A 126,130-nucleotide genomic window follows, 5' to 3' on the forward strand; every position below is an offset into this window, starting at 1 on the left:
TATCAACAGATTAAGTGAACAGAACATTTGTGCAGGAATTAGCAGTACATCCCACTACAATCTGAACCAACATGTGCATGGCATAATGAATGTTAATGGCACACTGAAATGATGGGTGGATTATTATGATGGCACTCAGTAAAGGGTACTCTAAGAGGCAGGTTTTATTGCTTGCTTTTAGTATGTGTGATTTGCCCTTGGAAAAGTCACCTGCTCCATCCGTAAAATGAAGTTAAGTAGTTCCTTGGGTTCAGTTAGCACTAAAATCTTTGAGGGGAAGAACTGTTTCTTTTTATGCATAGTGTGCTACAGAGGCTTACAGTCTCAAACTTCAGAAGCATTACAAGTGATAATACACGCTGATATATACTGGTGGTAGGACATGGGAACAGATTTCCCAGAGACGTTGTTGTGAATGCCCCATCCCTGGAATAGTTCAAGGCCAGGTTGGATGGTGCTCTAAACAACCTGGTCTTGTAGAAGTTGCCCCTGCCAATGGCAGGAGTTTTGGAACTAGATGATCTCTAAAGGTCCTTTCCAACCCAAACAAAATATGGTTCAATGATGGTTCTATGGTATTTATAAAAAGGCCATTACAATTTTCTTCCACAGAACAAAGAAGCCCTCAGTTTTTTACAGGTACAGTTTTTTCTTTGTAAGGGCTCTTTGTAAGATTCTCTCATAATACTTTTCATAGAATCATGGAACTATAGAACCATTAAGGTCGGAAAAGACCTCTAAGATCCTCCAGTCCAACCACTAACCTAACACTGCCAGTTTCATCACTAAACCATGTCCCTAAGCACCACATCTACACATTTTTGAACACTTCTAGGGACAATGATACCACTACTTCCCTGAGCATCCTGTTGAATGCTTGACAACCCTTTCAGTGAAGAAATATTTCCTAATATCCAATCTAAACCTCCACTGGCACAACTTTCCTCGTCCTATCACTTGTTACTTGAGAGAAAAGATTGATTCTCCCCCATCTACAGCCTCCTTTCCAGGTAGTTGTAGAGAGAGACAAAGTCTCCCCTGAGACTCCTTTTCTCCAGGCTAAACAACCCCGACTCCCTCAGCCACTCCTCATAAGACGCTTCAGTGCTCCAGAACCTTCACTAGCTTCATTACCCTTCTCTGGATTATTTTCATAGAATTATAGAATCATTAAGCTTAGAAAAGACCTCCAAGATCATCAAGTCCAACCTTTGACCAAATACCAGCACGCCCACTAAACCATATCATATTATTTCAATAGTCAGAGGAATCCACAAAGAAACTTTGTTGATCACTTAATACATTCCCTCTATTTGGGCTGAAGAGTGATAGGACGTGGTAACAAGGACAAGTCTTTGGTTTTTATCTATCTACCTTTTTAATTTTTCATAGATATATGCATATAAACTTGAAGAAAATAGACATGGATCTGTATGCTCATTTATCTAAATTCCAATTAAATGCCACTGCTACACTTCATAAAAAACAAGACACTTGGAAATGCATTGTTTGCAAATCAGAAATAACATAAATAAACCAGAATGAGTAACAGACTTAGTGAGAATAAGAAAGGCCTTATGGGAATGAAATTCCTGATGAGAAACTCTGGAGATTATGTCATTTTCAAAATATTTGTGTTGGATTAATGGGATTAAATAATTCTGACCTTAAAATTTGCTTTACATTTCTTTCATGCTTGTATTAACATTTATTTTCTAATAATACAATGAATATGCTACATTGCCATGTATTAAAACTGCTATTAAAACTTCAAAGACCTTGGTACTTTCCAGATTACATTGTGTTTTGAATTTGGAGGTATGATTGGGGCATTTCTAAACGTTATAATCTCACACTGAATCTTGAGATCTGTCATGTTTCATATCTGGAGGGTACAGATCAGTCTTGTATAGACAAAACATCTCTGCAGAATTAAACTGTAAATTATTCTTGTGTAATTCAGAAAATAATTTAGTTTTCCGTTTCCTAGTTTCTTATTAATGAGATAGGACTAGACATCTCTAGACATAGCATCTCTACAGAGACCTTTCTTACTGCCTCACTTAGAATCATGTTGTTATGAATCATCTCTCATTAACCTACAGATATATTCACAGACTCTAATGTGAACCGTCATCATCTACACTCATCTACTACCATCAATATCACTATCACCATCATCATCATCATCATTATCATTATTATTATCATCATGTTTTTATTGTGCCTGGTTGATGATTTATGAATGCTCATATGTGGAAATAATGAGATTACCTTTTAAAATAAAATATTGTCTCAAGAACAACAAGAAAATATTTTCAGCCTTTTAGTACATTAAGGGGACTTACAAGAAGGATGAAGAAAGACTGTAGCCAAGTCCTGTAGTGACAGGTCAAGGGGCAATGACTTTAAATTGAGAGAGGGTCAATACATTTTGTATATAAGGTAGACATTTTTTACTATGAGAGAGGTGAGACAGTGAGACAGGTCACCCTGAGAAGTTGTCCCATCCCTAGAACTGTTCAAGGCCAGGTTGGATGGGGCTCTGAGCAACTTGGTCTAGTGGAAGATGTCCTTACTCATGGCAGAGGAGTTGAAACCAGATTGAACCATTCCATACGTCTAAGAAACTGCTGCCCACATGTGACTTCTTGGACAAATGAATGTCAAAGAATTCTGTATCCACATAAGAACAGTAGTATCTACATTGAAATGCAGTGTATGTATTTCAATGTATTTGAGGTAGAGAAAAGATTTGAACAAGATATTAGGTGCCACACAAATATGATTTTTCTTATCACTAGGAATGATGTGAAAACAGAGCTTCCCCAGTGAGTGGTGGGAATTTACATAAAGAAACTATGAGTGAAAAGAAGAAAACCATTCTGATTTAAAAACAAAACAAAAAATCAAGCAAAAAATCCAAAGAAACATATGGGAAAACACTATATGCCTCAGACTAAAACTCCTGAAGTTCTTTTTTCTTGTTGCCCCTCTGGATAATAAAGATGATATAAAACACCTCTGCTGTTGAAAGAAGTGAAATCTTTAGACAAATATGTAGTACAAGGTTTTATGCTTATCCTCTCAGACTTCAAAATGGCTCCATCTAGCAGAAAACACTGGTAGATATCTCTGTCTTTTAAACATAGGGATATTTAAATATACCTTTAGGAAAATACTAACTTTTTTTTTCATTTTCCAAATAAAAATTCCTTGCTTTTTCATGAAATCATGAAATTTCTGTCTGGCAGTGTGGCAATAACCATTTCATCTACATAGGTAACGAATTTTTCTCTTGAAAACATTTTCCTGGTTGATGCTCGTAAATTCTTGTTGTCTTTTCGATAGCTGCTGACATAAATTGTTTCTTCTTTGAATTAATGAAGGTAATCATAGTTTTTCTACCACCCTCAGCATTCAGGGCTGAGAGATTGCAACAACAACCCTGAATCAATAAGTGTAAAACCTGAACTGAGTTAACTAAGGCATAAACTCTCTCTCTCTTCAGGAATCTTGTCTCTTACCTGCAGAGCTTCTTACAGCTGCATAAGGAGCTCCCAACAGCTTATAACCTGTACAAACAAAGAGATTTAGGTTCTCAGAAACAGAGTTTCTCAAGACATGCTGGCTGAGCTCAGGACTGCCTACAGTAGCTTGTCCTGAGAGAACCCTCAGATCTCACTTGGGTCTTCTATAGTTTGGCATCCGTGGACACCTATACCTCCCTTATGAAAGAATCACACAATAGCTGAGGTTGGAAGGGAATTCTGGAAATCCTCTAATCCAATCCCAAGATATCTTTTGCTGTGTTAAATAACTCAGTGTTAAGGGAGAACATAAACAGCTATGTGCTAGCTCAGATATGTGGTTTCGAGACAGTGACAAGATGAAGACTCATATGAAATCAGGGCAAGTGAAGACCAGCTCTTTTCCTGGTGTACCATTCCAGATACTGTCGGTCAGCACATTTGGGAGACACGGACTTGATTTCCTCCTCTATCTGAAGGGTCTTAAATCCATGTTTTCCAGAAGTGTTCTTGATAAAATACGCTGAGGGAGGGAAGCAAATGAATTCTCACTTGTTTTTATTCTGAAATTTGCATAGAGTAATTGAACATCTGGGCAAATATTGTCATTCTATCTTTTAGTGATTCATACATTCTCTTAAAAGTAGGTTCAACCTGACTTTCAGTCCATGCTTTCAAAACATTTTCCATATCTCTTATTGAAATTACAGTTTAATACTATCACTTCCGCTTTATCTCCAAAATAACTGAAGGAAAGTGCTCATATTTTTAAAGGAATTTATGTGGGACAAGCACTGCAAGATTTAAAAAAATCACTAAGTGCTATTTGCAAAAGAGATTTAATGAGAATAAACACAAGGTCACCAAGATGGCTATGGCCATTTCACAAAATGACAGAATATACCTAGTTGGAAGGGACTGACAAGGATCACTGAGTCCAACTCTAATCCCTGCACAGAACCATCCCCAAGAGTCAAGACTTGATGCTGTGACCATTTCCCTGAGGAGTCTGTTCCAGCCAACCTCTGGTTGAAGAACGTTCTTCTAATAGCCAGCCTAAACCTCCCCTGAGGTTTAGGCCATTTCCTCAGGTCCTGTCACTGGTCAACACAGAGAAGAGATCAGTGTCTATCCCTCCTCTTCCCCTCACAAGGAAGTTGTAGACACTGTGAAGAGGTCTCCTCTCAGTCTCGTCTTCTTCAGGCTGAACAGAACAAGTGACCCCAGCTGATTTAGGTAATCTGTCCCTTTAACAGCCTGTATTCAAAACTAACACACTCAGATCCTCCACAATCCATTCCTTTTGAGATGTCTAAAAATCGTAACCACTTATATTTCTAAATCCCTATAAACCAACTTCATACCTTCTTGCCATTAGCATTTTCATGTGAGTTATCTACAGCCTGACTTTCTTGCGTATAGGCATTTCCAAAACATGCCAAATATACTAGCCAATACACCTCCCCGTATTTCTGGCTATATGAGTCTCTGAGGAGGGTTCTTAATGCTCAGGCTAGAAGTACTTTCTCAAAAAAATTGTCAGTGGCATTCCAGTGAGTAGAAGGCACTGGGAGAAGAAAGATTTGAGTCCCCTCCCTTATGTAGGAAAGATGTCACTATGGGATAGTCTTTGGCAGAAGGCCCCCTGGCCTCCAGTTTCCCAGGAGAAAGCCTGAATACCTAAGCTAGAGGTTTTCTTTCCCTGTGGGTGACTCCTTCACTACAGTCTGAGACCAAATATTTGCACTGTCAACAGATGAATGACATTTTTGCTCTCTTGTTTTTTAATTAAGAAAGAAGGAAATGGAACAAAGGAGAGAAATAAAACCTGATGAAAAATTCTGAAAACAGCATCTCAATAAGCTGGGTCATGCCTACTATGCTGGCTTTTATGAAAAATTGTCCTGCATCCAACCTATGCAACTGACTATCTTGGCTGGGTGGGAAAGGGGCAACCTTACTGGATTATTTTAAAAAAAAAACCCGTTAATTATAGGTAAGTTCAGTTTTAGAATGGCTAAAAATATTTGTCATCAACATCAGAAAATTCGAATCCCCTTGATTTTTCATGTCAAAATTGTATTCAACTTGAAATTTAATATAAGTATATTAAAATATCAGAGAAAGAAGTTAAGTGAAAAAAATTTCTCTGATGTGAACTAAAAAAAAAAATGTAGAAATTTCCCCTTTCACCACTCTGTTTTAATTTCTTTTTTTCTACTATAGCATAAATAACAGAGGTACATTGAATACACACAACATAAACTATTAACTAAAACACTTTCTGAAAAAAAAAATTACTGTGAGGCTGCCTAGGACGGCCCTGACAAGTCCGTGGAGCAGGTTGAAGGCACTGTCATAGCCCTCCTCTATGCAGACAATCCAGCATCTCAGTTTTCCACCAGAAGTATTCCAACATGGTCATTTGCATCAGGGGAAATTCAACTTTCAGGGAACATCAAGAGGCACATTACAATATTGTGACCTGATGAAGAAAAACAGGATTCATCCTTCCCACCATGCAGCTCAGCTGACACCCTCTAGAGGACAAACCCAATGAACTTGAAAATCGAGTTAGTTTGTTTCCAAATTCCATTTCACTGTTGATGTGTTTTCAATTTTTATGTTTGTTTGGTTTTATAACATACCACACTTCAAAATAACAGGTATTTATTTTCCTATTCTTTAATTTTAGTATTTAATATTAAGCTATACAGGATCCAAATAAATAGAAGAATTTTTAAAAGGTAATTGAAATTAAGTAATAAGATATCCACTGCTTTTTTCTCATTGTTCAAACTTCCTTAAAAGAAACTCAGTAAATCAAAATCATTGGGTTAAATACAATGGTTCTATTGATCTAGAAAGCTGGCAATGCTAACCAGTATTTAATATTCTTAATGCAAATGATGGGATTTTATTTGAATGCTGCTGGGTTCTCCAAACAGGGCAATTGCCATTATGTCAGTGTAGGTCCTGTCTGAGTGAGGAGAGGTTACCCTACTCTTTTGAATAATGGTGAGAATATCCAAATTTCTTCTTTTCTTCCTTAACTATTGTGCATGCCTGGCAGAGGATTTAGCTGTCTGTTGTATGTTTGTTTGGAAACAGCACAATTAAAACCAGTTTAAAATAAAAAGCAATGAAAAATGTCTTTCTCCTTTAACAGTATATGACTGAATGGCCTTCAGAGAAAACGTATTCCTATTGGAATCTAAGCCATTAACTGCTCCATGAAAAACAGCAACTATGACAAGAAGTTCAGCCAAAATATTGGTGTTTGTTTCCTGCAGAGTGTAGTCTCTCTTTGCTTGACCAAGCTGTTGACAGTTGCAAAACTTCCCTCTGCACAAAAGCCATAACCTGTTCAAGTCTGTTTTCTAGACGTGACGGTACTTCAAGAATCCTATGCTTGATTCTACCTGCCAGGAAATACTCCTATGCAGACAACTGTGAAAGTTTAGTGTTGTGTCAATTATATGTCACCATACTTGAAGCAAGGAACATTTTGTACTATACATTTATCTCTATTGCATTTAAGTGCCAAAGAAAAAGGATATTTGCAAACAATTCCAGTCAATTCTGCAGTATTAGACTAGGCTGAGCTACTTCAGTAAGACTTCTAAGTACTTCTCATCACTAGTAGTAAGTATGAGATATAGATCTTGAAAACAAACAAAAACAATAAAATCCGAAAAAAACTCTACACTATGACATAAACTTTATGTAGTTGAATTGGAAGCATACCTCATTTTGTGGTGTTTTTATAAATAACATGAAATTATGTACCAATTATATGTGATGTTTATTTTGGCAACTTCCACTTTCCAAAGTGACCAAGTAAAGGTTTTTTACTTGTAGGTAAAATCCTCTTCCATAGAAATTAATAGGTTTTTAGAAACCAGCCAGAGTAAAGTTCCTTTTCTGTTTCTAATCATAAATTATAACAAATCTGAATTTTCAAATGATCAGTACTATATTTTCATTGAATCCTTAATCCTTAGTGTTAAGCCTTTAGAAGTTACATTTTATACAAAGGGCATGTGGCTGAATATTTCTTGTGGCTTGCTTAAGGAAATCGCTAGTTCCAGTCTTATGCTTTAGCTACACCTAAGTATACACAAGTTTTTATATACAAAGTTATATGTAAGGTAAAGGAAACACTAGAATATGTGGAACATGGATGCATTACGTGGCTGGTAAAGAACAAGTAAATGAATATTGGCAAGTGAATGTCTCATAACTCAGAGCCAGAGTCTGACCACAGTTAACACTGCTATAAGTCAAGAGGAAAAATTTTGGAATAGCTGGAATTTTTGCAAGTCAGTGCAGAAGCAGCATAAACTAGTATCAACATCTGCCCATAAAAGTATGTGATCAGATACACTAAATAAAATGCAGGCAGCTGTTTACTATATGCACTGACCCAGCAGTGAGAATTCCACATGGAAAGAAAGAAGGCAGATGAAAAAACCACAAACTGTTATAATAAAGAGGCCAAATGTTCACTTCACTAAGGATTAACATTTGCATTTGCAAGTAATATGTCCGTTACGTTTGCATTGACAAGAAATATCTCTGTTGCAAATGGATACTCTAACTACAAAGAGACTAGCAAGAAAACAAGTAGAATATAATAAATAATTTATATGGTGTGCATTATGCTTATCAGAAAGAATACATAACAGACATCCCAGTTCTCTTTTTGCTTGCCAGGAAATAATCGTTGACACAAATTTTCTATGTAAAACCCAGCTTTTATACCACAATAGACAGTAAACGCTATGACTGAGCCTGTCCTTTTCAGAGTGTTTTGGCATACTACCAAAAGAAACAAAATCTGAAGAAACCATTTCAAGAAAACAGAGAAATAAACCAATCTCAAGATCAGAGAGGGATTATTGTCAGATCTGTGTCCCTTAGTGAGTTGGTATTGTTTATTAGCATAAGTCATGTTTCTGTCCTGAAGAGGTTCACTTTGGCGTTTATGGTTGGAGTTTATGAAAGCTGAGAGTCCAGCCTCTGCTTTTTTTTTCCTCAGTTCCCTCCTGGCACAGCATCTGATTCCTGTGAATCTGAGGGGAATGGTGACAGTGAGAACAGCTACTTCCCATTTCTTACACAGCAGAGGAGCTGCTTTTCGTGTGCTGGTGTCCTCAGTCAGAGGGGGAAGAAAGTAAAAACTAGGACTAATATTTCCCACTGTTCTGTGTTTATCACATTAACCAGCAGCAGACTCGGCCTGGCTTGTAAGTACAGAACCTGATCCAAAGCCCACTGAAGTCCCTTACATATGTGTGTGCCTCACAACCATGACTACTAACTTAATCAAACAATTTTTATATAAAGATGTTAAAACATATAGAAAAGTGTTGAGAGAAAGGCAGTCTTTTGGTAATTTGGGGTTGGGGTTTTTTTTTGGACCAGAGTCTGACCTAAAGCACACTGTGGCAGCAGGGTCTTTCCTCAGTACTCTTTGGACCGGACCCTTAAAATATTTTCACAGTAGTATCACTACCATATTACATGATTGCTTCTTTGCACCCTGCACTCTGTTGGAAGGTATTCAAAACAAGCCCAAATTTATACCAAAACATTTGCCATGTGTTTCAGATAATGTATAATAAACTTTGAACACAACATAGCAGATTTAATGGCCAACATTTCCTTTTAAACTCACTTATCTTTCTCCCTCCCACTTCACTCTCACATCCCTGCACCCTCACACTTTTTCTGACAGCATTGCTTTAGTACCTTCAAAAAAATAGCCTCAGCCAGTGAAGCAAATACAATCACCTTATGAGGTGTGACTAACTTTGAGTGCAGACTTTGTCCTTTGCTGCTCTTTACAGATGACACAGGAGCCCTTGTTGGCCCTGTAGCTGGGAGTGAGCAAGTGAAACAGAAACATGGCATTTGTCAGCTTTTTGGTCCCCTGCTTTGTGATAGGCATTGATATTGCTTTCTCTTGCCAGAGTGCTGTCGACTTCGTGGGTGCCAGTTCTCCAGGAGACATCGTTATTGGAGGCTTGTTTGCAGTTCATAGCGAAATGCTGCATCCGGAAGATCCCATCAAGCCAGTAATTCAGAACTGTGCCAGGTGAGTAATACTGGAAATTACATATCTAGCAAAGAAGAGGTCGCTGAAATTGGGCATGTAACTCTTACATTAAGGTGAACAAATTCTGGCCCTTTTGCTTTTCTTAGTCCTTAAAAATACCTCGGACATCACACAAAATTCACATAAATTAATACAGGGTGATAAAGCATGGCCAAGTTACAGTAAAAAATACTGTGGCTGCCTGAGGAATGGAATGAGCATTTGATCCTATTTCAGTCTTCATAGATAATCTAGTAATCTTGGAGGTTTGTGCTGAACAATCATTTAATTTCCATGGAATTGCTAATTTGCTATAGGAGTGAAGGACTCTGTTGTGCAGCTTATCATTTTTTGTTAAGAAGTTGAACCCACATGATTTGACATGTTCTGACACATTTTACCTAAGCCCATAGTCAAGTATGCCTCCCACCTCACAGGGCACCTACAATAGTACCTTGCAGACGGCATTGTAATTATTTTTATAATTACTGTAATTATTACTCTCTGAATTATAATCATGGTATTATGTTACATGATAGACTACATATAAACACCATGTGATGAAGGTATTCAGGTTCAGAGTGTGCACCAGAATATTTATTTTGTTGGGCTCCAAATCCTGCTGTGCTTGAAACATCCATTTTTCTGGAATGCATGAGAAGGAAACCTGGTGAAGAACTTCGTTTTAAGTATAACAAAGCTTTCCTAAGCCCAGGAATCCCAAATATGCATTTTGTTTAATTTAAATACAGGTTCACATCCTCAAATTTTATTTGAATTTTGCATGCATCTTAATCCCACATCTGAATCTAATAATCAGATAGACATGCAGGCATCCATTTGGATTTACAAACAAAATGTTGATAAAGTTGATAATTTTGTCAGTCTTCCCTTATTTGTCTACAGAGTCATAAATTGTCTCAGGTCCATCTGAAATTTAAGTTAGTTCACAAGATTTGTAAACTTTAGAAAAGTTTGACTGAGAGTAGGGTTGGTTATAGTACAGACATTTTTTGCTAGCAGAATTCTGATTAAGCATCTGATTTAACATCCACTGGAGATGAGGGAAATAGCTGTACTAACTTTTGCAGGTCTAGGTAGGATTTTGGAAACATCAATGCAATCACTAGAGACTTCCTTTTCTTTGCTTGATGCATTTGGTGAAAGCAAATACTTTTTTTAAAAGGCTTACTGGACAGATGTAATAAATTGGAATTTTTTAACTGACATTGACAGATACTTCTCAAAGATATTACTTGCAAATTTTCATGTAGCATGAAAATTAAATTTTTAGTCCCCTTTTTTTCAGAAAAACACTTTTTTTTTTTTCCAGGCATATATTATGTTTTGTGTTCATTTTCCTTAATCTCCCATTAGGTGAGATAAAAATACATGGTTTCTAATCTTTTGTACACTAAAACCCAAGAAAATCACACAAAACTTACTACCCATAATTTCTTCTCAATAGTTGTCAAATTCTAAGGGAGATGCTCAAAACTGACTTTGCTTCAACCTTGTTTCCAGCAATGTTTTTCTAAAAAATACCTCCTGTGTTTCCTGACAGCTTTGAAATTCAAGTTTTCCTTCAGACACTTGCAATGATACATGCTATTGAAACAATCAACAATTCAACGCTGTTATCTGGAGTTACTCTGGGCTACGAGATATATGACACGTGTGCAGAAGTTACAAAAGCCATGGCATCTGCTCTGAGGTTTCTGTCAAAATTCAATTCTTCTGAGGATGCTGTAGAGTTCAAGTGTAACTACTCAAACTATATCCCGAGAATTAAGGCAGTCATTGGAGCCAGCTACTCGGAGGTGTCGATGGCAGTTTCAAGGCTGTTGGCTTTGCAACTAATCCCACAGGTAGGTTTTAGGGAATTGAATTATTTTGAACAGAGGTTCAAATTTACCTGAGAATAAAGCTGCATTTCTGATCATAGGAATTGCAAGAGCCACGTGTTTACTACAGGGCAGGATTTGGCTCAATCTAAGGACATCAGGAGGGGTGGACTTCAGCTCCAAATGGAGGACTTGATTCACTTGCCAAAACAAAAGCAGTAAGGGATATTTTATATGCCTGAGGCACATGCATCCAAGTGCTCTTTCAGGGTGATGCTGGGCTCTTGTCAGCCTGGCGTTGCCATTAGTCAGTCCTGTTTGTGCCAGTTACTCCAATGTACCTTGGATGACACTCTAGGACTTTGGTCAGGCAGCAAAATTGCAGCTGCCACGTCTAGTCTGGCAGGTGGTGAATATGACAATACTCAATCTCAAACTGAAAAAAAAAAAAAAAAGAGGGACTAAGTCAAATCTAGACAGAAATCTGGGAATTCTTTTCTGCCCAAGAGAAATTAATTATTAGAGTCAGATAAAACTATGGACAGAAAAGTGAGGAAGGCTGCTATAAAACACAGATTTACTCCTGTTACTCCTCAAGCAGTAGAAGAGAAAGAACACAACCATTTAGATCCACACAGTCATTCCAGAAGCGTTGTTCTTCATTTCTGACCTCTCTAGGAGTAGTACTGCCCCACACTTGTGCCTTGGCCAGTGCTTATGTTCCTGCTTTCACCATTGTAAAAGAGTAAGGGTCAAAGCTGGGACCAACATGAAAAAAGCAGATAACTTCCACACCATCCTGTCTTGCACTTTGGTTTTTGTGAATTGATATAAATTAACTCTGCAAAGTAGCAACATAGTAACCAAACACTTGGAAAAGACGTAAAATCTGAACCAAAGATAACTTCTAACTGAATCTTCTCCTCTGCAATGGTAGGAAGTAATTCTGACCTTCAACGCCACCACAGGAGCTATAGTAAGTACGAAAACTGAAGTGCCACACTTGAACATAACTAAAAGGCAAGTGGTATGAAACAAACCTGCATTAGGGCATAGATGGAAAATGGGACCCAGCAGATTTTTCTTATCAATAGCATCTGCGATCTTCTGACACCCGTAAGATTTGGTATCACCTCCAGGCAGGTGACTCTTATTTTGGAAAGCTCAGATTTATTTTTTAAGAACCATCAAGCAACGTAGGGGGAAAAGTTCCATCAAACAAATAGAGAAGGATTAAAACTAGAAAGATTGGAATAGCAATGTTCAATTTATGTTTTTCTAGCTACATTCACAAGAAAAAGATAGTAAACATTTTGTACAAAAGAATTAGAGCATTCTGTACTATTTGTTAGTCTTTGTTTTTCTGGGAGATTCTTCAAACAGATTTAATGATTCTTTTAACATATATAATAATTAAATGTTGGAAAGAGTATATGTATATGGATAAACCATACTAACACACTCAATGATAGAAAAATACTGCAATATATAAAAGCACTAGGAATTTGAATAGTAACTCAAAAAATAGTTAATGCTTCCAGTGTTTTAACTATTGTTTTGAATAGTATGTTGATAGTATCTGAACAGAGTAAACCAAAATCTTTATACCATCATAACTGTCATATCCATTTTGAAAGGTTTTGTTCTCTGCCTTCACTGAATTATGCTGATAAGGACGAAAAAAAGTGGAACCGGTACTGGACACAAGTCTGAATCCTAAGAGCAGGGAGAGGGAACTTGTCCCATTTGGCTGTAGCTTGTTGATGCTCACTCACAGGAAGAAGGGAGGCTGGGTCAGGCTGGAAAAAAGAGCAATTGTGGCAGCTTTGGATCTCTTGGGGGAGACCAACTCTGTAACTGAATTGTTCGCTCTTCCTAGGTCAGTCCTGCATCATCAGCTGAAATCCTCAGTGACAAAATCAGGTTTCCTTCTTTCTTCAGGACTATCCCCAGTGATTTTCATCAGACAAGAGCAATGACCCACTTGATCTGTGAATCTGGGTGGAACTGGATTGGAGTAATAGCCACTGATGATGACAATGGGCGGTTCGCTCTGGAGAGCTTTGGGGTCCAGGCCATGGCAAACAACGTTTGCATAGCTTTTAAAGAAATGTTGCCAGCCTATCTCTCTGACAGCACCTTTCACACCAAAGTTGATCATGCAATTGAGAAGATTGTCAAGGAAACAAGAGTAAATGTTATTGTGGTCTTTATGAGACAGTTCCATGTGCTCAAATTATTTAAGAAGGCAATTGAGAGGAACGTTAATAAAATCTGGATTGCAAGTGATAACTGGTCAGCTGCAGTCAAAATCAGTACAATTCCCAATATCAGACAGCTGGGAACCATTGTGGGATTTGGATTTAAAAGTGGAGATATGTCCTCATTCCAAAACTTTCTGAGAAATCTTCATGAAAAGCCCACTAAAAACAACAAGTTTTTACGTGAATATATTATGCTTTTGTCAGTTTGTGCAAATTTGGAATATCACGATTTTCAAACATGCATTTCAAACCAGTCCCAGGATGATCTACTGGAAGATGTTGAGAATAAACACCAGATCTGGAGAGATGATTTTTTGAATGCTAACATTGAACCAGGATTTATCCAAAGTACTACACTTGCAGTCTATGCCATAGCTCATGCCATTAAAGGACAATGCAAAAACAGAAACTGCAAGGATCCCTCTGCCTTCACTCCCTGGGAGGTAAGATGTTAACTTTTTCAGGTCTTATAATCTCTGCCTAACTTTCACCTAATTTTTTGCTCCCACATTCCTGGATTTTCTAGCTCGGTCCTTTTACTAAATGACATTTTATTCCTCCTCCTGCCAGAGCAGCAGTATCTAGCTGCTGCAGTGATAACTACACTCCAGTTTTGTCTCCCTTTTTTTGGCTTATGTGTTCTGCTGTAGATATAGATAGCTACTGGATGGTGGTAACTGCATAACCACCACCTCCTCCTTGATGAGTACAATAACAATGGCTGTAAATATGTGATTCCACAAGTGGAGAAGGGATCTTTAGCTTCCGGGCTTCATTAACTACCCTAACACTTCTTCCATCACCTCCAAAGAGCACATAGAGTAGGTACCAGCTCGAATGAAGGCTCCATTCTGTAGGCTTCTTGACAGAACATCTTGCTAGCTACTCATGTAGGATAAAATAAATTTTGTGTAGTCACTCTACAGTTGACTTATCAGCTCTTCAGCTACTAGTAGTTGGTCCTGTTGCTGTAAACCACTACGTGTAATACACATCTATGAGTGCTTTTGAGAGATGGGGATACTGCTGGATAGGAACATTCACCAAAGAGTTTCAATTTTCCTCTCTCTCTCTCACCGTTGTATCTGTTTTGTCTTAATTCAAGTATTTTCCTCTATAATTAATTTCTACTTGAAACTGAAAATGCAACACATTTTCAGTTTCATTTTGATTCATACTGAATTGACTGGTTGGAAAATTAGACATAATCTTTAAGATAGGTTAGGTACTCATTATCACACTCAACTGGGTGGGAAAAGAAGAGGAAAAATCAGACAAGTAAACCTGACCTGACCTTTTACCCAAGAACCTGCTTGGGAGTATTCACTTTTACACACTTTTACTCAGAGGATTAAACAAATGTTAATTTAAAAGTCAAACAACCACTCTGACTTGCTCTGACCTCTTATCCTAGGTCAGGGCAGGTCAAACCAAGATAGGGGATTTGAAAAAAACCAACACCAACAAACCAACCAACCAACAACCCAGTAACAATTGGACTCTCACATGAATTTGTAAATGCAAATGAGACAAATTCAGGACTGCTCTGTAGGAATGCAACTTTATGGAGCTGTATTTACATCATTGTTAAGCCAAATCCCAAACCATCAAAATTAAAAATCCTTTTAAGTTGTTAAACACTTGTGAAGAAAACTGAAAGCAATAATTATTTTCCTTGTGTTGTTTTCATTACATACTTCTTCTACACTACATTTAAACTTTCTAGAAAGGGATTTATGTATATAGATAAAGCTTAGGATCCAAATAATCCATATCACACATCTTTATATACAGAGAAACAATAGAGTGATTGGTGTTACAGACTGCACAAAAATAATCATCAGTTACATCAAAATATTGCTAAAAATAGAGCTTCCATCTGAAACCCTAGATATATTCAAAAAGCTCTGGTGTCCTCGTATTGCTAGAGAAATTGGAAAAGTAAAGATGAGAAATATTAAAAGACAAGTCTGAGTATGTACAATCAAAAGAAATCCTATTCAGTTCCACACAACTATGCAGCATCCAAATTGAATGCACTACTGGTTAGAAACACACTGGTTCTTCATAAGTTATACAAACTCTCAAAAAAATTAGATTATACATGAAATAATGGCATATTATATACACCAGATGTGTTACACATATTTGACAAAGCCTATTGAGGCAGTATACCTTTCAGCATGTTTGTTAAATGCTACGAATGTTACAAATGGATCCATGTAAGAGCATGACTTTCAAAAGCAATTGAACTCAGCCTTTCACAAAACATTAAATTTTTTCCTTGTCAGTTAATCCCTGTTGCCAAAAAGTCATTAGGCCTGCAAAATAATAGAACCTTTGTTTTGATTAAGAACCACGGTAGCAAATGGAAGTTCTTCAACGATATCCCTATGAATTGAGAGTGGGTTATATCTGCCTTAACCTGCTCTTTCTATATTCACAGAGACCTTTTTGATCTGGCTGTTTGTGAGTAGGGAGGCAGAAATTTTACCCTGTTGAACAGAATGGATTGCAATATGAAGCTGGACAATTGCCTTATCAAGCATTCTTATTTTGGTATTTCCTATGACCTATCAAATATGGCCTTGCGGTTTATTGCCGTTGTGCCATTGATCTCTTCATCTGAGCAAACTGGCACATATTGTTCATTCAACAGTTCTGAGTCTCCCCTTGCCATACACAAATTCAGTCAGAGTCACATCTGAGAAAAATGCTAGATATTTCCAGACATACTGGGGGAATTTACTCTGGAAGAAAGTGTTGCCCAGATTGCCTCTGATGACAGTAAAGTGATAGCAGGAGTACCACTCACCCTTGTTCTTTACAAAAAGGGGAGTGTCAAAGGACCATTAGCTCTTGCAAGCAAAAATATTTTTTCTCCTAACATTATACCAAAATTTCCATGGCTGCAAAAGAATACTAATCTGAGTATTTGTGCACACTGCATAGAGTTAGGAAATTATTAATTTTTTATTAATAGATTTTTTAAGGTCAACAGGATTGTCTGTATATGTAATTCTGTAAACAGCTATAAAGATGAATTTAGATTTTAATACTTTTCTTAGTCCTAAAAGCATTTCTTTTTAACTTGATTTTACCATACAAATGTTAAATTACTCAGTTCGTCACACTGACATGATACTGATGTATGTTATCATTTCTTATACTTATGTGCAGCTCCTTGAAGAACTTAAAAAAGTTGTATTCATTGATGATGATAAAGAAGTCAAGTTTGACTCCAATGGAGATATGAGCACCAGTTATGATGTACTTCTTTGGAAAGAAATCGATGGCCACATGGAAATCACCACTGTGGCAGAATATGATGCAGAGAAAGGTGACTTTATCTTTGAGGATGAAGAGAAAAAAAAAGATTTTCTAGATTTAAAGGTAATTTTTAATTTATTGACATAACGTGAAATTTGATTCATATGATTTCTTCTCCCTCCGGCATTTGCAACTGAATGTGTCAGCCAGAAATCTCTCTTGTAGTTTAATGTTCTCCTTTAAGAGTGAAGAATCCTTTTGGAGTATATTTGATCACTTTCATGCATCCTGAGATGCATATTAGCCTGTGAGCATCAATTTAAAATTTATTTATTTCTCTAGAATGCTCCTAGAAGGCTTCCTAAGATGAGAAGCTATGTCTGTCCTAGGGATGCCACTCAAGAATCTTGAAAAGGGATCTTAAAATAAGAAATGACTGTGTACAAAAAAAACCCCTCTCTAATTAACCACAATTTTTTTTCCCCTTTTTTACATGAAGACTCATATCTATTGAGTTTATTGTTTAAAAAGAAAAGAAGATGCTTTGTTGTTTATTTGGTCCTGTTAGAGCTGGGGTCATCATGGCTACATGAGTAGGTGGTGCCATTCGTAGCCCCAGCACTGGTGTACACAGAACTAGTGTGTGGTCCTGGACAGTTCCAACTGGATAATCTGTTATCTGTGCATGGCTGGAGGTCTGAGTTCATGATGCAGCTCCCCACTAATTGGACAAGGAGAGACTGCTTTACCAAGTGGGTTGAATTCTAGTCTCAGCATGTGAACTCAGTTGAGGACAGAAGAAAACCTCAAATCTTGCCCCTCTTTGTGGTGCAAGCAAACGTTCAACATAACTTTCAGATTCCCTTAAAATATGGATGATACCAAAAAAAAAAAGAAACAACCCCACAGTACAAATTGCAGCATTACTGGAGGTTTATATTAATGTTTTTTTAGAGATTTTGTTTGTTTGTTTTTTATTCTTTGCACACTGCAGAAAGTTCAGTCAACATGTTCCCAGCACTGCAGGCCAGGCCAGATGAAAAAGGTTACGGAAAGTCCACATACATGCTGCTATGAGTGTGTTTACTGCCCAGAAAACCATTACAGCAATCTAACAGGTAAAGAATTGTGATCCAAATAAAAGTTTATTTAGACATCAGTACAATTGTTCTGTTTATATATAATGTGCCTTGACAACCTTGGGTTTAACTTTGGAAGGGGATTTAAATATTTGTTTATGAACAGTTTCCCGTAAAACTTGCTATAAATGCTTTTTAGGAGACCAAACTTAAAGCAGTTAGATTGGCCAGCTAACTAGCGTTATCCTTTGCTAGGATGGAAATTCTGGCTGATTTATCAGTGAGACTGACTCTCATTAAAATAGAGTCTTGCCTCCCTGTCTTTCCATAGTACACCCAGTCCAATAAGGAAGAATTTCTTTACTGTGAGGGTGGTGAGAGACTGGAACAGGTTGCCCAGAGAAGTTGTTGTGGATGCCCCCTCTTTGGAAGTGTTCAAGGGCAGGTTGGATGGAGCTACCTGATGTAGTGGAAGGTGTCCCTGCCTCTGGCAGGGGTGGTTGTAACTAGATGGTCTTTTAAGGTCCCTTCCAACCCAAACTCTTCTATGAGCCTATGCATCTATGAAGTTCAAGCGTTATGTATTTTGCTTACCAGAATTGTACAGTAATATTTTCTAGTATCAAATCTGATGTGTACTTTACCAGTGGTTCATTTATAGGTTTAAGCAAAAATTTTTAAAGCAGAAAATTAAATATGGAGGAGAGAGATGGAATTAAGAAAACTGTGGTGCTTTGTACTTTTAATATCCTGAGAGCAGAAGGAAATTAAATTTTACCTTCTTATTCAATTAGCTGTGAAATGTCTCCATATCAGAGGACAAGAATTTCAAAGCAAAAGCACCTTTCAAATCATAAACTAAAGCAATGTTTCTTCTTGTTATTGTATTTCAAAAGCTATCTGTAATGAGCATGTAGGGGTGTCTTCTTGTCAAAATAGACAAATAAAAGAAAAATAGTTCAAATTTTTTGCAAGAGAATTGATTATTTATTGTTCAGGTTTTAGTAAAAGTTTTCCTGTCCAGAGCTCTGGCCAGGTCACATATTGCTAGTCAGTGATGACCAAGACAATTTTAGAACCCTGGTCATTCTCCCTGTCCTCTCCCTGTCCCTGGCTGCAGGAAACCCTTGCTCCCAGCTGGCAGGCAGTTCTGTCAGTGCCACCGCAGCCACCGCAGCTCTGCAGCTCCTCCACCTGGACGGCGACAGCAGCAGTCAGATGCAGTCAGACACGTCTTTTCCTCTTAGTAGCCCTTCCCACGTTGCTCCTGTATCTCAAGGCCGATAAAACACTTCGCAGTTTATTTACTTTGTGTTCTTAAATGATCTTCCTTTTTTCTTCCAGATATGGATTACTGCTACCGATGTAACAACAAAACCTACTGGGCTCCCATCAACAGTACCACATGCTACAAAAAGACAATCTATTTCCTCACCTGGACTGACTGGTTTGCTGTTTTCCTCCTCCTTCTGTCTGCTTTCGGGGTTGTGTTAGTTTTGTCAATTTGTGTAATATTTACTAAAAACTTGAACACACCAGTTGTAAAGGCATCTGGTGGTCTGACTGTCTGCTATATTATTCTCTTCAGTCACTTCTTAATTTTTTTGAGCACCATCTTCTTCATAGATGTACCCACAGAATTCAAATGTAAAACTAGGCAAGCACTCTTTGGCATAAGTTTTACACTCTGCATTTCATGTATTTTAATGAAGTCACTAAAAATTTTACTAGCCTTCAGCTTTGATCCCAAGCTTCAGAATTTCCTGAAATGCATGTATAAACCTATTCCCACTGTAGCCACCTGCACTGGAATTCAAGTTATCATTTGTACCTTCTGGCTAATATTTAGGACACCTTTTGTAACCCAAAATTTCTCAATCCCAAGAGTAATAATTCTGGAGTGCAATGAGGGGTCTATTGTAGCTTTTGGGATTATGCTGGGCTACATCGCCGCTCTAGCCTTTATTTGCTTCATATTTGCCTTTAAAGGTAGGAAATTGCCAGAGAACTACAATGAAGCTAAATTCATCACTTTTGGCATGCTAATTTACTTCATAGCATGGATTGTATTTATCCCTGTCTATGCAACTACATTTGGCAAATACTTACCAGCAGTGGAAATCATCGTTGTTTTAATATCCAATTACGGAATCCTCTGCTGCACTTTTCTTCCAAAGTGCTATATCATCATTTACAAGCAAGAAACAAACACAAAATCTGCCTTTCTCAAAATGGTTTACACGTATTCCTCTAAAAGTGCAGGTAGTGTTACTGTTAGTCAGGTTTCTTTGGATTCAAAGTCTTCTAGCTTCCGAGCTCCTATCTCAGACTCGTGTAAAACTGACAAAAACTCTGTGAATGGAAACTGCCAGTTCCAAGTGCCAGGGCAGCCACTAATAAAAGGCAAGGTTCTTCCTAAAAATGCTGCCAGGAAAAGAGTCTCCAGCATATGACTGGCCAGTGGTCAAGTACCGGAAGATAAAAAGCCATCTTAGAGAGCTATTTATCTCTCAGATCTCTTTTCTTTTGGCATCCCCAAGGAGAGCAGGACATGTGAAAACTCTTGTTCTCCTGTACTTAAGCAGTTATCCATTACCAAATCTGAGAGGCTTTCCTGGCTCTGAGAGTCCAGTCCTTGCTCCTGCAGGGACCTGTGGGAACCTATTCTGCAATCTCCCTTCCTCAAGTGAGACAGAAGAATCACAAAAATATTATTTCTTACAGTCACATAGGTGGGACCACATGAGTTTACTCCACTTCTTTTGCCTCTGATACACAATTCTTTAAGGAGCTATTCTTCTCATCTGGCCCCATTTCACAGATCAAAGAGAACCTTGTCCCAGCCTTTGTTTGCTAGGCTAAACAAGCCGAGTCCTTTAGTCTCCACTTTTAAGATAGGCTTTCCATTCTTCTGAACTTCCAAATGTAACCTTTTTCAGCTGGTATCAGTGAATCTCTTTTTTTTCCTCCCCAGAATTGCACGCCTTATTCCAGATGAGTGCTGCAGTAACCTTTAAAGTTCCTTGTATTTATCAGGATGGTAATGAACTAGAGACAGGTCTATAAAAGAATTAAAGAATTTCTCGGGAGCTCTGTAGTTATACATATGTTCATCTACGTTTTTTCTCCATACTCAGAGGAAATACGCTGATTCATCTCGTGCACCTCCTCTGATGCATGAAAAGGGAGCCTACTGTGTTTGTCCCCAGATGTCCTCTTAGTTGAGAGTGTAAGGACAATGTGTAATGTCAAAACTTAAAACCACTTATTGATTCCTCTCATTAGGATAAATAGTGTAATTACCAGTATCAGCATGAGTACATCCTGGGAATTTTGGGGGGTTGTATACAAGTTAAAAAAATCTGATTTTCAATAAGAACATGCCAATGCACCATTACAGTACATAGAAATAGCACAAGATTGAACTGGCATGATCTGCATTGGATGAGTCTCTGCTCTGTAGCAACATGAGCACAGCTGTGCTGTACCTTCTGCATGAGAGACAAAAGGCAAATTCAGAGAAGGAGGAACTCTTCTGTCAGGGTAATGGTACCACAGAGCTTTTTCAGATTCTAAACAGCAGAGCTACACTGTCAGTCCGGGACCAGGAAAAATACTTTTCCATATTCTGGAAGCCTGAAACATATTTTAACTTCTGTGAGATGTTACTGTGAAATAATACTAAATTCCTTGAGTTTTGCCCATGCTTCTGTTTCGATTTAGAATAACTGGATGTTGTAGAAGAGCAAAATAAAAGCAGTAGATTTTGTGTTACGGAGGCATGTTGTGCTATGGTTATGTAATTTATATCTATTTTTATAAAATTTTTATTTATATGTTGTAACTCTTATCCATATTTTTCTATTCATATTTTGTTAAAAATAAAAAATAAATCACATTTCAAAAATGGACATGGGCGATGAAATTATGACGCGTAGACTATGTACTGTGTATCTATGAAGACATTTTAAAGTAATTTGAATGACAAGAGTGCAATTTACCTACAGACTTGTGTAACTGCAAACATTCTGTTGCTGATTGAAGGAATGAAGTTTTATGCATATATATTTATATGATGAATACTGTTCATACATCAGTTGTTGCAAATACTTTTCTGGATATGAAGTTATGTATAATAAGGTTACAATTACTTCAATTTGACTGCCAATGCAGCAAGAAGTCTGTCCCTAAAAGAGAGAAGCAAAACTTACATTGCATGACTGTCAGCAATCAGCTGGTTAGAAAAGTTAATTTGGCTCAAATGTCATGCCTGTATTTATTGTTTCCAAAAGCTTTGAGTATAGCGTGTCTTAAATCTATATGAAAGGGAATGATTAAAGCCATATTGTTATTTCAAATTGAGTTTGCTTACTTAATTTCCTCACCTCTCCACATGATCTTCTGTTTGGCCTTGAACAACAGCAATACACACACCTGTAAGGTGTTTCCACTGTAGATCTCAGTCTGCTTCTTAGAAACTTCCTTTAGGTTGAAAGTTGTGTATGGTAGGTCATTCCTCCTACAGGACAATGAGGAAAGTGTCTAGAGGAACAGGGCCTGGTGACAGCAATGTGAAGGTCTCTACTGAGGTATCTTTAAGGAAAGACACCGTATATGGTAGAATTTCAAAGGAGCCCTACCTGCTGCATCTAATTCTTCAGCTACTGGGGTCTTGTGCAAAGCAGAGTCAACAGCGGAGCTAAGACCATGTAACAGATTTGCTAGCCTGGCTTGGCAGAAAAAAGAGACACTATAGCAAGCTGTGTTACATGTTTTTAAATGTTTTGTCTGTAAGAAACAATTGATCATATGTAGGTAGAACGTAAAGGGATTGTGCTATAGAGGATATGAAAAGGCTTAAAACAGGAGTTCATTATGCTAAAGAAGCATTTGCGCACTTTCACCTGCCCAGAGCAGTAAGTATTCCACCAATGTAACTATTCCTGTTACCAGTCATGGGGACATGAAATGAGCCTGACACAGATTTTCATCCCCAGAATACTGAACAGAATCACCTTCCAGAATCACAGCAAAGCCTCAGCATGATGCTCCCAGAGCCATCCCAGCCCATAGGTCAGGTCATGTGGAGCCAAAGGGGTCAGCTCATTTTTTTTTGGCTCACAGCACACTCTCCTTGTTTACTTTGGAAAGATCCTAAAACTAATTCTCAAAACACTAACATCCCATGAGTACATTTTCTGTCTCTGAGAGCAATAGAGAGAACAAATGTCCCCAAATACACTGCTGTTCATACAGAAATCAAGTGTGAAAATGTTGTTAGTTGAAGTCAGCAGGAGGCAGCCCTGGATGTAAACACTATTTAAGCTTTTTGGGTGTCATTCATTGTTAATGATGCTAAATAATGCATTCTGAACCTACTATCACACAATGCACAATACCTTCAGGGAGACTGAAGACTATGAAGGCCATTCAGTATTCAAGTCATCTTCTCCAGGGCATAATTCCCTCAAGATTTCAGTAGCTCTGGATGTGGAAATGCCTTTCAGCTGCCCAGAATCTTTAGAGCGGTTCTTTGGCGAGAGCAGAAAATTATTTATGTGCGTTCCAGGCTTCCTCCCAGCAGCTCTGCTCATGGCCATTGAAACGACAGTGACTCTAAATGTGTGGTTTAACATCATGAGTAGCAGCTGATAGCAGTGTTTGGGATGCTGCTCATAATGTATGACACTGAGCAGCCCAGTCCAGATGTGCTGACTCTTCCTGAGCAGCCCAGTCCAGATGTGCTGACTCTTCCTGCCCTTGCCAGATGTGTCTCCAGGGACAAGGAGCATGCTTAACCCTACGTCATTCTCTTTGAGTAGGAAGAAGGCAAAGTATCACCCTCTAGGTCATTTCTATCAACGTGTATTCATCTCCTTGACAACATTCTGAAAAAGGGCAGAGCTGCTCAGGGAGTGTATGTGAGTGTGCAAAGAGGTGCATCTCTTCCTATTTGTTATGTTTAGAAGGACATGGGAAAGCTGGCATAGAGCTTTGATTCAGGGAGCTAGATTCTTCCATCTAGAGACTGTCTCATTAGCAAACAGAAATTTTGTTCTGAAATAGAATGTGGGAAGATTGATTTCTGAATTTATTTTTTTTTAAGTTGGTATGAGTTACATGGATTGGAATGGCTTTGATGTTTTACCAACAATAAGGATATCTTGTTACTTTAATGATTTTAGAATAAAAACTGTACATGTATAGATAAGAAAACATCAGCATGGGACTACTTACTGAAAAGAAAGTACTTTTTTGAATATCTTTCAGAGTGAAATGTTGTTCAAATGGCAGTTTAAAAAAAGTTCTAATATAAAGGATGCTAGAACTCACTTTGGCAAAACCAACTTCTGATTTCTTATACCCAATAATTTGCTTTCAGAAAAAGATGCTTACCTCTGGCTCTGCTGCTTAAAAAAAGATAGCTGGAGGTTTTGGCTGCAAACAGTTCAATACTCCTCATTCGTGCTGTCATGCTGAGACAGGACTGTAGCTGTTGCTGGGCAGTGATTCTCCCCAGGGAGCAAGACTTCCTCTGTTCGTCAGCAGTCACTCTGGCTTTAGTTGATGCACATAAAATCTTACACTGTTTGATGCCTCAGACACAATTCTGTTGAGACACTGTCTTACACACTGTCACTGATATCATAATGACATGGGCTGTTTCTTACTAAATATGTGTTCTGTGCTGACAATCTTTTTGTTCAAGGACATGTTCATACTGAAATGTAATTTTTTGTCGTTTTTTTTGTTTTGTTTTGCCTTAGGTTTTTTTAATAAGGGCTTAATCTGACTAGGACATGAAAGGAAAACAGAAAAAAGGTTTTCAATTGAAGTAAATGGAAAAGTATATGATGAGAATCAGTATGTTCAAACCTTCTGAAAGCAGCAAAATGACAGAAACATGGATGTGGGCAGCTGTGTTACAGAACTTGAATCCACCTTGCTCTGAAACATAGACTCATAGAATGGTTTGCATTGGAAGGGACCTTAAAGATCATAGAGTTCCAACCCTCCCCTGCCATGGGCATAGACACCTTCCACTAGACCAGGTTGCTCAATGCCCCATCCAACCTGACAAGGATGGGTCATCCACAACTTCTCTGGGCGACCTGCACCTGAGTCTCACCAGCCTCACAGGAAAGAATTTCTTCCTAATCTAAACCTACTTTGTTCAACTTAAAGCCTTGCAATAGGGATATAGGCCCTTGTACAAAGCCTCTCTCCAGCTCTCTTGTAGGCCCCCTTTAGTTACTGGAAGGCCCTAAGGTTTCCTTAGAACTTCTCCAGGCTGAACAACCCCAGCTCTCTCTACCTGTCTTCACGGGAGAGGTACTCCAGCCCTCTGGTCATCTTTGTGGCCCTTCTCTGGACTCACTCCAGCAGGCCCACGTCCTAACACGAAGGTGAACTACTGCGGCTGTTTCTTTAGCCGAATTTTGACCTGAAAACTGACTTTTCCACACTGGAGTTGCAGTCCGTGAGTGCGGCAGGTGAGCAGGATGCCTTCTCCTGAGGACCGATCCCCGCCGTGTCGGCAGCAGTCCCGCCTCGCTTCGCGTCCGGGCGCGGCTGGAAGGGTCCGCGGGGCGGGGCGGGGCCGGGCGGGGCCGGGACCGGGATCGGGACCGGGGCCACTCCCGTCGAGGCAGAGGGGCCCGCCGCGGCAGAGGGTGCCGCTAATCCTCGCCGCCCTGACCATGCTGCCGGCCCTTCTCCGCCCCGGGCGGCTGCTGTCCGCCGCGCCGCTCCGCCCGCCCGCTCCGCGGGGAGCCGCCGCCGGCGGGGAGCCCGCCCGGAGCCCGGGCACCTCCCGCGGTAAGGGGGGAGAGGAGCTGCGGGGGACCAGCTCCGCAGCAGCGCCCCGGGGCTGACGGGGAGGTGTGCGGGCGGCTCGGGGCCGGGGTTGAGCGGGGCAGAGCTTCCCGGTGGTGCAGCCCGCGAGTGGCACGGCATCTCGGGTGCTTCCGAGTGTTCTCCTGCTGGCTTGGGTACCCACGCCTGCGGGCGGCGGGGATTCAAACCAGACCCGCGGGAACACTCATTGCATGTGCGGGTGCTCCAGAAACCCCGTGGAGGTCACTCTGCGTAGGCGAGACCTGAATGTCTAATGCCTGGGATTGCTCTTCCAATGACCAGGACGGTCAGGGTTTTCCCCTTCCACCGTTACTAGCAGACATCATTCACTCTTAGTGCACGGTTTGACGAAGTGTTTTTTTCCTAATCTTTAAGCTGAGCAGGCTCACAAGGTGGTTGCAAGTTACAAACCCTCCAAGTTTGACAAAAAAATCCTCCTCTGGACTGGTCGTTTCAAGACAGAAGAAGAGATTCCTCTGAGGATCCCGTAAGTACGCTGCCCTTGTCCAAGGGGAACATGGAGCTGAAGGGAAAGCAGTGGCGTGATTCTGATCTAAAGCTTTTCCACAGAGTTTAAAACAGTCGGTTTTTCAACACTGAAGACTTGAAAACAAATTAGAGGGCAAGAGAATTTCCTGCCCTGGTTAGAGGTTAAGATGAGAAAATGTTCCTTGCTGGAGTCCCCAGAGCCTGGGATGAGAACTGGATCCATCTGAGTAGACAGCCTTGGTTACATTTATGTACTGGCTTGTTTGTTTTGCTTATTCCTAATGTGCAATTGGAGAAGGATGTTATTGGTAAACAATAATTTCTGGTTTTAGCTCCCATAAACAGTTATTAGGGAGTTGGCTGTTACTGAATGATTACATCCAAAAATATTATTATTATTATTATTGAATTTCAGGAAAACTTATGGAAGTAAATTACAAGAGAAGCATTCCCCACCAAGGAAAACTGAGTACTTAATGTAGCCTTAACCTCCCATTCTTGTTGACCCACTGGACTAGAAGATCTTTGAAGGTCCCTTCCCACTCAAACCTGACTGTACGGTTCTTTGACTTGCTGAAAGTTAGCATCCCCCAAGGGAGTCAGCCACTAAACACATGAAACAGCTCTAATGCCAGTTGCTGCCTTTTCTTAGGATGTTAGTATGTTAGACGTCTCTCCAGGAAACTACTTTTTATCATCACAGCACATGTCTTTGGTGACATGTTGAGAATAAGCAGCATGCAGAGCTGTGTAAAAGTTACATCCTCTGCCTGCTCCTGTTGGTTTCTCACAGTTTTGCTGTTGTTTGCTGAGCTGGACAGTGGCTTTCTGAACGGTCTAACCTCTCTTGCACTGCGTTAGTCTCACCGTCCTCCCCTAGAGAAAGGTTCAGACAAGTCTCAGAAGCTGTAAATGCTATTCAAGTCATCAGGAAGTCTTTATAAAGACTCATTGCATTTGCCAGTCCATAAACATACATGCACACAAATCACTCATTTCTGTGCCATAGCTGGCCTAGCAAGTTCGTGTTACCACCTTGTGCTTTCTGGGTGAGCAAAGTCTTTTTACAACTGCAAGATCACAAGTATATACTAGAAGTAGCTAAAAGTGATACACTGAAGCTGAACTGTGACACTGTTTAACTGTTGTTTAAAAGAAAAAAGGATTGCAAGATGTTGCTCCCTGTGAATACAGTCTAGCTGCTGAGGATAGTTTGTACTAAAGGACAAATCTGCAATCCTTAGTCAAGGTTGTTATGGTTTGTTTGGGTTTTTCTAAAAACAGCTGTCACTGACTTCAGCAGAGATTTACCCAGAGTCTTGATTAAGGATTGAATAGTAAAGGCCGTAATGTGCAATTAGGGAAGAAAATTGTAAGGTCTGTTTTCCTTAAAGCAGAGGAAGTGAAAATCTGCTTCAGAAGAGCTTCAATTAGTGCATTGTGAAATATGATTAGGCTAATATGCTACGCTAATAACATTTATGGTTTTGCTTTTGTTGCAACAAATGGATTATTGGATTAGTAATTTTACGTGCTAGGTCTGATGTGTGGTCTGTTTTGAAGATGATTTTTACCATTGTACAAACCAGAAGCAGTTACTTGGAACTGTAGGCATTGTCAGTCATCTGCAAGAAACATAATGTGCTTGTGTGTGCCTTGGCAACGAAGGGGGTAGTACGGCATTGCCACTCATAGGATTTACCCTATTTCATTGCACTAAACCTCAGAGAGAACCACTGCAGCCCTCAGCCTTGGTACAGGCTTCCATGGGCAGAACTTCCACTGTAAAAACTCCAGCTCTGCCCAATCCCACCACATTAACTTTTAAAGTAAAGCTAAAGGTGCTTTGGGGAAAGAGATCATTACACGATCTTTACTTAAAACAAAAAAATCAATTTGTATTTATATTCTTTATCTTACAAATATCATGGCTGGGCTTCGTGAAATTGGGAGGGGAAGACTTGGGAAGGGCTCTACCCACATTTGTCACAAACGCGCTGGTGCCTAAAAAGGCCAATACGAGACAGGCATGTCCAGTTGCAAAAGGCACAGTAGAAAGTATATTCTGCAGGGCACAATTCTTTCTGCATTGTCTTTTCTCCTCGAGAGTGATCCTGCATGCTTTCTCAAAGGCATCAGCGTTATAGATGGTGTGTCTCCAGATCTCCCAATTGGAGGCTGGAGTAGACCAATTATGTTGATCAATATGGCCAAGGCTGAGATGTTGTTTCAGGGAGTCCTTGTATCTTCTCTTCGGGGCTCCTCTCTTGCGGCAGCCAGTGGCAAGTTCACCATAAAGCAAGATCTTAGGGAGGCGGTGATCCTTCATCCTTGAGACGTGTCCTGCCCAGCACAGCTGTGTTCTCAGCAACATGGCCTCAATGCTTGTGACAGCTGCTTGTTCTAGAACAGATGTATTGGTCACATAGTCTGACCAGTGGATGTTTAGGATTGTATGAAGGCAGCGTTGATGGAAGCGTTCTAGGAGACACAGGTGGTGGTGGTAGACGACCCATGATTCAGATCCATATAAGAGAGTAGACAGCACTATGGCTCTGTAAACACTGATCTTGGTACTTTTATTCAGGTGTTTATTTCGCCAAACTCTTTTATGAAGCTTTCCGAAGGCACTATATGACTTTGCTAACCTGTTGTCTATCTCTCTGTCGATCTTACCATCCGAGGAGATGAGGCTCCCTAGGTAATTAAACTGCTGGACTGATTTGAGCACTGATTGGCCAATGGTGATATGGGGATGATGGAAGACATCCTGAGGTGCCGGTTGATAGAGAACTTCTGTCTTCTTCAAACTGACTTCCAGCCCAAAGAGCTCAGCAACGTCTGCAAAGCAGGATGTTAAACGCTGCAGAGCTGCTTCTGTGTGGGTGACAAGGGCGGCGTCATCAGCATAAAGCAGCTCCCGGATAAGATGGTTTAAGGTCTTAGTGTGGGCCTTCAGTCGCTTTAGGTTGAATAGGCTTCCATCAGTATGATATCGAATGTAGATACCGTCCTGATCCTCAAGGTCTGCCATGGCCCTTTGGAGCATCATGCTGAAAAAGATTGTGAATAGGGTTGGTGCAAGAACGCAGCCTTGTTTCACACCATTAGTTATTAGAAAGGGCTCAGAAAGTGCATTGCCATCTCTGACTTGGCCGTGTTGATCCTCATGGAGTGAGAAGATCATTTTGAGGAACTTGGGGGGACAACCTAAGTGTCCCAAAATCTGCCATAGATCTTTTCTGCTCACAGTATCGAAAGCCTTGGTGAGGTCAACAAAGGTTACATAGAGACCTTTGTTCTGTTCCCTACACATCTCTTGCAGTTGTCTGAGAACAAATATCATGTCTGTGGTACTCCTGTTGGCTCTGAAACCACATTGGTTTTCAGGTAGAATTCCTTCTGCTATAGCGGGTATTAGTCTGTTCAAGAGTATTCTTGCCAGGATTTTGCCAGCAATGGAGAGCAGAGTAATACCACGGTGATTTAAACAGTCTGTTTTAACTGCTTTCTTCTTATATAGGATGATGATGACTGCATCTCGAAGGTCTGATGGTAGTTTGCCTAGTTCCCAACAGCGTAGTATGAACTCGTGAAATTTAGCATGGAGTACAAGGCCCCCATGTTTCCAGACTTCAGGTGGAATTCCATCAACCCCAGCTGCCTTGCCTATTTTCACCTGCTGAATGGCCTTAAGGGTTTCTCCTAAAGTGGGGGCAGTATCCAATTCATACTTCACCAGTTGTTGTGTGATGGATTGAATGGCTGTGTCTTGGACTACACAGTTGGTACTGAAAAGGGTCTGAAAATGTTCAGACCATCAATTCAGAATGGAGGTTTTATCTGTCAGAAGCGTTTGACCATCAGTGCTGAGTAGAGGACTTTGGGCTTGGTATGTAGGCCCGTATGCTGTTTTCAGGGCTTCATAGAATCCTCTGTGTTCACCCGTATCTGTGCATAACTGTGTTTTTTCAGCTAGATCGATCCACCACTTGTTCTGGATGTCACGGAGTTTCTGTTGGAGTTTGCTGCATGTAAGGCAAAAGGCTGTTTTTCTTGCATGACAGGATGGCAGTGCAAGGTGTGCTTGGTGGGCGGTTCTCTTCTTACTCAACAATTCCTGGATCTCTTGATTGTTTTCATCGAACCAGTCCTTGTTCTTCTTGAGGGAGAACCCTAAGGTTTCTTCAGAGGATTGCAGGATGCTATTTTTAATATGGTGCCAGAGTGTTACAGGAGAGGTATCTGTAGAATCTGTGGAATGGTTATCAAGCCTACTTTGAAGATTAGCCTGGAATTTGTTTCTCACTGTGGCTGATTGGAGATTGTTAACTTGGAGTCTCCTCCTTGGGATACTGTCCCTTTTAGGTTTGAATTTAAGATTGAGGTTAAGTTTACAGTGCACCAGTTGATGGTCTGTTTGACATTCTGCGCTGGGCATCACGTGGGTGCGGTGGACATCGCGGACATCTCTCCGTCACACCAAGACATAATCGATGAGGTGCCAATGTTTGGATCTGGGATGCATCCATGTTGTCTTCAGACTCTTTTTCTGCTGAAAGATAGTGTTAGTGATGGTGAAATGTTGCTCCGCACAGAATTCTAGCAGAAGTCGACCATTATCATTGCAGCTTCCAACACCACGCTTGCCTAATATTCCTTTCCAGGCTTCAAAGTTCTTTCCTATTCTGGCGTTGGAATCACCAAGGATAATGATCTTATCATCTGCAGGAACCTTCTGGGTAAGGCAGCGCAGGTCGGTGTAAAATTTATCTTTTTCAGCAGGTTCAGCTTGGAGAGTTGGGGCATATATACTAAAGAGGACAACGTGTTGCTTGTTGTGTAGTGGAAGGCATAGGGAGATAATTCAGTCAGAATGACCTGTCGGCAGATTTTCAAGTTTAGGAACAATAGAGTTTTTGATCATGAAGCTGACTCCTGAGATATGCTTTTTGGTTCTGGGCTTACCTGACCAAAAGAGTGTTTAACCAGCACCATGTTCTCTGAAGCTGCCTTCCTCATGAAGGTGAACTTCGCTGAGAGCAGCAATGTCGATGTTGAGACGTGACAGTTCATGGGCGATTAGGGCAGAACGACGCTCAGGACGTCCGCTATCCGCAGAATCGAGCATGGTTCTGATGTTCCAGCATGATAGAGTTAATTTGGGTACACCTTTGGAGGCAGGTGTATGTGCCTTTGTCTTTTGATCTTTGTGTGACTGCATTTGTAGAAGATGTCAATACAGGGCTTCGCAAATGTGGGTAAGGCCTTCGAGCGTGTGCAATGGATTTTTTAGGTGAGACACAGTATGCCCGGAACTGAACCCACCCTTTAATCCTAAAGTTCATCTGCCAGGGCCGAGCGAGCTTGGATGGTGGCAGCAAGGTCCTCAGGACGTAGGTTTAATTAGAGTGACCTTCTCTTAGATGGATGGCCTTACAGGGCTGATCGAGCTCCATCTGCCCAGGTTTAGAGCTGTCCTTCTCTTCTGTGTGTTCTGGGCTCCCCCTCTCATCTCCCACGCTGGCACAATCCGCACCGGCGAAGCTCCCCCTCTCTCGCTCCTTTCTGCACCTGGGGCTGGGCCCGAGCGCTCGGGGTCGTCTGGGGCCGTGCCACGTGCACGCGTTCCGGGGCCGGCCGGGGCCGCGCCGCCACACGCCCTTACAAATATGTATATATATAAAAAGAATACCCATGATGGTTTATGAAAGGAAAATGGTGCACAGCCAGCATTATTATGAACACCTTAAAAACTCTACTCCCATGCAACTGTACACGTCTGACTTGGAAAAAGACTGAGCTGAAAGTTTTGGGACAATTTTCATGATTTCCTGTACTGCTGGTTCTGAGCAGCCTGCTCAGAGCAGAGGAGGGTGGAAATGGGAGCTGCACCAATGCAGGTTGCTGGGCTGTACATCTCTCTTGCAGCAACTACTGCCACACAGAGGGCAGAAGTTCTCACTACTTCTGCCTTTGATGACCAGCAAAAATAATCATATAGCTTGTTCTTGTTTAAGTGTACATTTCTGTGATAGTGATGTGGCTGACATCAGCTGCCCACTTTCTACAAGGCTGCTGCTTTAACAAAGAACTAAAATCTCTAACTCACAGCAGTACAAACTCTGCTTTAATCCAATCCATGTATTTAATGTCCTTAGCCTACAGGACACCACCTAGACAGCTTAGATATGACAGTAATTGATTTCTAAAGTGAATTTTGAACAAAAGGAACTTGCTTTCATCCCATCAGGTTGACACCACATTTATTTCTGCATCTATTTAAAACAGATTAACCCCCTTAATTTTCACTATGTTTAAACAGAGCTTAAGGTACGATTTCTGGTGTATTCATTTAAATGCAAACATTTATTGCCTGAGCAATTTTTTCAGCTTAAAAATAAATAAATAAATAAAAAACCAGCCTAAATCCATTAAATGTTGCTTTTCCGTGGGAAATGGATTAGGGTCAGAAAATGAGTGGTGCATAACCAACCACAGCAAGCTGAAGATGCTTGTTTCAGAAGGTAATTATACTTTTATTTTTCAGTTGTGATGTTATGTGTGTGATGCTTTGAAGAACAGATACTTTACTGCTTTGTAATGATTCAATTCAACAATTTTAATTGCAGGCCAGAGATGCTAGACAAGGCAAGAAACAAAGCTCGAGTGAAAGCTTGTTACATCATGATTGGACTCTCAATTGTTGCCTGCTTTGCAGTGATTGCTTCAGCTAAAAAGGTGAGTATGGCCATGTAGCATACTTTCAAATTACAGAATTCTGTGAAAAGTAGACTAACCTAAACCAGGAGCAGCAGCTTACAGCTACCCAAGTTTTAGCTGACCTGGTCTCTGCCAGCTCCCAGTATGTAAGTAGTTGCTGTCTGTTCCTGAGGTTGGGTAGCTCTCCGTGGGTGTATTGTTACTCCTACCACACTACTCTTCAGATGTTTTACTTCCACAGGCTGCTGCACGCCACGAGTCCTTAACAAGCTGGAACTTGGCAAAGAAGGCCAAGTGGCGGAAGGAGGCTGCGCTAGCCGCGGAGTCAAAAGCAAAGTAACTTCATATGAAATGCCAAATGCCCTTCCAGGAGCAAAATTAACTGTTGCTGAGAGCAATTAGCGAGTTTCACCCATACATGGACAATAGTATGCACACACTGGAGCCAATAAGGGCAGTTACAGCATCACAAAAAGAAAGGGAGGATCTCTTTTATTAGGGAGATATTTGGTGTACGTGTTGCATATAGTTAAAGTTAGTTAGAATGTTTGGCATATGCTTAAAAGCAGTAATTCATTTTAAAGGAGATGAGGTAGTTTTGTAAGAATATCAGGCATCTTTAGTTAGATAATGACAAAATACTTAAACCCACAAAGTTTTCTGTCTGGGACAGCGCCTAGTTTTTCAGCACACAAATCAGACAGTTTGAACTCATTTGCATCAATGCTGTATTCAAAACGGTATTTGCATTTCCTAGTTTAAGAAGCCACACTTATTGAACCACTAAATAAATACAATAAACATCTGTAAAATAGGTTTTATTGGTTTCTGTACGGTATTTGGAGATTTAACATTCCATAATATTGCATACTACTCATATGTGTTCTGTTACGGTAATGGGCCTTTGGCCTGGATTTAAAGATGCACTATTACTATCTGAAGTTAATATAGGTAATGTAGTTTCCACACATTATATGAAGACATTGTGTCATAAGTTGCTGAAATTTCTCATTCCAGATTTCAGAGAACTCTTAAGGTCACAGTTGAAGTTCACATATCCATTTTCACACTTATTACAAAAATCTTCAGTTGTACAATTTAATAAATTTAAACCAACCGAGAATTAACCACAGAGGAAAGACAATAGTGCATCTTTACTATTTTCTTAAAGACAGGTCCGACAATAAATAGTTTCCAGTTGCAAACTTGTTCTACAGCTAACATTTCTGTGCCAACATTATCACTATTTTCTGATTGCTGCTAGCAACAGTGTTCAATCAAAGCAAATACTAGAAAATTAAAAAGCTGTATGAACCAGTCCTTGGACAAAAGTGCAATGATGAAAAAATTAGATATGATTCAGTGTAACAAGAGAAGGGAACTAATAAAAAAATCTTATGCTCTGCATAGTTGCATAGATTAGCTAGTTAGTACTCACATTTAAACGGAACAAATGGTACCCTTTTAATAAAACCAAACCCCTTTATTTTTAAATAGACTTTGTAAATGATGGGGAACTTCAGATTCCGTATTAGATAGCAAACTTTAAGACACTTTCATATCACAATTTTATTTTGTTTTTCTCTCCATATCGGTTTCATCTGTTTAGGCAACATCATCACAAACATGCCCCTTCCTGCAAATGAGTAAAACAGAGTTGACTTTAAGTCATAATCTCTGATTTTATATTGTTCATTTATGTGCTTTTAACAAAGTATGAAGTAAACCCAGTGATAAGATAGGAGAGGCCATCCTGTATATTTATCCTTTAAAGGATTTTCAGCATTATTTTTTAACAATTTTAGGGTAAACCAAATGTTGAGTTTAAATAATGACTTTCATTATCCAAAGTTCACCGATTTTAGTTCCCTTTTAAACTGTTCCATTTAAATGTATCAGAGGTATGAAATACAGTTTATCTAAATGTGTAAAGTGCAGTCACTAACTGTTCACACATATAGAATAATATATTCACACAACTGAAGACATTCCTTCGAAACAAACAGAATACTTTAAATGTCCCCTCTTTTCTTCATTTTCAAGTCTTTCAACCAAGACTTTCAGAGCTCAGATTTGGTTTAAATAAGAGAGGCTTATAAGAGAGGCTTTTTACAGGGTTCTTCAAATAAAAAGCAGGCACAGCTGGTTGTGATCAAAACAAGGTTGTTAGAAACAAAGAAATACCCTGTTACCTGAATAATTTTCTTACATTAGAACAATATTGAAATTCAGCATTTGCTACTAATCTTGGTAGATTTCCATGATTGTTACCCTGTACTCTGATAGATGGGGGATGAAGGGGGGAGCATGTGAATGAAGGAAGGTTGGTGTATGAAAACCTAAAACTATGAGAGTAAAAAGGGCATAAGTACAATCACCTAACATTATACGAAAATTTGGCAGCTGTACTCAATATTATCACACTACTCAAAACTGTTGTATGCTGTACAAATCTAGGTTTAAAGTGTCATTTGCTAAAATATCTCATTATTCAGAGTTCATAAAGTAACAGCACTCCTATATACACTTCTTATACTTCTATCTTCCACTAAAAAGACTTCAAAGGGAGGTTTCTTCCCTCCCAGTTACATCTTAGTCAAAACTGACCATTAATCTTAGAAAATCCACTTTAAGTCCCACATTCAATTACAATATAGAATATATTGCTGTAACAGCAAAGTGAAACATCTTAGAATCTTAACTTGCATGTAAAAAAAATTCTAAATATAAAATGGTACTGTAAATGATACCACCTTTAACCTGTATTTTTTCAGTGCATTAAAATATTGTTTAGTGATAAGCACAGTGCCATGGGTGAGTGATTTGAAGTTTAAACTGCAGCTTTTTATGAAGCATGAAATGCTCTCATATGTCAAGGATTTCACTTAACCCAGGAGTTTGATGTTAATACATTAATTACAGGTAACAAAAAATAGCAATACTTCAGAGATAACTCAAAGTATTAATTTCTCCAAACAATATATACTACTAATACACCAGAAACACTACTTATATGCAAGTTGAAGCAGAGTATACATTTTTCTGTATTCAAAACTGTTAACATAAAATATCAGAATTCTATTTCTTTTAGTGTTTAACAGCAAACATGGCATATTGTAGAGCCTAAATATTTAGATGACAATAACTTCTAGTTAGTTTTGGTGTCCACATACTTAATGCTATTTACAGTACAACAAACTTTTCCTTCAATTGGAAAGGAGTGATTCACTATTCATTCTTCACTGCAGTATTTCTATTGTCTTAGCAAAAGAAAACTGAATTCGTTAACTTAAGGAACAATTCAAGTGGCAGTAGCATATTTGGTCAAAAAACAACACCTACTGTCTAAACTTTTAAGAAGCTACTGTACTAGAAAGGCAAACAATGTTTCTCAAACTAAAGTGGTGTTACCACATTTTGACAGAAGACAGCTGTAAACCATCTGCTTGGTGACTTGTGCAAATCACCATCTCTGTCATTCATAATTGCAGCATTCTTGTGGTAACTACAGCAACTGCTTCCACTGCAAAGTACTGCAGTTGTGGCTGACTTGTAATGTCATTTAGCAGCTTTCATTACAGAGCCAACATCAAATGACCAGCAAGCTCTCTGCTGATTCCAATTTGAAAACTTCTGAAATAGTCTTCTTCCCACATAATTCAGAAAAAACTTTTTCATATATTCAGTATTATATCAGGTAATTAGCATTATATACGTATATCTATTATGTCTTTAAATACATTTTATAAATAAACTTCAACAGTGTGTTGTAAAGTAAGTAATGCATAAAAGTTTCACAATTTAAATAAATATTTTTCACATTCCAATTCAGCTTCTTACAAGCTCTTCTTTATTTCATGCCTTGGTTTTGAAGCAATGTTTCTGCTTCAATACAAGAGGTAGATTTGATAGAGACTGGGCAAGTCAAGCTTACTGCCAAAAATGCAACTGTCAGTAACTGTATTGCTGATATGAAGTTTGAGACTATATGAAAAATTCAGAACCACTACCTAAAATTCTACCAAGTCTTAGCTTAACAGTTCTTGTTAAATCACATTTAATGCTTTTAGACATGATTACTCACAGTTGTTTTCTGTACATAGGAAATAATGAAAAACACAAATACAAAACAGAGAATAGTTGTCTCTAACACAATATATGAAAGTGCATGAGCTGCTTCTTCATCTATTTCTGCAAAACATATTCAGCTTTTCCTCTAACTTTGGCCAGGAAGAAAAGACCTCTGAGAAAAAAAAAAAACAAAAAACCAACCAAAACCCAAACCGTACAAGTGTTTAAATGTTATGCTTGTATTCACTTCAGTAGTTTAGAGCTGGAAACCCTCCATCGGAGCCTCCTGCTGTTGAAACACAAACTGCTGCTGACTGTCATCCACCTGAGGTGCAATACTAGAGTCCTCTTCTTCAACACCAAAATAATGTTCTATAAGTTCGAAAGCCTTTTGGTAGATCTCTTGGTTTTCATGCCTCTGAAGAAATTCAATTTTATCAAGTCCTAAATTCAAAATAAAACATTTTCAAAAATCTAGTAGCTTAAATGAATGATGAATTCAAAGAGAAACAGCTTACAGCATGGTACTTCTTAAATAAAAAAATGCAATCCCAAATCACCTCAATTAATTCAGTATCATTGATTGTTAATTTCCTAACCCATGTATTTCTACTTCAGTTTCTGCTGTCCAAATCAATTTTAAAACTATGCTAAAAGCATATCGGTTAAACTGGGGAGCAGGCTGTAGTATCTCCAAAGAAACATGCCACGCCTATAAAGAAATTGAATCTGTATAGAATTAAGATAGCATAAAACTGTTTGCTATAACAATTTCTCATATGCCAGTTTCTTTTCTTTTACTCTTTCAGTCTTCCCCAACTCTAAATTCTATCTCCAATCATGTAGTCGTCACTGGCACAGTCTGGTATCTTTTTTCAAATGTAACTGGGAGATTTGAAGATATTATCTTTCCAAAGGCTTATCATATGCAAGCTAGAGGACGTAACCTCTCCTCTGTTGGCTGAATTAAATCTTTGGCCGTCAGTTAGGTTGATACAAAATTGCTGGTTAGCTATTTTAAATAATTCAGTTTTCACTTAAGTTGGATTAAGGTCAAGATAAAGGCCTAAGTTAAGAGGTTAAAGCAGTGAGGGTGATATAATAAACTGTTTTCCCTTCTTGAACTTATACTCTGCAGCTTCAGCAGCCTATGCCTAAGTGGTAAGGGAAAAAAGAGAACCTAGATATTCAACAGTTAAAATTATGAATGGACTCAAATCTGGAACAGAACAAATTCCAATATAGTATTCAGTACTTATTCCTCTTAAACATTAAATTGCAAAGTTCTTCAACTATGCACTTGATTTTAGAAATAAAACTCCGTAACAGGCAATTCAGATCAAAGACTGCTTTACAGAAAAGTCAGTACCATCTAATCAGATATAATGTGGTCAACTAGAACTGTTACTAACAGTTTCTGAAATACAAATGTCTGCCAGTTTTGTTGGGTCAGAGCTACAAAAAAGATAACTCTCCACAAATAATGCCAATTTCATTGTAAGTCAATTTTAACACTGATTTTGTTAAATCAAAAGCCTCCAGTCCTGGAATTCCACAAATTAGTTTTGATAGTCTGCCTTTAAAACATGGTTCAATTCAGTAACTTTTATAAGAAGAAGAAAATACTATCACAAGGAAAAACTTGCTCAGTTTTATGGTCTGAAGTTGATTTTGCTGTTACTGATATTTACTATGCTAAGTGATCCAACTTTGGGAATCAGTAAAACAAACCCTGATCTCGCACCCCTGTTGGTAATGAAACTGTACTAGTCAGGACTATGTATTGACACCGAAACAGAATAGGCCTACCTTGACAAGAGACTAAACATTTTCTAATGGAATTCAAGGGATAATTGATATGGGGAGCATGGAACGGGGTAATAGGGTCGGGGAATGTGTGTAGTTACTATGCTTAGGGTAAGGGTAAAGGAATACATGTTGCTGTTTTTTAAAATCTACTTCTGCTATATAACTACTTACAACACTTATAAAAATTAGAAAAATCAAAAAACTAAAAGGACCTTAAGGCATCAGTATTAAAGTTATAAAAATTATATTTAGGAATGGTTGATAAACTTATGCAAAGAATGACTCCAATAGACTAGGACACCTGTGTTAAAATACTTCTGAGAATGTTTCTCTAGGGGGACATTTCATAAACTGACCACAGATAAAACACCCAGATGTTTTCTGTATTTAACCACTTTTCCCACCATGTTACATTACTTCATTTATGATATCTTATGTCTGCTTATGCTTGAAGTAATTCTTGTAATAAACTTACCTACAAATTTCAAAATTACTCACAATGGTTTTATTTTTACAGTCTGGAATAAAGACGTTCAGGTATGTGGTTTTATAAGAAGTATTTTCTTACCATATGCTTCCTCTATAAGGGCACAATAAGGATTAATGCCCATTCCATTTTGTTTAGACTCCTGTTCTCCAAGACGCAGAATGTTTTCAAGTCCATTTAAAGCCACCTGTACTATTTTTGAATCCATCACGGTGAGGAGGTCACAAAGAGGCTTGGTACAACCTAGTGCTACCAAATACCTTTGTAACAGAAGAAAAACAGAGGGAAAGGGAAAGAAGAACTGATAATCCAGCACATTTATTCTGACATGCCAGTCTACTACTATTGGTACTTACTTTTGCTATAAAAAGTGGTTGAAACAAAAAAATTTCTAAAACATGCAACAACACAAAGACAAACTTAGCCTGAAATGGAATAAATATTACAATTTATCTTAATAAGAAAATTTAACGTGTGTATTCCTAACTGGAGTGTGGAATCCGCAGCCTTTTCAACTTCTTTTCACTTATGATCTTCAGATGGGTTTAACTGAATATAAAAGTTTTAGCTGAAAGTTCTTTTCTCAGGCAGTCAAAATTTTGTAGTAGTAAAAATATCAAGTAAACATCTTAGATACACATAAGAACATTGGACAGTGCTGTGTGCTAACACAGTCCACACTAGAAGTCCATGAAAATCTCAGCATCACTTACAATAAAGGGAAGGACATAATTATAAAGAACAAATAGTGGGATTCTGAGTATCTCATTCCCTATTCCAATTTTGAACAAAATTGTGTATAAATTTCAGGAAGTCATAACCTGTGTCCCTGTTTCCAGTGTGTAAGTAAAATGAAGACAGCAATGTTTGCCTAAACATAGTTTATTTATTAGTTTAAAATTTCCTGCAGTTAGACAGTAGTATCGTGAGGACATCAGAGGGGCTAAAAACACATGACACTGATAATATAACTATTTTTGATGAGAAACTATTGTTATGGTATTTCATGCACATTTACTATGTGTAGAACAGTAAATGTTTGAAGATCCTGAATTAAAATTTTTTAAATGCTAAAAATTAAGATTATAGAAGTGATCAAATTAAAAAATAAACAAAAAATACCAACACGCTTTCCTTACCTCTGATAACACTTAGTGGTTTATTTACATTTTAAACAAATGAACATGCACTTATTGCAACAGATCTCCCAAATATGCTGGAAGAGTTATCACACCACTTTCAGTTCTGGTTTCCAAATAATACAGTAATTTTGAATCAGTAATTGATAAGTTGATTTATAAGTGATGATTATGGTGACAGTATTCAGAGAGTATTTTATTCTGGCAATTCAAGTCCTATTTTTGCAGCATATAATACCTATTGACAGTAAAATTTTAACCAAACTCAGTTCTGAAAAAGGAGTTTAGATATCTGCTTTAAAATAATACTTATAGTGAGTTTAAAATACATGAAGAAGCCATTAAAATTCCTGAAGTCTCTCCACAAATACACAATCCCACTGCACAAGTTTTCTAAATGACCCACCCAAAGTTTTCCATTTCCAAACACTGAAATTGTTCATCAACTGTTCCAGTTGTGTTTGGCAATGTAATATCAGCTCTGGAAGATAACCCTGTGAAAGCCTTAGGTGTAATACCACTGACACAAAGCAGTATTGGTCAATTTATTAAGTCTGCTGCATGTATTTCTCTCATTTTTCTGAATTTCTATGTTTAGTCCCTGCACAGCTTCAAGAATTGAGGCTATGGTTTTCTTGTTATGATTGTCAAGATTCAAATCCAGAAATCCAAATGCTCTAGTGAAGATACTTAGGCAGAGAAAATAGTAACATGCACAAACTTACCTGATCTGTTCAGGGGTTCCTCCTGATGTCGCATTAGTTATGGCCCACGCTGCTTCTTTTCTGGTGCGAAATTCAGCTTTTTGAAGAATTTCAATCAGTATTGGAAAAATATTTGCATCTATAACAGCCTAAGAGATGAAATTGCAGTATTTTATGATAATTAATAGAGATTTCAAAACACTAATAACCTTAAGTACAAGAGTTAGTGATGGCTGCTGATATAAAAGCAAAGAATATTTTGTTAGAAGGTGCCATACAAACTAGAAATGCTAAACTGAAATTCAGAACTATTCTGACATTGCACTGCAGCAGCCATCACAATATGTTCTTTTTCCATTTCTCTGTTTCTGGTGGACAGGACACTGCTTACTGGATTGGCTCATTTAAAAATCATAAAACACATCCTTGGTTTTTGAACTGAAGATCAAGCCTTGGAACAAACTTTCATTTTAGTTTTGAGGTCTCCATAGAGAGACTGTGTCTGTAATCAGAGACTTCATTACATATTTTAAGTTACATCAAGAAGTAACATTTTCATCTCTGATTGATGTAGAAGAGAAAAAAAATCATATTGAAATATGTCCCCTCATCCAGAATTCTCATTTGTATCCATTAGAACCTTTTTTTAGGTAGCTCCAGACACCTGGAGCAATAGTCAGGATTTTAGTAATTTCCACAAAAATACAACTCAGCATTGATAAAATTACACAGGTTTTTTATCCAAAAAAAATGATCAATATTCCAGATCAGCCCACTTTTCACTGGACAAATTTATGCGAGATGTTTTGTTTCAACTTTTTAAAAATGTTTCTTATTACTTAAATACATATATTACAATGCAGAATAAAATTATAGAGAATGTAGCAGTAGATGATGCTCCCACAAGGAAAAATATAACTCTTCATATCAGATCTAAGAGAAGTATCTTTTCATTTGTTCTATAAGCATAAGTCAAATCCCTTTGAGAGAAATTTACCAGCTTCACTAGTACAAATCATGACAGCTATTTTTCTTTAAAATAGTATTTCAAAATTTAGAAGAAAATATTTAAGTTAGGTAAAATTATAGACACAACTAAAATAATGTAGAGTCAATGCAGTATCTACATAACTGTCCTTGTGAAGGAAAACAGGTGAAGTAGTAACATGCAAACAAAACCAACCAACACATTCACGTGCTTTACCTGAATCTGAGCTCTGTTTCCTGCAGTTATATTAGAAACGGTCCAGCACGCTTCTTTTCTGATGGATTCCTTGGGACTACTAAGCAAGTGCAAGAGACAGGGTAATGCAGAGCAGTTTAGAATCACCTAAAATAATTTGAGAATTGAAAATTGGGTTGCACAATATACATATATATATATATTTTAAAAAAAGAGTATTTTAGGGATGACTTCAAAAGATTTTGCAACATGTTTATATCATACAAAGTATGACAGACAACATCCTGCAAAATTTATGTGTTCAATGCTCAAGTGTATGAACTGACAATCCAGCAATTTCAAAGAATCTGCTTTCTGTTAAGTTCAGACCAAAAGACTTAATAAGGCTGCTTAAGGCTAAAATATGAGTAACTCAAAATAACTGAGAAGTGTACTAGTAATTTGTAGTTATTTGTTGGCAGTTTTTTCTTTTTAAGAGACAAAGGTTTTCCGTGTAATTTCTTAACTCTAGAAGAGAGGATTTTGCTCACAACTTATGTAATTAACTTTTTTCCTTATTTTGCTTTTACACTAATTCTGTCAGCATCTTGGACACCATTCTTTTTAAAGCATGACCTGACTTGATATTTTCTGCCTTGCTTCAAACTCAATTACTTTGCCTAAAATTAAAAAAAATAAATCTTTAGAACAAATTACATCAGTAAGACTACTGCATACAAATACATAGACAAATCGTGTATCACAATTGCTTACAACTGAAAACTCTGACTGCCTTTAAAGACTGAAAAAAGGGGAACCATAATAACTAACTGAACCCCCAGTAAAGAGGGGAAAAAAAAATGGGAAGCAACAGTCAAAGTACCATACAGGAACAAAGCAATCCACTATCTACAATGCTGTAAAAAAAAAAAAGTTCATTCTTGCATTAATTTAATGTTTAAAATAGCAGCCTAAATTGTCAAATTAACGATAGATTTCTACAGAGCCTCTTTCAGTGACGTATGCAGATATCTGTACTGGACATGTATTTTGTCACAATTTTTACAAAATTCTGTCTCGCCAAATAATTTTTTTTAATCAGCTAATCTTACCTGTGTTTGGATATCATCCCCAGTAACAATATTTCCAACTGCTCTTAATGCAGGGGATACCACCTTGTAATCATTATGCCTGGAGACAAATATTAAATTACTTAATATTACCAAGTGTTAAAGTATAATTTTGCATTTTCAGTGAACTATGGCTCCTTCAGGTGCTAAATTTTTAGTTATAGAAAATACTGCATTACTTATTACACCTCCCCTCTGTTTAGCCAACTTTGACTACTGCAAGCCCACAACTGCACTGCTGATTCAAAGAAAGGACACCTCTGTGGAACAACACAACTTAGAGCAATCTATCAGCTCAGCAGATCCATTTCACCAAGCTCAAGGGTTACTAAATACAAGACTGGAACATACATCATTCCACATCCACATAAACAAAAGGGGTGTTATTTGGTGTATACTAAAACTTAATAGCCTCCCTTTGTTAAGCGAACTCCCCCCTTTTGTAGGTCAATAATCCTAGAAGCCAGTACACATGAAGTCCATGTTCAGTTGCCTGAGGTGTGGGGGAAGGAAATTACTCAGTTGTCCTGGAGCTTCCATGGAAGAGAAGCTCACCTCTTCTAACAGCTATACAAATGAGCTTTTCACAGGGAACTGTGCTGAGCTGTCAATGCTGGGAACTAGTATCCCTGACCCACTCTGCGGTCTCATGGGAACACAGGGATTTAGTCTTCCTTTCAAGGAAAATGATGAACAATAACCCAAATATATTGGAACAGTTCAGAAGTGGCTCAAGCTTGCCTCTGGACTTTGTTGAGTCCAAGAACTGTCTATATTGCAATTACATCTCCTAGAAAGGAAAATACAACAGTGACATTAAAACAAAAATAAGATATAAAATTAATTTCAAATTCAAGTTTGGTCTTCAGTTTTCACCCTTCTATTCTTATATGTATATGAAATCCTGCATTAAATTTTAAAGAATACAAAGGAATACTGTGAAGAAAACTTTTTTTCACTGTCAGTCTCAGGAATAATCCCAGGAGCCAAGCAACCTAGCAAGCAGCTTAAAAGGTTTCGGGCTGAATTCACGTTCATTGCTTCTCACAAAAATAAAGACTTGAGGTGAGAAAACAGAACTCAATTTTAATATTAACAGTAAGAGATCTATTTGGTGAAGAGAATACTTACATAAGCAGCTCTACCAATCTTCGACACACTCCAGAATCAATAACAGCTTGAATTTTATCATTGGGACCATCTGAAAGGTAGGAGAGGGCCCAGCAAGCATCTGCTAACACATCTGGGTCACTGCTGAACAACAATCTTGATAAAACATTTAAACAAGGAGCAACCTAGGTTAAAGAAAATATTGCATAAAATTAGGTGTTCCGTATTTTTCAAGTTTCAGAGAACACTCTACAAAGGCATAAATGTGCAAAACTATTTACTGCCAAAGTACACGAGCTCTTTAATGAATCAGGACCTAGGTGGAACACTTTCTGATAGAACTAGATATTCAATTCAAACTGGCAAATTGGATCAATTCTGATTCACAGCCTATTTATTTACAGATATTATATTAAGTATATAATTGCTCAGCTTAAACAAAACACATCTGCTTTTACAGGTAAACAGGTGATCAGGAATTACTAATGCTTTTTTTAATCACTTAGAGAACAGAATTCCAAAGAAATAAAATTAGTTTTTTTTATTGCTGTCTTTGTAGGAGTACTGGCAGTTACTTGCAATAACCAACTTAGAGTAGTTCACAGAGGACTCAACACTCACCAAACCAATCAAACAAGCGATGTCTGATTTCGGTTCTCCCTGCAGCTGTACCCTCTGCTCTTATCTCCAGTAATATACACACAGACAAAGCCAAATAAACTAGACCATCTTAACACCATTTGGAACCTGACAGGTTTCTGCTGTACAGCTTGGGAATTTCATATTCTTTGCACAACTTAATTTTTTACCTTACGTGGTTTATGCAAATTCAGCCTCCATTACGTGTCCAACTGGTGCTGTTGCAAAGGCCAAAAAGCAAAGGACCTATTCTTATCAGCAGCTGCCTACAGGACATCTTTTTGCTCTGAAGTTTTATGTTCAAGCCGCAAGAAATCTTGTTGGTTTTTCTCTACCAGAACAAAACACTACTAAAAAATTTAACTTAGGCAGAGCAATTGTGAGGTAATTGATTAACTGACATCAGAAATCCCCCCTTTTGTTATTATCTGTTCAAGAATTATTAAGTACCATTACTAACTCATGAGGTAAATTTGTTCCAGATCAATGATTAATTAACCTCTCTTTTACCAGCATATCCAATGTTCAGTTTTTTCATGTCATTAATCTTACCAGGAATTAATTTCATATTGAAAATAAGAATCTAAAACTCCTACTATCCTCCACAGTGATCCTGTCTTTATAAGCACATACTAGTGAGAAGAGATAAAAAGAGGACAGCATACAGGCAAATCACTCCTGTCATCATACTCTGATTTAACTGCATCTGACAGAGCAGAAAACTCAAAATTTTAATCATGCAGCGTGCACTCACAATCATAAAATAAACAAAAAAAAATTAAAGAAGCTTCAATCATAACTCATATCCTCTAAAACAGTTCTGGAGAAAATACAGCCCCAAAGGGTTTGGTGCTGAATGTATAATTTGTCCATCATTTCACACTAGTGAATGACTATTTGCATTTGACTAACTACAGTCTCAAGTTTTTGGGTGATGGGATTTTATTGTTGATAGGTATCAAAGTAGATGATTTTTCCCAGATACAACAGACGGACAAAACTGTGTGAGGACATTAAAAACATAAAATAGAGTCTATATCCAGATTCAAAGATTCTGTTTGTTATAAAATATTACAAACATAAGTATTCTTTAGCTTTCTGATTTCTCAAAATTACTACTTGATTATACCTTACTGAAGTCTGGAGGTGGGTTCTTTCCTCTACAAAGATTTGAGAGAGCCCAGACTGCATTTCTAGTTGTTGTAAGACGATTCGAATTTGTCAACAGCCTGTGAAAGAGAGACAATAATAAAAATAGTAATTTCTTATTAAAAAGTTAAGTAATTTCATGTCTATTATTACCAACACTACTTCAAATCTGGAAGAGAAGTCCTAGTTTAAATTTATTTCTCTTCATAGTTTACGGGTTGCAGTCTTACATCTACAGTTCTAAAACCAACTGAATTTCAATAGATTATTTTCTGGGGACATCTCACTGTATATGCATATAGAGTATACGCATATAAAATAAACCATTGCTTATATGAAAAATCATTCAACTAATTTTTCTGAGAGTCTTTAGAAGGGGCACACAGGATCACTCTCGAGGAGAAAAGACAACGCAGAAAGAATCGTGCCTTGCAGAATATACCACCTAAGGAGTCTTTCTGCTGTGCCTTTTGCAATCGGACATGTCTATCTCGTATTGGCCTCACCACCAGCGTGCTTGTAACAAATGTGGATAGAGCCTTCCTAAATCTTCGTCTGCGAAGCCTAGCCATGATGATGATGATGATGATGATGATTAGAAGGGGCTAGGAGATGCGGCCCTCCCTTGAATGAAATTTGATAGTTTCACTCAGAGAATGCAATTAATAATAATAAAAATAATTCCATAAGAAAGTTAGACAGAACTTCAAAGACCTAAAAAAATTAACACTTTACTGTTTTTGCCAAACAGAACATGAAAGACTGAATATCTGAAAAATCAGGTTCACTTCCAGATGTGGACCAAAACATCTAAAACAGTTAATCCTTTAAACCCTTTATGAAGGTAATCACACTCTTCTCTGCTATTTTAAGCTATTTTACAATTTCATTACTTTAAGAGGTAATAAACTGGACAAAATTTGTGTTGTGCAATTTTTTTCCCTGTGATGAAGCTACCTTTCATACAATCGTAAGCCTGTGTAAATGCTGGAATGATACTCCTAATGAAGAGAAATCTTCTAGTGGAACACAGCTCATGTAACAACTACTCTCTCAGCAAATCTCAACAAGCAAATGGATAAATAGGAAGACTGGAGCTTGGAGCTACCAGACAAAGGTGGGGAAACCACCCTATTGCCCAGCCAGCTGGAAACACACAAGTGTGAATTAAATCATGTCTTCCAGCCTATATATCCAGAAATCTGGCAACACAGAGTTCTGCACAACACAGACATTTCACACCTGTGAAATAACACTCCTCTCCTTTTGCAAACATTGGAAAGCTTCCAGTCGTGGACTAATTAATTAAAACTATGCATGAATCTCGCACAATCCAAAACACTAGATTCATAGCAATATAGTAAAAAAAGCAGCATTCTCAATTTAGAAAAAAGCTTATATTCTTTTCAAGTATATTCTAAGTTGAATTTGACAGTTATCTATACATGTATGCTACAGTTACAGTATTAGTTTACAATACTTACTCCAAGAGGGGTGGTAATATTCCACAGTTCAAAACAAAGTCTCTGCATTCCGCATTATCACCAGCAATGTTCCCAAGAGCCCACACTGCCTTAAAAAGCAAAGCATTCAAGTGAATTTATACATGCTTGCAAATCAACTTTTACAGGTAATCTATACTTTCTACAGCAGACGTTATAGAATAGAAAAAAATCCATGAGGGAAAAAATACACTGACAGTACATTTTTATCTTTCTAGAGTCAGATCAATTGATAGCACCCTCTCTAACCCCACACACCCCAAAAAAGACATTCATAAAGGAATTTTAAGGAATTATAAAACCCCTCAAGAAAACACTTACTTGCTCCTGTACATCTTCATGTTCTGAACTAAGCAACTTAATAAAAATGGGAACAGCTCCAGTTTCAATTACAACTTTGGTGTGTAAGAAAGTTCCAGATGCTATGTTTGTCAAGGCCCAAGCTGCTTCGAACTGTTGAGGGGCACAAAGACGACCATGTTAAAACACTCAGCAGTAAAATTTAAATTCATGAAATACAGTTTGACATTAGAGCTACAGAGGCTAATTTTCCAAATTTTTTCCTATGACACTGAAATGCAATTACTTTTAGAGTACTTTCTATTCAGTAAAATACTTGGCATTGACAAAATCTCTATTTAGTAAGAACCTTCAGTAGCTCCATTATTTTTATGTTTTGGCTTACAGCACTAACTGTAAGAAAGACTTCAAATCACTATTAACTAGTAAAAATCCCTTTTGTTTACTCTATATTAAGTTAATTCTTCTGGTACGAATGTTCACGAGGCCTAACTGCCATTCCCAAGGGCAAGCAGACACAACTAGTTACTCCTACTGCTAATTAGATATTTCGCAAAGATTTTCTATTTCAAAGTCTTTCAGTTTTCTGTATTTTTTATTATTTTCTAAGATTTCATCTGAAAAGTACTAAAAAATATTCAACACAAGCAAAACATCAGTGCTGATGCTTAATATACAACTCTGCAAATCCTCTTGAACACCTGTTTTCAACACCCAACTATTTGTGCAGCTGAACACATCACTCTAAAGACTACTGTGAAATTCACAAGAGTCAAGTCACAATTTTAGGAGCAATAACTAAAATGTATGGCTTTAGCGGTTAAAAATAATCAAATGCGGTTATTAAAAAACCCCACCAGAACAACATGCGCTTTCCAAAGCTCTTTTGCAAGGTTTCTAAATCCCATTCCAAACCCCCAATCAGTACCAGCCAAACTCACTTGCAGAGTGTAATTCTCACTCCTCTCTAGAAACTTCACAAATCTCTGTACTACTCCTGGTTTTTGTATGACTTCATCTATAGGTGGATTAGGCTCTAGGGAATAAAAACAAACTTATCTGTGTAAAAAGACCAAATAAATTACTTTTTCAGTATAACACGAAACATATATGATCTGCAGTTCTTATCATAATTTCATTCAACCATTTTATTTTCAAATGAAGGAGTTACTTCTTTTGACTTGAGAAGACTGCAGGATCATCACTACAGAGTGCTACAACTTAGTAAACACCCTATTATATATAATAATGGTAACACATACTACTATCCATTCACATGTTAGTAACACAAAACACTGTTCCTTCAACCAATAGCTCAGGCCAGTGGAAGAGCAATTATGATTAGATACTATTTTAAATGACCAAGCACACCTGTGTCTGTCATGCTAAACAAATACCAGTTTAAATTGAGACCAGCATGTCTTACAGTCCCAACAAAAACAAGTTGCAAGTGTTCTTTGGCAGCCATGTAATTTTTCTCCCCTTGATTACAGAATGAGAATCAGCAACTGAATCACTGCAACCATTACACACATTAGTGTGCAGCTAGTTACTGCCCTGGACACCTCAATCAAAACATCCTTGTTTTTGTTATTTTGTCTGAAAGACTTAGCATTAGAATAATGAAGCTTTCTGTATTTAGCCATTAGGTCGGAACAGATTTGGCACAGTTTCTCTATAAACAGAACTAGAAGTTTCTGAAAGCTCTATTTTAAAGTTAAACATAACTAAAAGTTAACTGACTGGAAGTATAATTCATAATAAGACAGAAAGAAGCAAATAGAAAAATCAGCCAATATTTCCCTACCTTTAGATAGCAATTTTCTGAATTTCTGAGTTGCTGTGAGTTGTTGATCAGGATCATCTGAAAAAATCATCTGTACCATATCTACTGTAATAACTTCTTCCTAAAAACGCAAGGAAGATTTCTTATGTCTAGTACTATGTACATTAATAGACAACATTCCAAACACACTCTAAAGTATTTACCTCTGGAATAGGTACAGTAGAGCTGACATCAGGATCCTGAATAGGACTTTCTACCATAGATTCTTCATTTCCTGGCAGAGAAACATTTCGGCGTTTAAACAGCTAAACGAAGGAAAAATTTTTGGGAGATGTTAGAACTTACCACAGAGTGGTAAGGTGACATACACCTGAAGAAATGCTTTCACCAATACCAGTCAAAGAATTCTAACTATTCACCTTCCTACTCATCCATGCAAAGGGAATCCTACACAAAAGTTTAAACAGCATAAAGGAGAAAAACACTACTGTATCTGTATCTTGACAAACTGCACAGGAACACTTCAGATAGACATTTAAAAACTGAAGTTCTTATTAGTTATCAAAGATCCATAAATTTTGCCACATGCAAGAAAAAGATGATACAGATCTTTTTACTTTGATTCTTTTATCCCTTATAATTAGCATTCACTTTTAAGCAGGAAACTACTCTACAAGCTACTTTCCCCTTTTTTAGTTTAAGGCTAAAATCATCAATGCATAGCCAACGTTTCTATTTCAGCACACTGCATTCCTCCCCTCAACTGCATTTCACACACAGTTGCAGAAACATTAAACTAGAAACATTATTTTAATATAGCTGGAGAAAAATAGCAGAGCTTCAGAGGTGAACTTTCAAACTATGTAACATTAAACATTCTCTGCATCCAAAAATTCCTTTACAATTGGCTGCACACACTGCCTATGCTCAAAATACATACCTGCACTGTAGTATTTAATATGTTATGTTTAATGAGCGCCTCTTCATTTTCTGGTATACAAGCAAAACCTTCACATTGGCCTGTTCTCTTCTAGAAGCCAAACCTAAATTTTTATCTTTATTCCAGTATTACACTTACAACTACTGTAATTAACAATTCTAAGCATATTATGTTGGTACCTTTAACTACAAATGATAGAATCTCAGTCCATCAACTAAGATTTCATCTGTAAGCATAAGAATGAAACCACCTACTAAATCCTGATGGTTTTGCTACAGACCTAGCTTTCTGCTGCTGTACATCTCCAAAACTGCAGAAACAACTCCATGTTTACATCTAGCTCTATTTCAAACACGAACCTAAAACAAGGCATTCTCTCCCTTGTTCAACACACTTCTGATTGGGCATAATCCTGGACACAAAACAACTGCAGAATCTGAATGTAAATAAGGTTTAACTCCATTTAAACCCACAAAGGAAGAAGAAACAACATTCCTCTTCTGGAAGAGAAGACATTCTTTCTAGCACTTAACAAGGATGCAGAAGCTCTTGATGTATAAACTGTTATTGTTTGGTCTATCTACCACTTATAATTTCTTCTTGAACCAAAGCAGTCTCATCTCCCTCCATAAACTTGTTCTCCCCACTTCAGGAAGAGCTTCAAACCACCAGTCCAACAAACTAGGATCAAGGAGAACATAACAGTAGTCTCACTGTTACAACAGTCAGCATAGGAGAGGAAACACACATTATTTTCATAATTTATCTATAGAGTGTGTAGTACAAAATATACAAACAAAACTTTCAGCAGGAACTATTATCCATTCACAGGTAAATGCTCCAGTATCACACCACTTCTGACTCTTACTTTTCTGGCCCAAATAACTTAAATTCTTTTTCCATGCAGTAGTACCACTTTCCCACTAGATGTGTAAGCATTCCTACCTCAGAGGGGACTGTAGATAAGTGCCTGGGACACGCTTTAGGTCTTGGGAGACAATTTCAGCTACTTTAGACCGACCAGAAAAACATACTACATTCCTTACCTTCCTGGCAAGAATCTACTAAACATTTTGGGATCAGGAACTACTACAAACTATTAAATTATACAGTGTTCCACACAGTCTGATCACTAAGTGAGGACAACTGCTAATGTTTATATAAAAATTCAGGGACATTAACTGGTAGCCACTTTATTAAGTTACTGTAGAAGAGCTCTTGGGCAATTTGCAGTATGTTATCAAAGATGAAAATAATCCTCCTCCTTCAAACAGCAAAACTTTGACCCACACTCTGGAAGAGAATGCAAGGTTTCAAATCCTTACTGGAAACAAGAGTATTCTTTCAGTCCAGTCTCACATGTGTAAACCTAGACTAAGGATTAAAGTCACAGGTCTCTCCTCTGTGTGTCCTAGTGACTTCAAAGGGCTTCTGTTCACTATTTTATGATGCTATTGAGATGTGCCTGCTGCTTCCCAAGACTGCAAAGAAAACAGAGATTCAACTTGGAGCTCTGGATTCTACTCCACGGGATGAGTCTGCTCAAGTCCTTTCACATATCTGAATACAGCTTCACAAGCACTGAACAACTAACAGCTCATCAAGATACTTACCTGCTCCTCTCTTTTCTGTTTCCGAAGCTGGATTCCTTCCTCCTCTCTTCGCCTGCGCATTTCTTGGGGATTATGTGCATTATTCTTGTAGCTTTTCATTCTGAAGTTATCTTTACCTGGGCTTGCCATGTTGTCTATTAAAAAAAAAAAGAAAAATTACTCCAAAAGGCCAAACCGCACAACACAAACTTGCCATCTCTTGTACTACAAGAGCAGCAGCTATATATTCCTGCATCTGCTCGCAATACTCAGTTCATCAACAAAAATCTTTAAGGTAGAAATCACAGAAAAATCTTTACCTAGATAGGCATTTCTAAACTGCAGATTAAAGTTCATCTCAAGGACCAGATACATCATTAAAGGGCATAAGCTACTGTAAAAAGATATTATGGGTCTTACAAGCAAACTGCAAAACAAAAAGCAAAGATATTATGTTGCTAAATTTTTATTCTGCCAGTAAGTAAAGAAATTTGCATTTCTCCTCTCATAAAGATGACATTAAATGTATTACTGATAAGGACAAAACCAAGAAGAAAACCTACAGTTATTATTGCTTCATTTAATATCTTATGGCATTGTTTCTTTACTTTCACTACCTCATAAACACAACAGTATCTAAAGGTTATGCTACATTTCCTTCTAAACTGCACACAGAAAAATATTTTAAGGGTCAGTAGCACCCAGATAGGCATACTCTCACATTCTCCATCAACTTCCACTCTGAGATAATTTGTTTTCAGTTCTGGGTTTTTTGTCTGTTTGGTCTGGGGTCTTTTTTATATCAGCAGCACCAAGGACTGGTGAGCAATAAACACAAGCTACCAGAGGAAAACAGACTGCAGACTTAGGCTGACACCAACTAGATACCCCAAAGACTCAGCTGCCTATTTCACCAAACATATTTGCTTCACAAGAACCTAAGTAAACTACTGCCATCTCTGGACCACAATGCTAAGTGTGCCACTGTCTAAAGCAAATTTCTAGCAACAGTCACATAACTTTGAGGTATAATTTAAAAAGATAACTTTTCCAACAATGTTACTGGGCTTAACTAGTCCTAGAACACAATCCCTTTCTCAATCATTCACACCTTGTTAATTCAGTTGTGCCGATAAAACTGTCAGGCCAAGCAAAGTGTACATTCAAAGAAACACAGTAACCAGCTCTAAAAAGAGTTACAGAAGGTCAGCGGGAAGGAAGGTCTCATAAAAACTGTTTTCAAAAAGAAAAACTTAGGAATTTATAGCTTCTTTCCTCCCCCCAGGGGTTTTGGTATAGACATCATAAGGGCAAGAAGACTGGCAGCCCCTGGTTTCATACCTTCGACATCCAGATTCAAGAGAGCCTGCACTTCTGTGCTGCAAAACTACACCCGTTTTATCACCAAATGCCTCCACCCACCATATCCTGCATCTCGCCCACCTGCTGTGCCTAGACTAAGACCTATCATGCTACTTTTTTTTCCCCCTCCTGCCTCCACAAGGCTGCCGGAACACCGCGCCTCGCTGCACCGCCACCCCCTCCCCGGTCGGACGCTGCCCACGGGCTTCGCACCGGCCCAGATCGCCAGGACTGACTAGTCCGAGACCACCAGGGCTGACCTGTCAGTCTGAGGGGACGGACACCCTCCCACACACACCTCGGCCACACACAGCGAGTAGCGAGTCTCTTCACCCGCGTCCCCAGAAGGGGTGGGAAAGTCCCCTCCATCAGCAGCAGGGCGGGGAAGCGGGATGACGGCAGAGCCCTCTTGACTGAACAAGCGGAGAACAGCGCGTGACGACCCCGTTCCAGTCCCGGCCGAGCTGCCGTGCGGGCAATGCCCAGCCAGAGCCAGAAAAAGACCGGCCTCCGCCGGGGAGCCCGGCTGCACCGGGCATGCCACGCCACGCAACGCCACGCCACGCCACCCAGCCCCGCCCCGCAAGCGGTGCAGCCTCTCCTGCCCCTGCCCGCCGGCTCTTAGCGCTGTTCCGCCCTTACCCATCGTAGCGCAGCCGCCAGGCGCCCACCGCCCTCCAAGCGAGAGCTCCCCGTCCCGGAACGCTCGGCGCCGGCAGCGTACCCCAGGCCAAGATGGCGGCCGCCGCCCCGCCGCGCGCCGCACTGGCTTGGGGGCGGGGCCCAGGGCTCCCGGCAGGCTCTGCGCGGCACGCGCCCGCCCCGGCTCGGGAAACGGAACTTCTTAGTGGGAAGAGCGCGCGCGGGCAGGGCAGGGCAGGGCAGGGTAGGGCAAGGCAAGGCAAGGCAAGGCAAGGCAAGGCAAGGCGGGGTGGGGCGGGGCGGGGCGGGGCAGGGCGGAGCTGGACTGGACTAGATTAGGTTGGACACACTGGGAGGCAGCCGGCGCGCGGTGTTCGCGGTGTCTGTGCGGGCGCGATGGTGCTGTGCGACGTGTGCGGGCAGGTGCTGCCCGCGGAGGCGGCGGCGCGGCGGCGCTTACCCTTATGCCGCCGCCAGCCCCGCTGCCCGCTCTGCCTCGCCGCCGCCGCCCCGGGCTGCGACGAGCTCCGCCGGCATTTGGAGAAGGCCCACCCGGAGTCGGGGCCTCCGGGCTCCTCCCGCCCTGGGGCACCGCTCGAGTGTCCGTTCTGCGGGGAGGCGGCGGGGCGGGAGCTGGAAGAGCACGTCCGGGAGCGGCACGGGCACCTGCTGGGCGCCCCAGGCACGGGTGAGCGGCGGTGAGGGAGGGGCGTTCTCCCCGTGGGGGTCGGGGAGCGGGGAACCGGCCCGGGATGAGCGCATCGCACTAGGATGCTCCCTGAGTGCCTCCTCCTCTGTGGTCCCATCCCAGAGAGCTCCGAGGCCGCCTCTGGGTGCAAACACGGGGCAGCGACTGAGGGCGGTGGGGAAAAGTCCCTTGGAAAGGGGAAGTGAGTGACTGAAGGCGGGAGGGGCGTCACTTGAAAGATCTGCTCCAGAGCTGAACTTCAAATGCCAGTGCAGGCGAGCCCGCAGGGTGTTGTTTGATCCCAGTACGCCGTGTCAGTGAAAGGAAATCGTAAACCTCTTGTGTGGGGGGGAGGGGGTTTTTTATCCCTTTGGCATTTATTTGGTTGCAAAGGTTTGGCTTTGCCTCTTTAAGAGTCGTCTTTGACGGGATCCCATAAAGTGGTTGCATTAGGTGTTAGGGAAAGGAAGTTTTTGACTTTGAAGTAGAGGCTTGGAAAAGATCCAGCACCGAAGTGCTAAATATTGGTTTGGACAGATATTCTCGAGGATGAAGTTGGATTAAGGGAAATAGTTGCATATTTAAATACTGTTATTTTATTTTAGTCATGATCAGAATTTTATTTTGACTAACTATCCAAGTTGCTGGTAGCTATTTCAGAAACTTACCGATAGCACCTTTGCTAGTGGGTAATTCCCTTAGAAGACTAATATTCATGATGAAACTAACTAGTATATACTGAAAAGATTAAAAAATGATGATGTAGGAGCTTGACCCTGGCTGGACACCAGGTACTCACTACAGCTACTCTCTCGCTGCCCTCTGTAACTGGACAGAGGAGAGGAAAAAAAACCCACGAAGGATTCATGAGTCGAGATAAGAGCTGGGAGAGGTCACTTACTGATCACTATCATGGCCAAAACAGACTCAAAGTGGGGATATTAATTGAATTTATTGCGAACAGGGTCAGAGCAAAAGAATGAGAAGTAAAATAATCTTAAAAACGCCTTCCCCGCACCCCTCCTTCTTTCCATGTTCTCTTCCTTCCCCACAGCAGTGCAGGGGGATGGAGAATGGGGGTTATGGTCAGGTTTTGTGCTGTTCAGAGGAGTCCTTCCCCTGCTCCTGTAGGGTCCCTCCCATAGGAGATAGTCCTTGATGGACCTCTCCAGCATGAGTTCATCCCACAGGCAAGAGTTCTTCCCAAACTGCTGTCCTGTGGGTCACTTCTCCATAGGGTACAGTCCTTCAAGAATGAGCTGTACTGCTGTGGGTCCCCCACAGAGGCCACAAGTCCTACCCGGGAAAAACCTACTCCAATGTGAGCTTCCCTCTCAGGTTCCTGGCAGGACCCTGCTCCATCTTGGGCCTCCCACAGGGTCACAGCCTCCTTTGGATATCCACCTGCTCCAGCATGGGCTTCTCCATGGGCTGCAGGTGGGTCTCTGCACCCCGATGGTCCTCCATGGGCTGCAGGGGCCTCAGCTCCAGCACCTGGAGCTCTCCTCCCCCTCCTTCTGCATTGACCTTGGTGTCTGCACTGTTGTTCCCATGTTCTCACTCTGCTCTTCCCTGCCTGGAATTTTTGCTGCGCAATACCTTTCTGTTCTTAAATATGTTATAACGGAGGCGTTACTATCACTCTTAGTTGGCTTGGCCTTGGCCAGCAGGAGGAAGCCTGTTCTGGAGCTGGCTGGCATTGGCTCCATAAGACAGGGGAAGCTTCTAGCAGCTTCTAACAGAAGCCACCCCTGTAGCTCCCCCACTAGCAAAACCTAGCCACAAAAACCCATTACAGATGATTAGGATGCAGAATGTGGCAGTATAATCAACCTCACTGCACGATCTGTGATTAAAATGTTATTTTTAACCAAAAAAACTCCCAGGTCTTAGCATTGAAGAACATCTTTCTTCTACGGATGCAAATAATGTGAAACTTAAATAAATAACTAAGTTGCCCGCGTGGCAATTTCTGCTTTAAAGTGGTTTTATTATGGGTGTTTTGTTTTTTTATGTACATAGTATGTTTAAGAAAACTCTATGTTTGCAGGGTTATGTAAAATGCTCCTGGTGAATTTAGGTTACTATACCACCAAGTTTCCTTCCAGCCCATCGTGACTATTTAGCCTGGACAAATGCTTTCCAGAAACAGCTACCACAGAATATTAATTCTTGTGTTTCGTGAGCCTAGGAAGGTGCAAGTAAAATCTAGGGACTCAAAAGGAGAGCAGTAAAGATGGAGTCGGGCATTCGAATGTGGATCTTGGTAATAGGACAACAGGCAGTGGCCACAAATCAAAAAGTCAAAAGAATGCCATTTAAATGCAAGAACACTTATTTTTTTACTGTGAGAGTGGTCAAGCACTGGAATATGTTGCTTGGGGAACGTGTGGAGTATCCATCCTTGAAATTTAAAAACTGACTGGAAAAGACCCATGTAACTTAACCTGTTTAAATTTGACTCTGCTATGAGGGACTAGATGATCTCCAGAAATCCATTTGAACTTTACTTATCCTATGTGGTACTCTCAGTAATACTACTAAAACTGCAGAAAGAATATTTATTTAAGGAGATGCAGGAAGACCAACAAAGTAAGAATGACAGCACATTTTATTTTATTCTTTCAGCCCATCAGATGTTGTCATGTGAATATTAAGTTTTTGTAAGCAAGTGTTCTGTTAGCAGAACAGATCTTTTTATTAGTGGTTTGATATTTAAGACTAAGCATTTTTTAATACAAATATCATAGCAAATTATGATCTGTAAGTTAAATGGGGTAAAATGTAATGGAAAGAAGGAAAAAATGTCTTCAAATTGTCGTGTACTTAGATACAAATTCTTAAGTGGTTAAGAGAGTAACAGCTGTTTAGAATTTACTGCCTTTCACTGGAGAATTTCAATGGTAATGTGTAGACTATATATCAGTTAGGGGGGTGATTCTCACAAAAAACCCCAGGAATTGCATTAATCAAGGAACTGCATTTTTTTTCAGACACTGGAAATGGTGAACAGCTATATGAATGTCCTATGTGCAGTCTTACCTGTACAGACATTCAGATTCTTGAAGAACATGTGAATTTGCACTTAGAGGAACACAGCTTTTCAGAAGGTACCTGAAAGGATACGGGCTTGATAATACTTGAAAGCATTTACAAGTATTTGCATGTTGGAGAATAGAATCTCATGCAAAATTTAATATAAATATTTCTCTATTTAAAAAGAGAATGAGACACATATATTATGAAGTTAACATAGTTAATAGCAGGTCCTATCACTTGCCCAAGTGCTCTACTTAATTGCACTTGCTAAAAGAAATCTTTTTCTATGCATGTTTGTTGAGTAAATGAACTGCATGTTAGCCAAAAGTAAAACTTAAAGCAAAAATATTTTAAAGACAGCAGTATTATATATTTCTTTTTCTAGCTCTGTAGAAGGTTTTTATAAATCAAATTTACAGTGGTACGTTCTGCTGAAAATTTATAGCTTATGAAAACTTTTTTCCTCGATTCTTTTCTGTAAATGCTTGTGCTGGTTCACTAGTCATATTGTTAAAGTAAAGGAATCAAAATGAATTTTATTTATTAACATGGCTAATAAAATCCTAGAGATTCCCTGTCCAGTTCTCTGATCCTAAATATGGTTTTGTCACTTCCTTATAAGACTGCTGGCAATGGTTCTAGAAGCTAAGTGTGTGGTATTCAAGAAACTGGGACTTCTTGCTAACAATGAAGTGAAACATAATAAACAAAAGCTGTCTTCTTAGTGGTAGAGGTACATACATTATTTGCAAAGTAATTGCTCCAGTAACTGCATAAACTCTGTCCAAGTCAAGAGTCTAAGTCTTAGCAGACTGAATGCAGTCATTGCTGTTCAGTGTTTGTTGCTAATAGGTCAAAATAATTTAGGATGCATTTCCTGAAATTAATGCCTAGTTGTGTTTACATATGTCTGCTTAGAAATGAGTCTTTAAAACTTAAATAAGTGATCCATCAAAGCATTATTAACCTTCTGATCAAGTCACCTCTCTTTGGAATGTTATTCTGGGATAGGTGGACATATAAGAGATTTAGAACTGGCTCAGCAGCTCCAGACTGAAGAAGATAAATGGCGGAGATCAGAAGAAGAGAAGCGAGAGAGGGAAGAATTTAAAAAGCTGCAGGTACGCTATTGTTTCTAAATGGTAAACTTAACAACAGTTGTGCCATTAGAAACTGAGTATCTTGGAATTGTAATGTCCTGAAATGGCCAAACCAAGTCAGACCTGTGCAAGTCACCAGTCTGTGTTGAGGTGATGGTCCAGGAGTGGGTTGGAAGCAAATGCATTTTAGAAACTCTGATTCTGGCACAGGTGCTGGACTTTAGCTTTACTGCTTTGAGTGGTGCTGGCTTAAGATGGGGCTGGGTGCTCCCTGTGCATGCCACACTGCTCTCACCAGCGCACCTGCTGCCTATGCTCCACCCAGCTCTAGTGCTCTGCCTTGCTGTGCAGCATGGAGCATGTTCCCTGTCAGAGAGCCAAAGGCCCTGAGCATCCTGGCTGTCCTCTTCCAGAATATCATCACCTGCTCTAGGTCCTGCTTCCCTCTGCCTCCCACCTCACAGCCCGGTAACTCATTTCCCCCTCTCACTACCTCCTTGCCAGACTGCCTCTGTGCCAGTGGCTCTGCCAAGAGGGAGCAGAGGAATGTGCATGCTCTTCCAGGTGTGGCTTTTGTAGACCCACGCTCATATTCAGGAATGAAGCTTGGCCTTCAGCTCTAAAATAATTATAATTCTGAAGTTTTTATGTCTGTTTTTCAAAGTTAGTGACAGTGATTTTGAAAAGCTGCGTGCACAACAGGTGAATTTTAAAATTGTGATTTAAATCACGCACATTCCATCCCTAACAGAGACAGTATGGCTTGGATAATTCTGGTGGCTACAAGCAGCAATTTCTAAAGAATATGGAAAGAGAAGTTGATAGAGGAAGGATGCAGCCCTTTGAATATCACAAGAGAAAAGCTGACATGATGGAAAGTTTGGCTTTTGGTTTAGATGACGGGAAAACAAGGACCTCAGGTAAAAAGACTGAAATTATACAACTAAGACTTTATTTTCTAGACTTAAGTTGTAGTGACTAAAGTGGCCTTTAACAAAACATGTAATTGGTTGTTTAGTATTGGTTGCATCCTAGTTCTAATTCTTATTTTCTAGATCAATCTATACCATTGTAGTCCTGGTGAGGACTAAATAAATACGTTAAGTTTTAATTTCCTTATTAGTTTAGTTTATTTCTAATTTGTATTCTGAACTGTAGGCTTTTTTGCCTCTTTTTTTTCCTTTCTTTTTTTTTTCCCGTGGAAACTTGGGACCAAGTTGTCTAGTTAAGGCCACAAATACAGTATGTATCAAAAGATGTGACTGTTTTATTACAAGTTGGTTGCCCTTGACTGTATGCTTGTTTACTACTTAGTACTCATTGGTTCCTAATCTAGTGTAGCATTTCAAATTTTCAGTAGCTTTTTATCTTGTGTTTCAATTAATTGTAATATCATGTAAGCTTGTTGCAGGTAAGCACAGTGTCCTGATTACACATCTGATTACAAAGTCCAGGAGAGGACTGGGAGGAATAGGCATCTACTTGATACGTCCTCTTTTAGATGTTTTGTAGTTGGTAAAAAAATACAATGCAGGTGGATTTCTGTGTCCTTTTTAAAAGAGTCCATTGTCTTTCCTTTCCAAGACCACAGTTCAAAGGTCTTTTAGCTTATTGCTAATGGCAATAGCTCACAAAATATCCATTTGGTTCTTGACAGGTGAAATAAAATTTCTTCTATTAAATATATCGCATAGAAATAACATATTTAAAGTTTTCATTCCTGGTACTGATTTGGATTTCAGAGAGGTATTCAGAAAATAATCTGTGATGACTATGGAATAATTGTCTTCACAATAGCATGGCAAGAAAGGGCTTTTGAGAATTTACATACACAGATTGAAGAGAGCATTCCCAAGTATGTTCTTTCATGTAACAAAGGAGGATTTGAAATATCCTGCAAGTGGATTATTTTAAAATATTTACAGTAATTCTCAAGTTCTGTGCCATTCCCTTTTTTTTTCCCCCTCTTTGTTTCTCCTGGAAAAATAAGTTGTGGAGAATAAAAAGTGTCGCCATGTTTTTAGGAGGATGTTGTACTGGGGGTGGCAGGGGCATAGGAATACTTTATTGGTGACATACTTTTTCTATATCATTGTAATAGTTACTGTGACTATCACAGTTTATAATGTAGTCCAAGCTGTTTAATTTAAAATTGTGTAGCAACAATGAAGAAATAGCTTTCATTTTGAAAGCTTCATAGTACATAAATTCATCAAAATAAAGACCATTGAAATTAAGTAGGTGCAATGTCCACTGGTTTTGTGATTTGGGTTCCAAATGTAACATAGGCTCATTTAGAAGTTTTAAAATAAATTGTATTAATATGTATATTTTCCAAGTTGGACAAAGAATCTTCTGGCAAATTTCGTAGTTCATTTTACAGATAAACTTTATATTTTATCTTCTTTTAGGAGTCATTGAAGCATTGTGCAAATACTATCAGAATGAGAACAAAGATGTGAGGCATGTATGGCTTTCAGCAGGAGTAGATCACTTCCACTCATCCTTGGGCGACAGAGGCTGGGGTTGTGGGTACAGGAACTTCCAAATGCTCCTCTCCTCACTGTTGCAGAACAGTTTGTATAGAGACTGCTTGACAGGTATTAAACAAAATGCGGTTTGTTTCACATACCTGGGATGACAGCCTGCTGATTGATGTTTTACCTTTTAATTTACGCAGCAAGTCGTGCAATGTAAATGAATCTTTGTAACATCAACTGCCTCTTATAAAAGAAGCTGAATATTTTTAATTAATAGACTATTTCAATTACCGTAACAACAATTCAAAAGCTTTTCTGTTCCAGATACTACACTAATTCCTAGTATACCAAAGATCCAGTCCATGATTGAAGATGCCTGGAGAGAAGGTTTTGATCCTCATGGGGCATCTCACTTCAACAACAGATTACATGGCTCCAAAGCATGGATAGGAGCATGTGAAATTTATTCACTGTTAACCAGTCTCAGGATGAAGTAAATATTGTTTTTTGTTATTATTTTTAAGTGCTGATTTAAGTGCTAGACCTTTAAAGGTTAGAATTCGTGTGCATAATGACAAAGCTACCTTAGTGACTTTAACCAGTCTGTAAACAGATCTGATTTAGTGCAGCATGAAACTGTATAACTGCTTACGGAGGTGCATAAACCCGCTAACTGCTTAGATCATTGGGACTTGGTGCAAAATTATGCCACATATGCATAAATTCAAACACTGTTTGAAAGCTTAATTTCTCTAAAAGTCTCTTCTCAAGAAGAATCTGAATTTCAGCTATTTTCTATATCTTTTAATTGGATTCTCTATGTGTATCACATACAAAAAATCGAACATTAATTTTTGCAAGCTTCACAACGTCTTGTTGGACAGAACAGAGAAGAACATTTCTTTGTTATGTAGTAAATTTTCCAGTTTGGAACAGTATATATTGCGTTGCCTTGTAATTATGTGTCCCCTACTCCTGTATTAAAAAAAAGGTGGTAAGGACCACTTGATGCCTTGAATTGCTGTATTTATAAAACATTCTTGGTGCCAGAGGAAGGGAGAGGAGGTGAATTTTTTTTTTTAACAAACAACCCACTTGAAATTTTATTGTTGTTTTCGTTCTCTGTGTTGTGTAGATGCCAAATCATTGACTTTCACAAACCAACTGGTCCTATGGGTACACACCCTCGTTTATTTGAGTGGGTTTTGCATTACTATTCTACAGATAATGGAGGTGGCGCAAAGGTGGTGTGTACTTCCAAACCACCCATCTACTTGCAGCATCAAGGTCAGTATCGCTATATGCTGGTTTCTTACTATTCTCTATCCCTCTTGATATCTGCTGTCATTCAGAGCAGCATTTTGTAATCCTTCCTCATTGAATTGAAGGCATGGCTTTATTTTGTATTTAGCGAGAGCAACATTAAAGTTTGTATTTTTATTGAGTGGAAGAACTGAATGTGATTGGGATCTCAACTTTTTGACGTGTACTCTTTACTTATAACTATTATTAAATTTAATTAAAAAGTAATGCCTTCCTTGATCTGAAAATCAGTAGTGTGCTACAAGGAAGTAAATGGGATTTATATGTTTTTAAAATACTGAAACTCTATTTTGATATTAGGTCATAGTCGTACTGTTGTTGGAATAGAAGAGAAGAAAAACAAAAGTTTATGTTTGCTACTGTTTGACCCAGGATGTTCTTCCCAAGAAATGCAGAAACTGCTGAAACAGAACAGTGATGGAACTAATCTCAAACTACTTCGGAAATTTATGGGTAGCCTAAAAGAAAAGCAGTACCAGATAGTGGCTGTAGATGGGGTGCTGTCTTTGGAAGAGAAAGCTGTATGTATTTCAGAAAATAGTTTCAGTCTAAGAACATTTAAGACAATCTGCAGTTCTTCTTTAACACTCAAATGCACATTCATATATAGTTGCATGGTGGATTTTTTTCATTTCTTCACTTTCCCTGTTCTTGTTCTCTGCTACTTTCTGCTTATATAATCCCAGGATATCAAAACCAAAAAGGTTTTGCATATATATGAATGCCACCTTGCTGCAACTGACAACTTCTAAATCTTGTATGAAGCTTGCAGCTGTTTGTGGATGTAAATTAGGTGCTTTTTTTAACTTTTCGTTTTCTTATAATGTTTTCTCCTAAATAACTAATTGTGACCATGGAAGTTACTTACAAAGATTCATAGTGCAAAATGTGTTCAGAGGTTTTTATTGCAATTTTGTAAAGCTATGTGGTGTCTATCAGCCTTTGATAGTTGAAGAACAAGGTGCACAGAGACAGACCTAACCATCCAATGTCTCCTCAGCTTGGACACTACAACTAGTGCATTCTACAAGTATTTAGAACTTCGTATATTTAAAACACACGTCTGAGAAACTTAAAAGTTTGAGTTGTTGGAATTTTTATAAACCCTTTCCATGTGTTTGGCTTTGGGCATTTTAGCTTTTTTAAGACCTTAAAAGTTTTCAGCTGATTGTCAGATGTAGTTTTTGTTTCTTAAGCTTTCTCTTCCCTATACTAACAAATTGATTCTGAGGACCCCTGTTCCAATTCTGTGGTGCCTTACATTCAAACTTCAGGACAGACTTTCATTTAAGCTGTTAAATAACTGGTGACTGAATTACTTGCTCAACTGTATTTAACATATGTATGTTGAAATGAGGTATTATCTTAAGAGTTTTCTGGCCCTGAACATGTCAGAAATATTAGTGAAATGTGGCTGTCCTCTCCTGCTACTGACAAAAGCTTTAAAATTCAAGACACAGTAAAAAGAAGTGTCATTTGGGATTAGAAAGGGGTGGGTTTGTTGTCTTTAGTATGGTACTTTTTTTTTTTCTTCTTTTCAAAGATTTGATTTACATTTAAAAATATCAGTTGTTTAAAATGTTATCTTGAAACCTCCCATTTAATTAAAATGAAATATAACCCCTTATACTCATTAAGCTTACTACACTACTAATTTGGAAAAAGCTGTCTAAAGTGGTGGGTTTGTTCATTAAGTTATTCTCTTTCCCTCTCTCCTCACCTATTTTTAGGCTCGCTGCCGTGCTTCTCAGGTCTTAACATCAGAGAAGATTCCTTAAAGGATACTTTTATTGCCTGTTTATGGAATTTATTGGATGCAAATCATTAAACTTGTGGACTGTGACCCTAACTCGACAATGTCTCTATAATGCTTGGGGGCTCTGGAGAAGCACAACACTGGAGTAAACCTGTAGTTTTGGTGTTCAGTCAAAACTCTGCCGTCCTGATATAACTAACTGAAGTATCAGAGTCTTTGTTGTACTAGAAAATGTGTTATTTTCTTAGTTGCTTAAATGAGCAACATCTACTGTCTGGTATCAAACTATGCACTGTTAATAAGCACTGGATAAAGATACTATGGAACTAGTTTATTGGAGTTCCTGGTCATGGTTTATGTCTGTAAATGTAATTATGCGTCCTCTGTGACCAGTCCTCTGTTTCTCCACAGTACAGTCTGTTACACCAGGGATTAGTTTACTACTAAACTTCTTTTCGGTTAGCTGGTTTCTCTAGAGGTATCACCTGTAAACATGAACACAGAGGTGGATCAGTGTTGGCATTGCTGTGAGGTCTAAGAAAGCGCTGTCCAGAGTAGAGTGCTCGTGCTTTAGATGCCACACAAGACAATCTTTGGGGTGCAGGAAGATAATATTTCTTTTGTACCATGGATAAATAAACTAAATATGTTTTTAAAAGTGTTTCTTTAATTTCATCCTTTTTTTAATTTCTATTTTTGTGTATGTTTTATAATCTATATCCCCTAGGACTCAAAGGCATCTCAGAAGGACATGAACTGCACAGGGTTAATGCTGTTAAACCTGTGCAGTTAAAGAGACTGTGGAGCTACCTGCTGAAACAAGTATCTTGGGTGTTAGAGGCACCTTAGTGTATCTAAGACATGCTGCTCTGGTTGAAAGTAAGAGCCAAGCCTCTCCAAGAGGGCAGCTGGAGGCTGGGAGGGATGGTTGAGTGTGTTGCAGATAGCACTGTGTGTCTTTGCTTAAGCAACTGAATCATGCTATAGCATCCAGTTGTTGGAACTGGACCTTAGATACATCCCTTTCATTTAGACTCTTTTCTCTGTTAACCCTTAGAGGTGTAAGAGCCTTTCCATTAACCTGTTTCTCTCATGTGCTCTCATGCACTCTGGCAATTTTTGGAAGTAGTGAAACATGTGAGCCTGTAAAGATATTACAACCCATAAATCACTGATTTTTCTGAAATATGCATGAAGGTAAAAAAAATTCATGAAAATGCATTCATTTCAGTAGGTATGTAGAAGTGGCCTATAACCTGTAAAAGGTTTAAATACTTAGGACAGGACAGGGGCTGACACTAGGGACATCAGCTCCCATATTAGCCCTGGTCTATGTGGCATGTCTCCTTATGTCATGTGAAGTTTTGCAGCCACACAATCATTTAACCTCTCGTAGATGTGCTTCAATCTCTTCTGCACTGTTCCTGCACCTGCCTGGAATTGGAACTGAGTTTGTTCCTTGCTCAGGCTCTGCTAATTCCAGCCCAAGCTTGCTCTTTACCAGTGTGACACTGTGCCCAGATGTGTAAGCTGAAGAAGCAAGAATTGTAGTACCAGCTCTTAGTTTTTGCAGTTGAGCTGGTGTTTCAGTGGAAAGCTGTAATGTGCCAAATTCAAAATACTTCCTCGTTCTGCCTTGTATGTGCCATTTTATTCCTACGTTATCACCATGGGGCAGCCAGGTGATAGGTGAGCAGAAGAGTGGGGGCCTTACTTGATGGAGCCGAAGGTACCTCTGTAAGGGCTCTTGTAGCAATGATTCCTGGCACCACCTGGACACCAACCGACCATTTGAGATATTTGATTCCTTTTGTAAATATGACCTTATGCCAAGATCTCAATAGATTTTGGGTTTGGTTTTTGTTTTGTTTTGTTGTGGGGTTTTTTGTTTGATTGGTTTTTTGGTTTCTTTTTAACAAGCACTCTGGGAGTGCTTGTTAATTTAGATTTATTATTAACAAGGTTAATTTAGATTTATTAAGGTCAAGTTCTTGGTGTCTTGCTCGTTTCAGCTTGACCACAGGAATGCCATGTAAAGGTCTGACCAACCAAGACAATCATGGTGTAACAACAGCCTTTTCAGAGAATTGCAGCTGGAGCAGGGTAATGGGGTAAAGTTCAAACATGAACTGAACATTATGGGAAAGAAAGCAGTGTGGTAACCATGTATCATGTATCATCATGGCTAGGCTTCCCGAACTAAGATTTGGGAAGGGCTCTACCCACATTTGCTACAAGCGCGCTGGGGGCTAAAAAGGCCAATGACAGATAGACAGGTCCAGTTGCAAAAGGCACAGCAGAAAGACTCCTTAGGTGGTATCGGCAAGACACGATTCTTTCTGCGTTGTCTTTTCTCCTTGAGAGTGATCCTGCATATGTTCTCAAAGGAAGCAGCAGCGTTATAGATGGTGTGTCTCCAGACCTCCCAACTGGAGGCCAGAGTAGACCAGTGATGATGACATCATGAGAAAGAAAGCAGTGTGGTAACAAAACACTAAAATAACCCTACTGAGACACAGAACTTAACCTGAATCACTACTAAAGTTTGCCCTGAGAGAGAGAATGAATCTGCTTGGGCTCAATGCTAAATAAAATAACTGCTCTTACTGTCAGACTCCCCTGAGTTTTCAGAATCTGAACTTTTTATCTTCTTTGCAAATAGTTGCCTCATAGAAACAACAAAATCCTGTTTGGATCTATTTGCAAGACCCTAACATTTGGTTAAATGCTTTTGTGCAGAAAGTGACAGAAGGACTTTGATCTGCTTTTCTCTTCCAAGAATAGCACACTTTTGTAAACAGCTGTCAATGAGTATGTCCTTCCTTATATATTAATTGACTCACTACCATGATTTAACCTGTTCATGGCTCAGCTCCGTAGAGTGGCTTGCCCATGGATTTCCCTGAGGAGATATGTAGACATATCTCAGTATTTTTTCCTATCAACAATTCAAAACTATTTGCAAATTCAACAACTCTACTCATCACATACATTTGATCTAGGATATATTCACCATTGTAGACAGTAATGACTTACACGTTAGTTACGAAGGGGAGTCCTGAGTATTCCTCAGCTCTATCCATTGAAACCACTCACAAACTAGAGCTTCTCCCCATATATGCACCTGTTAAATCTCTGATACATCTCTAGCATTTTTCCCCCTCCAATAGCCTTTCATCCGTTTAAGCACAGCCTCAGCTAGAAGGGCACAGGACATGATCTGAGGAGGAACATTTTGTTTCAACTTTTTTTTCAGACACCAACTGTACTTCCTGGTGGGGAAGACAAGTTTTGAACCCTGACCCCTGCTTCCTGCTATGATGTCTACATGTTCAAGCTATGGTGACTTCTTTTGATTGCTAATAAATCAATGCCCTAACAACCAGCCACAGCAGGTTGCAGCTTCTATTTAAAAAGATCCCCAAACTACTCCAAATAATCATTTTGATTTGACAAAGAGCATCTAACCTTGGTCTTTCCATGAATTATTTAGAAATGTAAAATAACAGTTCACAAAATTGCTTGTTTGCTTCTTTCATGAGTCTGAAGGGACCAGCTTTTTCTTCTCACTTTCAGTCCACCTATTTTAGCATTCTGGTACTTTTTTCCTGCTTTTACCTGTACACAATTACTTGATGCAAGGCACAGTTAACTGTTTCCACTAAGCAAAGGTGACCTCATGTAATTAGCCTACAAGAAGTTCCTCCTGGAACTTTATATTCCTGATACAAAGAAAATAAGTTACAAACAAACCCACTCCACCCCCTCCAAAAAACCCCACAAAACAAAACAAAAACAAAACACCAAAAAAGCAGAATGAAACAAACAAAACCAAAACCAACCAACCAAAAATACCAAACCCCCAAACACCTTTATGTGACTTATGTAACCACTGCATCCCCTGACCTCTGACTTAGAACTTCCAATAAGAGAATCAGTGATCTTTTCAATCAGATGGAAGGAAGGAAAGTAAAAAAGAGATACCAATAATGCAACCATAATTTGGATGCAAAATCCTAGGCTTTGCAGCTAGATATTGTAGCTCAAGATTGTACTCCTACAGCATCTTGATGTGGTAGGTACCATCCTCTGAATTTTAATAGAGCTCAGGCACCAACTATTCAAGACATTCAGCATCTTCACAACTATATTAGCTCTGGTCATAGTTTAGTGTTGCATCTCAATATTATCTCTCTACGTGCATCACAGTGTACGCTTTGGAATTGGGCAGTTAAAAGCAAGATACAAGAAGGGCTGACAGTGCCATGATTTTGAATTACTGTAATTCTGTCAAAGTTTATCAATGGGATTTTATTAAATTAGTAAAAATACTTCAATCTAATCCCAAGTGTGTAAGCAAATTTAAATATCCCACCTGAACTTTTGCTGCCAAAAAACCCTTATCTCAGTCCACTTCAGCAAACTAAGACACACACACATAGACAAGCTTACTCTCAGTCAAATTCCCTTTTATTTCACAGATGTTAATTGCTAACAAAGCTAAACAAATCTGCAGTTCAGACTGAGTCACTGAAACTCGTTCCAAAGACCTGGAGGAACAGACTTTATGCAATTTGTTTGTCACTTCAACCCTTATTATTTCCTCTGCTTTGAAATACAACAGTGAAAACATATTTTCATGTTTTGTTCTATATAATTTTAACGTTTTTTAAGCTCTACATCCTCTGCATGAAAACCAATAAATATGTTAGTGTGAAAACAGACTAGAAAATTTCACTAATCTACAAATATCATTAATGAGAAACTTTCTTTCATATGTAGATTATTCTTTTCAGTGACGCACTTGGAAAATTTTCTGATTACCACATTTTGCACAGACTACAGCATTCTTGGATTAGGTCCAAATTTAAAGAGAACTAATTTTCTCCTTTTATGAAAAAAATGCCAGTTATAAACATACAGAGCTGAAAATGGAAAGCAGCCTTAGGAATTAAATAGGTTTTTTATGCAGCTCAATCGAGACATACCAGAAGTAAATTAGGTTCAATACTGAAGAGCATATTAAAGTATCCTAGCAATTACACAGGAAGCTGCATGTAGTAACTATCAAGTTTTCAATCCAACCATATCTTTGGAAAAGTCAGATTTAATATCACATTAGCTCACAATTTTTAATCTATTTGGTAACTCTGCTGGAACAGAGATCCTGCTTATTGCTTTGAAACATACAACATTATCAATGAAACCTAGATGCTTATCTAGAGTTCTTAGTTGCCAAAATTAAAAAGATCAAGGAAAAGACTAGGAACAAAGGCACATGGTTAATTTATAAAAGTATTTACAGGGTACTTGAACATTTATTTCTATCTACTAGAAATTCATCTTGAATACAAAAAGAAACCAAAAAAACCTCTACTGAAACATGTTAAAGGAGATCATCCTAAACAGATATTCTCAAGCAATATGAGCAGAGAATCTTATACCCCATTAAATTATTTCTGGAACTAAATTTGTCATTTTGAATATGGAATTTTCAAATATTAAAATTCATACATTTATTATTCCTCTAAGCAATGTGGTATTTTAGTGTAACCCTCTTCAAAGACTGAAGCTGGCACAGTTAAGGCAGTCTACTAACAGTATTTAAAATTCAGCACATAGTGTTTAATCATTGAGGTGCCTGTATCTCTATTTGGAGAGCTCTCTTCTGAAACCTTCACCCATACCATCATCCTTCTAGTAATGCAGTTTCAAACACACCATGTTTAAACACCACAGTTCTTGCAGTGCTTGGAGTTTTTTGAAGATGATAAGGGAAGAGTCTAACATCTGTTAGCTCCAGAAGCAACTCTGCAGGATGGGTAACATCCCCAAGTTGATGTGTAGCTTCTACTGCGTGCTGTCCTAACCTTCAGAGGCTGCCAACAAGATGCTTCTAAAACTACACCCATTACATTCAAACCTAAAAGCACTCTATAAGTCCTGGTACTGTAATGTGCACTCACTGATACTGTTTTGACACAGTCTGTTGCTAAAAGCAAACTGATTATTCTAGGGTGGGTTTTCACTTTTTATGGAAGTTCACTGATGCACTCATTCAAAAAAAAAATCCAAACCCTCTCTGAACAAATCAACCAAACTTTAAGAGGACTTGATCACATTCTGATTTTTTGCCTACTGACTTGAACTAGTCATTTTGAAAATATTATTCATGATGATGGCAAAAAATTTACTCTAATTGTATGGAAATGGTTTCCATTAAAGTTTAATAAGGCTATACAACAAAGGTGACTAGTGCTGTCTATCTACAGGTGATAGGTTGGGGCATCAGAACTGACCTGAAATATTAAAAAACTTCACAGGAGGGAAAAAAACCAAAAAATAAATAACTGCATAGTATGTGATCCCTTTTATTCACTGAAGCTGCCCATGTATATTCCAGGTGGAAGACAGCAGAACAGCTGCTCAGCCTTTAGATGCAGGTGTGTTTCGTGCTTGATGTAACATTTTTCCATCTTGCTTTGTTGCCACATCTCTTCAAAGGACAATTACAGAAGTGGGAAGAAAAAAAAAATAAGAGAAAGTAGACAAGCATTTCCAGACACATCAATATTTCTCAAATTTTCCATTTGAAATATTGAAGTAAATTTATTTATAGTGAAAGTCATCAGAAGACCATTCCCCTGGATTTAAAATATTTTTGTTTTTTTCTTTGGAAAAAAAATTTAAAAAAAAAAAGAAGAAAGAAAACTAATACACATTACTAAAACCACAGATGCTGTGGCTTTCCTGCCTGCCCCTCTTTCCTCACATATGTCCATACTGATGACAGAATCAGTTCAAATAAGTCTAATCACTATCTAAATTAACAGGGTTGTAGTCAGGGTCATCCTCTTCATCCTCCAACTCTAAATCATCCATCTCTTGGAATAAAGATTCATCAACCTCCACATTGTTTCCAGCTGTAAAGAACAGAAAAGTAATTTATTTTCATGCAACTAGGAAACAGTAACTGAACAACAAAATGCACAAGACTTTTTCATGTTAATTCTTCAATGTAGGTAGCTGCTAACTTACTTTTTATATATCAAATAGATACCGAAAAGTAAACACGACATTTTATCTTTTTACAGCTAAAGTGTTGCTATTTTTCCCCTCATAACAAAACGCATTCAAAAGAAACGTGACACAGGACCTCAGAATTCATTGGGAGAATGAAATTAAAATTTATAGTTGCCAGAAGCAGAGATCCTTTCTCCCCAGAAGTGCCAGAGTAGGAGCTCAGGACCTCACAGCTGGAATAGTTACAACTATCATAATCAAATAAACACGTTGGGTTTATAAAATTCCTTACACACCATATGCCTACATACATATATTTGCCTTCAGATTTAAATTTGACAAGCAAGATGAAGCTTTGCATAGTTTCACATTGTCTTCTGAAAGAGGTGCTGCTGATCTGCAGATAAAACTTGAGGACTGCTGCTATTTTATTTGCATGCACCAACAGTGACATCTTCTGGTCACCAAATAAGTTTCTATTATTTCGCTGGATTTGAAAGAGCCTTTATAACCATTTCTATCTAAAGATAATGCCATTATGCTCTGAAAATTAGCATTAAACACTGTTATAATGTTACAATACAGTTAGTAACCTCTTGCATTTACGACAGAATGCAAACAGCAATAAAACCGGGAGTTTTTAATCACCAATAGCAACAGGATTAAAAGTTAATACATTAACCGCAAATCATTTGGGCACAGAGCCCAGAGGTCTTCCTCCCTTGAGGCAGCCAAATGTGCCATCAACAAACCATCTTCATTTTACACATTTTGGAGGAAGACAAGGTTAAATTATTCCTTCTAAAAGAAACTAAACTCCCTCGTTACTGCCATTTCAAGTTTATGCTCACTGACATTCATAGTTTGTCTAACTGTTACTTGCAGAGAAGATACTTGACTCTCTTCTGACTGTGTTTTACCAGTAGACAATGTGGCTGCACAAAAGAATTGCCTTAACTCAAAAATCATGTATTTCAAACTAGGACACCAAAAGGTGGTACAGCAAGTTAAATAGGTATGTGCCTATGAGTAGATTTATTTGCTTTACTTCCAACAGATTTTCCAAGTTTAAAATTTTTTTGGCACAGTCCTACAAAACTTTCAATTGGCACTAGGTTGATATTTTAGGCAAGATAACAGGCAAATGTGCAGAAGCCATGAAGAACTGGATTGCACAGAGGCAAACAGCATTTATTTTGACCTGTAAAATGTTTACTATTGGTGTTGAGGTTCAGAGAGGAGACAGAACTTCAAGATCTGTGCTTTAAATCAGGGGTAAGAAGGCTGGCTATCAGGAAAAAAAAACCCCTAAAAGTAGGGTTTGGCTGGGTTTCTTTTTTTTGTTTGTTTTGCTTCCAGTCCAATCATTTGAATAGAAGCAATGGAAATAAGATCAACTCAAGCTCAAAGCTGCAAATGAATATGTTTTATAATTTTGAAAAGATTTCCTTTGTGTTTATAAAGACTTAAAATCACTTCACTTTGAAAAACAGTACTTCTCAGAAAGTTCTTCCAATGTAAAAGTGATACTGAGGAAAGATGTTAAGTCAGAAATATACCACAGATTTTGCTTAGGAATTTTGATCTACTTTAAGCCATTGTCTTTCAGTTGTGGAAACAAACAGAAATTTACCATCCTCCAAGAACTGGATGTCAGAAGTGTCAAGGTTGTGATCCATTTCAAACAGCTGTTTACCTAGAAATAAAATAAAAAATAATATATAAGCAAGTAGAATTCTGAAACAACCTAAGGCAACAATAGTTACCACATGTATTTCAGTCTTTTCATATTAACTAATTCTAGGAGACTTTTTTTTAACTGCTTGTTTCTCTAAGTTCCCCATTGTGGTTTTATGACTATTAATCCAGGATTCATCCATGCCAACAAGCTTCCTCCTCTTACATGTGAAATGGGTCAGTGTTTCTTAAAGTCACTTTAATGTTATTAAGGCTTTAATAATGGGGGGGGCAGAAAAATTTACACCACACTGCCCCACAGCCTGTGTTCAGTCCTTATTGCTATAGTCATCATCTTGCATTCCACAAGAAATTCTCTGTGGGAACTGGAAAAGAAATTAACTGACTCCTCCATCTGTTTCCATATATCCTCTCACTTGAAAAGGAACTTGCATCTACACACACTAATCACCAGCTCCAACACAAACACACATCTGTGAAGGAAAGTAAATCCTCCCTTTCTGACTGGGAGGAACAGGAAGGAAAGCTCTGGACTCTTTCCATGTAAATCACCCATCTTCCATGTACATTTGCAAGACTGGTTGGTAATACTGGGGTTACACTACTGGCATCCAAGAATAAGCCTTGTTTTGGTTTTGTAAAGGGGAGCTTTTATAAACTACATTTGTATAGAGGAAAACAGAAAAAACTTACTAACAATACTTTTAAGAACAGAAAAACTAGAAGCCTCATTTCTGTTATCTCATCTTCGCAGATTCCCAAATGCATTCCTGTCCGAGAGGAATCAAGCGTGTCCCCTGCCCTGCACAGCTTTTTATGAAACTTACTACCATTAACATGTCCATCTTTGTCAAATTTCATCAAAACTAGCCAAAAGTTTCCAAAGCCTCCAGAAATGAGGAGAAAACAGAACAGTGATACAGCACAATCACATAGGTCATGCTTTCTCAGGTAATCGGGTTAGAAAGCAGATCCAACATCATAGGGGAACCAGTTCGAAGCTAAGCCATGCAGACCGTAGAGGAGGATGCCCAAGATCTAATTCTTGCCTAGACGTTCTCATAAGAAAAATAATTTCCTCCACATTTTTCTCACTGGATACAGTTTGCTTTCTACTGAACGAACTGCGATCTGCAAAACAAAGAGCCCCAAACCACTGCTAGGACAAGCTCTTCCCCAAAATATCAGAGCCATTCTCACTAGTCATTGTAAGTTTGTCATATGCAGCAGCCACTGTGTTCCTTCAGTCCAGCAACAGCATCCCAAACTCCTAGATGTGCTTAGATAATCTGAAGTCACTGTAGAATCCAGTGTAATAAAGGTCAAATCAGTAAACTGTTGATGTAGATTTGTCCTGTTGCTTAACAAACCCCAACTATTTCTGTCTGATAGCAGCAGCTCCAAGTGGTATACTGGCTTAAACACACAGTTTGGAAATCTTAATGATTTCAACAGAAATCTTGTATTTATCAGCTTTCTATTTAGCTCAAAATCAGCACTCAGAAAGACTTCAAGCGACATGGAGGGCAATAATCAGATACTGCATTAAGAGTTTATTTATTACCATCATCTTTCATAGCAAAAATTACTTTTAGACTTATCATTATAGTCTGGTAACATTGCAGAAATTTCATAACCAGAATTAAAACATACCACTTAATTTATTTTTGCCTGCTTGTTCTTCTTCTTTCATCTTTTTCCTTTTTATTTCTAGGAGTTCTGCATCGAACTTGGCTTTCCAATTCAGGAAATTCTCAATGGTAACAGGAGTGCCATGAAAACGTTGCTGAAAGAACAGAAAACAAGGCTGCAAACACAACTTGCAAAGCTACAGGTGAAGATGAGCATTCTCTTATTTATTTAAACTTCAACATTCCAAAAGCATTGCTTACTGTCAAATATTCTGAGAAAATAATCCTAACTCTGAGAACAGACAAAAACCACACTTTTTTTCTGTCATGAGACTCCCTTCAGAGAACTATACTGAGGTGGAAACTCTCCTGGAAAAACCCTGCATACTACTTTTGGACCTTAGAGTGCAATAGTTCAAAATGCATCACTAATACAAGTTATCTATAAGTAGGCAGCACTTCTTATCAACCCTTAAGTGCAATCTACACTTAAATATTTACCATTAAAATACACTAACTCTTTTATGTTGTTAAAACAGAAAAAAAGGATCATTGTTTCTCAGCCATTTTCAGAAATACTAAACCTTCCAAGTCCCATCACCCTCTAGCTATTTCTCAGGAAGTAAGTGAAGACTCATTAGTTGGACTTACAATGGCATATTCCATGAATTGGAAACCAATTCTACAGTGCTTGATTGAATGGACACGTACAAGGAGGACAAACCAGTGCTGAAGACTGGTCCCACTGCTTCCACCCTATCCACTCAGTTTACCAAGGAAGAGAGCCTTCCTCAAACCATAGAGTCTGTGCGCAGCACGACATATACTAGCCTTTCTTGCTTCCCATCCCCTCTTGCTTCTTCAGGCAAAAACCTGTTTACAGCAACTTTGACTTCATTTGGGAAAAATCCCTGCCCCTTCCTTAGGAAGTAATGCTACCACACTGCTCCTGCTTCAAACCCACACATTCTAAGAAAGCAGGGAGTCTTTTTATATGAAAACATTATTTTACATACTTTCTCTTCTTCTTCTGCTTCTCTTTCTTTCTGTTTCTTCTCCTCTTCTCTTCGTGTTTTTATTTGATCCACTATTTCATTTAATTTCTCCTGTACTGCTGAGACTAGAGTGAAGATCATTACCATTCCTAAATTTTCTTCTGCCTACAAGACAAAGAAGGCAACTTCAAACAGAAGAACCTCAAGCCTTCAGCAGATGAATGCATAAGTGCATTTAGAAAGCAGGATGCTGTGCAAATGAAGACAGCACAGCTGATGCATTCTGCACCAGTCTCAAAAGCTTGCTGTAAAATCCAAATCAATTGGCCATTTAATTCAGTTAGTAATCCCCACATGGGTGTGCAGCAAAACACAAAGCTGAACACCTTTGTTCAGGTTGTCAACACATTATAGACATGTGGAAAGCTTTTTCATGAACAAAATAAAATATGTAGTAGAAATACAACTCTAAAATTTGAGTATTATAAATCATAAGAGACAAGAGTCACTCAGAACCTCTCCTGTAGGTTTATTCCTTAATCCTATTACATGCTCCTTTGAAGTGAGACAGTTTCCCAGGAAAACCAAAAAACATCAGTTGATGGAAGGTCATACGAAGTAAAGTGAAATGAAAGAAAGCCTACTGAACATATTACGTCAATTTTAGGGCAGGGAGGACTTGTCAGGAATTCCTGAAACCAAAGAAGGGTTTCCTTCTCATTCCTTCATGATGCACTCTCACTGGTCCCAAAGGTTGAAGAGATCCACCCCCACCACCCAAACAGTTACATTATTAAAGAGAATCAAGCATCAATGTGGCATTTTTCAATATTTCCAAATAAAACTGAATTGGCTTATTTTCGTAAATACTACATGTACAGTTAAACAAATTCACCTTAAGATAGAACTGCAAATGAGGGGAGGCTCTAGTGCACTTCCATTTCATTATCGTACACACTGAATTAGCCCCATATTTTACCTCATTACCACAGTTTACCTCAATAATGTCATTTATCAAACTCAAACCTCACAGTCAGTCTCTATAGTATGGAATAGGCTTCAGATCAGTAGCACATACCTCAGAAAACAACTGATTTGAGAGAGAAGTTCTGCCTAAAGTGCAAAGTGATATCAAGCTGTATCAAGATATTCCATTTTCCTTACCTGCTGCTCTAGCAGTTTTATAATGTCTGTGACATCATTATCATCAAGATTCTCCTGTGAGACAATTTCATAAAGTGGAGTTTCATCAGGGTATTTTTCTCTATAGGTAAATTTAAGGGTTGTTTGGACAGCTACAAGATAAAAAACATACACTGTTATGGTAGTAACTCTATATAAATTTATTGTATATTTTTCTATTGTATCGACAGTCTAAAGATTATAAAATATAAAATATTCTTGCCTTAAAAGCAGTCTTCTTACACAGATGTTAAAATAATATGAACAGATTTAAACATAAACCACAAGTTCTGAGAAATTAAGATTATGAAAAAGTTTACACTTGCACAAACTATTATAACCTATTCATGTCTGAAAGGTCTTTAGGACCTTTCATGTCTGAAAGGTCTTTAGGAAGACTGGAAAACCTTCTGTGGTATGGCATATACCAGAGCAGTAATCTCTTCTCCCTCATATTCTACTTAAAGCTGGAAAATGGTGAAGAGTCCTAACAGTAGACCTAAAGAGAATCTCAACATATTAGTACTTTAAATTCTGTGTGCCTAGTTGGAGTATCAATCTCTGTGTTGGGTTCCAAAGTTCCCCATAAATCTCATGACAAAAACACTATGTCCAGTAGGAGGTATTAAGCAAAGAACCACCTAAGGAAAACACATTCAAGCTGAAGCTGCCCAGAGCCAGGATAACATGGAAACAAGTAGAAGAAAATCAAGGTCCTTTTACACATCCTCCCAGAATACCAGGGAGAAGCTTTCCTTTAGTTCCAGACTCACAGTTCTTGGCAGCCCAGCAGTCTCTTCAACACAGACACCTGCTCCAAGCAGGACTTGCTCCTTTAAAACTTAATAAGACAGCACCAGTTTATTCCTTCTGTTACAGTAACCCAGAATAGCAGCTTCCAAACCTGCTTGGAGCAAGGCTTGCTTACATCATGCCCATGCAATTGTGGACACCCAAGAAATACACAGTGACTCGGGACCCACAGCCCTCTGCTCTGGAACTGTTCCTTAAGGGCTGCACATTCAGAGCCCACAAACTCAACTCTCCCTTGTGGCTGGCATACATAGAGTTGCTAGGAAAAAAATCCCCTCACATGGCTGTAAGCTGCTACAAGGATGATGATAACCCATACTTTTTGAAGATACGCTACAAAGCCTTTGAGATTCAGCAGAAAGCAGTCCTAGCATTCACACTTCTGTAAACTAAACAAGGACCACCAAAATCCCTGAACTTCATTTGCTGAGGAGTGTTTGCTGTATCAGGCCCTTAAGAGGACTTAAATGGAGGTACACATAGTTTTTGGTGATAGAATTAGGCCTACAAAGAAACTCCTCCTATATATGTTTAAGACACGACCAACTTACTTTCATCATTTTCTCCAGCTTCAGACGTCACAGTGATCGTGAAAGTTGTTGGCTTTTCTGACAATACTGTTCAAAGGAAAAAAAAAAAGTCAGTGAGAGAGTCCTTAAATCAGACAACCACTTCTTCACATCACTAAAACTTGTCAAGGACTAATGAAGAAAGGAAGCTCTTGATACAGTGTTAAAGGCCTTTTTACCTTATTAATAAATACTTTTCCATTAACAGCTACTTTCCACATGATGTGATGCCTGGAGTACTCTTTGAATGAGCACATATAACACCAAAAATATCAAGAAATTTCTCCCTTGGAAAACTTTCTTTTCTGGCAGTTTCACTTTTCCAGAAAGCACAAATCTACCTACCATCAAATGATTTCTGCTAGTGCCTGGAATGTGTTCAGAAAGCTCCCAAAGCTAATTTGCTTTACTGCGCCAGATATATGTGATGAGCACCCAGTGTACTCTTGACCCCGGACTATTTTTACAGTATGTCTGCACCTATATTTAGGACAGCTTAATGTAAAAAACGCTTCTTAAAACAAAAAAAGAAGGGTTTTCCTTCAAGACTGTACTACCCCAGTAATGTACTAGAATGTGTAAATTAGGCAGCTAGAAGACAGACAAAAAGTGGCTCCTGTGGAGACGCACAGAATGCAAGCGCTATGATCTGTGTGAGGCTGAAAACCTCATTGCACAATTGTGGGTTGCAGATCATATTCTCACATAAGGATTGCTCTGTATCACTGTTACAACCTATGCCCAAACTAGTATACATTCTCTCAAAGTATTATGTGAATTTTACCTAATTGCTAATGTACTACTGCTATCTTTGTTTCCTCTTCTTCTCTTGGGCATAAAAGCATTACATGAATGAACAATAACTGTGGAGTAAGCAGAGATCAATTTACATATCTTTAACTAATCTTTAACATAAAACTGAAGAACCAAAAAGATTTTCAGATTGAAGCAATGGACAAACAGCTGTGTGATGAAGTTGCTTTCAAATAAGATACTGTGGGACTTCGGGCAGAGTAGATACTGTGCAGGAAGGGAACTGAAAATGCCCTGTTTTTTCCACTGTTAAAATTCTTTGGATACTGAGCAACATAAACCATGTTGGAATAGCTAACATGGTAGATACTCTTAATTGTTTGATGGTAACTTGGAAGTCCTGGAAAACTGATGAACCAACGTATCCATCCTACAAAAGTTTCAGTAATACAACATACTCCACCAAGGAACTAAAGCTTTCCTTTTTTCCACCACAAGACAGCAACAGAATAAGGTAAGTACTGGCTGAGGACATTTACAGAGAAAACAACATCTTTACGTACCCCAAAACACCCCGTGCTACACGGTCGTGACAAGCTATTACCGAAAAGGAAAACCAGTCGGCACACAAGCCAATTCCCCAACTGCCATCTAGGGCCGCATCTTTTGAAAGGTTTCTCCAAAGGGCATCCTTCCGCCCGCCACAGCCCGGGCTGGGATAGAGGAGCGGGTACCCACGCTGGGCAGCTGTGCCACGGCGCCAAACGCGGCAGAGGCAGCGCCGCGCACCGCACCGGCACCTACCTGGCGACGGGAGCCATCGAGTGCTTTGCTTTTCCTCCCCAGGGAAAGCAAACAAAAAGCCCGAAAAAGCCACCCAGGCTGGGGGGCTCGGGAGCCCCGGGGCAGCCTCGGCGCGGCCTCCCGCCCGTCCCGCCGGCACGGCGCGGCCCCGCCGCGGCTCACCCGTGAACGAGTCCGGGTAGATGGACTCCAGAGCCTCCAGCTCGTTGCGCTGCTCCTCGCTGTAGTCCGTCATCGTCGCCCGCCGCCGCCGCCCACGGCCATGGGCCGCCGGCCCCGCAGCGACCCCGACCCGCAGCCGCTCCCCGCCCGCCCGCGCCTGCGTCCTCCCCGCCTGCTGCCTTCCCTTCCTAGCATGCCTAGCGCTCGCGCTCGGCGCTGGATGCCTTTGGGCTGCAGGGCAGGGAGGGAGGGAGGCGGGGCGTCGGATGCTGCTGCCATCGCTGGGCCGGGCGAAAGGCGGCGGTGAAGGCGCGGGGAGCCGGCCTGGATCCTCTTCATCATCGGGGAGGCATAAGGTGCGGTGCCCTCTGCTCAGCAAATTCCAGCAGTTGCTGCTCGGCGTTCAGCTCCGGGCTGAGCTGGCTGGGCGTGTTTGCCCGCCTGTACCTGACGTGCAGGAGGAATCCTTCTGCCATGCTCCGCTCCACACGTGCGCTGCTTCCCCGCAGCTTCAGGGTCGCTATAAAGAGCACATTGCTGTTAGGCAGGTATTCACTCTTGGACGTTCTTCCATTGAAAACTTACAGGGATCAGCAAACTGAAGAGGATTCAAAACCGATGCTCTAGGTATCACAGAAGGGTACCGTGAAGGCAGTTGAATGCCATTTCTGCCAGAAAGTGGAAGGTGCTGGTGGAGGACTCTCTGCATTGGGAGGTATCACACACTGGAGCAGGGGAAGAATGTGAGAAGCCCTCCCCTGAGGAGGAAGGAACAGCAGAGACATGTGATGAACTGCCCGCAACCCTCCTTCACCCTGCCCCTGTATTGCTGGGAGGAGGAGGAGGTAGAAAATTTGTGAGTGAAGGTGAGCCCAGGAAGAAGGAAGGCAGGGGGCAAATGTACTGTAATTTTTATTTCTCATTGTCTTACTCTGAGTTGATTGGTAATAAAATAATTTCTCCAAGTGGAATGTATTTTGCCTGTGACAGTAAACGGTGAGTGATCTCTCCCTGTCCTTATCACAAACCATGAGAATTCCTTTATATTCTCTCTCTCCCCTATCCAGCTGAGGAGGGGAGTGACAGAGGAGCTTTGGTGGGCACCTGTTGTCCAGTCAGGGTCAACCCACTACGTATGCAAAAGCTTAGGGTTCAAATGAATGATGTAAAGTGATGTAAAATATGCCTAGTTTCCAGTTATTCAACAAATACATGGTTTGCATTTGCTAAAATGCTTGCTTTTGTTTAGAAGTTTAAATCTCCAAGACCATACATATTTACCAAGATCTGCAATTTAACTTACTTCTGGCTCTTACATTTTCTAGTAAAACATACCAAATAATTATATTTCTCCTCCTCAACCACCAGGGGTCATTTATTAATAACAGATAGCATCCCATAGTTTAGCATATAGCTTCAGAGCATACAACATGTGTATATGTACATTACAAGGCAATACAGGAAGCATTAAGAAAAATTATGGTATGCATTTCCCCCCAACCCCTTTTAGAGTTAGAAACATTTGCACAAGGAGTTAGAGAGGAGATGAGTAACATCACATCATACCACACTGAATTAACACAAAAACATCACTAATCCTTCTTTCACTAAATTCAATAATTTTTAATCACAATAACATTCATAGGCCCAGTGGTATGTCTAAATTACAAGATCTTTGCAGGCAAAGCAAACCTTACTGCACAAAGGGAGATTTTTTTTCCTATCCTGATTTGCTATTTGTACAGTGGGCAAGCACATAAACACCTTAGAGATTTTGAGGTGTTTCTAAAAATGAGACTGATCTTGCTACTGCTTTCAGCCAGAACACCTTTCAACTCGGTTTACCAAATGTCAAGTGTTTGCTGCTCCATGTTAGACACCTCCATCCTCTGCCTCAGTGGGAATTTTCTCTCCTTACCAGAATTGAAAGTTCTCTCATCATTGTATCTAGACTCAGCCTTTGACAATAAGATTTCCCCTATGTTTCTTCTGTGCTCCTGTAGCCACAGACTTCGCTTGTAGTTAGTTAGCTCAGTGTAGTTTATTCATACAATACAAAAAAAAGTGGAAGAGGAGACATAAGTAATTTCTGCTTGGGCTCATTAAGAAAAAAGCTGAATCGCTGCTTTTGCTCTATACAGAATGCACTAACTCAGAGGATCCAGTCAAAGCTATTAAAAATCTTTTTAATGGGAAGAAAAAAATTTTTAAAAAAGCATCTGCAAATAACTTTCCCAGTACATATTTATCCTTTTAGCATAACTATTAGAAAGCAGAGAGCTGCAGCTTGAAACAGCCCACCCTAATCTAGACATAGATCACATCCCATAGGAGTCAGATGCCATCAGTAAAGGCATCTGTAAGTGTGTGCTAAAGGACTACATTAACAAGATGTACTTGCTCACATACTTTATATATCAATGTAATAATGCATTGGAAAGTTCCAGAGCAGCTCAAGTCTGATAGAGTTAGACAGGGTCCTGCATTTCTGCAAGGTGTTGTGGTGGCTTGGATCCTCAGAGCTGTGTTTTGATCAAAGGGTCTTCATCAGTCTTCAAGTATTTTCCATTTGCACGTTCCTTGAGTGCCCAGTCATGGAGGAGACTATAATCATAGTGCTCCTCATCCACTTGTTTTAGAAAGGCCAGTCCAGAAATGGCTTGCCACTCTCTGAGAGATGGGATGCGAATTTCCTTTACATTTTCACTTCCTGGGACAAAGCCAAAAAACTTCCTTACATGCTGCATGGCGTAGAGCCTGGAGTGCTGCTCCGTCGCCTCATCAAAGAGCTCCTGCTCATTGTGGACATAGCTGCTCCAGTATCTGAGATGTAGAAAGCTGAGTGGGGAGAAACAGCTTGCCAGGCAGTAAGACAGGAAGACAGTGATGACTACCACAGCAATCAGAAGCCAGCCAGCCACCTTACAAAGAAAAAGAAAAGAACTGTTACAGCTGAAAATACAGTGGTAACTTCTGAGCACCAGAAAATCCATGGGATCTTTACTTGCTTTTTCTAAGTAATAATGTTAACAAGGTATAAGCCTGGAAAAAGTCTGTTGCCACCAAACACAGTCTATGCCTACTGGAGGCAGCTGTGTAGTAAAGTCACTTGTTCTTGTGAAGTTTAAGAAAGTTCTGTTATATAACTTTAAGTATATTGCTCTAAGAGCTGTTGTTGTTAGAAGAGAAGCCACATGACTTCTAGACTGTATTACCTTATGGCCTGTTTAAAACCAGTTTTCTCTGAAGTGTCAACTTTATGTTCACCCCATTATTTACCCAGTATGTAAACTTTTAGAATCGAGTCTGATCTTGGTTCCCATGAAACTCCCATAGCCTGAGCCCCTTAGCCACACATTTCTTATGCTTTAATGAAGAAACTTCATACCCTCCCTGGCTCTTTGCCTTTCATTTGTTTTACTTGATAGTACTTTTCAGGATACTACACAAGGAAGAATATATCCTCTCATAGCAGGTAACAAGTGGAACAACGAGACATAGTAATTTATATACCTAAAATTCAGTTCCACTTAGAAGAAAAAAAAGCAGGCTTCAAAACACACAGAGATTTTGCACTCAGGACACAAGGCACTGATCTTGTTCTATCCTAACCCTTTGTCTGCTGAATTAACTCTACCTCTCATCATTAGGTTCAGAGGCAACAGAAACAACATGAGTTACTCACTTGTGACTGGTATCGGAGTAGGAGAATCACTTCATCTCTTGCCCGGGTCATCTCTGGTGGAACTAACTGACTGCATGGAAATGTAGCCAGTATCCTTCTGTGTTCACTAGCAGTAACATTAGGATTAGCTCCATAATAATACGTGGGGACATACTCACTCACAGCACAGACATAATATGAGCCATTTATCAGGGTGACTGCTAGCCATGTTACTGGAGCAACCAGTGCTCTCCCAGTGATGCTACACAGGACAAAGCAGATCAATTTGCATTTCAGGAACCGGTTTGATATAGTCACCTTCTCAAAATGAGATCTTTTGCCTGTAACCAGCCTCCAAGTCTGGTTATTCAGGGCATAGCCAACAATCAGAAGGATCAGTGCAGGAACTCCTAGGAAAGCCAGCCCATAAATAAGGTTCTGTCCAACGTGACAGGGACAGCTGAACGTGAAAAAAGAGAAAAGCTGCTGCCCACCAATTGTCAGTATTGCAATTATAGCATTAGCAATAACAACTTCTTTGCCTTTCAGAAAAGTTAACCACTTTGGAAGGAAAGTCATTTTAGTTCTTACTCTTTACCAGATTATTTTGCTTTAAGTCAACACCAGCTTTTAGCTATATTTAACTAATGTTAATGGCAGAACAGAACAAACTCCAACAGCTTAAGAAAAACACCACCAAACACAACAACAAAGAAACCTCCTGCTAGTCTTTCTCCTCCCACTAATTCTCAGTAGCTTGTTTGCTAGCTTTAAATATGCTTGCAGACATCCACTGATGTGATTTAATTGATTCAGTAATTTATCTCAGCAGTTGTGGAACACTGAGCTTTTAGGCAATTGTGAGCTCTGCCAGCCCCTTGCTAATTGTCTGAAACTAACAATAAATTCCCCCTACCTTTCGGATGAAGTGCAGTGCTATCAAACTGATGACTAACTTGCCAGGATTAATTGCCAAGCTGTTTGCTAATCAACAGTAATTAGCAGGAACATGGCATGAGACTAGGACACAAAAGAAAAAGGGATAAGAGATCTTTTCAGCTGTTCTCCCTAAAAGAACAAACAAAGAAAGACTTGGCAACTGGACTGATAATAAAAAAAATGAAGTATTTAAAATTTAAAATGCTTCCACTTTAAAATAAACCCATAAAATATTCCATAAGTGGCACAACATTTGGAATCCCTGTGCTGTTTGTATTTAATGTCAGTTCTGGGGCAATTTGCTCTCCAAACTGGAGTCTGACACATAATTATCTGCTGAACTACGAGGATTTTAGTGTTTCACCTGTAGGTGGCAAGAAGCGAGCATATGTCTTTTCCTGATAGTGTTGGTTTCCTTTGGAAAGGTGGGTGTTCTGGGCTTTGGGGTTTTTTTGTAATGTATAATCTGCTATTCACTTCACACAGTGTCAAGCCAGCTGGCATTTATGTAGTATACTTGCGATTACAAGTTTTAAGATTTTTTTATAAGTATGGTCAGTCCCATTCTGTGGGCTGAGAGAGATAGAAATTTTTCAATTAAGCATTTCCAGAACTGGTTTCTGGATATTCATATATATAGTCTGGGCTCTGGGCATTGGTCACAAACCAAGCCTTAAGTAGAGGCCTGAAAAATTTAGAACATTTTACTCTGTATGATTTCCTCTGGATTGCACTTTTTCTATGGTCATGCTATCCAGTAGTTCTATACATGGCATAACCTAGGCTGATCTGACTATGCAAATACTTCTGTTTAAGTACTGAGAAGTCAACTGTCTGTAATATAAACATTTTTACCAAGAACAGAAAGCGAAATTCAGCCAGAAAGTCTATGGGGAAAATTGTCTTCCCATTACAGATCTCTGTCTCCGGCATGTGCGGACTTGATTGTATGATATAATAGTGTCTGTCTGCACAGCCTCTTTCCTCCCCTTACATAGAGGGTTGCTAATAATAAGTTTTATCTCAAACAGTAGTTTTAGCACCCATGGTGTCTGCTTGGATGGCAGAGACACTCTCTCAGCTGTTATACATATGGATGTCATGTTATACATGCCTTGCTGGTTCTCTAGGCAAGACCTTGTTCCTCCAGTTCTCTGCTAGGGCAGACACCTGCTTGTGTCATCCCCACTCACCATCTGTGAAAGAGGTCTTTGCCAGTAACTGGTTCTCAAACAATGTGACACCATTGCACAAAATTAAAAGCAATAGAGAAACATGCTGAAACATCCAGCAGCACTTTGCCACAGCTTTTCTGGAGCTTGTTGTTAAGTGTTTAGGTGTTTGGACAGTGCAGTAGCACAACAAAATCCCCGTGCTGTGTAATCATTGCCATTTTGAACCTTAATTTTCTTTCAGTATGACAGGATTTTCAACTATTTTTTTGTACTAGTGGCATTGTATTTTGAAAAAAAAAAATCAGTGAAATAAACCCATTAGGCTATTACAGAATTATTTTGAAGATATGTTTAATGAGTCTTCCATTATGCCTCAGTTTGTTTTAAAATCTCTGATTGACTGCTTCTGAGTTTTCTTTGGGAACCCTTGTCTTATTTTGTTTATAAGGAAGGAAGGCTTTCCCAAGCATCACTTGTTTACTCCAGAAACACATTAGATGTGAAACTGAAATGGTGTACAATACTGAAATATTCATAGTCAGCCTAAGGCTGTTGAATGAGGTAATTTAAACAATCAATACTACAACTTTGCACTTCTGCATTTTCACTTCTTTGGCACTTGCTTTCGTGCTCTGCTGTAAGTGATCCTGCTGGGTCATCCCATTATGGTAGAAATTATAGGGTTGAATCCAATTAAGAGCTTGGGCGGCACATCAGACTTTTAAGTACTTGCGTTTGCAGAGGAACCCAGAGTCCTGGGGTAGACATTTAGGCTCTTTATTTGATTCCCGGGAAGAGTTAGGACTGAATGCAATCTGAAACAGCACTACCTGAGGTGCCAGCCAGCTGGCCTCTGAGGCAAAGAGATGCTTACATCTGACATCTGAGACAAATAGGATGCATGAGTAAACCTTAGCCATGGTTTTGCTTGTCATATTGCAGGGCTCTGTCAGCTTGAACTCACTGCCAGTAATCTCACTTATGAGAAAAATTGATTTTTTTTTTTTAAGAACTGAGAATGATTTGTCTTTTTTGTTTTAAACATGGTTATTGGAAGACATATTATGCCTTCCTATCCTCCCATACACAGCAAACAAGTTTTATTCTCGTTTTCTTTTTATTGAAATAAAGCAACCATGGCAGAAGGTAGAGATTGATTTCAGCCCCCTTCTCCACCTGATCTACTAAAAACTCACTCATCTCTTTCTTCCAAAATCTCAGTTATTATTAGTAATGTGATGTGACTGTGGTGCAAAGAAGCTGTGTTTTCCAGCTTTCCCGTTCTACCAGTTGCACTTAGTTTCCCCACAGAGAGGATTTTGATACTTATTGGATCAGAAAATGATTAGGATTTTGTAATCTACTGGCCAGAAAAATGTAGGGAGAAAGTGAAGTGTTCTTCTGTTTTCCGTCTGAAGGGCTTCTTGTGAAGTTTGGAGGAGGAGGAGACTGAACCCTGGTCTCTGGTCCTGTTCATGTGTTTTCATTGCTAAATTAGCAGCCTAAAGGCTGATGTTCTGTGGCCCCTCTAGGTGCATTTTGAGTTCTCTTTTGCATGGATGTCAAGCCTGCCTGTGCATGTTAGAAAGCATGCTGTGAAAGTGCCTGCCTGACAGATTTCCTTTGGGAGCTGAGGGGAGCACTGTCCATGTCCTATGTTCTGCCAATTCACAGGTGGGATTCAGGCTGCCAAGTCATTTTCATGGTCTCTTCGGCTTGGTTAAGGAAGAAGGTCCTCTCCCTTTAATTAGGACCAGCACCGATGAGAAAAATAATAAGCTTTAAGGGAAGAATAGAAACCAGTTAATGATTTTTTTGTTTAGCTTACATATATTGCTTCAGAATTTACCTGTGCTTTAAAGGTAAATTTATATGACATTTCTGGTGCCTGCAGAGAGTTTCAGCAGAAAGTAGGCACTAAAATCCCAAAACACCCTCTTGAAAACAGTTCCTGAGAGGCGTAACCTATAACCAAAGAAGTTTCAGCAGGTCACACTGAAAATGCTTCTGCAGGCAAGGAGGCAGCAACAGCATTGCTTTGTTCAGAAACATTGACAAAGCAGCAGCCAAACTGGGATTTGAGTATAAGAACTGGTGTGGGAATTTACATGTGTGCACATATGTATTTTCAAAGAATAATGATGTGTCCTTATGATACATTGCACTGTCTGGTTCACAGTGTTCCTTCATTATTATAGTATTAATAATGCAGGCTGAAGTAATTCATCCACATATTCAGAACCATATAAATAAAATGGTTGTCATTTATGGGTAGCCTTAAGTGCTTTTCAATGGCCTCACTGAAGTTAAATGATGGCAATGATAATCTTTTACAGTTTTTTTAAAATGCAGTGCAGTACACTTTCTTGTGGAATATGGGATGACTTGCAATGTGAGACGTATTTGATGCTTTTTGCCAGCTGGGGACAATTGGAGAAACCAACCCATCTCAGACTCAATTTAGAAATGCAAGTAACTATCTAGATAATTGCAATGTCTGGCTTTTAAAATTTATTTAAATTTAGATGTGGGAAGTACCTACAATAGTTTCACCTATAAAATGGAGTAGGATTTTACAGGGCCAGAAAAACACCTGCCAAAAAAAAAAAAAAATCACATCTGAATGCTTTCCGTGTATCTGGAGTAGTAAATATATGTATTTTTACTCTAACATTGAATCTATTAATTAATATAAATTTAGTAACAGCATGACATTCAGACGAGGCCATATATTATTCCTTCCTTTCCTGAGAGGGCTCAGTGAGACTACATGTGCAAGTAAGTCCTATAAGGAATGACAGCTATCTGATTAATTTCTAAATTCACCTGTGACAATAGTTGAAATTTATTGCAAATATAAGCTAACGATATAGGCCAAATTTACTACAGAGGAAAACAGGCAAAATAAGCCTGGATGTTCATAGCAAGGATATTTACAAATAGGGGCCATAACAGGCTAAGAATGATAGAACACCCCCAAGGAACATTGTTAATGAAAGTGCCATTTGCACAAGCTGGTAGCTGTACCAGGTACACAGTTCATTACTCTGGGAAGCTCTATATCTGTCCTGCCAGCTTTGCAGAATCATGGTGGTAGCAGTGCCTTATAACACACACTGCCCCTGCTTAGACAGACATCAACTCACCAGACTAAAGAAGTCAGAGCTGACATGAGACTATAGCTCCTTTAAGTTGAAAATTGTCAATTTTTAATTACCTTCTGCAGCAGTGTCTTGCAATTGTGTGTTTATTCTTCAGAAAGGAAGCTTTCATTAGCTCTTCAAACACCAAAGTCTGATAGAAACAACAGAATTAATTTATTGTCTCTAAAAACCTGTGAATGTCTTGGGGCTGCCTGATTTGACTTCTCATTGATGTTTACTGTGTATCATTCTCATGGATGAAGTGGTTATTTATGCTGTGGACAGAGGCAGATCTGTTGCTGGTCAAATTCCTCCCAAAGGGCTCACATAGAGGATAGGAGGAGCATCAATAGCATTACAGACTGCAGCAAACACATCTCATGCAAAAGGCAGAAGAGCAGAGAGGAGAAAATTTTAGAGAAGAGAAAGAGGAAATACAGTGATTGAGAGAAAACTATGCTGCTTGAGGAAGAACAGACATAAACTGACAATCGAATACATCAGGAATTACATGAGCAACATGTCTCGGTCACCAGGAAGAAAGCCGGAGAACCACAAAATAGTAAGACATTTTTGTAATGTGTGATTAAAATTGTGCATGGAGTAAGAATAAGCTGTTACTGTATTGATGTATATTATGCAGTCATATTTCTGAACAGTCTGAAAGTAGTGAAAGGATGGGGATGAGTCTGTCAGTACAAGAGCAGAGGGGCTGGAAGCATTCATGGCTACTATCCCTACTGCTGAGATTCTGAACAGGCTTAGGAAAGAGGGGCACAAATTTTCTGAGGTTGCAATCTGTTCAGAAACAGAGGTTTAAGTGCTTTGGGCAATTTATGGTCAAAGATAGGAATGCCAGGTAAGTTTATTTGCCTCCTTGGTTAGACAGTTCTAAACGAAACACAGAGAGATCTCTGTTAGAGCTTGAGTGGTTCAAATCCACACAAATCTTTCTTCAGAATCTTAGAGCCTTAGGGCTCTCTATATGGTGAATGGCAATTGAAGGCAGTTAAGAAGGTCCAGAAGGCTTTACAGCAATGTTGTGGTAATTTCTGAAAAGGGGACAGAGGTCTCCACTGACAAAGAAACAGAAGAATATAAGATAATTTAGGTTCATGTACGTAAGTTTATGGGCAAAAAGTATTCCAATGGATTGCAAGAGTGGATGATAAATACAATTATGTTGATATAATATGCTTGGGTTTCTCTAAAGTATTGTTCTTATTACAACACAGACTTTTTGCTGAACAATAAAAATACAACAATACAGAACTTGTGTGACATCCATTTACTCCATTAAAAACTCGTTAATGAGAATTTGGCCAAGTGTCCAATGTTATTGTAAACAGAAGTTATCACTAAGGTGAATTTAGGAAATGGCTGCATATTAAACTCTGAGCTTTTGATGCAAGGAGAGCAGGAATAGGTCTTTCCACCAAGCTGTTTTTCCTTTCTTCATGTGATTTGTTCTGTTGTTTTCATTGTTATTCACTAATTTTTCCACAGGCTATAAACGAAAAGTCCCTCTAGTCTAATCATACGCCACAGGGCTAGAGTACTTCCTTTAATTAATTCCTCCACAGCTAAAGATCCCAGTCTAGCACTTTAGACAGAATCTCTGCAAAGTTAGGCCTTTGGCATGTTCAGTTGCTCTCCATGCTCCTTGGGCAAGCAGCTGTAATCCTCACCTCTCCCCTTCATTTTGTCATTATTTGTTACAATGGTGTTGAATTATAGTATTTTTCCACTATTTTGCATTAAATTTTTTATCTGCTTTTTAGGTTTTTTTGAGAAATCAGCTGATGAATTGAATCAGATCAACCCTACCTTTGTAAACTATTGTACCTATCGTAAAAGAATTAATAGCTCATTGCCTCTATTATTCTTCCTGCAACTAAGTGTTTGTCATTATTCTTCGATGGCATTTGACAGCACTTATCAATCCAGCATACATACATGAAGTTATAGGATGCAAGAATGCACTTGATGAAAGTAACTGCAAGCATCCCAAGAAATGGTATTTCTGATGAGTAAAATCCTTGTACAGACTCAAGTGACAATCAATTCAGGTTCTGTCACACATGAATTGTGGATTTCAGCAATTATGCATCCATAGACAATAGTTTCTTTATTAATGCAAATGTTGTTCTTCCTTGCTGTTAATCCAGTAGCAGTTAAAAATTTGGAAAAGTTTAATTCTAGTTTGCTTCACTTTTGATTTCCTGGCAGAGCAGAGAACTTTTTGTACTCACATATGGGGCTTTGGTAGCCCAGCTGTGCAAGGACTATGAAAATGATGAAGACGTCAACACCTGTTTAGATAGAATGTAAGTACTGCTTGAAATGTTCAGCTTTATCCATAATGCTGTTTGTCCAGCTATATGTTACCTCTCAGCTTTCTGTTTGTTGTCTTATGAGTTCCTGCAGTCTGTCTAGGATTACAGAGATGACAGGGATGCAGTCTGATATTCTGTCAACAGAAATAATGCTAATTTGTGAATTAAGATCGACAATTAGCTTTTGAATTCTCTGAAGAATGGTGTCAGGATCGTTTTCATAGCTTACACTTGTTCCTTGTTGATCTTTTTGTTATGCTAATTAACAATATAAACTTCTAAATTTCATCTCCTATATCCATGTATTTCATTTCAGCTTCCCCCCTCATTGGGTTAAGAGCAGATGGGCCTCTCACCTTTAAGAGACCATATAGCAATGAGTGAGATAGCACAAAATGTCAATGAGAAAGTATTTTTAAGTGGATAATCTCTTTGGAAAATGAAGATCCTGTGATTACAAGATCCTGTCATCCTGACTGAGATTCCTGGGCATTACTGCCATAAAAATAAAGATATCATGGAAAATCAGCAAGAAACAGTTTTTGAGCTAGTTAACAAGATATACTAAGATCTTTGGCAGAACAGTAAGGCTTGTGTTTTCAGCCAAAGTGGACATGCAAAATGGATTTACAGCAATCACAGTGGACAGAATAACTGACCACTTTACTATTAACCTGAAAGTTTACAAATGAGCTATAGTCCAATAACTATCCACGAGAGTGAGTTAAAAAATCATTATTTGGAAAAAAGAAAAGTAATTTATTAACAAATTTAGGAGGGACAACATCCCTCAGATATTTATTTTGTAGTCATCTCTCATTCAGCTGTGATGAAAATCATACATTTAAAGAGTGCACAGACTTCTGGAAGAATCTGTGGAGGCAGATTTTGCTGCCTATGTTTTCACTGTTATAGCTGATTCTATAAAATCTTTTTGGTTTGAGGAGGACTTGATGATATAATTACAGGTTTCATTAAAACAGTACGTCTGTTCTTTTCTACTGTGATTATGAAAACAGCCTAATTTCAGGAAGAAACCTTGTAGATTAGCAGACCTGTGACAGGTGGGGATGGTATTCTTGTCTCTCTCTGTACATATATAGTCCATAATGAGAAGGGTGTTTTTTACTGTGCAGTTGCCAAACAGCTGCTTGTCAATGTATTATTAATTTGACTTTGCAAATCTGAGGCATGAAAGTTGAAAAGTGTCTAAGTAGTCTTGTACATCACCAATACATACCTTGGTAATTGCTCATGACATCCTTGCCAATGTTATTGATACTTAGGCAATAGATAAATATTTCATTGTTTCTAGATGCATGATCTACTGCAATTTTAATCTTCACGCTGCCAAAACCACTTTGTGGTCATCACATTAGACATCAGATTTCTTTTTGGCTTCTTGACAAAGATGTGGTACAGAAACTGGTAAGAGACTCCATTGAGTTCGGACTGCTTCACTGAGGATGTAGAGCCTCTGACAAACAGGCAGAGACTGCCAACATCCACAAAAAATGGAAATGAAAAACTCCCTAAAAGCACTTCTGAGTTGAGTGTGCATTCTTTCATAAGATATGTGTCAATCTCTTTCCTTTTGTTGGAAATGCTTGGGAGCACAGCTGTTTCGCACATTATGGAGTTACTGACCTTTGTTAATGTGTAAGAACTAGGAATGAGTATTTGTTTTATTAACAAAATCCATTATCTTCCATTCTTTTTTTATTTCTTTTTTTTTGTTTTTTTTTTTTTAATTTTAGTATTTTAAATACAAAATGAAGACGGTGGTGTACTGAAACTCCATGTTAACTAGCAACTTTTGGATTTTTCCTGATTTTTCCTAGTTAGATGAAGGGAGAGAACATGTTAAAAAAACAGATGAAGAGGGAATTGTGGAGGAAGAGAGAAAAATGAGGTGAAGAGATAAGAGGAGAAAGTGAAAGAGACCAGCTGTGAGTCCATTTCCTATGGGTTCTCCTGGCACCTGAATGCTGCAATGAGTGTGCCCAGGATTTGCTGAACTCCATACCAGCCTAGAGGTGAAGGCTGTGACCCAAAGGGACAGTTGCTTTGTTCTCCTTACAGAGACAGTGTGAGAAGAACACCTGGTAACCCAGAAGAATAGTGGAAACTGTGCTATTTTATCCTATCCTCTTTTTAGTGACAAAGCAGTATTAATTAGGTATATTGTGGATGTTAGTTACATATTAAACTTATATATCTACTATCTAATATTTATTCATACATGTAAATGTAAGTATGTATATATATATATATATATATATATATATATATATATATACAATGTATAGACAAATTGTATAGACAATTCATATCATCCTTGCCAGGAGTATCATGCTTAAAGAAGTATGATTCCTTAAATGACTACATGAACAGCAATCCCACTGTGTTGCAAAATGTGGTAGAAAAAAGAACGTAGACCAGAAAAATCTGTCATCATCAAAGCCACCCAATATGGAACATGCATCTGTTTTTTCGAGAAAGCACAAGAGACACATTAGAGAGGTGGTAAGAAGCTTCCAGTTTTGAATGTTAACTTTCTTTGTTTCCTCTCTAGGGGATACGGCATTGGTGTAAGGCTGATTGATGACTTTTTAGCTCGTTCAGCTGTTAAAAAATGCCGCAGTTATTCTGAAACTGCAGACATGATTGCACAGGTAAATAAGATTTACATTTTCTAAAGCTTCATCAGATTTAGTGGTCTTAGATTTATCCTCCTCTATCAGTTTACTCCAGAACAGTTGCCTACATTTTCTGCTGTATCGTGATTGTCATAACAAAAACCACTCCACAGACACATCCATGCTTCCACTGGATGAAATACAGCCTTTTCCTTATCTACAACTCCATAACACATAACACAAAACGGGATGCCAGCTGTAAGAGGCTGCCAGCCCCTGACATAAACTGACCTTAAAGTCAGTTACTAAGCTGAAATTAAAGTTCTTCTATTTCTAGCAGCCAATGAGGCGTTTTGCCATTAGAATAAATAAAGAGGTGGGGTTTTGTTTTGTTTGTCACAGCTTAAGCTCATTTCTTCTACACTTGCTGGAGAATGCAATAAACAAAAAAAATGATCCCATTTTAACAAACTTCCAATCATATATTCCCTCACTGTTTTCTCTTCCTAGGAGCATAAGCCTTAACCATCTCATACAGATCTTAAACTTCAGTATTCTTAGTTCTGCCATTTGACTCTCCTCATCATCTCCATAATTATCTTAGGTGTTTTTAACTTTAAAATGGTAATTAATATTAAGAATAAGCCGCAGGCTTTTCTGCAAAAAGAAAATCTCAGTGGTAGGAAAGAAGAACTGTAAGAAAGGAAAATGAGAGGAATATTTTCCTGACTACCCAAAAATCTAATAATAAAATTGAAAACATAAAATCAGTGTGTATTTTCACCTTCTTTGATGGAAATTTCCCTTTCATTGAGTAGTTGTTCACACTTTTGTCAGAAAAGAAATATCTAGGAGGAAATTTACTGGCAGTATATGGGTTTCTAAAGATCTACTTTTGCCCCCATGGGCAAGTCAGAATTCCTGGGGAAGCTCAAAGAGAAATTCGTAAGACATCTAGCCTCATTAGACTACTGAGTCACTGTAAAGGAGGTGGTAGTTCATAGATACTGAGTTAGCTCAGTCTAACACCTGCTCAGGTCATGATGAATGATCCCTTCTATCTTCTATGGTTCCCACCTATGAAGTGTTGCCAGTGAAGATATGCCTGGCCTTTCCCAATGGCAAAAATTAACCATGCTTTATGCCAGAGAAATTTACAACGTGGTCATTTATTCTAAGAGGAGAGATCAGGGCATCAGTTAATTGAACGGAGATTTATTTCCATTGGCTCATTTTAGGAGACAAAAGTATGCCTGGCATACTTTTTGATTGCTTGAGAATTACCAGCAGCGTGTGGTAATTCTCATTATGTGATCATTATGTTTAACCCACAGAACTGGGAAGCAGCAGACTTTCTATGTAGTGAACTAAGGCACCAGGATGTGCTAGTTATACAGGAGTATCTTAGTTCAAAGTGTATGTGGATATTGCCAGATGGTGTGTGGTCCTGCTCACATTAACTCCCTGAGAAATACCTACATTGCATCGGACTCAGATGGAGGGACAGAAGTTACATTATTATTCCAAGATGCTTATCATAGAGAAGCTGATGGCTGTGACAGAAATGGAGAAAGAAACTCTTTTTCCTGTTGCTGGTACGGCTGGAAGGTGCACATGTGCAAAACACACACGTACACCACGACCTGCCAAAGTTTAGAGGAGAAGCAGGTGACAGTGCTAAAAGCCAGCCAGAGCCCATTAGCTCATAAAAGAGTCGAAACTAAATTTCTTACTTCAGTAAAGTCTATTTTGGAGTCTCAAATCAGGATGATATATAACAAAGCTTGTCCTGTGGATCAGCTGAGCTGGGGTAGAGGATCCATTGGAGATAATAAGGGCAGCTGAATGAAACCCATGAGAAAAGCAGCATTTCAATCACTGTTTTAAAATACACTGTCTCGTTAAAAGAATGATACCAGGCTGCAAAATCACATTTTTGTTCACTTTTACATTCTACTTTAGGTGATATTGGTACTTTATTTTCATGTATATGCGAGATATCTGGTTTTCTGGTCTTATTCTTCATGTTTCTATTTACAAATTCCTTATTACAGTTGAACCACCATTCTTAAGTACAGGGGATTCAACAGCACAATACAGTGCAAAATTAATGATCTAAGTAAGGAAAAAGACACTATTCCTCTGCAGTTTGTACTTCAAAAGAGACTTACTAAGAGAAATAAAAGATTACTTGGAATGATTGGAACTAACTTTAAAGTACACACAGTCTCTTGAAAGGACTATTTTTAGCAAACTAAAAGAGGAGTTTTGTAGTAGGAGTATAGCATTTCTGAGGCAAAATGTGATACGGAAAGCATTTTCACATTTCTTTGGCAAAACATTTTTAAATGCTCTTCAAGCACATTTGTCTGAGGCACATACCAACAAAACATATGTAAAGTGATCCAGCAAGTAACTGCAAATACACTCTTAAATTTTTCCGTTCAGAATCACTCAACTGTTTACATAATGCCTTTAACTCCTCAGCAGTAGGTTCTCAGCCAGGAGAAAGTGCATAAATACTCAGGTGTACTAAGTCCTCTGAGGTATAAATCTGTTTGAGGATGAGTAGAACCAGTTCAAAGTTAAAGTAAATAAAGACGGTTAAGTACTACAAGTACTTAGAGCCAAATGTCCTGTAAGCATAGTTGTTATCCAGCAGTCTTTTGCAAAACACAGGAAAAGTCTGTAAGGTCAGGCTGTGGGTGTTCCCCGAGGAAATGGAAAGAGATAAAGCAAACAACAACAACAACAACAAAAAAATGTAAAATGAGGACTACAAAGCCACCTTCCCATATTAAGAAATAAAGATGGAGGAAAGGTGCACCCAAGGCAATGACTGAGGGCTTAAAACTTCAACCACTGGTTCAGACTGCAAAGCCTGGGATTTACTGCTGCCTTATACCAGACTGGAGAAGAGCCCTTCTACACTGAGTTCTCATGGTGCCGACTGACTTCTCATGTTGGTCCTGTGACTTGGCATGGTTACAGTTGGGGACTGAATAAAGGAAAGATAAAATAGGCCATATAAAGTAGGCTCTCACTGGCAAACTGGGGTGAGAAAATGGAAACCAATTGAGGAATGGTATTAAGAACAAAGCTCAGCTGAAGAAGTAATGTCCAAGACTGGATTCAGAATTTGGGCCTGAGTATAACTAAGTAGATACTTTTGGGATAAGGGTGATAATTTTGCTCTATAATCTTACAAAGTCAAATTTTTACTTCAATTCCTCCTCACAGAACCTCAACATCATTCAAATAACGTGCAAAAAATATACAGCTTCTGGTTTTAGATCTAATCCTAGTGTTACCTTCTCCAGCGCCAGGAGGTGTTTGTGCATGCCAGAGATGGAAGCAGCCAGACCACACCCTCTGGTTCACAGCGAGCTAGTGCCGGCTCACAGCCTCCATTGCTCTACTAAGCAGTGCTGTGCCTAAGGATACATTTGTTGCTGAAAAGCAGTGACTGCAGAGATGGGCTTTATTGTCGATGCTCAGTACCCCATGAATGCAGAAAATGTAAGTCTCTACAGCTCTTTGAAGAGAGGTCCCTGGGGACAACAAGGGATGGGGTAATCAAATCATGTCACCCCCAAGCCCAGAGCTGTAGGACAAGAGATGTGATTCCCCTTGTCATGGAAGGTGCTGCCACACAAGGTCCGTTGGCCAGTTTGAAAGTCTGACAGAAGCTAGCAGAATTTACAAAGTGGTTAAATGTTCTTTTTCAGACCTTAGCAGTAAGAGAGAAATGCTTACAGCAGGTTGCTATGCTAAGTGGTAGACAGTAAACTGAAAAATGAAGTGATGTACTGTAAAGAATAAAGAAGAGTTTATGAGAAAACTTTGGAATCAGCTGCTGTAAAGCAACTTGCCTTACCAAACACTGACTGAAAAATACTAATAATGAAAAGTGTGCTAGGAGAAATATTATTTTGGCTGCTTTTCCCTTCTAAGCAGATTAATTCTGGTCCTTCCTTAATCTTGTTATGATGCCATTTGAAATTATGGTTTTCACTTATTTAACAGTCTGTACTTACTTACTTTCTGTCATTACTTATGCGTACAACGTTTTGTAGTGAAAAGTCCTCAGTAGTATGTAAAGGGACTGATAAGTTAGTGGCTTCCTAAGTATTTCGGTAATTCTAGACTGTGTTTGAGCATCATCAAAATGTTAATGAATTTTATTCTTGCTGCTTGAGAGAGAGGGAATGCTGGTTGAGACTTTGGAAAAGGTCAGTGGTACGTATTTAATTCTGACTGCATAGATTTCTTGTTTGACATTAAACAATATATAATTTCATAGAGCTGCTAGTATCATTTTCAAAAGAGAGATTTATATGGGCATTTATATGCTTTATATGGGCATAATTTTGATGGCAAGCCTGTGTACATGTCTAAATAAATATTCTTTTTTCTTTCATTTCATAGATAGAAATGAAACAGATTTATGGCTACGACTTTTAAAACAGCTCATTCATTTTTCTTTCCGGTCTTTTGGAGTCACAAAGACTGAAAAGACCTTTGTTTTACTCTCTGAGAAGCTGTAAATGGTAGTTTTGAAGTAATTAATGTCCAGTCATAGCCTGTGTTTTTTTGTAAATATTCATATCTGTTCATTGAATTACTTATCTATGTGCTTCAATTATTTTTTCCTGACGAGATGTTTTCACAATTTTCACTTTATAGCTTTGTGATTTTGCCCTAATTTGGTGCTCCATTGCAAACCAGCTACTTCTTTTACATATGCAAGTTCTCATTTACACAGGAAATTTTAAACAATAGAATTAGGTCAGATATATCATGCTATAATGCCAAGTATAGCTGAAACTAAACTGAAAGCGTATGATGGCTTAGCACAGTTAAAAAGTCTACTCTTATAACAAATACTTTAGTTTGAGGGAGCAGCAGATGTGTAGTGGAAGAAGAGTTAAGAGAATTGAAATAAGTAAACTGAGGGACAGAGCACAGAGAACTGAGCAGAAGTTTCCTGTGTACTCATATTTTGATGGACGTAAGACTTAATGAAAAATCTAAGTTTTGCAGCAGAAAATGTTGATTCTGCTGTTTGGTTTTGTTTGTTGGGTTTTTTTTCTCTCTCTTCAGTTTGTTTTGGACAGTGTTGACAGTAGTCTTTGTCTCATCCTGAGCTACCATGGTAGCTGCTGAATTTAGGGACAATGTTGATAGAAAACAGCTTTTGCGATAGCAACTTGAAGGACAGGGTTAAATTTGCCAAAAACAGATTCCAGTTGAAAATGTAGGGTCAAACTTGCTTTTATTTTTGTCTGGTTTTATGGAAGTATTCCAGCATCCACATGGAAATTGCATTAGGTCATAGGCATTTTTGTAAGACAAAACAGTCACACAGCCCTGGGAATGAGGATCAGTGAGGGCTTCTACCAGGCACACACTGCAGCATGAATTGTTCAGCAGCTGTCTTGGAGGTGGAGACACTCTCAATAGGAATTACCTGCAAACATGAAGCAGGGTAAGGATAAGGAGAGGAGAATGCACCTTGGTTTTGTTCCTCCATAGTAGAAGATTAGGGAAGCACTGCTGTTTCATATGGCCCTGACTTCTGAAGTGCAGAGCTTTGAGCTTTCTTCCAAAGGAAAAGAGTATGCCAAAAGCCTTGAGTAGGATCACTCTGTCCTTCCACCCTTCCTTCTACCAGCTATGCTTTTGACTCGGTGTCCCAGATATTATATCACAATGGAGGCCCTATCTTTACATCAATCCACGTTTCCCATATTCCTTGATCAACTTATTAACCTACTTGATGTCCTCCCCTTTGCGTCTCTGCTTTCTTTGGTTTTCTGTGGTACCACTGAGGAAGGAGGTGGAAAGACAGTTTTGGAAAAGAAAGGTTGGCCCAGGCAGCAGGATGTGTCTCCTCTCCTCTTGCATGTGGGGAGGAGGTGAAATGGGGCTGAACAGAAGATGTTGGAGCAGCTCTCATAAAGAAAGATAAAACCAGACAAACGGGAAGGGTCATATGCCCTGGAAGTAGGTGGATGCTATACCAGGAGAGGAACCCAGTGTATGTGCCAGGCATAGTGTCAGACATGTCTGCTGTTGCGACTTTCATTTTGGCAGTGTTGCATCTGTGCTTTCAGCTGCAGCATTTAAGTGTATGACATGTTCGAAGTCTGTTGCTAAGTGAATCACCTGGGATAAAAGTAGTTTAAACATTGTCTGAAAGGTCACGGGTTATTCAAAACATACAGAAAAAATTCTGAGCAGACAGTGGAATTATGCGTTTTATTTCATAAAGAGTAATTGTCTGTATATGCCTGTAGATACTTTTACCTGCTGAAAGAAGCACAACGAGTATGAGAACAGCTGGGCAGAGTACCCTGGTTTGTTGATAAGAGCTTGACTCAAGCACAGCAAAAATATGATTCTTTGCAGACTCGGAGAGACTGGCAGTAAAATGCTGCATAAAAGCCTGCCCAGACACCCCAGGGAAAGTAACTTTTTTCTCCTTTTATACAGTATTTGAGAATACTCTGGATGGACACCCTCTGTGAGAGCCACATGGTGAATTCCAAGTGGGTGAGGTAAAGCATAGGGCTCTGGGGTGAAACGCATTTGTCAGAGGCACTGATTATGCAGTTGCCTCACCTGCCAGTTCTTCTTGCTCCCAACACTAAGTTTTCTAAGATATTCAGAAAAATGAAAATCAGTCTTCTGCAAAAATATTTTCTTGTCCTGAAAAGTGGAATTTTCATTCCAGGCCCTCCGCTGTACACTAGCTGTAGGCCCAGTACAAACAGTATTACATAGCACTACGGGCTGCACCTAGTGCCTGAAACCCACTCAAAACTAGAACTTGATACCCATACAAACAGAAATCCTCAGTTGGAGAAGATAATATGGAGAAGATGTTTGGCAAAATATCCAAAGAGAGAAGTCTTGAGGGATTGCTGGTGCCTTAAAACAAGGCTGTACCTGCAATTCGCCTGGAAATGACTTAGAAGGAAAACCTTTACTTTCTGTGGGCTGTCAGAAAGCCACACAAATCTTCTATTATCATATTCACACACTTTAAATGATGTTACTTAATGGTAGTCTCTTGGTTTACATAGAGAATGCTATAACACATTTTACATGGGATATTGTTAAAACCTGCTTGTAGAAGTCATTATTCATCTATTTTTGCTGTCAGCTCTTGCTGTCAGCCAGTGACACCAGCATGAACCCTGGGTGACATGGAGGACCACAGCCTTTTCACTCACGTAGGGAAATAATTTCATTCCATTCTTTTGGAGCAAGTGTATTACTGGAAGGGAACATGATGAAGAAGAAAGAGACTGTTGTGGGAAAAAAAAATAAAGATGAAACCAGCTAGAAGTATGCTATTTTAGCAAGATATAAAAAAGCTGAAAATTGATTTATGGTATTTCCCTTCTTTCCACAAAGTCCAGCGTTGTCTCCCTTTCCTCACTTGTTCCTTTCTGGCCTTCTTCAACTAGCTTGTGAATTGTGCTATAATGCTGTTTGCTGCTGCTGAAAGAGTAAAGCTGCGAAGCATCCTCCCATGCCTGAAAAGCTGGCAGGGAAATCGGTTCTGGTTCCTTGTTTTCAAAAAAGCACTTGAGGTTTCGCTCACTCAGCTTGGTGGCATACAGCTGGAAAATATGCTCCAGTTGCTCCTTCTCCGTCCCCTCATACACTCTCCCGAACATCTGCTGGAGGTGACTGACTTTTGACTGGCAGCTGGCACAGCAAGTGGCTAGTAGGGAGAGAAGGGCTGTGGTAACTATCACACACCAGCCTAAAATCTGGGAAAGCAAAAGAAATGAGTTTCAGGTTAAAAAGACACAAGTGAAAATGCTACTTAAATCACAAATGTCTGACCAAGTGACCACACTTTGTAGGGAGGACCTGCTGCTCCTTTTGGAACCCTGCTGCAGGCATCTCATTCCAGTTTGCATTTGGTGCTGGCATTGATATTAATGGGGCATCCATATGGGGAATGAAGGGAAGGAGAAATCCATCAGATTGAGACTTCTCAAAAGTGCTCATTTTAGTGTCTTTTTCTCAGGAAGGCAAAAGCTGGTTGATTTTTACAGTGTAAGGTAAAACAGCCTTGAAGAGTTAGCTCATACTAGAGTCTTACTGCCTCCCTAGACCATATTATAACAAAAGGAACTTGGATAACAGTTCCCTGAAGAGATATGACCAGTGCAATGGCAGTGGCAGGTTCAGAGGCAGATGATTTCAAATCAGACCTCAACTAGAAGACTGTATGTGAAGAAAAATCTATGAGGTCTAAATGATCTATCAAGTAATGTAATGGCTGAATAGAGCTATACAGAAAAGAGAGCAGACCTGAGAACAGGAGTAGTATCTGAGTAATTTAGAGAGAGTATTTATCAGAGTTTATTGCAAAACCGTAACCATCTGGCATGTAGCGTACTGGAATTGCTCTCTGTATTCTGTCACACAAAGAGAAAAGAGCACCTGGAGAATAAAATATCAGTCACTAGTTGGTAAAAAGTTCTCTATCTAGTGAAAGTGTTAAATAAAATTACCCAACAAAAATTAGTCTTGACACAATTTTAAATCATGATGAACTACAAAACCAAAAGGGGTGACCTTTCGTCCCAGATCAATCAACTTTTTAATTGTGAGCTCACTTAGATGTATTGTTTTCTGACTTCTTTTTAATTAAAAAAACCCTCAAATGCAACAACTGCATTAACTAACAGGAACATAGAAGATGCTCTCAAATTTAAAGTGTTCCCCAATTTGAAATGTTCCCCAATTCTTTCAGCAGAATATTCAGTGGAATCTATGCTATTATTGTGAACCTTTCTTGACTTTGATGAATCAATCCTTTATAATGGAAAGTTATTTTTATGCTAAAACCAGTTAAAAATTACCTTTTTGCCCAATTCTGTGAGAATGCCAGGAGGGCATGACGAAGAAGAAATATTATGTGCATTGGTAGGTCTGCGTTAGCACTGGAATTGAACCCTATTCATCTACACACTTATTAGAAACAATTTCTGTATTTTCAGAGAACTTAATTTTTGCTGAAATATGCTTTTGCACCATCACTTAGCTTTTTTTTCTGTAGGAGCTTCAGAGTTTGACAAAATTCTGTTAAGAATATTTTAAAAGAAAGAGCTACCCCAGCAAGGGATGATGGTTGAAAAATGTGCTTGAAATTGTTATTGTGGGATGTTCTCCTCTAAGAAGAGCAGAGATGTGAAGACAATTTTTTCATGCCTTGTTCCACTGGCCTAGCCAATAGTTTTACTCATCTACTCTACTGCAATGTGTAACATTTGCAAAAAAATGTAATACTTGTTTAGAAACAGTGGAAAATATTCCAGTGTGGAAAAATTATTCTAGGTTTTGGAGACCCATATGAACTGGAACTTGTTTCCCATGCTCTAATGGTGATGAAATGGAGAGCTGCAACCTTTCTCATGTGAACTCTTGCACTGATGTTAAAAAAATAACCACCGGTAAAAATCTGTATTTAGCTGAGGGAATATAGAAAGTTTCCTCAAGGAAAGCTGTGAAACAGAGAAGCTTGACAAACAACTCTTGTTAGGAACTGGTAGGGAAGGATAGTTTAGCTTTCTTTTATTTTTCCCAATCACTTTGTAGTGACTGATGATTTCTATGGGTGTTTGAGAAATTGCTCTTTTTAGCAGATTTTCACTTTCTTGCAGGTTGGAAAATGAAGTCATGTATTCTCACTCTACAAACCCAGTCACTGGTCTTTCACTATTTCCTACGCGTACAACTTAAATTCTGAAACACTATTTATTATTTCCTTCTAAAACTCCCAAATAAATTGCTTTGTCTGCAGTGCAGGCTTTGTCTGCATTACAGTCCTATTTGCATGAGGACTTGAAAATAAAACTGGCTCTTGGGGAGGAAATTGTTCCAGATGGATACAATTGCCTGACAAAAACTTCCTGGCTCTACAGTGTTTTTCCTTTTCTGTGGCTTTTTTTTTCGTCCACTGCTTTGTTTCTTTGTCTCAGAATTTATTTGTGTTACAAAGCAGTGAGCAGAACTGTATTACACAAATATTGTAAAATGTAATAAAATCTCAGCTTTGCGTGTTCTGCTTCCTTTATGTTAGTATTTCTTCTTTCCTTTAAGCAGGACAAAAATGTGCTCACATCTGGCATGACGAATATGAGGAACACAAACATAAACACATTATGTAGGCAGTCACAAGTCTGTCAAAAATCTAATTTTCCAGTATCTTTCTACTGTTAGTGACCTAAGATTTTAATGTGGTTATCACACTCTTCTATATTGTACAATGTGCATTCATTACAATAGTTTAAAATAAGAGAGTATAGCATGAATTTTTTATTGGAACAGACCTCTTTAATGAAATGACATCTCTTAAATCAACCTCCTAAACAATTCAGTCACTTTTATCTCTTTAGAGCTCTCTCCGTTCAGGAAGAAAGCTTAAAGTTTTCTGGTTTTATTGACACTGCACCTCAGGAAGTATGTGGGGCCCCTCAGGAAGTATGCAACAGCTCAAACTGAACTCAAAGATGGATTGTATTTTGCAAGGCTGCACTTTGCCAAAACACTGTTTACATGAAACCAATGGTTTTAACATATCTGACATTAGGATCTTTCACAGATCAATCACAGCAGCAATACAATTTGCATAATGCTCTTTATTTATATTTTTTCTTACCTGGGACTGTGCTTGAAGTGTTCGTCTTAGTTCATCACTCTCTGAAAAGGGCATGGAGCTTTTGCCACAGGCTACCATGTGTAGCTCTCCAAAGCACTTTTCAGATTTTCTGTTGCAAACCACCTTTAAGTAGGCAGGAGTGTCCAAACCACTCATGGCACATTCGTAAAAAGTCCCGTTGAGCAAAGCCACGGAAAGCCACATCACTGGGGCGACCAGGGCATTTAAAGTGATTTGTCCAAAGACGTAAAAGAAATGGCAGACATTCCCTCTCGGGAATATTTTCCTGGGATTCACCCAGCAGCCTGTAAAAAGTTTCCAGGTCTTGTTGTTCAAGAAGTATCCAATAACTAGCAAAACAAGAGCTGGGGAGAAGAGAAATACCAAACCGTACCTGAGGTTTTCACCACTGCAAGGGCATCTGAAAGCAACAAGAGAAAACACACGTTCACCTCCCATTGTCAGCAGTGCCATAAAACTGTAACCTATAGCAGTTTTCCGGTCGATGAAGAACTTTAGGACTGTTTGGAAACCATCCATGTCTGATACTCACTAAGGAGGTAAAAACCAAGACAGTTTATCTTCGCAGCAGCTGGCAGCAGGGGAGAGCTCTCCCGAGGACGAGCAGCCCGCTGCCGGCCCGCCTGCCCACGCACTGCCGAGATAACGCCGTGATGTCACTGCCTGCAGAACGGACCCCGCCGCCAGCAGAGCAGATGTTGCACATTTACAGTAACATTCAGAGGTAGTAGAAAGCAAGCAAGCAATGCTCTAAGTAATCAAATAAGTTTGCAGTCTTGACAGCCGTGTTCTTGGTGGGTTATTGTTATTTTTGTGACTGCAGATGGGGATCAGAGTAAAACCACACACCAGTTGCAGGAGATCTTGAACCGTGATGGTAAAAATTGTGGCAGTGTAGTGAAGGACCTAAGGCTAATGGTCCCAGGGGAGTATAACATGACTGAAAGCAGACTAAAAGCAAACGAGTGATAATGGTAAAACCACTTTATATGGGATTGTAAATGTAGGAACATCAAAGACAGAACAGACAGCCTTCTGTTGTGTTTCCCTGGAGCATCACATAACTCTGGTTTTGCATTGCTGGCTCAAGCTGAACACAGAAAAGGCAAATCTGGTTTGATTTCTAGCCTGTCTGGCCCTTCCCCCCATTTTCCTGGAGCAAAACTAGCGTACAGGATGTTGCATTCTAAAGTTCACCTCTGGTTTGTATATAGCAGATTCAGGTAACAGAGTTTCATCCTTTTGCAGGTTGCTTTCAAGACGTACCTTGGGATCACCCCTAGTGTGAGTTGCAGTAGTGCTGCAGGAAATGAATTCTCCTTAATCCTGGACAAAAACCCACTAGTGGACTTTGTGGAGGAGCTACCAGCAGAACGAGCATCACTTTGCTACTGTAACCTCCTCTGTGGGGTGATTAGAGGTGCCTTGGAAATGGTAAGGAAGTGCATATCTGTTTTCACCATTCTTTGTTAATTCACAGAGGCACAGGAAAGCAAACCCACCTGCTCAGATAAATGAAAATACAGTATTGTTTAAGCTCTCAGATTAAATGTCTATATCTAAATAAAAGAGGGCCACACTGACCCTGGATCCTGAGGTAGAGAAACACACAGATTGGCTCACCTCCACACTGTCTCTGCCTGGCTCTTCAGTGTCTGACTTGGGTGCAAAAGCCAGGAGGGATTGGGGAGCCAGCTGACATGTAATATGCAGAGCCATGGGGGCATGCTGGGTTCCTCCACTGCTTCTTGAGCCTATAGCACTTTCTTCCACAGCTGTAGCCAGTAATAATCACCCCAGACTCAAATATATGCAGATAGGTAATATTCTCAGGTAACTGCAGCACCTGCTGAAAGGGAGAACAAAATGTGGATAAATCTAATGTTAAAATCAAAGCATCAGAAATGTATCAGATGGCATTCCAAATTTTGTTCTTAAATTTAAAACTTTTACAAAATAATAAATAGAGGGCATAATTTGAAAGTTACTGAGCAGTAGAGCTTCTGTGGCTTTTTCTAGGAGATTACTTTTGGTCTGCTTTATGTTACTGCCAATAACTTCTTTGGCATGTATTTTATATTTCAAGAGAAAATAAACCTGAGCAAGTATTACGTATATAAATCAGACTCAGAGTTACGGTATCTGATACAAGACTAGTTAACAAAAGTATTATATCATTAATTTTAGTATGTGACCAGGAAATTTTATGATCACAAAATCATCAAGTATACAATTTAGGTTCTCAGAAGAAAGCAAAGCACTGGAATGAAGAGTAATGTATTATACAAATACCAGTGCATATAAATTTCCTTTTTATTAACTGAGTTGGGAAAGACATTTTAAAACAATCTAGAAATCTGTTTCTTATGAAACCTGAAAAAGGGAGTCCTCTTGTGGTAAGAGGGAGAGAGAGAAAAAAAGCTCTTATACTGGAGGAGGGTGGAAAACTGGGGATTTCTTCGCTTAACTGATCAGACTTTTTTCTTTTCAGGTTCACCTAGAAGCAGAAGTCACCTTCCTCCAGGACAGGCTGAAGGGTGATGCTGTGACAGAAATAGGAATTACATTTTTAAGGAAGCCTGAAGGCAGAAAGCACAAAAGGAATAAATGAAAGAAATATTGGGAGAAACCCTTGCTGAGGGATATTTTGTGGCTTTTGTTTCAGAAGAAGACATGCAGGGTAAAAATGGTCTCACTGATCCAGCTGCACGAGCCACTTGGTTGAAAGGTGAAGACAGCTGGACCATAAACAGGAGGGGCAGGGCAGGGAAGAGCAATATTAATTGTCATGACACAGATATTAAAATGATCAAAATGACCTGCCCTTCCTTCTCACATAACCATGCTCTTGAGCTTAATGCAAGTTTTGTCTCAGTATTTAGTGCATGCTGGATGCAAAATATTCATTTGGACATCAAATGTTCTCAGACAAAGATGATAACCTTTTCCCATTTTGTTTTTCAGTAATATTTCAAAGCATGGTTGCTAAGAGGTGCTCTATTTCCCTGGCTGTGCATGCTAAGGTATAAAGAATTCATCTGCTCTGGCTGCTGTATGCCATGTGTCGCTCACAGGTGCATGTTTCGATGTGTAGTGGTTTGCCATTCATTGTCCTCCATGCTGGACATCCTGCTGCTTTGATTCCACAGAGGGATGCAGCTTCACTGATGGCAAGAGCTGGTTGGGTTCCTTACTGCTCTTCCAGGCCCCATATGCAGTTTTGCTGGTATATTCAGTCCTGTGCGCACAGCAGGCTGCAGCCTTCTGACAACTGCAGCAATGCTTGTGTTGCTCCAAGCCTTTTCATGTCAGCCCTCTCTTCAAGAGCACTCATCTTATGATCAAACTGAACAAAGCATGATGTATCTCATGTGTAGTCACTTTAGATCTGTACTTGCCTAAGGAAACTTGAATGAAAATTCTAAGATTGCCACACAAGTGGTTTGGTGGTCATTGTGTCTGGTCTTACCTGACCTTCACCATCAGCTGTTGAACATCTTCCCCTTGGCATTGGACTTTTTACCACAACATGACTGGGAAACAGAGAAGGAGCAGCCTCACAAAGACCTGAGTTACAGGAAGGGTTTAATGTTTTTCCATGTAACACAAGATATCTAGATGAGGGTTGGACAAAACCCCAGGTCCTAGCATGATACCCTACCCACTAAGCCAGCTCACCTTCTCCTCACCAAAGCACTTGTTTTAAACTGAAATAGAAACAATTAAGTTCATTGAAGCCCAGAGTTAACCCTGATTTTATCACTGTGATTTTAACCCTCTTCTCCTATTTTTCCCTCAGTCTGTTTACCTCTTAATCCTGCTTAGTGAGGAGCATCTTTTACCTTGGGGACTGCAGGGTTCATTCCCACCAGATCTGTGTAATCTTCATGATAGTCCTTTTCCCTTCATACATCTTAACAGTGTCTTACAGTGGTGGCAAAGTGTAATGGAGCTTTAAGAGAGCAATTTTGCACAGAACAAAAACTGAGCTATTCATTAACCAACCTTGGTCTCAACCCAACTGCTGTTATCTGCTACCAGTAAGAAGTTACAACATGTAACAATGTCATGTAACAATGTGTTACAGCCAGTAACAAGTTTCCATAGTTTTTATTTGCTTTGATTTGGGTTTTTTGGAGGGGGGGGAGTTGTTGTTGTTTTAAATCGGGGCTAAAAGGTCTTGTGGAATTTGTCTGATTTCACTGCCGGTACAGGAGCCCTTGGTGCAGTTTTTGCTGGTTGTATCTAGCTGGCTGAGACGGACGTGTGGCTGACCACAAAAAAATGTTCTTTATAAGGCCATTTTTACTTTTTCCAGCAACATCCTACTAGCCAAAAGTTACCTTTTACGTCTTCAATATGAGAGGTAAAAGGTAACATTTTGAACTGAATTGTGCTTCATGAAGGCACAAGTAACAAAATTGGACACTTGGTACTCTATTATCATTAAGTTTCTTGGAAGGAAAAGAGCACTGAGCAAGTCAGTGCTTATGACAAAATGAATGATCTTAAAAATTATTTTCTACATATATAATTAAATCTTGTTTTCCCTTTATGTGTTATACTTTCAGTTTATAGTGAGAAAGAATCTTCCAACCTCATTATATTCAGCTAGTTAAAATAGGCTCTTCCCTTCCTTCTTCCTTGGAAAATGAGTATAACAAATAACTTCTTGGGATTCCTTTCTGTCTGTCTGAATAGTTTCCAAGTTTACTGTGCAGAAAGAGAGGATTTCTGAGAGTAATAGGACAGCCCAGACCAAACGATCTGACTCACCTCTCCTAAAAGCTGTCTTAGGAAAAAGCTTTTCAGATGAAAACTGTACTTTGCTATTCTTCACTCAAAATTGATATATTTGTTCTTATAATTTGATGTTCTTTGATAAGGATATTATTATTTGCTAATATGGATTACAGATTTATAATATCCTTAAGTATGTGGTTGTGCTATAAATGTTTGTTAATATATAAGCTTCACTTACACTGCCATGTTATGCATAAGCCTAATCCCTCAAGACAAGTTAATTTACACTTTGATAGACTCCATTCCAGAGCAAGCAGCAGTCACAAGTATAGAGGCCATGTTGATGAGAACACAGCTGCGATGGGCAGGGCACGTCTCCAGGATGAAGGACCACCGCCTCCCTAAGATCTTGCTTTATGGTGAACTTGCCACCGGCTGCCGCAAGAGAGGAGCCCCGAAGAAAAGATACAAGGACTCCCTGAAACAACATCTCAGCCTTGGCCATATTGATCACCATAACTGGTCTACTCTGGCCTCCAATCGGGAGGCCTGGAGACACACCATCTATAACGCAGCTGTCTCCTTTGAGAACACACGCAGGATCACCCTCGAGGAGAAAAGGCAACGCAGAAAGAACCGTGTTTTGCCGAATACACCATCTAAGGAGTCTTTCTGCTGTGCCTTTTGCAATCGGATATGTCTGTCTCGTATTGGCCTCATAAGTCACCAACGTGCATGCAACAAATGTGGATAGAGCCTTCCCAAATCTTCGTTCGCGAAGCCCAGCCATGAAAAAAAAAAAAAAATGAGACTCCATTCTGGATGAAGTTAAATAGTGTATTTGGCAGGGACAAGCAAATGTAGCTTGGGTGTAGCTTAAATAGCTTAGGTACTGATGCCAGGGTCAAAACACTGTACGTATGATTATATCTTTTAAAAATCCCATAGGAATTAAGTCCTTTTGAGAAAAATAAAAGGAAGAATGTAAATGCTAAGTTTAATGTTAGTGTATTTTCCCTGCAGCATTCATTCAAATGCCTATTTTTTTCCATTAAAGAGCTTTACAATTACAGGAAATTAGCAGTAGAGATAATTATGAAGGACTGCTGCAAAAGGTGACCAAGATCAGGCAGTGGTAATGAAAATTCACTGCCATGGGAGCTTTTAGCTTCATGGGTACTTCCCAAAGCTGCTGAGCACATAGAGGTAAAATGACTGGAAGCTATTTGGTCAGCAATTCAAACTGATATGCAGCTGAAATCATTCTATGGACCCCTTTGTTATGCACAGGTAGCTCCAAAAAGGTAATTGCTTTCCAGATTTTCAAAGATGCTGTTCTTGCCTTGAGCAACTAATTGACTGAAAGTAAATATCTTTCTGCTGCACTGAAAGCTCGTCAAGTGAGAGCTAATAAACTAAGCTGAATTTCTGATCAAATCTTCCATTTGTTTTGTCTCTTTGATAAGTTTTGGTATTGTCACTCGAGCTGCCAAGTGCTCTTAAGCTGTTTGGTAATAATCTGACATAGTATGTGCTGACATCTTTTCGAATGCTGATAATTTTAAACATATGGCTCTTCTTAATGAACAACAACATATGAAAAGTCCCATTGTGACAGATGTATTTATTTAAATGTATTTAAGCAAAAGTAATAAAGTCTATTTAAAACCAAATCTGCTGAGGGTTACAACTATCATCTTTTACATAACGTTTGCATAGATTTCAGCACAGAAGAATACAGAATAAGACTCTTCTGGTTAAAAGACTGCCAGCATTGCAAAGGATTTGTTTCACTAAAACCCTGAATCAATTGCATCTGTTTCATCAACAAATCCTAAAACAGTGGGATGTTGACCGTCTTCCTCAAAGTTGGCGCTGTTGCCTCTGTTTGTGTTCACATACTTGTGTATCATGCTGTAATACTGCTCTTGTGAATTGAATGTATACAACAACGAAATCTTCTGCCAGTCTTTGTTGCTGGGAGTATGAAATGCTGCTGGGTCAGTGCCTTCAAAAAAGCAATTTATATTTGTTTCTGCCAGCTTGGTTGCATGTTCTTTGGCTTTGATCTCAAAGAGTTTCTGTTCTTCTTTTGAGTAAATTTTCCAGAACTTGAGCTGAAGATAGCTGACTGGGGAGCAACAGTGGCTGACACATGTTGAAATCAGTGCCACAGTCGTGATGATGGCTATCAGGAACCACCCTATCAGCTTGAAAGAAGAGAGAGGTTAATGGTGGTTTTGCGTGGTCATATGAAGGAGTATAGGAAATAGCACTGAAGAAGATATGAAAACTGTAAACAAAGACACTCCCTGGAGTGCATGTAACTGTCTGCTTGCTGCCAAAAGAGGGGATTCCATGCACACAATTCAGCCAGTCATACAAAGCTTCTGTGCCCCTGAGCTGATCTTGTTGGATTAAGGATGAATATCAAGAAAAGAGAAGGTGGTCTGAAGTTATTTTCTCAGTTATATCCAGCTTTCTTAACTTTTAAGGCAAAATATTGACCATGAGTTTCTCCAGTTGTGGTCAGATTTATGGTACAGGGGATGCAAAATCACCCTGTGTGCCTCATGCTTGAAATCAGACCTCCTGCTGACTGTGCTCTATCTGATTGTGGACAGTAACTGCTCTCCCTGATGCCTGAGCATGCAAAAACAAACAGGGGGCACAACGCACAGGAAAAGTTGTGTCCCGTACATTTTGTAGGCAGGACACAGAGTTGGCTATAGAATATGGGAATTCATTTTTGTTTTATAGACGATTTAAACATCCTTAGGTAAGTCTCAGGGGTCCCATCAAAACCAGATGTCCTAGTAGATGCTGATCTGTCCTTTAAATGGTACTTAGCTGGAAGCTCCAGGCAGAGATCCTGCAACATCCCCTTTTATCCCAGGATGACTTTTTTTTCAAATGAAAAATTATCGAGTGCTAAAGAAAAAGGAGTTGGTGTTCTTTTTGGTTCTTAATTTTGTAGACAGTAGATTAGATATTAAAAAGTGGTCAGTAACAAAAATGCTCTCATACTTTTTCTGTTTTTGTTTGACTGGATGTTTCTTTTAGATTTCATTGCAATATCAGTAACAGTCATTCTTCCTTAATTTTTCTCCTTTCTTACCCTACCTGAATTCAATGGTATAGAGTTTGCTCCTTGTCAGCCTCTTTCTTGGAGAAGGAGCATGCTAAATATTTAACAAATGTAAACATTTTTTAATTTTAATAAGCATTTGTACTAAACAGGAACTTACAAAAATCTGAGTAATTATAAACTCTTATAAACTTAATTCCCTTAACCAGCCTTAATGTTTTCCTGAGGAAAAGTTACAAATTCTGATTTTTCTACTGGAATTAAGACAAGATCCATACAAACCTAGAAACAAAATTGAAGTGCTGCCAAAATTTGGAGGTTTCATTTCACTCTAAACAGAGAAATCCACACACAAGTGCTATTTTTTGATCATGCAATTTGTCTTCAGCACAAGAAACTTTAACAAGATAGATATATATTTTAACTACTCTGGTAGAATACAGGTGTAAAATTATTAATAGGTTCAAGTGTTGAGATTCATAGTCAAAGAAGCTGTCCTTATTTTTTCAGTTGCCAGTTCTCTGTTGCAATCAGACATCAGCTTTCCCTTTAGTAGTGATCTCAGGTTCCCCTCAACTAATGCCTTTTTACAGAAGTTTGAGATATTTAGAGATTTAAAATGTGGAAAAGGAGAAGAACTTGCACCATGCCTAACTTGACTGAAAAGAAAACTTGTTGTGTAAAGTCCCAGTCTCTAGGCTGGTTTCCTGCCCAACTCCAAATGAGGTTTTGTAAATGACAGTGCAAACACGCAAATCCAGAAAGTAGCATAAATATACACCTATTGCTTTTCTGTTACCGTTTTTTTGCTAATGAAATTTTGCTAGTCATATACCTGTGGTACATGATATTATGCAATGTAAGAGAGAAGGATTGTTTACAGTCCCCAGCAGGCACTAGTATACATTGAGGAGCCAGGGTCAAAACCCAGAGTGTGAGGAGAAGAGAGGTGAGGCTTTACCTGGGACTGTGCCTGAAGCCTAAGAAATTCACTTGATGTGTTTGTTGATAACTTCTCATCACAGGGTATTTTGAACAGCAGGTTTTGGCACTCTTGTCCTTGATCTTTACAGATGAGATTCTTTATCAGGCTGTTCCCACTGGCTGCACACACGTAGGAGTTGGCGTTGAGCAGGGCCACGGCTATCCAGGTGAGTGGAGCCACCGAGGCTCTGGCTGTCACTGGCATCAACACCCAGCAGTAGCGGGCACAGGTTCCCCTGGGGCTGCAGTCACGGCACTTCTCCGGAGGGCAGGCGCCTGTCAACAGGCGCCATGTCCGGGCATTCACCATGTAGCCGAGCAGCAAGAGGATGAAGGCAGGCACCATGAGGAAGACAGAGCCATACAGCATGTTCCCAGAATTGCAGGGACACTTGAACACCACAGAAGAGAAGATGTACTCACTGGCAGCTGTCAGCAGGGACACAATGCTGTAACCCAGAACAGTTTGGTGGCGGATGCAGAAATTCAGTGCCTCACGTAATCTATCCATTTTCTGCCTCCCCTTACTTTGATGAGAGCAAAATCTCTGTCAGAAAAGGATGAGAGAGAGTTGAATGTCCTGGAGCTCCCACGGCTTAGAGAAGCTTGCAGAACTTTCACTTTCTGTTCTTGGTGGTGACGCAGTGAAGCACAGAAACAGCTCTCAGAGGAAACAAAAGAGCACGTGCTTTCTGCACAGTATCAAGGTCAAGCAGAAACCACAGTGGAAACCCACTCCAGTTTCAACATCATCATGGCTAGGCTTTGTGAATGAAGATTTGGGAAGGGCTCTACCCACATTTGCTACAAGCACGCTGGTGGCTGAAAAGGCCAATGCCAGATAGACAGGCCCGGTTGCAAAAGGCACAGCAGAAAGACTCCTTAGGTGGTATCGGCAAGACACGGTTCTCTCTGCGTTGTCTTTTCTCCTCGAGAGTAATCCTGCGTGCGTTCTCAAAAGAAGCAGCAGCATTATAGATAGTGTGTTTCAACAGCAAAACAACAAAGAGCTTTATTTCTATAAAAATAATTTGTGTTTGTCCATACATGCGTAGTAGCTAGTAATGTCTTACATCTCATCATCTTTTCAGTGAAGCTTTTCAGTGAGGCACCAGATTCAAAGTGGGAATAAAATGTGAGAAAGCCATCCAGAACTGAATAGAGATTTTTATCCTGCCTTACTATTAGCAATACAATATGCCTTGATCTCTTATGGAAGAAAATTCAGCAATAATCATGTTAATTTTTCAAGATAATCAATCAATCTTTTTTAAGTTGTTAGAGCAGTGCACATGCAGTGATGACCAAGCAAATGACCCACTGAAGTTCCAGCTACCAGAATATTATTTGCCAGGAATCAGATTTTGGACTCCCTCCTCCATACCAGGTAGTGGCAGCTTTGCAGCCCAGAAAAGAACAAAACAAGAATGCTCCTAAACCAGCAGAAACTTATCAGATGGTATGAAGTGGAAAAATGATGGAAAAGGCTTGCATAATGAAGAAAAATATCTGGAAGGGATTCCCGGGCATGGAAGACTCAGCTACCTGTGAAAATACTTGCTCAGAGTCTATAAGTTTCATTTACTCCCTGAGGGAGATCAACCAGGCCCCTAAGGTTTGTCTTGTCTAAATCTAGACAAGTTGAGCTCAGAATTAAGGAAGTTGAAGCTTTGTTTCTTGCTTGTAGTCATGCAGCTGAAGCTCCCTGAGGCAATGTAGGTAGGTAGTTTGCTTTTGTCACACCCACATGTGCAGGTAGCTGGGAAGCTGGTGGTCACTGTCTTCTCTGCCACAACCACTTATATGGGATTTTAGAGTAAAAACTCACCTGCTTCTTGCATAAACTGGGAGCTCTCTGGCTTCATTGGATGCATCAGCAGTATGAATTCATCCTGGTCAGAATTCAAATGCTGTAATTTATAATGCGCTGATTCTTTTTGGGCATTATCATGGCACAGAGATTAACCACAAAGTCAGAGCTTCACCCCACTCTCAGGCAAACATTGCCTCCAGCTGGACCAGACTGATTATGATACTGGCTGCTTCAGGCAAGACAGTCAGGCATGATGTTGCCTGTATCACTCAATGCATCACCTAGAGCTGCAGAAACCAAGCCTGGTGGAAACACAATGGCTTATCAAAGCTCTGTCAATGAACTTTGTGAGTGATTTAAACATTCCAAAGGGGCCTTTCAGCTCTTTGGGCAGCTGAGTAGGTGGCACAGAGGTGGCAGAATAGGCAGCACCACTTCAGGTGGCTGCCAGGCTCACACCAGATGTGCTGTGCTCTGTGCCAAGCTGCTGCTGCAGAGGAAAACATGTCAGTAACCAAAATGCTTGCCTTGGTCTAGAGGAGACTTTGTTATTGTGCAGCAGTATCATAAAAACACATACAACTAAATAGTATATAAAACTGAGTGAATCAGACTGAAGTTTAGCCTGACCTCATCTTGGTTACAGCCAATAGCTGAGAGGGACCACAGGGAACAGGGGAAGGAAGCTTGGGAATGCACTCATACTCTGTGAATCTGCATTTCGGGGATTTCCTTTGCATCTGAAACCTGTTGAGGTATTTCTTTTGTAAATTTGTCTGGATTCTGTTTTAACCCATGCAGACTTACTGACATCCAAAATATTGAACTGCAGGTGTGCTCAACCATCTTTCAAACCTGACACCATACCATTTGATGTCCCCAAGATCTGGAAGGGAAAAACATAAAACAGTGGATCCTTGGTGTCTCCCTCAACTTATGACCTTGTACATCTTCATCATAGTCCTCTCTTCCCCCGGCTGAGGAGCCCTTTATATAGTCATATGAGGAGCCCCTAATATAGTCATTCCTCATCTGATGTATTCCTTTGTATAATTTTTTTATCCATGTTGCTACCTGAACTGTTGTCTAGGATTCAGGTATCATTTTTTGCATGAGGGGAAATGGGAAGTATACCAGATTTCCAGTGCATTGAAGGTGCAGCTGAACCACAGTTTGCAACAAAGTCATACTGATGTTATTTGTTTTCTATTTCCTTGCAATAATTCCAGCATTTTAACTGCTTTGTAATAATCCATGAAGCACTGAGTCGATATTTTAGCAAACTACGTATTATAATAAAAAAACTCACTTTCCTGAGGGGTAGTCTCAGTAAGCTGAGAGTCTATCAGTGTATATATGAAGGTAGGATTTTGTTTCACTTTGAACACCACTTCTTCTACAATTAGACCTGCCATTTTGCTTTCTGGTCAGGCAGCTAAGAAAGTATATCTCCAATTCTTTAAAGCAGAGGTTCATTTTTAAAGATTGAGAATAACTTTGTATTATTGGCCACTACTGTTGCCTTGATTTTTACTTAGAGGCAACTAGAGACAATCGTTAGCATGCCTTGAAACCAGAATTCAGCATATCTGAAGAAGTCTTAGCAAATGCCACATCCCTGGAAGTGTTGCAGAATGGGTTAGGTGGGGCTTTGAGCAGCCTGGTCTAGTGGAAGGTGTCCCTGCCCATGGCAGGGGGGTTGGAACTGGATGATCTTTAAGGTCCCTTCAAGCCCAATTCAAAATTTGATGATTCTATGATTCTGCGTCAGAAATAACAAATGCTAGTCGAAATCGCTGCAAAGGTGCCTCCTGGCAGAAACAGGGATCTGAGCTGCCTCCAAGAACCACTAGTTTAACAAGGGAACTGAAGGACCAGCGACAGCTCTCTGGAACAGATTATGACCTCAGAGGGGAAAAAATAGAGCCAAGAAATCCTGCTATTTCTCTTTCTGAGCCTAATTTTAGCAGTGTTTTATTTATCTGTAATAAAATATGATTTCAGGAACAAGCTTCCTGTGACAAGGGAGTGGAGCTCTGCATGAAAAAGGATTAACCCTCCTCCAAGCAAACATGTTTCCAGTAAATATTCACAGAAAGTGGTGGGTGAGGGAAGAGAGACCACCCGAGTTGGGAAGTGGGGGAGTAGCTATGCTACCCAGAATTCCAATTTAATGCTTGGTTTTGCATTGATTTGCATGAAATTTCATGCCTTCCAAGGGGGATGGGAACAATGCTGGAATTAGAAAGATGAACATTTTTAGAACAAAATGCTTATTTTTGTTATTTGAAACACCTATCTTTTTTTTTTTAAATACTATTTATTAAAATGAAGGGGTCAGAGGAAAGCAAATGGACTTGTTTAATATTTTATCAAGTTTCTCCTTGATGTTTTTAATTTCTATGCTTTCATTTGCAGATGGATGAATCTCAGGCATCTTCTAGGTGGAAAAAGCTGTAGTCTGACTAATTCTGTCATTCCTTCAAGTCATAACACTGGTCCTAAAAGCATCATGTGTGCGTGCATGTGCGCTCAGGGGTTTTACCAGTACGTATGGTGTGGGTCTTGTTTTCGTTACTTTAGTAAGTCCTTACCATAGGTTATTTATTTTTTTGCTGGGACATTTGCTACTTGTTCAGAATAGTGAAAGACTGGTTTTGTTTTTCTGCAAATCATTATCTTTCTAGCTGCTCCATCCATGGCCCATCCTGTCCTAAATTCCTGTCATTGGTCTTATCAAGTTCTACTTCATCTTCACATTATTACTCTAAAATCTTGTACATCCACAGATGCAATGGAAAAGAGCACCTCCACACTGGTTTTCTGTTTATAACGACTGGACTTTCTTCTCCAAGTGAAAGAGCTGTAAGCTGCATTTCTCAGTGCCCAGTTCAGAAGGACACATGGAAAAGTCTTTTTATTCCAGGAAAATTCTTGTAATGCCTTTTGTCTCAGTCCAGATGAAATTAAAGCTTAACATGTTGGAGGTCCTGTCCACAAGCAGATCTGCACCTACCCTCCAGGTGGACTGACCACCCCCAGAGGCCCATTGCCTCAGTTTGTGAAACCAAGGAAGTTATTCTGACTTTATGGCTGAACCAGCCTTCTTACAAGTTTGTGAAGTGTCACACAGCTCAGTGGCACCACATAAATCATTAATAGTACTAATACTTAGTAGACCAGCAGCCTGAGAAGTAGCACTGTGCCTGGGCCTGCACAGCTTACAAGCATTTGTGTACCTTATACTGCTATTTTAAGGCATTACATTTATTAGCAGTTTTTGGCTGAAAACAAATTTTTAGGGGGTAGGAAGGAAACAGGTCTGTAAAACCAAGCGTGGCTCTGAAGGAGGCTCTGACGGGTGAGCTCTGGTACAGAGTCACATAAGCCATGGCACTTTCCCTTGCTGTTATTTAGTGCTGCTCTTTTAACACTATAGATTCACTTAAAGTCTAATTTCTGTATGGGGAGGGTCCTGTGACCCAGTCCAAATGTCCTACAGCAACCAGCTGTGTGAGGATTTTACTGTTCAATCTACAATGTACATGAGCCATAAATAAGTGTGTGTGATTCTTTAATGTTGGCTGTGGATTAAGTGACAATTATTTGATGAGTTTATAAGAAAATACGACAGAAACATGGGATTAGAAGGACAGAAGTTGTCATCTTTTATGATGAAATTAAAGAGTCTTGGTGAGGCATAGTTGTCTTTTGTAATCAGGTATATCACCCTGGGCAGTCATCTAGTTGGTTCTAAGAAAGAAAAGCTCAGTCTTTTCCATTTACTATGGAAAATGAAATGCCCTAGAGTTACTTTGCAAATTTAAGTGCATTAAACTCTAAATATTTCTATATTTTTATTTTGTATGTCACACCTTGCTGCCTTGGAATTGCTGAATAGCTGAGATTTCATAGCGTCATAGAATCATAGAATGGTTTGGGTTGAAAGGGACCTTAAAGATCATCTAGTTCCAATTCTCCCTGTTATGTGCAGGGAACCTTCCACTAGACCAGGTTACTCAGAGCCCTGTCCCATCTGGTCTTGAACACCTTCAGGGACGGGGAGTCCAGAACCTCTCTGGGCAACCTGTTCCAGTGCCTCACCACCCTCACAGCAAAGAATTTCTTCCTAATATCTAATCTAAATCTACCCTCCTTCATCTCGGGATGATTGTCCCCTTGTCCTATTAAATAGATTTGATTCTGTTCCACTCTATGTGTGCGTATGTGTGTGGCCTAATAGTGGCTGATCACATTCTACAAAACATGCTCTGTACTCTTCTATTCAATTAATCCTTCTTCCTCTTTTCAAACTTTAAGAAATTAACCACTTCTTCTGTTCATGGTAGTACACTCCTCTCTCCAGTTTCCCATCCCGGGTTCCTTTGCTGCTCATATCTTGTTGCTTTTATTTTCTAACAGTAAGGCAGCACAAGGGTCAAGACCCTATCCCTTTCAAAGCTGTCAAAGGATTGAAAAGTTTCTCGCTTCTGACCCTCAACCTCCCTTACTCATATTGCTTATATTTTTTTAATCAATCTAATCCTGAGCTGCAGAATGCCCAAGCTGTTTCAGTTTACCACAAATGTGCAAACTGTGTCAGGCTCTATGGTAACTATGTCTGGCTTGTATTAAAGGCTGAACTCTATTACACTCAACAGCACTTTTGTGTGCACTTTCAATTTTTTTTTTCAACAGGAAGATATGATTCAAAAGGAAAGAATGATATATGGGACATAAGGAGAAAGCATTCCCAGTTGCCTATATTTTATGTTAGCAGTAACTTTCCAAGGTTCTGGGTCTGCCTTCATTTATTCAAATACTCCATCATCATTGCCATTTTTATTTCCATGGCATTTGCAGCTGTAAGTATTTCATAGCATTATTGAACATCTTCTATATTCCTCTAGCTTACATAAAGGTGGAGTTACTTAAGTGCCCTCCCAGGGACTCTGCTCCTTTGTCCATTTTCCCATTGCTAGCAACCTGCAGTTGGGTTCACCAGAGGAAACTCCACGAGGCATACAAGATTGTGTTTTACCAGTGTACCACTTTAGCTGTCAGAGCCAGATCCTCCACACAGCTTACTGGAAGAATGTCCTACGGAGCCTTGGGTCCTCTGAGGTGGAATAAGATAGATATATGATGCTTTAAGGCAAATTGATTGCATACTGTTCACCACTCACTGGGGAAATAGGATTGCATACTGTTCACCACTCACTGGGGAAATAGGATATCATAACTGCCAATGGGTCAATTGCTTCATTACCCGACAATAAGTGAAAGAATACAATTATTTTACTTGACCAAAATAAGGGTTATGCCATATAGAAAAAAAGATAAGCATGAGAGAAGTGAATATAGTTCTAGACTATAATTAATAGCAAAGAACTACTATAACTACTTCAGCATCTTTACTAAGCCGTGGAGCAGCTTGGCCTTCCTTAGCAGATCCCGAATAGTTTAATTCCTTATCCCAAGGACAGTCCTGTTCTTTAGGGAGGAAAAGAAATATGCATGTGCTGATCACCTATTCCCTTTTGCCACAGGGCGAATTCATCGAGCTTACTCTCACAGCAGTGTCACAATGTAGGGAAGTTTCCATGCCTCAATCCTCCTCAAGTTTTCTTTACGGCCATTTCCTGTAGGCAGATCCAATGGGCCCATCTTTCCTGGCATTCCTATCTTACTGTGTTATAGTTTTTATGAAGACAAAGTGGGATACCAGGTTTTTTATACTCATGATTTTAGAATCATTCCACCTCCTTGAAGAATGCCTTCCAATGCAGGTATGAAGCTAGATTGAGTATGTAATGTTTGGTAAAAAAATATATGTAAATATTTTGGGGACAGTCATAAATTTATATATTGTTTTGTCATGGATTATTGTTTGTGGTAGCACAGCCCTGGGGGTTGGAGTGGGGAAGTTTTCCTCTTGATTGTCCCAGGGTCAGTTAGGAGTGAAACCAATGAAATCATCGGTGGTATTGGGCACAAGTCAAAGGGGAGAAAGGTCACAATATCATGCTAAATATCTTATACAACAATGCATTTCAAACGCTAGCAATTTTTCTCCAAGTCTCTAAACTTCTGGAAAATAATCATAAATGCTATGAATGCTGTTTTCCTTTATCAACTTGAGAAACCTGGCAGGAAAGGTAGCATCTGGGGGAAATGCCACATGTGCTTTTAGCTGAAGGAAAGGCTGGCTACACGGGGATAAAATGGCAGACAAGGTAAGAAGATTGGGAGCTTCTTTCCTCATAGAGGCATATGCCTATGCCACAGCTCATTGCCTACAGCAGGCTCATGCACGAGTAAAAGGCAAGTTTTTCTTACTTAAGTGGCATTGTCCAACTTCACTGTTGCAGTGGGATACGCCATGTGTGTCACGGAGAACATATGTACTGAACCATATGTACTGTCAAATGACTGAACGTGATACAGCTCATGTTCAATAGGCTTGACACATGTTGGCCTTTCTGCGTGTGCACTGTGTTCGTGAACATCAGTACGCTGCTGTCTGCCCATATGCCAGAGGTCTTTAGAAAAGAGGGAAGCTGCAAAAGGGCTTTCACCACCATGACAAGCCACAGAGTCCCTACCAGACTGATGTCTTCCCCAAGGGTCTCTCATACACAGAGCAGGCTACCAGACAGATAAATGGTGGTTACATTTCACTCCTCATCACTATCTTTCCTAGGGGATCCCACAGTGCTCTTTGTTTCTGTGACTGGTGAGAATCTGCAGCTCAGATGGATGGGACCCTGAGTTACACGCTGATATAAAGAGCTCTGAAGTCCCAGCTCACCTCATGACTTCAAGTTAAAGCTTACCCAAGAACAGACAAGAAGAACAGAGGTTTCACAGCATGACCAAGGCCCAGAGGGACTATTAGGATCCCACCATTTGTCTTTCAGGATAATGAGGATTCCCACACTAATTCTGGTACTGCTGCAGGCATTCTTGCAGAAAGCATGGACATATAAAGTCATACCAAGAGCATCTTTCCTCCTGCTTTCTTTTTTGTCTTTTTAAATTTGAAAACAAATCTGTGGGATTTAACTGCATAATTCTATCACCACAAGAACACCACTAAAAAAATACATGATTTTTGTCGTTCTCTTGCTATTTTTATTAATATGAATTAAAGCAGAGAAGATATGGCCTTGTACATATGGATTCATGTGCTCCTTAGTAGTTCATGGCCATGGCAGTCATGTTCATTTTCACTGAAAACTGAAGATAAAACCTAAAGTCTCACAAAATTATTAGTTTTCCTAAATTAAATGGCTGCAGCTGCTATGCAGTGTAGAGTAGCAACCAAGGCAAGCACGAATTTAAATGAGTCATCCATCTGTATTAGTTATTAGTAGGAGAAAAACTGATGGTGTGTTTGAGGAAGACCCATTGATAATCCTGTTTTTCAAAATATCTTTTAGAATGCACTTGTGTAGTTGCACTTATTGTGTAGTTGGGTCCAGCTCTCCTCCCTGCCTCAAGCAGACAATAGTTTTGTTCCTTCCTTGAGAGGCTTCAGGGCTCTTTCTTTGAAGTGCTTTGGCATTATTTGTTTCAAGGTTGAACTCATTTAGAAAACAGTCCCTATACTGATGACAGTACAGACGTATCCAGCACTGGATTGCATAGGCCTTCTGCTGCAGAGAACTCCTAGAGTCAGCTGCCAAGAAAGGACATAAAACAACATCTTGGCTTCATTAGCTGTCTGACTTACCAGCCTAAAGTTATCCTACTGATTTTAACAGACTAGCCAGACCAAAGGGATGAAAGTTAGACAAATGTATGTTTGATCCCAACTCAGGCTTTTGCAAACCAAATAAATGCAAATTTAATGTCCCAGTGCAGAAATACAGCTATTTTTCAAACACTATATGCTTTCAAACAGTAAGAGAAAACTATTCATCACTGGAAAACATATAGGCCAACAGAAGAATGTGATGTATTTCAGACATATAACTCTTCAGATTAAGCTTTGATCTTACAAATTTTAAGAAATGAAGTAACGTGCTCCATTCCCTTTGCCTCCTTGACTCACAGTGATGTATATAATGTAGCCATTTTTTAGCTGGACTCAAAAAATAATTAAAAAAAAAAATCTAAGAACCAGATTCCACCCTCAAACATCTACACCACTAACTGTGGGCTCAATTGCCATTCACTTTGCTCAAAATACAGTCAATTAACTTTAGACTAAATTAGACTACAGCCCTGAAATGAAGCATGCATGACTGAACAGCAGCTATTGAAGAGAAATTGAGTGAAGTCAGCAGGGTCTCTGATGAATACAGGAACCCATCTGTATATACCCAGTTGTAGGATAGCCAGTTTTTCCTGCAGCCAGAGAGGCAGAAAATTAACACTTTTAGACAGGAAAAAGAAGCAGAATAGGAATGTGAGCAGAGGCATCTGCCAGAAACATTTCAGTCTTGTGACTCAATTTAAAATAGGGAGTGAAAAATACCTTTGCTACTGGGTACCATACAGTGACATTTCAAAACCTGTTTAGTATACCCAGCCAGATAAAACTAGTGCTAAGTGCCTCTGCCATCAACACAGAACTCACTGAGACTGCTTCTCTCCTGCATTTCAGATGAAGGATGCAAAGGCAAGGACAGCATTCTCTCCAGTATAAGCAAGTGTTGAGCAACACCAACTTTCTCCAGCCCCCCCACAAGCCAGTAGAGCTACCTGGGCTGATCCCATTTACTTGCTCTTCCTCACCACACTTCCTAGTGAAGCATGGGCAGCTTGGATTTTTCAATGTACAGTGTCATCTGATGCTCTGAGGCTTTGAACTGCTGCTTTACTGTGACACAAACACTTCTACCCAACAGTCCAAGTTGCTGGTTGCTGACGGCATGGAACCATCTGTTCTTCTATTTGTTTCAATTTTTATTAAAAGGTTACAATCCTTGGTAATGAATGAGAGGGACAAGAATGGAAACGAATGGAAACAAAACTTACATAACCACTGCAGAGGGACTTTTTAAAGGTTCCAGCCTGGAAAAGAATAAGAAAGTACCCAGGATTCTTTTCGTATCCAAAATACACTCAGCACAATTAAGGCTTAATTTGCAGTTACATCTCTGCAAATGGAGTTCAGAGCTGCAAGCAATGACAGTTATATACACATAACTCCTAAATCCTTAACAGAAAGGTATTAGATGCAAACCAGACAGAGACTGGAAAACCCCTGAATGCGCACTTTATGCTGAAATGGGTCTAGTCTCTCATTCAGGAGGACAGACCAGTGCACTTGATTTCCCTTCACTGTATCACTGAACTTACACCATTCATTTGAATGCTGGTCCACTTTAAAAGCTGCTTTAACACCTGGCTGTGCGCATTGGCAGCTCTTGCAACCACCTCTTCCCCTTTGCATTGCTGGAACAGTGCAGAGAAATGTAGTGTAAATGAGAGCTAATGGGTATGACCATACCTTACTTTCTAGTCTCTGCAGTTTCGTTTGACAGCTGTAATTTTGACTGTGATTCTGCAGTTTAATTTGACAGCTACACAAATCCCATACTAGAATTCAGACGCCGCACTACAAAGCAAAGAAATGCAGGTATTTCTCAAAAGTCTTCTGGACTACAGGTTGGCTTTCTATAGCTGATTGTTCAAAGCAATAGCAAACTGACACAGCATAAATGTGAAATGAAATCTTGACATGAAATAAAATCTTGACTTTTCAGTGTTTTGTGGTCAATAATATTGAGAAACTAACAGGGTCTTTGAAATTGAACATAAGAACATCTGTTTTTGCATGTCTTCATGTCATCACAGTGCAAAGGCAGAAATAACATGTCCAGTAATCCACAGCCTGTCATAGGTTAGTTGCTTCAGCAAGCACCACTACAGACGTGGAGCTATACTGGGCAGTGCTCCCAGGCTCAGCTCCCTTTGCCTTAAGCAATTAAGTGGGTGAGTTGGAATAGACAATTAACCACCTTATATGCCTTTTGCACTTAGGGAAAAGGGGAAGGTATGTCTCCAAGGTGTTTCAAGGTTTTAGATGGACCAAGTTACTATCTGTAGGCTTTCATACTCCAGTGACTGCATGGATCAGAAATTAACTGGGGTCCTAAATCTTTGCTCAGACCAAAGGTACCAAATTTCATTGAATAAATCCAGGCATTGAAGACTGCACTATGTGCACATGTATGTGAATACACTGCTCA

The 126,130-nt window shown here is 39.2% G+C and overlaps 9 protein-coding genes across 12 annotated transcripts; 4 read left to right on the forward strand and 5 right to left on the reverse strand.

The window, feature by feature from the left end:
* Positions 1-9,406: 9,406 nt before the first annotated feature.
* Positions 9,407-21,051, forward strand: GPRC6A (G protein-coupled receptor class C group 6 member A). The gene is made up of 6 exons (XM_027745363.2): positions 9,407-9,630; positions 11,195-11,498; positions 13,354-14,181; positions 16,919-17,131; positions 18,003-18,126; positions 19,432-21,051. The coding sequence occupies exons 1-6, from the start codon at positions 9,440-9,442 to the stop codon at positions 20,538-20,540; spliced, it is 2,769 nt and encodes a 922-aa protein (XP_027601164.1). The 5' UTR covers positions 9,407-9,439; the 3' UTR covers positions 20,541-21,051.
* A 4,538-nt stretch (positions 21,052-25,589) lies between these two features.
* FAM162B (family with sequence similarity 162 member B) lies at positions 25,590-33,973 on the forward strand. The gene is made up of 4 exons (XM_039380106.1): positions 25,590-25,905; positions 26,320-26,431; positions 33,066-33,174; positions 33,398-33,973. Exons 1-4 carry the CDS (start codon positions 25,590-25,592, stop codon positions 33,494-33,496), a joined length of 636 nt encoding a protein of 211 aa, XP_039236040.1. The 3' UTR covers positions 33,497-33,973.
* On the reverse strand, positions 33,954-54,787 carry KPNA5 (karyopherin subunit alpha 5). 2 transcript variants are annotated; one of them, XM_027745344.2, is made up of 14 exons: positions 54,681-54,787; positions 52,698-52,831; positions 50,348-50,449; positions 50,166-50,265; positions 49,300-49,394; positions 48,380-48,511; positions 48,041-48,129; positions 46,537-46,636; positions 44,790-44,953; positions 43,641-43,719; positions 42,571-42,696; positions 41,388-41,515; positions 39,605-39,783; positions 33,954-37,671 (listed from the first exon to the last, which is right to left on the reverse strand). In XM_027745344.2, exons 1-14 carry the CDS (start codon positions 54,682-54,684, stop codon positions 37,484-37,486), a joined length of 1,620 nt encoding a protein of 539 aa, XP_027601145.1. In that variant the 5' UTR covers positions 54,685-54,787; the 3' UTR covers positions 33,954-37,483. The 2 variants fall into 2 exon arrangements, with proteins under 2 accessions (XP_027601145.1, XP_039236054.1); XM_039380120.1 differs by lacking the exon at positions 54,681-54,787 and adding an exon at positions 54,337-54,483 and having other exon boundaries at positions 37,484-37,671.
* Positions 54,788-54,982: 195 nt separating this feature from the next.
* ZUP1 (zinc finger containing ubiquitin peptidase 1) lies at positions 54,983-65,727 on the forward strand. 3 transcript variants are annotated; one of them, XM_027745343.2, is made up of 9 exons: positions 54,983-55,368; positions 58,362-58,478; positions 59,419-59,528; positions 60,259-60,427; positions 61,919-62,107; positions 62,312-62,480; positions 63,123-63,274; positions 63,611-63,831; positions 65,041-65,727. In XM_027745343.2, the coding sequence occupies exons 1-9, from the start codon at positions 55,077-55,079 to the stop codon at positions 65,086-65,088; spliced, it is 1,467 nt and encodes a 488-aa protein (XP_027601144.2). In that variant the 5' UTR covers positions 54,983-55,076; the 3' UTR covers positions 65,089-65,727. The 3 variants fall into 3 exon arrangements, with proteins under 3 accessions (XP_027601144.2, XP_039236058.1, XP_039236060.1); XM_039380124.1 differs by having other exon boundaries at positions 54,985-55,368; positions 63,683-63,831; XM_039380126.1 differs by lacking the exon at positions 63,611-63,831 and having other exon boundaries at positions 54,985-55,368.
* A 3,787-nt stretch (positions 65,728-69,514) lies between these two features.
* RWDD1 (RWD domain containing 1) lies at positions 69,515-80,862 on the reverse strand. The gene is made up of 7 exons (XM_027745360.2): positions 80,697-80,862; positions 78,960-79,025; positions 77,578-77,708; positions 76,435-76,578; positions 75,441-75,573; positions 73,723-73,785; positions 69,515-71,989 (listed from the first exon to the last, which is right to left on the reverse strand). Exons 1-7 carry the CDS (start codon positions 80,767-80,769, stop codon positions 71,877-71,879), a joined length of 723 nt encoding a protein of 240 aa, XP_027601161.1. The 5' UTR covers positions 80,770-80,862; the 3' UTR covers positions 69,515-71,876.
* A 2,350-nt stretch (positions 80,863-83,212) lies between these two features.
* On the reverse strand, positions 83,213-84,939 carry CALHM4 (calcium homeostasis modulator family member 4). The gene is made up of 2 exons (XM_027745355.2): positions 84,382-84,939; positions 83,213-83,617 (listed from the first exon to the last, which is right to left on the reverse strand). The coding sequence occupies exons 1-2, from the start codon at positions 84,937-84,939 to the stop codon at positions 83,213-83,215; spliced, it is 963 nt and encodes a 320-aa protein (XP_027601156.1).
* Positions 84,940-89,963: 5,024 nt separating this feature from the next.
* TRAPPC3L (trafficking protein particle complex 3 like) lies at positions 89,964-109,394 on the forward strand. The gene is made up of 5 exons (XM_027745358.2): positions 89,964-90,179; positions 91,847-91,944; positions 94,529-94,628; positions 106,549-106,734; positions 107,792-109,394. Exons 1-5 carry the CDS (start codon positions 90,129-90,131, stop codon positions 107,909-107,911), a joined length of 555 nt encoding a protein of 184 aa, XP_027601159.1. The 5' UTR covers positions 89,964-90,128; the 3' UTR covers positions 107,912-109,394.
* CALHM5 (calcium homeostasis modulator family member 5) lies at positions 101,969-105,877 on the reverse strand. The gene is made up of 2 exons (XM_027745357.2): positions 105,280-105,877; positions 101,969-102,376 (listed from the first exon to the last, which is right to left on the reverse strand). Exons 1-2 carry the CDS (start codon positions 105,817-105,819, stop codon positions 101,987-101,989), a joined length of 930 nt encoding a protein of 309 aa, XP_027601158.1. The 5' UTR covers positions 105,820-105,877; the 3' UTR covers positions 101,969-101,986.
* Positions 109,395-111,652: 2,258 nt separating the features above from the next.
* On the reverse strand, positions 111,653-116,741 carry LOC114000777 (calcium homeostasis modulator protein 6). Its single transcript, XM_027745348.2, has 4 exons — positions 116,634-116,741; positions 115,944-116,007; positions 114,093-114,544; positions 111,653-112,253 (listed from the first exon to the last, which is right to left on the reverse strand). Exons 1-4 carry the CDS (start codon positions 116,739-116,741, stop codon positions 111,837-111,839), a joined length of 1,041 nt encoding a protein of 346 aa, XP_027601149.2. The 3' UTR covers positions 111,653-111,836.
* Positions 116,742-126,130: the final 9,389 nt, after the last annotated feature.

Source organism: Pipra filicauda, unplaced genomic scaffold, assembly GCF_003945595.2.
Source record: "Pipra filicauda isolate LSUMZ 115617 unplaced genomic scaffold, ASM394559v2 scaffold106_size2291244_pilon, whole genome shotgun sequence".
Classification (NCBI taxonomy): domain Eukaryota; kingdom Metazoa; phylum Chordata; class Aves; order Passeriformes; family Pipridae; genus Pipra; species Pipra filicauda.

What these genes read in the sequence shown, in the direction of transcription:
- GPRC6A (XM_027745363.2), top strand. Translation starts at nt 9,440, where the DNA reads ATGGCATTTGTCAGCTTTTTGGTCCCCTGCTTTGTGATAGGCATTGAT. An exon ending in CTGCCTTCACTCCCTGGGAG is followed by an intron (nt 14,182 to 16,918) that starts GTAAGATGTTAA and finishes ACTTATGTGCAG; the next exon opens with CTCCTTGAAGAACTTAAAAA. An exon ending in CCATTACAGCAATCTAACAG is followed by an intron (nt 18,127 to 19,431) that starts GTAAAGAATTGT and finishes TTTTTCTTCCAG; the next exon opens with ATATGGATTACTGCTACCGA.
- FAM162B (XM_039380106.1), top strand. Translation starts at nt 25,590, where the DNA reads ATGCCTTCTCCTGAGGACCGATCCCCGCCGTGTCGGCAGCAGTCCCGC. An exon ending in GAGCCCGGGCACCTCCCGCG is followed by an intron (nt 25,906 to 26,319) that starts GTAAGGGGGGAG and finishes CTAATCTTTAAG; the next exon opens with CTGAGCAGGCTCACAAGGTG. An exon ending in TGATTGCTTCAGCTAAAAAG is followed by an intron (nt 33,175 to 33,397) that starts GTGAGTATGGCC and finishes TTACTTCCACAG; the next exon opens with GCTGCTGCACGCCACGAGTC.
- KPNA5 (XM_027745344.2), bottom strand. An exon ending in ATATTACCACCCCTCTTGGA is followed by an intron (nt 46,637 to 48,040) that starts GTAAGTATTGTA and finishes TCTCTTTCACAG; the next exon opens with GCTGTTGACAAATTCGAATC. An exon ending in GAAACAGAGCTCAGATTCAG is followed by an intron (nt 41,516 to 42,570) that starts GTAAAGCACGTG and finishes TTCATCTCTTAG; the next exon opens with GCTGTTATAGATGCAAATAT.
- ZUP1 (XM_027745343.2), top strand. Translation starts at nt 55,077, where the DNA reads ATGGTGCTGTGCGACGTGTGCGGGCAGGTGCTGCCCGCGGAGGCGGCG. An exon ending in CGGGAAAACAAGGACCTCAG is followed by an intron (nt 60,428 to 61,918) that starts GTAAAAAGACTG and finishes ATCTTCTTTTAG; the next exon opens with GAGTCATTGAAGCATTGTGC. An exon ending in TGTCTTTGGAAGAGAAAGCT is followed by an intron (nt 63,832 to 65,040) that starts GTATGTATTTCA and finishes ACCTATTTTTAG; the next exon opens with GCTCGCTGCCGTGCTTCTCA.
- RWDD1 (XM_027745360.2), bottom strand. Translation starts at nt 80,769, where the DNA reads ATGACGGACTACAGCGAGGAGCAGCGCAACGAGCTGGAGGCTCTGGAG. An exon ending in AAGCAGAAGAAGAAGAGAAA is followed by an intron (nt 75,574 to 76,434) that starts GTATGTAAAATA and finishes CTGTTCTTTCAG; the next exon opens with CAACGTTTTCATGGCACTCC. An exon ending in AGGCAAAAATAAATTAAGTG is followed by an intron (nt 73,786 to 75,440) that starts GTATGTTTTAAT and finishes TTTTATTTCTAG; the next exon opens with GTAAACAGCTGTTTGAAATG.
- CALHM4 (XM_027745355.2), bottom strand. Translation starts at nt 84,939, where the DNA reads ATGACTTTCCTTCCAAAGTGGTTAACTTTTCTGAAAGGCAAAGAAGTT. An exon ending in TACTCCGATACCAGTCACAA is followed by an intron (nt 83,618 to 84,381) that starts GTGAGTAACTCA and finishes TTTCTTTGTAAG; the next exon opens with GTGGCTGGCTGGCTTCTGAT.
- TRAPPC3L (XM_027745358.2), top strand. Translation starts at nt 90,129, where the DNA reads ATGAGCAACATGTCTCGGTCACCAGGAAGAAAGCCGGAGAACCACAAA. An exon ending in AACACCTGTTTAGATAGAAT is followed by an intron (nt 91,945 to 94,528) that starts GTAAGTACTGCT and finishes TTTCCTCTCTAG; the next exon opens with GGGATACGGCATTGGTGTAA. An exon ending in CTGCAGACATGATTGCACAG is followed by an intron (nt 94,629 to 106,548) that starts GTAAATAAGATT and finishes ATCCTTTTGCAG; the next exon opens with GTTGCTTTCAAGACGTACCT.
- CALHM5 (XM_027745357.2), bottom strand. Translation starts at nt 105,819, where the DNA reads ATGGATGGTTTCCAAACAGTCCTAAAGTTCTTCATCGACCGGAAAACT. An exon ending in CACTTCAAGCACAGTCCCAG is followed by an intron (nt 102,377 to 105,279) that starts GTAAGAAAAAAT and finishes TTGCTTTCCCAG; the next exon opens with ATTTTAGGCTGGTGTGTGAT.
- LOC114000777 (XM_027745348.2), bottom strand. Translation starts at nt 116,741, where the DNA reads ATGTCAGTAAGTCTGCATGGGTTAAAACAGAATCCAGACAAATTTACA. An exon ending in CCGAAATGCAGATTCACAGA is followed by an intron (nt 116,008 to 116,633) that starts GTATGAGTGCAT and finishes AATTCTGACCAG; the next exon opens with GATGAATTCATACTGCTGAT. An exon ending in GGCTTCAGGCACAGTCCCAG is followed by an intron (nt 112,254 to 114,092) that starts GTAAAGCCTCAC and finishes TCTTCTTTCAAG; the next exon opens with CTGATAGGGTGGTTCCTGAT.